We start from the raw sequence: 144,179 nt of genomic DNA, 5'->3' as shown, positions 1-144,179 counted from the left end.
TGTCCTGGGCTGCTGCGGGAGCGGGAGGGTCACCTAGCGGCGCATCAAGGACATAAGCCTTTTTAGCTGCTCCTAGGATGAGCTTCAAGTTGTGAATCCAGTCCGCATAGTTGCTACCATCATCTTTCAGCTTGTTTTTCTCTAGGAATGCGTTGAAATTGAGGTTGACGTTGGCGATCTACAATATTTATAAAGACAACTTTTAGACTAAGTTCATGACAATTAAGTTCATTTAATCAAAGTAAGTATGAACTCCCACTTAAATCGACATCCCTCTAGTCATCTAAGTGATACATGATCCATCACGTGAGACGGACTAGTCACCATGGTGAGCAACTTCATGTTGATCGTATTCAACCATACGACTCATGTTTGACCTTTCGTTCTCTTGTATTCGAGGTCATGTCTGTACATGCTAAGCTCGTCGAGTCAACCTAGGTGTTTCGCGTGTGTAAATCTGGCTTACACCCGTTGTATGCGAACGTTAGAATCTATCACACCCGATCATCATGTGGTGCTTCGAGACAACGACCCTTCGCAATGGTGCACACTTAGGGGAATACGTTCTCGAAATTTTAAGAGGGATCATCTTATTATGCTACCGTCGTTCTAAGCAATAAGATGAAAAACATGATAAACATCACAATGCAATCATATAGTGACATGATATGGCCATTATCATCTTTGCTCTTTCGATCTTCATCTTCAGGCATCGCATGATCATCATCGTCACCGGCGTGACACCATGATCTCCATCATCGTGTCTCCGTGAAGTCTTCACGCCAAATACTACTATCACTACTACTATAGCTAATAGTTAGCAATGAAGTGAAAGTAGTAAGCACATGGAGTTGCATCTCATACAATAAATTAAGACAACTCCTATGGCTCCTGCCGGTTGTCATACTCATCGACATGCAAGTCGTGAAACCTATTACAATAACATGATCATCTCATACATGATACATGCAACATCACAACTTTGGCCATATCACATCACATGTCAAACCCTGGAAAAACAAGTTAGACGTCCTCTAATTGTTGTTACAAGTTTTACGTGGCTGATTTGGGTTTCTAGCAAGAACGCTTTCTTATCTACGTGACAGCCACAACGATGATATGCCAAAGCTATTTACCCTTCGTAAGGACCCTTTTCATCAAATCCAATCCGACTAGAGTGGGAGAGACAGACACCCGCTAGCCACCTTTATGCACGGTGTGCATGTCTGTCGGTGGAACCAGTCTCATGTAAGCGTACGTGTAAGGTCGGTCCGGACCGTTTCATCCCACAATACCGCCGGAAAAGAGTAAGACTAGTAGCGCCAAGCAATTGACAAATCATCGCCCACAACCTTTTGTCTTCTACTCGTGCATAGAATATACGCATAGAAAACCTGGCTCGGATGCCACTGTTGGGTAACGTAGCATAAATTCAAAATTTTTCCTACGCATATTCAGATCTTCCTATGGAGAGACCAGCAATGAGAGAGGGGTAAGAGCATCTTCATACCTTTGAAGATCGCTGAGCGGAAGCGTTACTAGAACGCGGTTGATGGAGTCGTACTCGCGGCGATTCAGATTGCGGTGTGATTCCGATCTAGTGCCGAACTACGACACCTCCGCGTTCAACACACGTGTAGCCCGGTGACGTCTCCCGCACCTTGATCTAGCAAGGAGGAGGGAGAGGTTGGGGAAGAACTCCAACAACACGATGGCGTGGTGTCGATGGAGAGACGAGGTCTCCCGGCAGGGCTTCGCCAATCACCGGCACAGAGGAGGAGAAAGAAGGGCAGGGCTGCGCCGAGGGAGAGGCAAAAGTCTGTGCTCCAATGGCCAAAAGTGCCCACTATATATAGGGGGAGGGAGGGGCTGCGCCCCCTTGAGGGTTTCCCTCTCCTGGGGGGGGGGGGTGGCAGCCCTAGATGAGGGCTGGTGGAGTGGCCAACGGGGGGAGGAGGGGTGGCGCACCCCTGTGGTGGGCCTTAGGCCCACCTACGCTAGGGTTTCCCCCCTCTCCCCTCTTCCTGCGCCATGGGCTGAGTGGGGGGGGGGGCGCACCAGACCACCTAGGGGATGGTTCCCTCCCCCACTTGGCCCATCTAGCCTCCTGGGTCGTTGCCCCCCTTCGGTGGACCCCCGGGGCCACCTCCGGTGGTCCCGGTACGTTACGAGTGATGCCCGAAACACTTCTGGTGTCCGAAACCATCCGTCCTATATATCAATCTTTACCTCTGGACCATTCTGGAGCTCCTCGTGATGTCCGGGGTCTCATCCGGGACTCGGAACAACTTTCGGTAACCTCGTATAACAATTCCCTATAACCCTAGCGTCATCGAACCTTAAGTGTGTAGACCCTACGGGTTTGGGAGACAGGCAGACATGACCGAGACACCTCTCCGACCAATAACCATCAGCGGGGTCTGGATACCCATGGTGGCTCCCACTTGCTCCACGATGATCTCATAGGATGAACCACGATGTCAAGGATTCAATCAATCCCGTATTCAATTCACTTTGTCGGTCGGTATAGAACTTTCCCGAGATTCGATCGTCGGTATACCTATACCTTGTTCAATCTCGTTACCGGTAAGTCTCTTTACTCGTTCCGTAGCACGTCATCGTGTGACTAACTCCTTAGTCACATTGAGCTCATGATGATGTTCTACCGAGTGGGCCCAGAGATACCTCTCCGTCATACGGAGTGACAAATCTCGATCTCGATTCGTGCCAACCCAACAGATACTTTCGGAGGTACCCGTAGTGCACCTTTATAGTCACCCAGTTACGTTGTGACGTTTGATACACTCAAAGCACTCCTACGGTATCCGGGAGTTGCACAATCTCACGGTCGAAGGAAAAGACACTTGACATTAGAAAAGCTTTAGCATACGAACAATACGATCTAGTGCTATGCTTAGGATTGGGTCTTTTCCATCACATCATTCTCCCAATGATGTGATCCCGTTATCAATGACATCTAATGCCCATGATCAGGAAACCATGATCATCTATTGACTAATGAGCTAGCCAACTAGAGGCTTGCTAGGGACACATTGTGATCTATTTATTCACACATGTATTACTGTTTCCTGTTAATACAATTATAGCATGAACAATAGACGATTATCATGAACAAGGAAATATGATAATAACCATTTTATTATTGTCTCTAGGGCATATTTCGAACACATAGCCCGGCTCGCTAGAAACGCTCGGATCGTTAGTCTCTCGTGAGCCGGGCTGAGTGCGGCATGAGGTTACTTGGGCGGGTGCGACGCGAGGGCGAGGGGATGGAGGGAGATGGGAAATCTGGCGCGCCTTCCCGGCGCCAAATTAGCCTCACCCCCTTTCTACTTGCTCAGACATAGCCACTTTCTTCCCTACTGCCTCACCATAGACGGTGGTTGCGAGTTCAGATCTGCGCTAGAGGCGGCGGCGGCGGAAAAGACGACAACATTTGTGGCGGATCTGGTGCTCCCCTTGCTGTTGGCCATGGCTCCCCCTACGCCGTCCTCGTCTCCGATGCCGGTAAGAAGCACCCCCTCCCCCCTTTGTTAGGTTGGTGGTGGCTTGATATGCTTGTATTGTTCAAGTTGAGCACTAACACAGGCTTGTGATGCCATTTTCAGGATTGCGTTGGGGCAATAGATGGTTCTCATGTCATTGCCAGAGTTCCTAGATCACAGTCTGTAGCATACATGGGGAGGAAGCACTACACAAGGAAGAATGTGCTTGCTGTTGTTGACTTTCATCTGAAGTTCACATGTGTGTTGGCTAGCTGGGAGGGGTCAACGCACGATGCTAACATTCTCAGTGACAACATGACTCGACCTGATGGCATCAACATCCCCGACGGCAAGTTATACCTTGGAGATGCTGGCTATGCATGTCGGCCGGGTGTACTTCCACCCTTCGGGAAAACCAGGTACCATCTCAACGAGTTCAGTGGTAGGAGTTATCCTAGGACTGCACATGAGCTGTTTAATCTCAGACACTGCAACCTTAGAGTAACTGTTGAGAGGGCATTTGGAGCTCTGAAGAATAGGTTTAAGATCCTGGAACAGAAGCCATTCCACCCATACCCCACTCAAGTTAAGCTTGTTCTTGCTTGTTGCATTCTGGATAACTAGATCCCCCAGTGGGGCTTTGATGAACACGTGCCTGAGGAGGAAGAGGTCGAGCCTGACCATGTTGTTAGCTCCGGCCATGGTGTGGAGGCATTTGACAATGAAGCTTGGAAGAACAAAAGGTTGGAGTGGGCAGAGGCAATGTGTATTAATAGAGGTCAGTGCATGATTTGAAGAAGAGGAGGAAGAAGAAGAAGCAGTAGAAGCAGAAGCAAAAGAAGTGGAAGATGAAGAGGAAGATCTGGTAGCAGCAACACTGATGAACTATCTCCTATTTAGCCAATGGCTTTTAATAATTTGTTCTATCATTTGATAGTAGTTAGGATGAACTGTCATTTGTTTAACTAGCTGGCACTACATGTTTAGATTGTGTGCGGTAAGCTCACCACTAGTTAGAAGTGGTGACAACAACTTATGCAGGTTGCAACCAAACACCATGTCATATGTGCGCCTAATGCAATGGAGGCAACCAAACGCTGGGTCAAAAATGGTTGTCTCATGCAACTAAGGTACATGCAGGAAACAAAACTATGTGCATTTGGGGTCTTTTTGCGTGCATCCCCTCAAACCGGCTCACTAGAGCCAAGCTAGTCGGGTCAGGCTTGATTGCCAATGTAACCAAACACGCCCTTAGCCAATGTATGTTTGAACTTTTTTGAAATATACTTTGATAAGATCATTAGTTCAATGATACATATGTTGTTATTAATTACCAAAACCACCTTAGGGAGCAATGATTAGCATATAGATCAGAGCTTCGGCAAAAGATATAATCAATGATTAGCATCATTGCTTTGAGAAGTATGTGTAAAGTAAGAACTCCCTCTAAATTTGTGTATTATTGTAATTTGCGTTTGAATGCAAATGCACAATCGATTAGGATCATGGGTCACTCTTCCATGTCACATCCATCTTAGTGGTGCGCATAAATGATATAAATGAATAGTAATGCACATAACACCAAACAAATAAGTGAATGCTCATCATGTAGATAGCTCAAAGGTATAATGTAGTAGCATCAACAATCAAAGCGTATGATCAAACACAAGGAAGTTTAAAGTTATCCAAAAGACCAAAAGTTTTGTAAAACCAAATGAGAGAAAATAAAATGCAAATCTCTCTCTCTCAACCCTAATTGATCTATACAATTCTCCCCCTTTGGCAACAAGTTACCAAAAGTTCAAAGGTCTAGAACTAAGCATCACTCTGGGCTCGATCTCCTCCTGTAGCAGTAGATGGAGTGGACAAAAGAGTGTCGATGAAGGCTTCTGCAGATGTCCCTGGAGACGGAGGTGTAGAGAGTGGAGGTGCAGGAGATGGAGCTGAAGTTGAAGGAGCTGATGCTTGAACTGATGAAGTTGGTCTTGCTTCCGTCACTGGCACAACTGCAGACCTAGACTGGGTCCTGAACTGAGTAGTAGTAGGAATAGGCGACTCTCCATCATCACTCCTCGAGCAGGGAATCTGCACTGATTCAACTTCATGCTGGAGCTGCTCAACAGTGATAGTCAACCCCGTCACTTTGACATCCAGGTCATGGAATTTTGTCTCGTGATAGCAGTTCTTCTCCTGATAGCATATGGATCAACAACCCTCCATTGCCTCAATCCTTTGTTCTTCTCCGTTGCAGGTATGTCCTTATTGGTCCTCTTGGGAGCTACTGGCTTCTTAGGTGCTGATGGTTTGGGTGCAGTCTTTTTGGGCATATCATGATACATGAGCTTCTTCTTCTTAGCAGGAGGATTCTCAGCTGGAGTTTCTTCTTCCTCTACAACAACAACTTCTTCTGGATCTTCATACATAGAGGTTGGTCTTCCGACAACACGCACTACTCTCTTCCTTGTTCTTTTCTGACCTGGCATCTTAGCTTGACTGGAAGAAGGGGCTCCAAGGGTGAGCTTCAATCCTCTCTGAGTAGCCTGTGAAACTTTCACTAAATCTGGTCTGGCATACTCTTTTTTCATAGTCTCTGTGACAGTGACTCTCTCCTTCTTCTTTTGGGGAATGCTTTCATCTGGGATAAAATCAGCACTCTCCTCATCAGAATTGAGCTTCTTCCTTGACCTGATAGCTTCCTTTCGCATATCATGAGAACTAGGTGTACTTGGGTCAGAAGCTGTCCTCTCAGGACTAGCGCCTGCATCCATTTTAGCACTCAGCTCTCTGAAATCATTCTTACCATCTCCCGAGCCTGGCATACTGACAAATACCAAGCTTCAAGCTGACCATATGAGAAGAATTAGAAGAGCTGGAGTGGATGAGCATCACAAAAATTCAGAAGTTTTTGCAAGTTTGAAATCTAAATTTGTTAAGTCTAGCTCTCAACAAAAAGGTATTTCGGTTCCATCGAGATGAAAATTCGGAGCCACCGAGACTGACATTCTCTTTAACATAAACTCGACAACCTTTTCGGTTTCACCAAAATGGAAACTCGGTTTCACCGAGACTGTTCTTAGTAGCCCAAAACCAAAATCGACAGGACCGATTTTTATGTCTCAGTGACACTGATATTTGGTTTTGCGGAGAGTTAGCCCTAGATCTTCCTTCGTTCTCTAATCTACTTGAAGTATCTTAGGGATAGAAAAATCTCAATCGTGGACTGAAGATAGGCAGACCTATTTGTGTGAGATTCAGAATGGAGCGCAAAGAGGGGTCGGATCCATACCCTAGTGCGGTGAAGGATCCGCTATGATGATGACGACAACGTTGTTTCCCATCGAAAGTGAGGACTCGAGTGGCGAGGGTGCACGGAGAAACAAGGCGATGTCTTGAGGACTAGGGCACGACAACGAGGAGGTGGGGGAGGCGAGGTTTGAAGAATTAATTTCGAACATCGAGTCCGTGAATTATATACACCCTGGCTGTCGGTGACACCAAGTTGGATTTTTCGGTGCCACCGAGTTCCATAACTGTTAGTTGACAGTGAAACTCGGTGAGGCCAAAACGATCCTATCGATGGTACCGAGAATGAAAAACCTGATAAACCCCAGGCTTTAGTGGGATCGAGTTTTTGAGGTTGGTCAAACCGAGATGCTTTTGGGAGGTTTTGGAAGTCAGCCCTTGTCGAGACAGATCTCCCAGTGCTCCTCACACATAGTGTCCCTAAAGTGCTTGCTCAAAATTTTGTGATGTAGCATGAATATAATTTGAGACGAGAAAGCATAGATAGCTAAAGATAGGTACTTAGGCATTCTTGTATATCCAATTGGACAAATAAAAATAGAAAGCCAAATAACAATAATTGGATATCCTCGAATGAGCAAAATATGCATACCAACATGCTCACACAAAAAGCTGTCAAATAAAACATGGTGAACATGCACAAATAGTCTAGTATCTACCAAGCACTTTGGCAATGACGAAGTCATCTAAATATGGGTATATTGACTTAGGAGCCAAGCAAGAATACTTGATCATAGGTCATACTCATCGTTTAAGAACAAGTGGGGTTTCCACTTATACATAAAGCTTTCAATGTGTTCACATCTTTAAGAGATGCTTATACTCAAGTCTTAGAGTAAAGCACCCCCTTGATGTGACATCCCCCCTAAGATGGATAAACTAACCTTGGGTTTTGTCGTAGAAGACTTCATGTAGGTGTAGTAGTGGTGGATACTCATTGCTGATGAAGATCATCTTGAGTTGGCAGCAATGTTGTTTCTTACTCTTCTTACCTACATGGGTTAGTTCCAAAGCACAAGGAACATATGAAAGGATATTTATGTACATGGGATGAAATGCATGCGAGATGATGTCCAAAGATACATTAATTACCTCATCCCTTGCTTACATTTGAGGGAATGTGTGACTCCTTGAACTAATGCATAAGGTTGGAGTTGATTGCATTTAGTTCTTGCCATAATGAATAAGAGTGAATTTCATTGCGGAGACACCCCTTAAGAACTTCTCTAGTTCTTCTTCTTGGGGACCCACATCAAGTTGATGGGGATCCTTGGAGTTGTGGTAGCACTAGATGAAGTAGAGCTAGTAGTGTCCTTGGGAATCCACTTGACCTTCGCTTGGGGTTCTTCCTCAAATGAGTCCATCTCCCCTTGAAGCTTGCACTAGCCCTTGTGGTCTTGTGGTAGGAGGTCATCTTGAGATCTTGTTCCCTTGGGAGAGTAGTATCATACTTATCCTTTTGGGGAACAAACTCCGGGATGGGATATTGACCTTCTTACCATTCAACTCCGTTGGCATTAAAGTAGCCAACACCTTGCTTCTTCTGGTGTCCTCCTTGCTCGCGCACAATTTCCTCCAATTGCTTACTTCCGGCAAGACTCTTGAAGATACCACTCTCTATAGTTCCTTTCAATAAATAGTTTTCTTGCTCAAGTGTAACTTGGCTAAGAGAATCATTAGTGGATTCACGAGATCTACAAACAACAACATCATTTGATTTAACTTTAGCATTGTTGTTACTAGATGAAGAAACTTTCATGCCTTTGTTACTAGTGTTCTTAGGTTTAACTTGTGGAACAAAAGTAGACAAGAGTGATCGTTTGGGTAGATAAGAAGAACTCTTCTTTCGAAATAATCATTGATTGCCTTGCAAGCTCTCTATGATCTTCTAGAGTAGTTTCATGAGCTAACTTGAGTGTGTAATTCTTTAGTTAGACATTCTATCTCTTTTTATCATCATCATTCGACTTCTCTTGACTAGCATGATTATTATCAAGTTCATTTTCAATGTTGTCACTAGTCTTATCAAAGAACAAGTCATCTTCTCCTAACAAGTCATCCTCATCACTATCAAAATCAAAGTACTCGGGGTGCGATACCTTGGGCCTTTTGCCATGAAGCAGTTTCCAATCCCTTCATTTGGTGAATCAAATAAGTCGTAGGAGTTGGAGGAAACGAGTGCAAGACCGGCAACACCATCATCTTGACTATAGTCGGAGTTGGAGTGGTAGGTTCTCTCGGATTGGTGGTCGGACTCGGAGCCGGATACCCATTCACCAACATGAGCTTTATGCCTTCTTATTGAGCTACTCTTGGTGTACTTGTCCTTCTTCTTCAATTCCTTGCTTCTCCGGGAGTGTCTTCGTTCATAACGATCTTCTCTAGTCCTTCTCTCTCTATGAGATGACTCATCTCTTGAGCTTCATCTTCTAGGTGACTCTTCTCTTCATTTGTGGGGAGATGAGCACTCATTGGATAGTGTCTGGGCTTTCCAAAATTGTAGCAGTTTCGGTCACACTTGATGAACACTTTTCTTCAATCTTGAGGTTGATCTTCTCTCTTTGCCTCTACTCTTGTAGAAGTTGTTGAATTTTCTGACCATGAGGCTTATCTCTTCATTGGTAAAAAGGTTGTCATTTGGAGTAGCGGGAGCATCACTTGAAGCTTTATAAGAACCTCTTGACTTGTTGTGCAACTCATTTTTGTCCTCGAGTGACATTTCATGAGCAACAATCCTTGCAATGACCTTCGTTGGCTTGAGATCCTTGTAGTTTGGCATCATCTGGATCAATGTGCACACGGTATTGTATCTTCCATCCAAGGCTATAAGTATCTTATTAATGATGAATTTCTCGGTCATTTCTTCTCTTCCTAAGCCGACAATCTCATTTGTGATGAGAGCTAGCCTAGAGTACATCTGAGCGACTCCTTCACCATCCTTCATCCTGAACTTATCAAGATGACTTTGTAGCACATCCAACTTAGATTCTCTGAGAGATTCAGTACCTTCGTGCATATCAACCAAAGTACCCCAAATTTTGTTTGCATTCTCAAGGCAGTTGATTTTGCTGAATTATTTAGGGCACAAGGAGTTGAACAGAATGTCGTAGGCTTGAGCATTTTATTGCATCAAATTCTCCAGCTGTCGCATCGCGATCCGGTCCTCTTCGTTCTCTGAAGAAATCACCTTGCACACCAACATGAATAACAGCCCAAACGACATGATTGTGACCAAGAATATGATTTTTCATCTTATGCTTCCAACTAGCAAAGTTTGTACCATCAAAATATGGACCTCTATGGTGATAATTTCCCTAACTAGACGCCATACTCTCCTAGGTTGTGAAACCAATGCAATGGAGACCAAAGCTCTGATAACACTTGCAGGAACCGATGTATGTCTAGACGGGGCGAGGGGGGGGGGGGGTGATTAGACTACTTGACCAAATTAAAACTTAGCCTTTTCCCAATTTTAGTTGTGGGGCAGTTTTAGCAATTATGACTAGTCAAGTTCACCGTACACATGCATATCTAAGAGTATAGCAGCGAAAAGTAAAGACATGCAAATGTAATGTAGATGGTAGGTAAGGAAGATCACACGCAAAGGTTGACACGATAATTTTTGGCGTGGTTCCGATAGGTGGCGCTATCGTACATCCACGTTAGTGGAGACTTCAACCCACGAAGGGTAATGGATGCGGGGGTCCACGAAGGGATCCACCCACAAGGGGTTCACGAAGAAGCGACCTTGTCTATTACACCATGGCTTCCATCCACACAGGACTAGACTCACTCACAGTAGATTTTCACGAAATAGACTATCTCCTTGCCCGTACAAACTTCTTGGTTCAACTCCACAACCAGAAGTAGGAGGCTCCCAAGCAACACCAAACCAATCTAGGAGGCACCACCCTCCAAAAGGTAATAAATGTGGTAGAACAATGAACTCCTTGCTCTTGTGCTTCAAAAGATAGTCTCCTCAACACTCGATCACTCTCTCGTAGATTTGGCATGGGTAGGGGAGATTGATTTTGTGGAAATCAACTTGGGGAGGCCAGAGATATAGTTTCAAATGGTTTGATTGAATCTCTTGATCTCAACACATGAGTAGGTGGCTCTCTCTTAGGAAAATGGATTTGACAAGTGTATGTGTTCTGAGTGCTTGCTCTGCGAGTGAGAGAAGGTGGAGGGGGTATATATATGCATCCCCCAAAATCCAACCGTTACAACATTATTGCCCAACTCGGTGACACCGAAAAGAATCTCGAAGGTACCGAGTTGCACTAAATGTGGTAACTTTTGATTTCTCGGTGAGACCGATATATGAATCTCGGTGGTACCGATATGATGACCTAGGTCAGTTTCCAAATCTCGGTGGTACCGATTTCAATCTCGGAAATTCCGATTCTTGAAATCGTGACAACAAAAAGTTGGTCACTGTCTTTTGATGGCACCAACGTGAAACTTGGTGGTACCGAGATATTAGGGTTTGGCAAAGGATCCTTCACTGGGAAAATCGGTAGGGCCGAGTGGAAAAACTTAATGACACCAATTTTGTTGGTTTGGCTTGGGACAAAGATATTTGTGGGAGAATGACTGAATATTTTTGGTGGCTATCTCTAAGCACTTGAGCAACCAATTCATCATAAGACCTCACCCCCTTTTAATAGTATTTGCTTTCCTATGGACTCAAAAGTGATTTCTCACAAATGTAGAATGTAGAGTCCTCTTGCTTGAAGCTTGAGCCAATCCTATTCCTTTCCTTGCATCAAGGGGCTTATCCTCACAATCCTTTAGCCAATGCATCTTTGAACCCTTCTGAAATATACTTGGATAAGATCATTAGTTCAATGATACATATTTCGTTATTAATTACCAAAACTAACTTAGGGAGCAATTGTGCTTTCAGAACCCTCTGGGGAAAAGGACAACGATGAAGAAGGAGAGGATGCCTGCGAGTATCCAAATGTCGAAAAGGTCCTCATGATCTTCACCGACGTTGGGAGAAAGAGCCGATTGAAGGTCATTAATCGGGAGGTCAACATGGTAGTTCAGACTGTTACCAAATACCTTGATTGGGCAAAGAAGACCGTTACATTCGACCAGTTAGATCATCCGTCCCACATAGCCAACCCTGGGTGGCAGTCGCTGGTTGTCGATCCGGCTGTCAAAGGAGTCCGACTGTGCAAGGCCCTCTTGGATGGAGGCAACTGCCTCAACATCATCTTTGTCGACACGCTCAAGGCAATGGACACTCCTTTGTCCCAATTGAGCAAGAGCAACATGCACTTGCATGGGGTCATCCCGGGAATAAGGCTGAATCACTTGTCCAGATTGCCCTAAACGTCATGTTTGGTGGAGAGAAAAATTACCGGAAGGAGCGACTAACCTTCGAGGTGGTGGACTTTCGCAACACCTATCACGCTATCCTGGGTAGGACCGCCTACACGCGTTTCATGGCCACACTATGTTATGTTTAGCTTAAGGTTAAGATGCCAGGGCCGAGAGGCATAATCACGGTGACTCGTAATGGAAGGTCGCCGAGGAATGCCTCCAGAAGGCGCCAAATTCGCCAACGAGAAAGTACTTGCAGTTGAGCTCGATGGATACAAGAGGACGGTGGACGCAACTGACCTGCTCAAGTCGAAGCATCCGGCTACTGAATCCTCTTTTCAATCGGCCAGCGATACCAAGCAGGTCCACGTTCATCCCAATTATCTGAGTACTTCTGCCACAAACATCTCCCCGTCACTCGGTGAAAAATTGAAGCCGAGCTCATCCAGTTCCTCCGTGAGAACTGCGACATCTTTGCATGGAAGCCGTCTAACATACCGGGTGTTCCCAGGGAGCTGGCTGAACACCGCCTCCGAATGGACCTCAAGGTCAAGCTCTTCAAAGAACACTAGCGCGGTTCCTCCATGGAAAAGAGCAAGGCAATTGGCAAGGAGATCGCTCGGCTCCTAGCTACTGAGTTCATTCGCGAGGTTTACCACTCTGAGTGGCTCGCGAATGTGGTCATGGTGCCCAAGAAGAACAATTCACTTTGTATGTGTATCGACTTCAAGCACCTCAATCGGGCGTGCCCTAAAGATCATTTCCCTCTACCCTCCATAGCTCAGATTGTAGATTCTATTGCTGGATGTGAATGCCCGTCGTTCCTGGATGCGTACTCCAGGTACCACCAGATCCGAATGTATGAGCGAGATGAAATAAAAATGGCCTTCATCACCCCATTCAGGTGTTTCTGCTACATCACTATGCCATTCGGCCTAAAAAATGTCGGAGCCACTTTCCAACGCATGGTACAAAAGTGCGTGCAAAAGAAGACCAGTCAGAACATGGAGGCGTATATGGACTACATAGTGGTCAAGTCTAGGAAGGATTCTGACCTCCTGACTGACCTTGCCGAAACCTTCGTGAACCTGCGGCATTTCGGAATCAAGCTCAATCCAGCCAATTGTACTTTCTGGGTGCCAACAAGTTGCTCGGTTTCCTCGTGTCAGAACATGGGATCGATGCTAACCCCGACAAAATCGGCACTATAGTTCAAATGAGATGAGCAGAGCGCATACATGACGAGCATAGGCTCACAGGTTGCGTTGCGTCCTTGAGCCACTTGATCTCAAGACTCGGTGAAAAGGCACTGCCTCTTTGCCTATTAATGAAAAAAATCTGATATGTATCCAACGTATCAATAATTTTTGATTATTCCATGCTGTTATATTATCATCTTAAGATACTTTTGTTGGAAATATGCCCTAGAGGCTATAAGAAAATGGTTATTATCATATTTCCTTGTTCATGATAATCGTCTATTGTTCATGCTATAATTCTATTAACAGGAAACAATAATACATGTGTGAATAAATAGATCACAATGTGTCCCTAGCAAGCCTCTAGTTGGCTAGCTCATTAGTCAATAGATGATCATGGTTTCCTGGTCATGGGCATTAGATGTCATTGATAACGGGATCACATCATTGGGAGAATGATGTGATGGACAAGACCCAATCCTAAGCGTAGCACTAGATCGTATTGTTCGTATGCTAAAGCTTTTCTAATGTCAAGTATCTTTTCCTTCGACCGTGAGATTGTGCAACTCCCGGATACCGTAGGAGTGCTTTGGGTGTATCAAACGTGACAACGTAACTGGGTGACTATAAAGGTGCACTACGGGTACCTCCGAAAGTGTCTGTTGGGTTGGTACGAATCGAGATCGGGATTTGTCACTCCGTGTGACGGAGAGGTATCTCTGGGCCCACTCGGTAGAACATCATCATGAGCTCAATGTGACTAAAGGAGTTAGTCACACGATGACGTGCTACGAAACGAGTAAAGAGACTTACCGGTAACGAGATTGAACAAGGTATAGGTATACCGACGATCGAATCTCGGGCAAGTTCTATACCGACAAACAAAAGGAATTGTATACGGGATTGATTGAATCCTTGACATCATGGTTCATCCGATCAGATCATCATGGAGCAAGTGGGAGCCACCATGGGTATCTGGACCCCGCTGATGGTTATTGGCCAGAGAGGTGTCTCGGTCATGTCTACATGTCTCCCGAACCCGTAGGGTCTACACACTTAAGGTTCGATGACGATAGGGTTATAGGGAATTGTTATACGAGGTTATCGAAAGTTGTTCGGAGCCCCGGATGAGATCCCGGACATCACGAGGAGCTTCAGAATGGTCCGAAGGTAAAGATTGATATATAGGACGGATGGTTTCAGACAACGGAAGTGTTTCGGGCATCACCGGTAACGTACCGGGACCACCGGGACCACCGGAGGTGGCCCCGGGGGTCCACCGGAAGGGGGCAACGACCCCGGGAGGCTATATGGGCCAAGTGCGGGAGGGAACCAGCCCCTAGGTGGGCTGGTGCGCCCCCCACACTCAGCCCAAGGCGCAGGAGGTGGAGAGGGGGGGGGGAAACCCTAGGCGCTGGTGGGCCTAAGGCCCACCTGGTCGTGCGCCACCCCTCCCCCTTGCCCTGGCCACCGCACCTCCCATCTGGGGGGGGGGGCTGCCGCACCACCTAGGGTGGGAACCCTAGGGTGGCACCCCCCTCCCCTCCTCCTATATATAGTGAGCACTTTTGGGCTTTTGGAGACACAATTTTCCCTCTCCCTCGACGTAGCCCTGCTCTTCTTTCTCCTCCTCTCTGCCGGTGCTTGGCGAAGACGTGCCGGGAGACCTCGTCTCTCCATTGAGACCACACCGTCGTGCTGCTGGAGATCTTGCCCAACCTCTCCCTCCTCCTTGCCGGATCAAGGTGCGGGAGACGTCACCGGGCTGCACGTGTGTTGAATGCGGAGGTGCCGTGGTTCGACACTAGATCGGAATCATAACGCGATCTGAATCGCCGCGAGTACGACTCCATCAACCGCGTTCTAGCAACGCTTCCGCTTAGCGATCTTCAAAGGTATGAAGATGCACTCACCCCTCTCTCGTTGCTGGTCTCTCCATAGGAAGATCTGAATATGCGTAGGAAATTTTTTGAATTTATGCTACGTTACCCAACTGTGGCATCCGAGCCAGGTTTTCTATGCGTAGATTCTATGCACGAGTAGAACAGAAAAGGTTGTGGGCGATGATTTGTCAATTGCTTTCCGCTACTAGTATTATTCTTTTCCGGAGGTATGGTGGGATGAAGCGGCCCGGACCGACCTTACACGTACGCTTATGTGAGACTGGTTCCACCGACAGACATGCACACCGTGCATAAAGGTGGCTAGCGGGTGTCTGTCTCTCCTACTCTAGTCGGATTGGATTTGATGAAAAGGGTCCTTATGAAGGGTAAATAGCTTTGGCATATTATCGTTGTGGCTGTCACGTAGGTAAGAAAGCGTTCTTGCTAGAAACCCAAATCATCCACGTAAAACTTGCAACAACAATTAGAGGACGTCTAACTTGTTTTTGCAGGGTTTGACATGTGATGTGGTATGGCCAAAGTTGTGACGTTGCATGTATGATGTATGAGATGATCATGTTATTGTAATAGGTTTCACGACTTGCATGTCGATGAGTATGACAACCGGCAGGAGCCATAGGAGTTGTCTTAATTTATTGTATGAGATGCAACGCCATGTGCTTACTACTTTTACTTCATTGCTAACGGTTAGCTATAGTAGTAGCGATAGTAGTAGTTGGCGCGACGACTTCACGGAGACACGTTGTTGGAGATCATGATGATAGAGATCATGGTGTCACGCCGGTGACGATGATGATCATGCGATGCCTCAAGATGGAGATCAAAAGAGCAAATATGATAATGGCCATATCATGTCACTATAAGATTGCATTGTGATGTTTATCATGTTTTTCATCTTATTGCTTAGAACGACGGTAGCATAATAAGATGATCCCTCTTAAAATTTCGAGAACGTATTCCCCTAAGTGTGCACCGTTGCGAAGGATCGTTGTCTCGAAGCACCACGTGATGATCGGGTGTGATAGATTCTAACGTTCGCATACAACGGGTGTAAGCCAGATTTACACACGCGAAACACCTAGGTTGACTCGACAAGCTTAGCATGTACAGACATAACCTCGAATACAATAGACCGAAAGGTCGAACATGAGTCGTATGGTTGAATACGATCAACATGAAGTTGCTCACCATGGTGACTAGTCCGTCTCACGTGATGATCGGACACGGGATAGTCAACATGGATCATGTATCACTTAGATGACTAGAGGGATGTCGATTTAAGTGGGAGTTCATACTTAATTTGATTAAATGAACTTAACTGTCATGAACTTAGTCTAAAAGTTGTCTTTATAAATATTGTAGATGGCCAACGTCAACCTCAATTTCAACGCATTCCTAGAGAAAAACAAGCTGAAAGATGATGGTAGCAACTATGCAGACTGGGTTCGCAACTTGAAGCTCATCCTTGAAGCAGCTAAAAAGGCTTATGTCCTTGATGCGCCGCTAGGTGACCCTCCCGCTCCCGCAACAGCCCAGGACATTCTGAATGTCTGGCAAACGCGGAGTGATGACTACTCTCTGGTTAGGTGTGGCATGTTATACAGTTTAGAAACAGGGCTCCAAAGGCGTTTTGAGCAACACGGTGCATATGAGATGTTACAAGAGCTGAAGCTAGCTTTTCAAGATCATGCCTGTGTCGAGAGATATGAACTCTCCGACAAGTTCTTTAGCTGTAAGATGGAGGAGAACAGTTCCGTCAGTGAGCACATACTCAAAATCTCTAGGTTACACGGTCGTCTGACTTCACTTGGAGTCGAACTTCCGGATGATGCTATAATTGACACAATCCTCGAGTCTCTCCCACCAAGCTACAAAGGTTTTGTGCTGAACTACAACATGCAAGGCATGGAGATGACCATTCCCGAGTTGTACTTGATGCTCAAGTCTGCAGAAGTAGAAATCAAGAAAGAGCATCAAGTGTTGATGGTCAACAAGACCACTAGTTTCAAGAAGGGCAAGGGTAAGAAGAACTTCAAGAAAGACGGCAAAGCCGTTGCCGCGCCCGGTAAGCCAGATGCCGGGAAGAAGAAAAAGAATGGACCCAAGCCTGAGACTGAGTGCTTCTATTGCAAGGGAAAGGGTCACTAGAAGCGGAACTGCCCCAAATACTTAGCGGACAAGAAGGCTGATAACGTTAAAGGTATATGTGATATAGATGTTATTGATGTGTACCTTACTAGCGCTCGTAGTAGCTCCTGGGTATTTGATACCGGTGCTATTTCTCACATTTGCAACTCAAAGCAGGAACTGCGGAATAACCGGAGACTGGCCAAGGACGAGGTGACGATGCGCGTCAGGAATGGCTCCAAGGTCGATGTGATCGCCGTCGGCACGCTACCCCTACATCTACCGTCGGGATTAGTTTTAAACATTAATAATTGTTATTTAGTACCAGCTTTGAGCATGAATATTGTATCAGGGTCTTGCTTAATGCGAGACGGCTACTCATTTAAGTCAGAGAATAATGGTTGTTCTATTTATATGAGTGATATGTTTTATGGTCATGCTCCGCTGGTGAATGGTTTATTCTTCATGAATCTCGATCGTGATGTTACACATATCCATAGTGTGAGTACCAAAATATGTAAAATTGATAATGATAGTCCCACATACTTGTGGCACTGCCGCCTTGGTCATATCGGCGTTAAGCGCATGAAGAAGCTCCATACTGATGGACTATTGGAGTCTCTTGACTTTGAATCATTTGACACATGCGAACCTTGCCTCATGGGCAAGATGAGTAAGACTCCATTCTCAGGAATAATGGAGAGAGCAATCGACTTATTGGAAATAATACATACTGATGTGTGTGGTCCAATGAACTTTGAAGTTTGCGGTGGCTATCGTTATGTTCTCACGCTCACTGATGATTTGAGTTGGTATGGGTATATCTACTTGATGAAGCACAAATCTGAGACGTTTGAAAAGTTCAAGGAATTTTAGAGTGAGGTTGAGAATCAACGTGACAGAAAAATTAAATGTTTACGATCTGATCGTGGAGGAGAATATTTGAGTCATGAGTTTGGCACACACCTAAGGAAGTGTGGAATCGTTTCACAACTGACGCCGCCTGGCACACCCTAACGCAACGAAGTGTCTGAACGTCGTAATCGCACTTTATTAGATACGGTACGATCTATGATGTCTCTTACCGACTTACCACTATCATTTTGGGGATACACATTAGAAACTGCAGCATTCACTTTAAATAGGGCACCGTCTAAATCCGTTGAGACGACACCGTATGAACTATGGTTTGGCAAGAAACCTAAGTTGTCGTTTCTTAAAGTTTGGGGCTGCGACGCTTATGTGAAGAAACTTCAACCACAAAAGCTCGAACCCAAAGCGGAGAAATGCGTATTCATAGGATACCCTAAGGAAGCTATTGGGTATACCTTCTATCTTAGATCCGAAGGTAAAACCTTTGTTGCCAAGAACGGATCCTTTCTAGACAAAGAGTTTCTCTCGAAAGAAGTAAGTGGGCGGAAGGTAGAACTTGATGAGGTAATTACACCCCCTCTCGAATAGGATAGTAGCGCAGCGCGGGAAGTTGTTCCTGTGGCGCCTACACCAACTGAAGAGGAAGTTAATGATAATGATCATGAAGCTTCGGATCAAGTTACTACTGAACCTCGAAGGTCCACAAGGGTATGCTCCGCACCAGAGTGGTATGACAACCCTGTAATGCAAATCATGTTGTTAGACAACGGTGAACCTTCGAACTATGAAGAAGCGATGGCGGGCCCGGATTCCAACAATTGGCTTGAAGCTATGAAATCCGAGATAGCATCCATGTATGAGAACAAAGTATGCACTTTGGTGGACCTGCCCGATGACCGGCGAGCCATAGAAAATAAATGGATCTTCAAGAAGAAGACTGATGCAAACGGTAATGTAACCATTTACAAAGCTCGACTTGTCGCAAAGGGTTTTCGACAAATTCAAGGGATTGACTACGAAGAGACTTTCTCTCCCATAGCGAAGATGAAATCAGTCCGAATCATGTTAGCAATTGCCGCCTTTTATGATTATGAAATTTGGCAAATGGACGTCAAAACAGCGTTCCTTAACGGGAACCTTAAGGAAGAGTTATATATGATGCAACCAGAAGGTTTTGTCGACCCTAAGGGTGCTAACAAAGTGTGCAAGCTCTAGCGCTCCATCTATGGGCTGGTGCAAGCATCTCGGAGTTGGAACATTGGCTTTAATGAGGTGATTAAAGTGTTTGGGTTCATACAGGTTTACGGAGAAGCCTGTCTGTACAAGAAAGTGAGTGGGAGCTCTGTAGCTTTCCTCATACTGTATGTGGATGACATATTATTGATGGGGAATAATATAGAGATGTTGGAGAGCATAAAGGCCTATTTGAACAAGAGTTTTTCAATGAAGGACCTTGAAGAAGCTGCATACATATTAGGCATCAAGATCTATAGAGATGGATCGAGACGCCTCGTAGGTCTTTTGCAAAGTACATACATTGACAAGATACTGAAGAAGTTCAATATTGAAAACTCAAAGAAAGGGCTCTTGCCAGTTTTGCAAGGTATGAGATTGAGTAAGACTAAGTCGCCGACCACGGCAGCAGATAGCGAGAAGATGAGTTCTGTCCCCTACGCTTCAGCCGTAGACTCTCTTATGTATGCCATGCTGTGTACCAGACCTGATATAAACCTTGCCATAAGTTTGGTAGGGAGGTACCAAAGTGATCCCGGTATGGAACACTGGACAGCGGTCAAGAATATCCTTAAGTACCTGAAAAGGACTAAGGAAATGTTTCTCGTTTATGGAGGTGGCGAAGAGCTCGTCGTAAAGGGTTACGTCGATGCTAGCTTCGACACAGATCTGGATGACTCTAAGTCACAGACCGGATACGTATATGTTTTGAATGGTGGGGCAGTGAGCTGGTGCAGCAGCAAGCAAGAATTCGTGGCAGCATCTACATGTGAAGCGGAGTACACAGGTGCTTCAGAAGCAGCTCATGAAGGAATTTGGATGAAGGAGCTCATCACTGACCTTGGAGTGGTTCCAAGCTCGTTGGGTCCAATGACACTCTTTTGTGATAACACTGGGGCCATTGCCATAGCCAAGGAGCCCAGGTTTCATCGGAAGACGAAGCACATCAGACTCCGCTACAACTCCATCCAGGACCATGTCCAGAGTGGAGTGATAGAGTTTGTAAAGTACACACGGATCTGAATGTTGCAGACCCGTTGACTAAACCTCTTCCACGAGCAAAACATGATCAACACCATAATGCTATGGGTGTTCGATACATCACAATGTAACTAGATTATTGACTCTAGTGCAAGTGGGAGACTGTTGGAAATATGCCCTAGAGGCAATAATAAAATGGTTATTATCATATTTCCTTGTTCATGATAATCGTCTATTGTTCATGCTATAATTGTATTAACAGGAAACAGTAATACATGTGTGAATAAATAGATCACAATGTGTCCCTAGCAAGCCTCTAGTTGGCTAGCTCGTTAGTCAATAGATGATCATGGTTTCCTGGTCATGGGCATTAGATGTCATTGATAACGGGATCACATCATTGGGAGAATGATGTGATGGACAAGACCCAATCCTAAGCGTAGCACTAGATCGTATTGTTCGTATGCTAAAGCTTTTCTAATGTCAAGTATCTTTTCCTTCGACCGTGAGATTGTGCAACTCCCGGATACCGTAGGAGTGCTTTGGGTGTATCAAACGTCACAACGTAACTGGGTGACTATAAAGGTGCACTACGGGTACCCCCGAAAGTGTCTGTTGGGTTGGTATGAATCGAGATCGGGATTTTTCACTCCATGTGACGGAGAGGTATCTCTGGGCCCACTCGGTAGAACATCATCATGAGCTCTATGTGACTAAAGGAGTTAGTCACACGACGATGTGCTACAGAACAAGTAAAGAGACTTACCGGTAACGAGATTGAACAAGGTATAGGTATACCAACGATCGAATCTGGGGCAAGTTCTATACCGACAGACAAAAGGAATTGTATACGGGATTGATTGAATCCTTGACATCGTGGTTCATCCGATGAGATCATCGTGGAGCAAGTGGGAGTCACCATGGGTATCCAGACCCTACTGATGGTTATTGTCCAGAGAGGTGTCTTGGTCATGTCTACCTGTCTCCCGAACCCGTAGGGTCTACACACTTAAGGTTCGATGATGCAAGGGTTATAGGGAATTGTTATACAAGGTTATCCAAAGTTATTCGGAGTCCCGGATGAGATGCCGGACGTCACGAGGAGCTCCGGAATGGTCCGGAGGTAAAGATTGATATATAGGACGGATGTTTTCGAACACCGAAAGTGTTTCGGGCATCACCGGTAACGTAACGGGACCACCGGAGGTGGCCCCGGGGGTCCACCGGAAGGGGGCAACGACCCCGGTAGGCTAGATGGGCCAAGTGCGGGAGGGAACCAGCCCCTATGTGGGCTGGTGCGCCCCCCACACTCAGCCCAAGGCGCAGGAGGTGGAGAGGGCGGGAAACCCTAGGCGGTGGTGGGCCTAAGGCCCACCTAGGGGTGCGCCACCCCTCCCCCTTGCCCTGGCCGCCGCACCTCCCATCTGGGGGGCTGCCGCACCACCTAGGGTGGGAACCCTAGGGGTGGCACCCCCTCCCCTCCTCCTATATATAGTGAGCACTTTTGGGCTTTTGGAGACACCGTTTTTCCTCTTCCTCGGCATATCCCTGCTCTTCTTTCTCCTCCTCTCTGCCGGTGCTTGGCGAAGCCCTGCCGGGAGACCTCGTCTCTCCATCGACACCATGCCGTCATGCTGCTGGAGATCTTCCCCAACCTCTTCGTCCTCCTTGCTGGATCAAGGTGCGGGAGACGTCACCGGGTTGCACGTGTGTTGAACGCGGAGGTGCCGTGGTTCGGCACTAGATCGGAATCACACCGCGATCTGAATCGCCGCGAGTACGACTCCATCAACCGCGTTCTAGTAACGCTTCCGCTTAGCGATCTTCAAAGGTATGAAGATGCACTCACCCCTCTCTCGTTGCTGGTCTCTCCATAGGAAGATCTGAATATGCGTAGGATTTTTTTTGAATTTATGCTACGTTACCCAACAACTTTTTGGGTCATAATGCACAAATTTATATTAGTTTTGATTACTAAACTATTAACCCACTGTCAGTTGTTGTTTTTTGCGTGTTTTTTGTTTTTGAAGTTTAAAGTACCAAACGAAGACCAATTGCCACAATTTTTTTTATGTTTTTCTAGACCAAAAGAAGACCTGAAAGCTTCGGGAGGAGACCTGAAGCCACACGAGGATCCCACAAGGCAATAGGGCGTGACTAGGGGGGAGGCCGCGCCCTGATGCCTTGTCGCCTACCTATGCCCCTCTTATCTCATTCTCTGGACTTTCCCAAATATTCCATAAACCCTAAATATATCCATGAACACTTTTTACGCCAGCGCAAGTCTCTGTTCCACGACGACCCCATCTGGAGCGGATAGTTAACTACTACTCTCTCCTAGGTAAAATAGCATAAAAAAGGTAAACCCCTGCATCTCCTCATTGAAGAATACATATGAACTTATCTCCAACTTGTGGCATGTGCAAGGTATCAATATCGCCTCCAAGTGGTTGTGTGTATGCTTTCATTGCCTTGCTCCATCCTTTGATTTTCAAGGTATCTTCACTTCGAGATATTCTGTATTTACGAGGGAAACCATTCCAAAGTGGGTGTAAGCTAACCATTATCAAATAACCATGGATAAACATCCATTTAGGCACGGTCTCTGGCGGGAGTACCTGTTGAAGGACATAAGTAATAATAACATAGTTAGCAAACTAGTTTTGCTTAAGAACAATGTATGAAAAAGATGGACTAGTGACGCAATGATAAAATAAATTCTTACAAAGTTGTGTGAAGTGATGTTATAACGGTAAAACTTGTGCATTAGTGGAACATATCCATGACAAATGTTGCGAGTCTTGTTATATTTAGCATGATACCGAAGATCGAGAATAAATGAGATCAATTGATTTTTTTCCAACCAAGTAAGATCGGAGCCATAACTGTAGTAGGTCCGATCTATTATCTACCGTGTAGTTCTTGTAGCAGAGAACTAAGCTGATAATTTAAAATAAAGAAGTTTAGCCGGGATGAGTACCCAGTACTTTTCAATAATTAGTATACATTACCGAAAAAACCTGTTGACAAACTCACGTGTAGGTAGAACTGTAATCAAGTCATCTGCATGCACCCAAATTTCTATATTATTATCACGAATATCGTCATTACCAAGATCGAAGGTAATGTGCATGTCATCATCCAATCCATATGCCTTGCAAAATGCTCCCCAATTTGAACAACCAGAATATGGGTGATCTTCTTCGCTTTTAACCTTAACAAGAAAAGTGTAATGCTCCATTCTTAGGTGAGCTATCTTAGGCTTTGTACTATCCTTCTCTTTGAAATGGAACTTGTCCAACACATCGAACCTTGCATGGCAAGGAAAACACTAGTCGAATTGTACAAAAGAAAATTAAAGGTTAATTAAGGCAAAAAGCACACGTCATACTTCATTAATAAAAAGTACATGCCGTCTTTACATACGGTAATAATCTCAAAGTCATCCTGTAGCTTGACGATGAAGGATGTACTGTTGTCTAAGTGAGGATAACGGTCGCATATACCCCTGTCATCCCAGTACAAATGGCACTCAGGGATCCTCTCATCGTCAGACGACGACATTTCTTGTGTTCATGATTCTAAGATTAAAATTCGACAACAATTATACAAGGAACTATTCAGCATGGCATAAACATAGGAGCAATAGGTTCACGGGAGTCATGAAGGCAAAATACAACCATGAGATAAGCTGTTTTTCAGACTTATTGAAATCATATGCATATGAGCAATAGATTAGTGGCAAACATCATGCAAAGTTGACATGTTTTACAACAGGTTGTTTCAGACTTAGCAGTTTTTTAGCAACTGTAAAATAGCAACAGTATCATAGCATGTTTGCAAGCTTGTTATAGTGCCTAAGCCGACTCCTGTAGGGCAGCGGGGAGGACACGCTCCGGTGGACGGAGGGAATCCTCCGGCGATCATAGGGGACTCCTCACCGGCTATCATCGGGGACTCGTCCAACGATCGTCTGGGCCTCCTTTGGTGATCCTTAGGGACGATGACTCCTCCAGCGATCATTAGGGACGACTCCTCCGACGATCGTCGGGGATTCCCTGTTATTAAATTGGCTATGTTGCACGGTATATTCAGGCAAGAAAGATAATTACGTAGCAATTAGCGCCTAATGATGATTCCATGTTAGCATCGCCGAAGCTCAACGCCGGCGACCTGGAAATGTGATGGTGTCCGCTCGGAGGGCCACATAAGCGGCGAGCGAGTCAAATGGGGCGTAGCCCGTGCTCACCCACGTAATCTTTAGCCCCGGTCGGAGTCCTTACTATTTACATATATATTAAAAAAACTATTCATAACAAGATCATCATGATACTTCAAATGTTATCATCACGATAAAGTAACCATTAAAGCATCAAAAGCAAAATTCATGCATTGTTCTATTTTCATCTCATCCATATATGTATCTATCTATCTAATAACAAAAGAAAGTGCAAAAAATGTATAGAAATTCATCAATGATGCATTCATCCATTTAACAACCATACATCAATTTACACACAAACACGCGCGCGCGCGCGCGCGCACACACACACACACACACACACACACACATATATATATGCTCGCTCGCTTCGAGGAAGGCAGGCAGTTGGGTGTGGGGTGGCCGGAGCTGACAACAGCCAGACCGGAGGCGGCGGCCGGAGGTCGTCTTTGACGGAGGAGAGGCTACGGGGCAAGGGAGATCAACAGAAGGCACGCTACAACATCCTTAGGACCCCACGAGGATGTCGGTGCCAAGGATGCAAGAAGGGGAGCTCGGGAGTGCAAGACACATCGGCCATGGCGGTCGTAGAGCTAGGGACTCGCAACATCATCATTAAAACAAGAAATCGATGATGGGGAGAGGGGGAAGAGAAAAAGGGGCTCACGGCGACTTGGACTAGCACGCCAGAGGGGTCGGGGGAGCTCTGTTTGCGACGATGACGGGTAGCCTGGCGCCGTGATGGTCGTTTGGCACCATCGATTGAGGAAAAAAATGAAGAGGAAGATTGGGGGTGGAAGAAGGCGAGGTTAAATACCCGGGCGTTTAGTCCCGGTTGGTGGCTGCAACTGGGACTAAAGGTGAGCCTTTTGTCCCGGTCGGAGCCACCAACCGGCACTAAAGCTAAATTTCACCAGCCCAAAGGGCACAATGATTAGGCCTATAGTCTCGGTTGGTGGCTACAACCAGGACGAAAGGCTCACCTTTAGTCCCGGTTGTAGCCACCAATCGGGACTAAATGTATTTTTCATTTAGCTCTTTTAGTATCAGAATTTTTCAGGATATTTTAGGATATATTTAATATGTGTTCTATTTAAAACAGATTCGGTTTATGTCGTGGTATTTCCGCATCAGATGCGAGAGTGTGGCTTAGATCGTGGTTTGGGGCCGACGGGCGCCCGCGGCATCTGGGAACGGGTGTAGGCGCAACACACATGAGCTAATCTACCCAGGTTTAGGACCTCCGATGAGGTAAAACCCCTGCCTGTGTGACTATATGAGACCACAACACAAATGGTGCTCCTTGAGCTGTTCGTGAGGAGGGGGGTAGAGCTCTTGCTGCCGGCCTCGCTGCCTCGGTAGTGTGTGTGTTTCTCTACGTGTGTGGTATGTGAACCTATTCAGCGTGTCCCCTCTTTGGGGGCTGAGATGAGGCTTTATAGTGCAGCCTGAGGTGTATAGTGGTGGGGGTAAAACAGGAGGTGGGACCCGGCTGCCAGCCTCTTCGGCTGGCCGCGGCGCCCTCCGGCTCTTGGGTCCTGTTCGACGTGGGGCTCGCCGGTAGTGCATCTTAGTGTCTAATGTGCCGATCGTCAGGGAGTAGGTAGGGGTGAGCATGGATACAGGGCCGTCTCGCCCGATCAACCTCGGCGGTGACCGAGGCCGTGTAGCCTCGCCGACCCTTACATCATTGCACCCGTGTCCATGCCGAGCTTGTCAGGGCGTACTGCTGCCATGAGCGCCTCTGCATCATGCGTCAGGTCTCGTCACCGTACGTGGGACAGTCAGTTGGGACGAGAGCTGACTGTATGGGTGGAGACGGGCCATGATGAGGCCGTTAAGTTTCTTGATTGGCCTGGCCTCGATCCATTTCGTGAACTTGTCGACAGCCACCAGGAGATGGATCACACCGCCTCGGGCGGTTTTGAATGGGCCCACCATGTCCAGGCCCCACACGACGAAAGGCCATGTGAGCGGGATGGTTTGCAGGGCTGTGGTCGGCTGGTGGCTGTGCGCTTTGAATCGCTGGCAGTCATTGCACTTGTCTGCTAGCTCCTTGGTGTCTTTTAGGGCAGATGACCAGTAGAACCTGTGACGGAACGCCTTGTCCACCACGGAGCACGAGGCGGCATGGTGTCCACACTCGTGGCCCTTGTCCGCCTCGACGCAGCACTGGAATACCCCATACACGCTGCGCTTGACGAGCTCGTTGTTGATGATGGTGTAGGCGGCACAACGCCTTTGGATTTTTCGTGCCTCGACTTTGTTGGCAGACAGGGTGCCATTCTCGATGTATTCGAGGAAAGGTTGTGCCCAGGACGGGGCCGTGACCACCATCAGCATGACCGCCGCTACTGGGCTTGTTGGAGCGGGGCGACATGCAGATGGCCGACTACCGCAGTCCCCGAGTTGGATGGGAGGGACACCATGGGAGGGTCGGCAGCCCCGGGGTTGGTTGGGGCAGTCGGCGGGCCGGCTAGAGACGCAGCCGGCAGGGTGGCGGTAGTCCCTGAGTCGTCGTCAACAACCCCCGGGACTGGCGGAGCAGCCCCTGGCTCTGCCGGGATGAAGATGGACTCGGATTCTGGAGATGGCGTGATGGAGGGCTTGCGCAGATGTTCATAGGATACGATGGCTGGGATGGGCTGCCTGGTGGAGCCGATTTTCACCACTGTATAGGTGGGCTCGTTGCCCGCTTGAAGGATGTGGTGGAACTCGGAGCCTTCAAAACCATCGGTCAACTGCTGGACAGAAAAAGATAGCTGGCCATGTTTGCATCTCTGGCGTCCCATTCGCGAGTGATTTGCTGCACCACCATGTCAGAGTCGCCGTAGGAGAGGATGCGTCGGACGCCAATTTCCCTGGCCAGCCGGAGGCCGTGGGTGAGCACTTCGTACTCCGCCTTTTGTTTGACGCGGTGAAGTGGATGTGCAGGACGTACTGCAACCAGTCCCCCTTGGGGAAGGAGAGGACGATGCCGGCACCGAGGCGGGTGTGCATCATCGAGCCGTCGAAGTGCATGCGCCAATGGGTGGAGTCGGTAGGCGACGACACGTACTCCGTTTGTGCCCAGTCGACAAGGAAGTCCGCCAAGGATTCAAACTTGACGACGGTGCAGGACTCATAGGCGATGTGGTGGTTGGTGATACGTCTCCAACGTATCGATAATTTTTGATGGTTTCATGCTATTATCTTGTCAAACTTTGGATGTTCTGCATGCCTTTTATATATTTTTTGGGACTAACTTATTGACTTAGTGCCAAGTGCCAGTTCCTGTTTTTTCCATGTTTTTGACCCCTTTCAGAGGAGATTTTGAAACAGAGTCCAAACAGAAGAAAATCCTCAAAAAGATTTTTTCCATAACGGAAGAAGATCTGGAAGCTTGAGAGCCAAGGCAGGGGAGCCTCAGGGGCCCCACAAGCCCCCGCCCCGTGGCTAGGGGGTAGGCCGCGACCCACAGGCTTGTGGGACCCCTGGGCGCCCTCTGCCCTAGGGGTTGCGCCTATATATTCCCTAAAAATCCCAAAAAAATCAGAAGATCATCAAAATCACTTTTCCACCGCCGCAAGCTTCTGTCTCCGCAAGATCCCATATGGGGCACGTTCTGGTGCCCTGCCGGAAGGGGGATTCGGACACGGAGGGCTTCTTCATCAACACCATGACCTCTCCGATGATGCGTGAGTAGTTCACCATAGACCTACGGGTCCATAGCTAGTAACTAGATGGCTTCTTCTCTCTCTTGGATCTTGAATACAAAGTTCTCCATGATCTTCATGGACATCTATCAGATGTAATCTTCTTTTGCAGTGTGTTTGTCGACATCCGATGAATTGTGGATTTATGATCATATTATCTATGAATCTTATTTGAGTTTCTTCTGATCTCTCTTATGCATGATTTCATACCCTTGTAATTCTCTTTGAGTTGTGGGTTTTGTTTGGCCAACTAGATCTATGATTCTTGCAATGGGAGAAGTGCTTGGTTTTGGGTTCATACCGTGCGGTGACCTCACCCAGTGACAGAAGGGGTAGGGAGGCACGCATCGTGTTGTTGCCATCAAGGGTAAAAAGATGGGGTTTTCATCATTGGTTTGAGATTATCCCTCTACATCATGTCATCCTGCTTCAGGCGTTACTCTCTTAATCATGAACTCAATACACTAGATGCATGCAGGATAGCGGTCAATGTGTGGAGTAATAGTAGTAGATGCAGAAAGTATCGGTCTACTTGTCTCGGACGTGATGCCTATATGTATGATCATTGCCTTAGATATCGTCATGACTTTGCACGGTTCTATCAATTTCTCGACAATAATTTGTTCACCCACCGTGATATTTGCTATTTTGAGAGAAGCCTCTAGTGAACACTATGGCCCCGGGGTCTACTCCACACCATATTTTCAGCCTTACACTTTTTACTTCGTTGCACTTTCCGCCTTCAGATCTCACTTTTTAAACAATCTTGAAGGGATTGACAACCCCTTTGAAGCGTTGGGTGCAAGCTCGTTTGTGTTTGCGCAGGTACTCTGGACTTGACGAGACCCTCCTTTTGGATCGATACCTTGGTTCTCGAAACTGAGGCAAATACTTACTGCTCCTGTGCTGCATCACCCTTTCCTCTTCAAGGGAAAAACTAAAGCAAACAAGAGAAGTAGCAAGAAGAATTCCTCGCGTTGCTTGGGAAGGACTCTTGTTGCTGTAGCAGAAGAATTTCTGGCGCCGTTGCTGGGGAGGAATATCAAGTCAAGAACTCATCCAAGTAGGTGTCGCAAACTCATCTCTTGCATTTACTTTGTTTGCTAGTTGCCTCTCATTTTCCTCTCCCCCACTTCACCAATTTGCCTTTTTCGTTTGCCTTTTTCGTTCGCCTTTTCGTTCGCCCTTTTTCTCGCCTGCTCTTTGTTTGCTTGTGTGCCTGCTTGCTTGTGTGCCTGCTTGCTTGCTGAAGTCACCATGAACGAAAACACCAAACTTTGTGACTTCTCGAATACTAATAATAATGATTTTATTAGTACTCCGATTGCTCCCGCCACTAGTGCGGAGTCATACGAAGTCAATGCCACATGGCTGAATCTTGTTATGAAAGATCAATTGTCCGGCCTTCCTAGTGAAGATGCCACATCCCATCTCAATACCTTTATTGAGCTTTGCGATATGCAAAAGAAGAAAGATGTGGATAATGACGTGATTAAATTGAAGCATTTTTCTTTCTCGTTGCGAGATCGCGCAAAAACTTGGTTTTCTTCTTTGCCCAAAAATAGTATCGTTTCTTGGGATAAGTGCAAAGATGCTTATATATCCAAGTATTTTCTGCCGGCTAAGATCATCTTTCTCCGTAATGATATCATGAATTTCAAGGAACTTGATCTTGAACATGTTGCACAATCTTGGGAGAGAATGAAATTGATGATTAGAAATTGTCCCGCTCATGGCTTGAGCCTTTGGATGATTATTCAAATCTTTTATGCTGGCTTGAATTTCGCTTCTAGAAATATCTTGGACTCTGCCTCAGGTGGAACGTTCATGGAAATCACGTTAGGAGAAGCCACAAAGCTCTTAGACAACATCATGACGAACTACTCTCAGTGGCACACCGAAAGGTCACCTACTAGTAAGAAGGTACACGCTATAGAGGAAATTAACTCGTTGAGTGCTAAGATGGACAAGTTAATGAATTTGGTTGCTAGTAGAAGTGCTCCTTTGGATCCTAATGATATGCCTTTGTCTTCTTTGATTGAGAGTAGCAACGCTAGCTTGGACGTTAATTTTGTTGGTAGGAATAACTTTGGCAACAACAATGCTTTTAGGGGAAGCTATGTTCCTAGGCCTTTTCCTAGTAACTCCTCTAATAATTTTGGCAACTCCTACAACAATACTCATGGAAATTACAATAGATTACCCTCTGATCTAGAGAGTAATATCAAAGAGTTCATCAACGCTCGAAAGATTTTCAATGCGTCCATAGAGGAAAAGCTACTCAAAATTGACGATTTGGCTAAGAGTGTTGATAGAATGTCTAGTGATGTTGATGCTTTTAAAGTTAGATGTGCTCCTCCCAAAATCAACATGGATGAGACTTGAAAGCTATGCGTGTTTCCATGATTGAGAGCCAAGAAAGAACCGCCAAAATTCATGCTAGACATGAATGGCTTAAAAAGGCGTGTTCTCGTGATGAGAATCACGAAGATCTTAAAGTGCTTGGTGTGACTCCCATTGAATCTTTGTTTTATTGTGTCAAACCTAATGATTATGGGGATGGATATGAATCCACTTTGGTTGAAAAGTGCCCCAATGATTCAGAGTCCATCTATCATGATGCTAAATGCATTGAAAGTGGAGTAGAAGATGTTAAAACTTTGGGTAGTAATGAAATTACTACCGTGGATTTCACGGAATTCAATTATGATAGTTGCTCCTTGATTGAATGCATTTCTTTGATGCAATCCATGTTAAACTCTCCACACGCTTATAGCCAAAACAAGGCCTTTACCGATCATATCGTCGAAGCTATGATAAAATCTCTTGAAGAGAAACTTGAATTGGAAGTCTCTATCCCTAGAAAGCTTCATGATGAGTGGGAACCTACCATAAAAATCAAAATCAAAAACTATGAATGCAGTGCTTTGTGTGATTTGGGTGCTAGTGTTTCTGCGATTCCAAAGTTTTTATGTGATGTTCTGGGTTTTAATGAGATTGAAGAGTGTTCTCTTAATTTGCATCTTGCTGATTCTACTCTCAAGAAACCCATGGGAAGGATCAATAATGTTCTTATTATTGCAAATAGGAACTATGTACCCGTGGATTTCATTGTGCTTGACATTGATTGCAATCCTACATGCCCTATTATTCTTGGTAGACCTTTCCTAAGGACTATCGGTGCTATCATCGATATGAAGGAAGGGAATATTACATTTCAATTTCCTTTAAGAAAGGGCATGGAACACTTTACTAGAAAGAGAATAAGATTTCCTTATGAATCCATGATGAGGGCCACTTATGGTTTGAGCACCAAAGACGACGACACATGATTCTATCGCTTTTATGCCTAACTAAGGGCGTTAAACAATAGCGCTTGTTGGGAGGCAACCCAATGAATTTATCTTTTTTTCTTTCTGTTTTGTTGCGTCCACAACATCACAATTCTGTTATGATTGTGTTTTTTGTGTTTCCTTTTGTGTTTGAGCCAAGCAAAACCTTTATGACTAGTCTTGGTAATGGTTGTTTGATCGTGCTGGAAAAAGACAGAAACTTTTTGCTCACGAGATGATTTTTAATTTTTATTCAGAAAGATATTTTTAGTTTATTCTTTTTGCTTATGGTTGATATGCTTTTTTCCCAGGCCTTCGTAATTTTTCAGATTTTTTGAGGTACCAGAAGTATACGAAGTATACAGATTGCTACAGACTAGTCTGTTTTTGACAGATTCTGTTTTTGTTGAGTTGGTTGCTTATTTTGATGAAACTATGGTTAGTATCAGGGGGTACTAGCCATGGAAAAGTGAGAATACAGTAGGCCAATACCAATATAGATGGAATTCAAGTTTTCTATAGTACCAAAAGAAGTGGTAGTTTGTTTTCTTGTACTAACGTTATGACGAGTTTCTGTTTAAGTTTTGTGTTGTGAAGTTTTCAAGTTTTGGCTGATGTTCTCATGGACGATGAGATAAGGAGTGGAAAGAGCTCAAGCTTGGGGATGCCCAAGGCATCCCAAGCCAAATTCAAGGACACCAAAAATCCTAAGCTTGGGGATGCCCCGGGAAAGCATCCCCTCTTTCGTCTCCAATCCATCGGTAACATCACTTGGAGCTATATTTTTATTCACCACATGATATGTGTTTTTCTTGGAGCGTCTTGTATCGTAGGAGTCTTTTCTTTTTGTTGTGTCACAATCATCCTTGATGCACACCTTTTTGAGAGAGAGAGAGACATGCACTCATCGTGATTTTGCTAGAATGCTCATAATGCTTCACTTATATCTTTTGAGCTAGATACTTTTGCTCTATTGCTTCACTTATATCTTTTAGAGCACGGTGGTGCAAGATTTGGTAGTTGGCTTATGCTATGAAAGTAGCCCCAAATGTGATAGGTACCCAAAGAGGATGCAAAAACCTCCATCTTCATGTGCATTGAGTAGAAAGAGAAGTTTTGATTCCTCTCAATTAGTTTTGAGACGTGGATTTGGTAATATTAAGAGCTATGTTAGTAGGGTGTTGTGAATCTAGAAATACTTGTGTTGAAGTTAGTGATTCCCGTAGCATGCATGTATGGTTAACCGCTATGTTAGGAAGTCGGAGCATAATTGATCTATTGATTGTCATCCTTTGTGTTGAGGTCGGGATCGCGCGATGGTTAACACCTACCAACCCTTCCCCTAGGAGTATGCGTTTAGCACTTTGTTTTGATTACTAATAAAAACTTTCGCAACAAGTATGTGAGTTCTTCGTGACTAATGTGAGTCCAGGGTATAGATGCACTTTCACCTTCCACCATTGCTAGCCTCTTTAGTGCCGCGCAATTTTCGCCGGTGCACAAACCCACCATATGTCTTCCTCAAAACAGCCACCATACCTACCTACTATGGCATTTTCATAGCCATTCCGAGATATATTGCCATGCAACTCCCACCGTTCCGTCTCATGACTTGTTCTATCACTCTAATATTGCTATTGCATGATCGTAAGATAGTTAGCGAGATGTTTTCAACGTCATACGCCATTCTAGATCGTTGCACATCTCGGTATACTGTCGGAGGCATTTCCTATGGAGTCATCATCATTGCGAGCTTTGAGCTGTGAGTAAATAAAAGTGTGATGTTCATCATTATTAGAGCATTGTCCCATGTGAGGAATAAAAAAAGAGGCCAAAGAGCCCAAAAACAAAAAAAGGGAGAAAAGAAAAGAAAATAAAAAAGAGGCCTAAGAGCCCAAATGAAAAAAAAGAGAAGGGACAATGCTGCTATCTTTTTCCATACTTGTGCTTCATAATAGCACCATGTTCTTCATGATTGAGAGCTTCTTGCTTTGTCACTACCATATGCTAGTGGGAATCTTCGTTATATAACTTGGCTTGTATATTCCAATGATGGGCTTCCTCAAATTGCCCTAGGTCTTTGTGAGCAAGCGAGTTGGATGCACACCCACTAGTTTTCCTTTTGAGTTTTCACATACTTTTAGCTCTAGTGCATCTCTTGTATGTGTCGTGGTTTTGTCACGGCAGATGTCCTCGTGAAAGGACTTAGTAATAGAGCCATCACACCTTGGTGGCGACTCAAAGGGGTTAAACGGGAGGAACACGGGGATTTACCCACGTTCGGCCCCTCGAGAGGAGGTAATAGCCTACGTCCTGCTTTGTGTGTATTGATGTGGATTCGATTACAAGGGAGGCGTAACTCGCCTAACCTAGCACTCGATGATTTTCTAACCTACCTCTCCTCCTTAAGACTCGCCTTTATATATAGGTCGAGGCCTTAGGGTTTACAAGAGTCCCTTCCTCCTTACAAATCGTGACCATTGTAGTCTCTAAGTCGTCGTCCTTCAAAACCCGGAGACCTTCCAGAAATCAGAACCGTCCCGCGGCCTTGAACCCCCAGGCTGAAGCCCAAGTAACCTAAAGGATGAATCGCCTTACTGGTAACCCGGCCCATCTTGGGCGGGTCACTTAATAAGTAATATCCCCAACATTAGGCCCCAGATTGACTTGAACTTTCACGCCAATGCTTCCGCTCAGTTGAAGGTGATTCACTCCTTCGTCTTTCTCCATACGTCAGAAATTGTAACTCGCCATCTGGCACCGAAAAAATCTTTGAGTCGCCAAACCATTTCCTGTTGGTATCTTCTTATCCCTTGATTCTCGGGAAAATTAACATAATCCCAACGGATCTTTAGTGCATCGTTATCCCAAAATCTTCGGACGTCATCATGGCGAATCTTTTTATTCCCCAACGGTTCCCGCTCACGGCGCCTTGATTCCAGCGCCCGTCCTGATAAATAGACGGAAGGGACAGGGCTGGCACTTCCCACCTACCAGTCCCGTCAGTCCCCCCCATTATCACAGCAAAAGGCCTCATCGCTTCCCGAGGGCTCCGCCGCCGGCCACAACTTCCGCCCTCGTCCGAGAAGTCTCAGCGCCGCCCGCAAGCCGTTGCCGTCGTCAAGCTTCGCACCTCGGACGATCCGTCCGCCTCCATTGTCCATCGCATCATCACCGACCACCTCGTTGCTCGCCTCGAACTCCGCCGCCGCCGAAGATCTCTTCGTTCGTCGGGACCCCCGCGCTTCTCCAACGATCTCCGTCACCGCCGGCCTTCTTCGATCGAGAGCATCAGGTTAGGCCTTCATTCACCTTCTTAGGAGTAGGTTCATTCCTTGCTTGTGCTTTCGCCATTGCCGTAGCTTCGAAGCTTTTCGCTCACAGTTATTCATCTCCCTCGAATCGATTAGTCCGAGCACCGATAGGGTAGCCAGCGCCCTGAATAATTTTAATTATCCGCTATACTAGCGAATTTTTGAACACAATGTCTTCACCAAACGAGGGGCGTCACTTGATAATAAATTGTTCGTGCCCAGTTATATTCGTAGGTTTTCACATCTGTTTGGTAGATCCATTCCTCATTTACTGTTTGCGGAAAGCCGTTTGTAGCCTTCATCCCCCCTTAGTGCTTCGGAACGAATAGATTTTACCATCCGCAGAAACGTAGCCTTTGGGAATAACCCTACTTCCATAAGTCGCCATAGCAACCCAACCCGGCCTCTTGGTCTAGCGGGTTAAATGAACCAATTCCATCCCATATAGTAGATGTTCAAGACATGTAATATCATACTTTTACCTACTTGTAGCATGGGCGCCGTCTTCAAGAGTGACTGGCTTCCTACCAAGGTCGATGACGCTGTCTTAGCTAATTATGTGAAAGCGGTGTTGGGGAACGTCGCATGGGAAACAAAAATTTTCCTACGCGCACGAAGACCTATCATGGTGATGTCCATCTACGAGAGGGGATGAGTGATCTACGTACCCTTGTAGATCGTACAACAGAAGCGTTAGGGAACGCGGTTGACGTAGTGGAACGTCCTCACATCCCTCGATCCGCCCCGCGAACAATCCCGCGATCAGTCCCACGATCTAGTACGGAACGGACGGCACCTCCGCGTTCAGCACACGTACAGCTCGACGATGATCTCGGCCTTCTTGATCCAGCAAGAGAGACGGAGAGGTAGAAGAGTTCTCCGGCAGCGTGACGGCGCTCCGGAGGTTGGTGATGACCTTGTCTCAGCAGGGCTCCGCCCGAGCTCCGCAGAAACGCGATCTAGAGGAAAAACCATGGAGGTATGTGGTCGGGCTGCCGTGGAAAAAGTCGTCTCAAATCAGCCCTAAAACCTCCGTATATATAGGTGGGAGGGAGGGGACCTTGCCTTGGAAAAGTCGTTTCAAATCAGCCCTAAAACCTCCGTATATATAGGTGGGAGGGAGGGGACCTTGCCTTGGGGCTCAAGGAGCCCCAAGGGGGTCGGCCGAGCCAAGGGGGGAAGACTTCCCCCCCAAACCGAGTTGGACTTGGTTTGGTGGGAGGGAGTCCTTCCCTTCCATCCCACCTCCTCCTTTTTTTTTCTTTTCTCTTGATTTTCTCTTCTTGGCGCATAGGGCCCTTTTGGGCTGTCCCACCAGCCCACTAAGGGCTGGTGTGCCACCCTCAAGGCCTATGGGCTTCCCCGGGGTGGGTTGCCCCCCCGGTGAACTCCCGGAACCTAGTCGTCATTCCTCGTACATTCCCGGTAACTCCGAAAACCTTCCGGTAATCAAATGAGCTCATCCTATATATCAATCTTCGTTTCCGGACCGTTCCGGAAACCCTCGTGATGTCCGTGATCTCATCCGGGACTCCAAACAACATTCGGTAACCAACCATATAACTCTAATACGCATAAAACAACGTCAAACCTTAAGTGTGCAGACCCTGCGGGTTCGAGAACTATGTAGACATGACCCGAGAGACTCCTCGGTCAATATCCAATAGCGGGACCTGGATGCCCATATTGGATCCTACATATTCTACGAAGATCTTATCATTTGAACCTCAGTGCCAAGGATTCATATAACCCCGTATGTCATTCCCTTTGTCCTTCGGTATGTTACTTGCCCGAGATTTGATCGTCAGTATCCACATACCTATTTCAATCTCGTTTACCGGCAAGTCTCTTTACTCATTCTGTAATACAAGATCCCGCAACTTACACTAAGTCACATTGCTTGCAAGGCTTGTGTGTGATGTTGTATTACCGAGTGGGCCCCGAGATACCTCTCCGTCACACGGAGTGACAAATCCCAGTCTTGATCCATACTAACTCAACTAACACCTTCGGAGATACCTGTAGAGCATCTTTATAGTCACCCAGTTACGTTGCGATGTTTGATACACACAAAGTATTCCTCCGGTGCCAGTGAGTTATATGAGCTCATGGTCATAGGAATAAATACTTGACACGCAGAAAACAGTAGCAACAAAATGACACGATCAACATGCTACGTCTATTAGTTTGGGTCTAGTCCATCACGTGATTCTCCTAATGACGTGATCCAGTTATCAAGCAACAACATCTTGTTCATAATCAGAAGACACTGACTATCTTTGATCAACTGGCTAGCCAACTAGAGGCTTGCTAGGGACGGTGTTTTGTCTATGATTCCACACATGTAAATGAGTCTTCATTCAATACAATTATAGCATGGATAATAAACGATTATCTTGATACAAGAATTATAATAATAACTATATTTATTATTGCCTCTAGGGCATAATTCCAACAGTCTCCCACTTGCACTAGAGTCAATAATCTAGCCCTGACATCATCATGTGAATTACATTGTAATAAATCTAACACCCATACAGTTCTGGTGTTGATCATGCTTTGGCCGTGGAAGAGGTTTAGTTAGCGGGTCTGCTACATTCAGATCCGTGTGCACTTTGCATATATTTACGTCCTCTCCCTCGACGTAGTCGCGGATGAGGTTGAAGCGTCGTTTGATGTGTCTGGTCTTCTTGTGAAACCGCGGTTCCTTTGCTAAGGCAATGGCACCCGTGTTGTCACAGAACAAGGTTATTGGATTCAGTGCACTTGGCGCCACTCCAAGATCCGTCATGAACTGCTTCATCCAGACACCCTCCTTAGCCACCTCCGAGGCAGCCATGTACTCCGCTTCACATGTAGAATCTGCTACGACGCTTTGCTTGGAACTGCACCAGCTTACCGCACCCCCATTAAGAATAAATACGTATCCGGTTTGCAAATTAGAGTCGTCCGGATCTGTGTCAAAGCTTGCATCGACGTAACCTTTTACGGTGAGCTCTTCGTCACCTCCATACACGAGAAACATCTCCTTAGTCCTTTTCAGGTACTTCAGGATATTCTTGACCGCTGTCCAGTGATCCACTCCTGGATTACTCTGGAACCTACCTGCCATACTTATGGCCAGGCTAACATCCGATCTAGTGCACAACATTGCATACATGATAGAACCTATGCTGAAGCATAGGGGATGGAGCGCATATGCTCTCTATCTTCATCAGTTGCTGGGCACTGAGTCTTACTCAATCTCGTACCTTGTAAAACTGGCAAGAACCCTTTCTTGGACTGTTCCATTTTGAACCTCTTCAAAACTTTATCAAGGTATGTGCTTTGTGAAAGTCCTATCAGGCGTTTTGATCTATCCCTATAGATCTTAATGCCTAGAATGTAAGCAGCTTCTCCTAGGTCCTTCATAGAGAAACTTTTATTCAAGTAACCTTTTATGCTCTCCAAAAACTAACGTTGTTTCCAATCAGTAATATGTCATCCACATATAATATCAGAAACGCCACAGAGCTCCCACTCACTTTCTTGTAAATACAAGATTCTCCAACCACTTGTATAAACCCAAATGCTTTGATTACCTCATCAAAGTGTTTGTTCCAACTCCGAGATGCTTGCACCAGTCCATAAATGGATCGCTGGAGCTTGCACACCTTGTTAGCATTCTTAGGATCGACAAAACCTTCGGGTTGTATCATATACAACTCTTCCTTAAGGAAACCGTTAAGGAACGCCGTTTTGACATCCATCTGCCAGATTTCATAATCGAAAAATGCAGCTATTGCTAACATGATTCTGACGGACTTAAGCATCGCTACGGGTGAGAATGTCTCATCGTAGTCAATTCCTTGAACTTGTGAAAAACCCTTTGCCACAAGTCGAGCTTTATAAACGGTCACATTGCCGTCAGCGTCCGTCTTTGTCTTAAAGATCCATTTGTTCTGAATAGCCTTGCGACCCTCAGGTAGTACCTCCAAAGTCCACAGTTTGTTCTCATACATGGATCCTATCTCGGATTTCATGGCTTCTAGCCATTTGCTGGAATCTGGGCCCACCATTGCTTCTTCATAATTTGCAGGTTCGTTGTTGTCTAACAACATGATTGATAAGACGGGATTACCGTACCACTCTGGAGCAGCACGTGGTCTCGTCGACCTGCGCGGTTCGACAGAAACTTGAACTGGAGTTTTATGATCATCATCATTAACTTCCTCCTCAACCGGCGTCGCAATGACAGAGGTTTCCCCTTGCCCTGCGCCACCATCCAGAGGGATGAGAGGTTCGACAACCTCGTCAAGTTCTATCTTCCTCCCACTCAATTCTCTCGAGAGAAACTCCTTCTCGAGAAAAGCTCCGTTCTTAGCAACAAACACTTTGCCCTCGGATTTGAGATAGAAGGTGTACCCAACTGTCTCTTTTGGGTAACCTATGAAGACGCACTTTTCCGCTTTGGGTTCCAGCTTTTCAGGCTGAAGCTTTTTGACATAAGCATCACATCCCCAAACTTTAAGAAACGACAACTTTGGCCTTTTGCCATACCACAGTTCGTATGGTGTCGTCTCAACGGATTTTGATGGTGCCCTATTTAAAGTGAATGCAACTGTTTCTAATGCATAACCCCAAAATGATAACGGCAAATCAGTAAGAGACATCATAGATCGCACCATCTCTAATAGAGTACGATTACGACGTTCGGACACGCCATTACGCTGTGGTGTTCCAGGCGGTGTTAACTGTGAAACAATTCCACATTGTCTTAAGTGAGTACCAAACTCGAAACTCAGATATTCACCCCCACGATCAGACCGTAGGAACTTGATCTTCTTGTTACGATGATTTTCCACTTCACTCTGAAATTGCTTGAACTTTTCAAATGTTTCAGACTTGTGCTTCATCAAGTAGACATAACCATATCTACTCCAATCGTCAGTGAAGGTGAGAAAATAACGATATCCGCCGCGTGCCTCCACGCTCATCGGACCACACACATCGGTATGTATGATTTCCAACAAGTCACTTGCACGCTCCATTGTTCCGGAGAACGGAGTCTTAGTCATCTTGCCCATGAGGCATGGTTCGCACGTGTCAAGTGAATCAAAGTCAAGTGACTCCAAAAGTCCATCAGCATGGAGTTTCTTCATGCGCTTTACACCAATATGACCTAAGCGGCAGTGCCATAAAAATATGGCACTATCATTGTTAACTCTATCTCTTTTGGTCAATGTTATGTATATGCGTATCGCTATCAAGATTCAACATGAACAATCCTCTCACATTCGGTGCATGACCATAAAAGATGTTACTCATAGAAATAGAACAACCATTATTCTCTGACTTAAAAGAGTAACCGTCTCGCAATAAACAAGATCCAGATATAATGTTCATGCTCAACGCAGGCACTAAATAACAATGATTTAAGTTCATCACTAATCCCGACGGTAACTGAAGTGACACTGTGCCGACGGCGATTGCATCAACCTTGGAACCATTTCCTACGCGCATCGTCACTTCATCTTTCGCCAGCCTTCGTCTATTCCGCAGTTCCTGTTTCGAGTTGCAAATATGAGCAACAGAACCGGTATCGAATACCCAGGCACTACTACGAGAGCCGGTTAAGTACACATCAATAACATGTATATCAAATGTACCTGATTTTTCTTTGGCCGCCTTCTTATCTGCCAAATACTTGGGGCAATTGCGCTTCCAGTGACCCATACCCTTGCAATAGTAACACTCCGTTTCAGGCTTAGGTCCAGCTTTGGGTTTCTTCGGCGGATTGGAAACAGGCTTGCCGCTCTTCTTCGAATTACCCTTCTTGCCTTTGCCGTTTCTCTTGAAACTAGTGGTCTTATTCACCATCAACACTTGATGCTCTTTACGGAGTTCAGACTCTGCGACTTTCAACATTGCAAACAACTCACCGGGTGACTTGTTCATCCCTTGCATGTTGTAGTTCAACACAAAGCCTTTATAGCTTGGCGGCAGTGATTGAAGGATTCTGTCAGTGATAGCCTCTTGCGGGAGTTCAATCCCCAGCTCAGCTAGACGGTTTGAGTACCCAGACATTTTGAGCACATGTTCACTGACAGACGAGTTTTCCTCCATCTTGCAAGCATAGAATTTATCGGAGGTCTCATACCTCTCGATCCGGGCGTTCTTCTGAAAGATAAACTTCAACTCCTGGAACATCTCAAATGCTCCATGACGCTCAAAGCGACGTTGAAGTCCCGGTTCTAAGCCATACAAGACTGGACATTGAACTATTGAGTAGTCCTCCTTACGTGCTAACCAAGCGTTCTTAACATCCTGATCAGCCGTAGCGGGTGGTTCATCTCCTAGCGCAACATTAAGGACATAGTCCTTCTTCCCAGCTTGTAAGATTAGGTTAAGATTACGAGCCCAGTCTACAAAGTTGCTACCATCATCTTTCAACTTAGCTTTCTCTAGGAACGTATTAAAATTCAGGATGACTGTCGCGTGAGCCATGATCTACAACACAAATATATTCAAGTTGGACTTAGACTATGTTCAAGATAATTAGAGTTAAACTTAATCAAATTATTTGCTAAACTCCCACTCAAAAAGTACATCTCTCTAGTCATTTGAGTGGTTCATGATCCACCTACACTATCTCAAGTCCGATCATCACGTGAGTTGAGTATAGTTTCAGTGGTAAGCATCCCTATGCTAATCACATCATCTATATGATTCATGATCGACCTTTCGGTCTCATGTGTTCCGAGGCCATGTCTGCACATGCTAGGCTCGTCAAGCTTAAGCAACTGTTTTGCACCCGTTGTATGTGAACGTTGAGTCTATCACACCCGATCATCACGTGGTGTCTCGAAACGACGAACTGTAGCAACGGTGCACAGTCGGGGAGAACACAATTTCGTCTAAAATTTTAGTGAGAGATCACCTCATAATGCTACCGTCGTTCTAAGCAAAATAAGGTGCATAAAAGGATTAACATCACATGCAATTCATAAGTGACATGATATGGCCATCATCACGTGCTTCTTGATCTCCATCACCAAAGCACCGGCACGATCTTCTTGTCACCGGCGCCACACCATGATCATCCATCAACGTGTTGCCATCGGGGTTGTCGTGCTACTCATGCTATTACTACTAAAGCTACATCCTAGCAAAATAGTAAACGCATCTGCAAGCACAAACGTTAGTATAAAGACAACCCTATGGCTCCTGCCGGTTGCTGTACCATCGACGTGCAAGTCGATATTTTCTATTACAACATGATCATCTCATACATCCAATATTTCACATCACATAGTTGGCCATATCACATCACAAGCATACCCTGCAAAAACAAGCTAGACGTCCTCTAATTTTGTTGTTGCATGTTTTACGTGGTGACCAAGGGTATCTAGTAGGATCGCATCTTACTTACGCAAACACCACAACGGAGATATATGAGTTGCTATTTAACCTCATCCAAGGGCCTCCTCGGTCAAATCCGATTCAACTAAAGTTGGAGAAACCGACACTTGCGAGTCATCTTTGAGCAACGGGGTTACTCGTAACGATGAAACCAGTCTCTCGTAAGCGTACGAGTAATGTCGGTCCAAGCCGCTTCAATCCAACAATACCGCGGAATCAAGAAAAGACTAAGGAGGGCAGGAAAACTCACATCACCGCCCACAAAAATTTTTGTGTTCTACTCGAGAAGACATCTACGCATGAACCTAGCTCATGATGCCACTGTTGGGGAATGTCACATGGGAAACAAAAATTTTCCTACGCGCACGAAGACCTATCATGGTGATGTCCATCTACGAGAGGGGATGAGTGATCTACGTACCCTTGTAGATCGTACAGCAGAAGCGTTAGTGAACGCGGTTGATGTAGTGGAACATCCTCACGTCCCTCGATCCGCCCCGCGAACAATCCCGCGATCAGTCCCACGATCTAGTACCGAACGGACGGCACCTCCGCGTTCAGCACACGTACAACTCGACGATGATCTCGGCCTTCTTGATCCAGCAAGAGAGACGGAGAGGTAGAAGAGTTCTCCGGCAGCGTGACGGTGCTCCGGAGGTTGGTGATGACCTTGTCTCAGCAGGGCTCCGACCGAGCTCCGCAGAAACGCGATCTAGAGGAAAAACCGTGGAGGTATGTGGTCGGGCTGCCGTGGAAAAAGTCGTCTCAAATCAGCCCTAAAACCTCCGTATATATAGGTGGGAGGGAGGGGACCTTGCCTTGGAAAAGTCGTCTCAAATCAGCCCTAAAACCTTCATATATATAGGTGGGAGGGAGGGGACCTTGCCTTGGGGCTCAAGGAGCCCCAAGGGGGTCGGCCGAGCCAAGGGGGGAAGACTCCCCCCCAAACCGAGTTGGACTTGGTTTGGTGGGAGGGAGTCCTTCCCTTCCTTCCCACCTCCTCCTTTTTTTTCTTTTCTCTTGATTTTCTCTTCTTGGCGCATAGGGCCCTTTTGGGCTGTCCCACCAGCCCACTAAGGGCTGGTGTGCCACCCTCAAGGCCTATGGGCTTCCCCGGGGTGGGTTGCCCCCCGGTGAACTCCCGGAACCCATTCGTCATTCCCGGTACATTCCCGGTAACTCCGAAAACCTTCCGGTAATCAAATGAGGTCATCCTATATATCAATCTTCGTGTCCGGACCGTTCCGGAAACCCTCGTGACGTCCGTGATCTCATCCGAGACTCAGAACAACATTCGGTAACCAACCATATAACTCTAATACGCATAAAACAACATCGAACCTTAAGTGTGCAGACCCTGCGGGTTCGAGAACTATGTAGACATGACCCGAGAGACTCCTCGGTCAATATCCAATAGCGGGACCTGGATGCCCATATTGGATCCTACATATTCTACGAAGATCTTATCGTTTGAACCTAAGTGCCAAGGATTCATATAACCCCGTATGTCATTCCCTTTGTCCTTCGGTATGTTACTTGCCCGAGATTTGATTGTCAGTATCCGCATACCTATTTCAATCTCATTTACCGGCAAGTCTCTTTACTCGTTCCGTAATACCAGATCCCGCAACTTAGACTAAGTCACATTGCTTGCAAGGCTTGTGTGTGATGTTGTATTACCGAGTGGGCCCCGAGATACCTCTCCGTCACACGGAGTGACAAATCCCAGTCTTGATCCATACTAACTCAACTAGCACCTTCGGAGATACCTGTAGAGCATCTTTATAGTCACCCAGTTACGTTGCGACGTTTGATACACACAAAGTATTCCTCCGGTGTCAGTGAGTTATATGATCTCATGGTCATAGGAATAAATACTTGACACGCAGAAAACAGTAGCAACAAAATGACACGATCAACATGCTACGTCTATTAGTTTGGGTCTAGTCCATCACGTGATTCTCCTAATGACGTGATCCAGTTATCAAGCAACAACATCTTGTTCATAATCAGAAGACACTGACTATCTTTGATCAACTGGCTAGCCAACTAGAGGCTTGCTAGGGACGGTGTTTTGTCTATGTATCCACACATGTAAATGAGTCTTCATTCAATACAATTATAGCATGGATAATAAACGATTATCTTGTTACAGGAATTATGATAATAACTATATTTATTATTGCCTCTAGGGCATAATTCCAACAAGCGGGCTGTTTGGATCCTCAAGATGTCATTGGATGGCGCACCGGGTTGGGAGAAGATCTCCCTAACCCCAAAGAAGGGGAAATAGTAGTTTTTGTTGAACATTTGGAACGGGGTTTTAAGCCGTCCGGATCGAAATTTCTTAGGGACGCTTTGACCTTCATGAACGTCCGACTCCTGGATCTGGGACCCAATTCCATAAGCAATTTGAGCCAGTTCCAAGTTCTTTGCGAAGCTTATCTGCGGATCGAGACTTCTGTCCCTCTATTCTGGCATTTTTTTCATCTGAATCGCCAGACTGAATTCCACAATGGCCCCAGTTTGGAACTCGGCGGCGTCAACGTCCAGCGCCGTAGGGATAGTCCGTTCCCTTCACTCATCATGCCTAGCCATCCCAAGGGCTGGGGCGAATCTTGGTTTTATTGTCAAGAGACGTCCCCTGCTGGTGAGAATAAGCTTCTGGGTTACAGGCCAACCCGCCTTCCGGTCAACTTCAAGCTCCCAGACAAGCTCACCGCGGAAGAAGAGTCGGAGTTCATCCCAATATTATCTGAACTGAGATCCCTGACGAACAATGGTCTTACCGGGGTTGACCTGATCAGCTGCTGGGTCGAATGGCGGATTCTTCCTCTGAGCCACCGAGATGGTCTGATGTGTGAGTTTGATGGCACTCTGGATCATCCTCAATGCTACTTTCACACAGCATTAACAGAAAAAGACATTGTTGCCATCATCAAAAAGTTGACCGGCGAGCCTGCACGAAAGTGCGACCAAATCGGCCTTAAGCCCTTTTGCAAGATTAACCCGGCGCCCAAGGTAACCAAAACTGACCCGCCCTTGGTATTTATCCCTTCTGTTTTATTGCCATCATGATTTCATAATATATACCTTTCCAGAAAGGCGATAAGTTCTGGTCCAGGAGACCTAAAAAGCAAGCCATGAAAACTGCTAAGCCGCCCTCTAAGAAAGCCAAGGGCAAAGGTAAATCTGCTGCGGCTGAGCCATCTGAAGTCGACGAATCTCAAGTCGGCGATGCACTTCCAGAGGTACAAATCCGTCCTTTTTTCACTCGCCACCTATCACTTTTGACCTTTTATTTATATCTTTTTCTCTTCTTGTAATAGAATGAAGATAACGAAAGCCAAGAAGACTCTGTTGAGGTAATTTCTGTTTCCTCCGATTCATCTCCTTCTCCACCTAAGCCGGCCCGGCGAATATGTGGGAAAGTCCCCTTCTCACATACAAATGCTCATTTGGACCCAAATTTCTTACTGAAGAAAACACAGCACGCCTCAAACCGTAAGACACGAAGTCACTCTGGCGATCTGATATCTGGTTTACCAGCAACGAACAAAAGAAAGCCAAGCGAGGTACTTTTATGAGTAACCATTATTCGTGCTTCTTTGGATCACATTTGTAACCCGCCTGTATTATTGATATATAATTCTTGCAGAATTCTCCTCCCACTTCCGGCGACTCAGTGATGTCAACACTTCCACCGATGATTCGAGTTCCGGGGTAAGTCTCTTGCCTTGACCTTTGAGAATAACGATCTTTTCAATTCCTTAATGTGCTTATTCCCTTTTGTTAGGGCACAAGCCAAGAAAAGGAAAACCAGTGGATCAATTCCTGATGCAACTTCAGAATCTCCAAAGAAATCAACTCCGACTCAAGACGATCCAGCTCATGTTGAGCCTGCGATTCAAGTGGATCTTCCTGAGTCGCCGAAGGAAACAATGGATGCCTCTAAATCGCCGAACCCATTGATGACAACAGAAGACCCAGATGTTGTAGTCATTACTGGCTCTGGCTTTACCAAGCCGGCAACGACAGTTTTGTCCAAACATGTAGCATCCTCCTCTCAGGCCATTCCCGAGTCTGGGCTCTCCAAGGCGAAACTTTCCGACTATGCAAATCTGGAGTTTAAGGAACTCTGTTCTGGCTTTGCAAGTCGCCTGGAGGCGAGCTATGAGATGGAGAAAAATCTGCTAAAGATGTTAAACAACAAACATGAGGTAAGGTTTGTTATACTTATACTATTCCCAGTAACCCCCAAGGGCCGGGTCATCAGTAAAAAGATGAGCCGGGTCTTGAAAATTTAGAAAAAGCTTCGCGACCAGTAACCCCCAAGGGTCGGGTCATCAATAAAAAAGATGAGCCGGGTCTTGAAAATTTAGAAAAAGCTTCGCGACCAGTAACCCCCAAGGGCCGGGTCATCAATAAAAAAGATGAGCCGGGTCTTGAAAATTTAGAAAAAGCTTCGCGACCAGTAACCCCCAAGGGCCGGGTCATCAATAAAAAAGATGAGCTGGGTCTTGATTTCTGTATAATTTCTCTTGAAAAAATTATACATTAGCCCCCAAGTGTCAGGGATATTGCTTTGCAGTAATTCTGAGACTTGTCTTTATTTTAAACTTTCAATAGGAAAACATTGCTCACACCGAATTAGCGGTGGGCGATTTAAGGAAAAACTTAGCTGAACAACAAGACGCCCGAACTCAGTCGGAAGAGAAGTATAAATTGGCTCTGGCCGAACTGGAAAAACTCAAAGCCGAGTTAGAAAAAACTCAAGCTGACCAAAACGCCGCTTTGAAGAGAGCAGAGAAAGCTGAAGCGAAGCTGGTGACTGTTCAACAGGAGTTATCCGGCTTAAAACGTCATATCTCTAACATGACGCAAGCCATCTTTGGTAAGCCTTACCTAAATCTTCAACCTTATCCCCCCCTTTTTTGTACTCAAATTTCTGATGTTAAGTCACTAATTATCAAATTCCAGGTCCAAGAGTCGCCAACCTGCAAGAAGACGGTGTGTTGATGCTGAAGGCGATTTATACGCTGACAGAGCAACTGTACACAGGCAGTGTGTTGACCGTCAAAGCTGTGATGGGTGCCAAAGAGCCTATTACTTCCATCAAGAAGGTACTTGGATGCTTGTCCACACTTCCTCCCCAGATTGGCGAGTTAACTCGGTCAGCCGCCCGGAAAGGTGTCCTGACTGCCCTGAGTCGCTGCTTAGCGTATGCCCAGAGATCAATTTAGAAGAAGTAGCCGCTGGCTTCCCTCAGCTTAAAGACGATGGATCGGAATTTGTTGAAGAGGATTACCAGAAAGTTGTCAAGGATTCTCGGCTGGCTGCAACTCGACTCGCCGCAAGCCTTGATTTAACGAAGTACCAGGCGGCTTATGACAGTAAGAATAAGAAAGTCAGCCCGCCAACCTTCGTGGTGACCAACCTAATTCCTCGGCGACCCAAGAATCCTTTCGACTGGGAAGCATACTTGGCATCAATTTTGACCGACGAAGACGACTTTGCTGCTTTGGCCAGGTGCAATTGGGTATTGGGCGATTTACAAATCGAAGTTGGTCAGAGCTCACGCCAGGATTTAGCGAAGTAGACGTTCCTGAATTTGGCCTGCGAGCCATGTAATAGTCAGTACTATTTTTTGATGACATCTCCTGCGAGAAAAAAACCCTTATATCGCTTTTTAAGGCGACTTGAAATATTTGGCCCGCCTTTATAAGAATCTTCTATAATGCTTAATCTGCCAAGGATGAAACAAATCTTAGCACCCTCCTGTCGTAAACTTTGAAAACATCATCTGTGAAAACAAATGAACTACGGGTAGATTCAACAAGTATGTAGAAAGGGGAAAATCATAATAAAAGTAACTTCGTCGGCTCATACGGTCGCGACAGAGGGAGGCGAGTCAGAAAACTCGTGCACCCACCCCAAATGCAAGTTTCGTCGGCTCATACGGTCGCGACAGGGGGAGGCGAGTCAGAAAGCTCGTGCACCCACCCTAAATGCAAGTTTCGTCGGCTCATACGGTCGCGACAGGGGGAGGCGAGTCAGAAAGCTCGTGCACCCACCCTAAATGCAAGTTTCGTCGGCTCATACAGTCGCGACATGGGGAGGCGAGTCAGAAAGCTCGTGCACCCACCCTAAATGCAAGTTTCGTCGGCTCATACGGTCGCGACAGGGGGAGGCGAGTCAGAAAGCTCGTGCACCCACCCTAAATGCAAGTTTCGTCGGCTCATACGGTCGCGACAGGGGGAGGCGAGTCAGAAAGCTCGTGCACCCACCCTAAATGCAAGTTTCGTCGGCTCATACGGTCGCGACAGGGGGAGGCGAGTCAGAAAGCTCGTGCACCCACCCTAAATGCAAGTTTCGTCGGCTCATACGGTCGCGACAGGGGGAGGCGAGTCAGAAAGCTCGTGCACCCACCCTAAATGCAGGTTTCCTCGGCTCATACGGTCGCGACAGGGGGAGGCGAGTCAAAAAGCTCTTGCACCCACCCTAAATGCAAGTTTCATCGGCTCGTACGGTCGCGACAGGGGGAGGCGAGTCAGAAAGCTCGTGCACCCACCCTAAATGCAGGTTTCGTCGGCTCATACGGTCGCGACAGGGGGAGGCGAGTCAAAAAGCTCGTGCACCCACCCTAAATGCATGTTCTGTCGGATCATAAGGTCGCAACAGGATGACACAATTTGCACTTTTTTAACAAAGAAGCCCCCAAGTCGGGGAGTGTTTTATTACTTCATCATGAAACTGAAAAACTTACAAAATGTGGAGCTTTTAAGAGATCAAGTGTAGTAAGGCCGTAAATGAGCAATATTCCAGGGGCGAGTTGACTCAGCCTCTGTAGTCGGTCGATTAGGCCGAAGATCCATCAAATAATAAGAGCCATTGCGGAGGTTTTTACTGACGACGAACGGCCCTTCCCAAGGGGGTGATAGCTTGTGCATACCTACCCGATCTTGTATCAGACGAAGTACTAAGTCGCCCTCCTGAAAAGTCCGACTCTTAACCCGGCGACTATGATAAGGCCGCAGATCTTGCTGGTAGATAGCCGAACGAGCCGCAGCCACGTCACGCTCTTCTTCCAAGGCATCCAAGGAATCCTGACGCGCCAGCTCATTATCTTGCTCCATATATGCAGCGACTCTAAGAGAATCATGTCTTATGTCGGTAGGGAGGACAGCCTCTGCTCCATAGACCAAAAAGAAAGGAGTGAACCCCGTGGATCGATTTGGGGTGGTCCGAATACTCCACAGTACCGAAGGTAATTCTTCAACCCAACACCCTGGAGTCCTTTCCAGGGGGACCATGAGCCGAGGTTTAATCCCTCGCAAGACTTCCTGATTCGCCCGCTCTGCTTGCCCATTGGACTGCGGGTGAGCAACTGCAGAAACATCAATGCGGATATGTTCTCGACGACAAAAATCCAGCATCGCTCCTTGGGACAAGTTAGTACCATTGTCCGTGATAATTCTGTGCGGATACCCAAAACGGAAAATCAGCTTTTTCAGAAATTTGACCGTTGTCTCTGCATCGCAAGTTCCAACAGGTTCCGCCCCAACCCATTTAGTGAACTTATCAACTGCCACCAATAAATGTGTTTTCTTGTTAGAGGACATTTTAAAAGGACCGACCATGTCCAGCCCCCAGACCGCGAAGGGCCAAGTAATGGGAATCATCCTCAATTCTTGAGCCGGCACATGAGCCTGTCTCCCGTATCGTTGGCACCCCTCGCACCGCCGTACTATGTCTTCCGCATCTGCATGAGCCGTCAGCCAAAAGAAACCATGTCGAAAAGCCTTTCATACCAAAGAACGTGACCCGGCGTGATGCCCGCAGTCTCCAGAATGAATGTCATTTAGGATCACGCATCTTTCCTCGGAGGAAACACACCGTTGAAAGACCCCAGAAGCACTCCGTTTATATAACTCACCATTAATGATGACCATGGATTTGCTACGTCGAACGATCTGGCGAGCCAAAACCTCATCGGTGGGTAATTCGCCGCGAGTGAGATAAGCCAGATAAGGAAGAACCCAGTCCGGAGTGACATGGAGAGCCGCCACGAGCTGAGACTCGGGATCTGGTATCACCAACTCCTCCTCCGTGGGTACAACCACAGATGGTTTATGCAAGATATCCAAAAAAACATTAGGGGGGACCGGTTTTCTTTGTGAGCCGAGTCGCGAGAGGGCATCAGCTGCTTCGTTGAGTCGCCGATCAACATGATCCACCTGATATCCATGAAAATAGCCCGCCACATCAGATACAGCTCGTTTGTAAGCCGCCATCATAGGATCCCGAGAGTCCCAGGTACCCGAAACCTGTTGCGCCACCAAATCTGAATCCCCAAAACATCTGACTCGGGTTAGGTTCATCTCTTTTGCCAGTCGCAAACCGTGAAGCAGAGCTTCATATTCCGCCGCATTATTCGTGCAGGGAAACATGAGTCGGAGAACATAACAGAACTTATCTCCTTGAGGGGATATCAACACCACACCAGCCCCCGAGCCCTCCAACTGCCTGGATCCATCAAAGTAAATAGTCCAATAGGTAAGGTCAGGCCGATCTTCCGGAACCTGAAGTTCCGTCCAATCGTTAACGAAATCGACTAGTGCCTGGGATTTGATGGCTGTGCGGGGGGTATATTGTATGTGATGAGACCCAAGCTCTATTGCCCATTTGGCGATTCGCCCTGTTCCCTCCCGATTTTGGATGACGTCACCGAGGGGGGCGGAACTGACCACAGTGATCGGGTGCTCCTGGAAATAATGTTTAAGTTTTCGACTCGCCATGAACACCCCATAGACCAGTTTTTGCCAATGCGGGTATCGCTGTTTGGAAAGAGTTAACACCTCACTGATAAAGTATACCGGACGTTGCACCGGGTATTCCTTTCCTTCCTCCTTTCTTTCGACGACCACAGCCACGCTGACCGCCTTGGAATTTGCCGCGATATACAGGAGCATAGGCTCCTTTTCAGTTGGGGCTGCCAGGACCGGCGGGTTAACCAATTGATGTTTCAAGGCCTGAAGCGCCTTGTCTGCCTCCTCTGTCCATACGAATCGGTCGGATTTCCTCAACAATTGGTAAAGAGGAATCGCCTTTCCCCAAGGCGGCTCACGAAATGACTTAGAGCCGCAATGCGGCCCGCCAGTCGCTGAACTTGATTAACATTCGTCGGCTTCCCGAGAGAGGTAACCGCTTCAATTTTGTCCGGGTTAGCCTCGATGCCACGCTCTGATACCAAGAAAACCAGTAGTTTTCCTGCAGGTACACCAAAAACGCACTTGGTAGGATTTAGCTTCATCTGATATACTCGTAAATTATCAAAGGTTTCCTTAAGGTCTTCCAAAAGTGTCTCCCCCCGGCGGGTCTTGATCACAATGTCGTCAACATAAGCATGGACGTTGCGGCCAATTTGGTTATGAAGACAATTCTGGATGCAGCGTTGATAAGTCGCCCCTGCGCTCTTGAGTCCGAACGGCATGGACACATAGCAAAAGGCCCCGAAGGGGGTTATGAAGGCCGTCTTCTCCTGATCTTCCACGGCCATCTTGATCTGATGATAACCTGAATAGGCGTCCAAAAAGCACAATCGTTCGCATCCCGCCACCGAGTCAATGATTTGGTCGATGCGGGGAAGAGCGAAAGGATCTTTGGGACAAGCTCTGTTGAGATCCGTATAGTCAATACACATACGGAAAGTGCCATTCTTCTTGAGTACTAACACCGGGTTAGCCAGCCATTTGGGGTGAAAAACATCCACGATGAACCCGGCAGCTAAAAGACGGGCGACTTCTTCTCCAATCGCCTTGCGTCGCTCCTCGTTAAATCTGCGGAGGTACTGTTGGACAGGTTTGCATTTTGGGTCAATATTAAGATGGTGCTCAGCGAATTCTCTCGGTACACCCGACATGTCAGAGGGCTTCCATGCGAAGATGTCCCGATTCTCACGGATGAATTCGATGAGCGCGCTTTCCTATTTGGGGTCCAGACCCGTCCCAATGGTGAACTGCTTGGATGAATCGCCAGGAACGAAATCGATTGTCTTAGTATCATCCGTCGGTTTGAACTTGAGGGGCGACTCAGAATCTGTAGTCGGCTTCTTGAGTGGTGACATGTCTGCCGGGTCAACATTGGCCCGATGATGTTTGAGCTCTTCCGCCGCACAGGCGACTTCCGCATAAGCCGCGTCCCCTTCCTCACACTCCTTTGCGATTCTTCTATCTCCATCAATCGTGATGGGTCCTTTAGGACCAGGCATTTTGAGCTTGAGGTAGACGTAGCACGGGCGGGCCATGAAGCGGGCGTAAGCCGGTCGCCCGAACAGCGCATGGTACGGGCTTTTCAGCTTGACCACCTCGAAGATTAGAGACTCCGACCTGTAATTCTGCGCTGTTCCAAACACTACTGAGAGCCTGACCCGGCCTATGGGATAAGCCGACTTGCCCGGGACAATGCCCTGGAAAACCGTGGTTGAAGGCATCAAGTCTTTCTCCAATAGATTCATCCTCCGGAAGGTGTCGAAGTATAGGATATTAATGCTGCTGCCACCATCCATTAATACCTTTGACAGGGTGTAACCCCCCACTTGGGGAGCCACGACTAATGCCAGGTCGCCCGGATTATCTATTCTTGGCGGGTGATCCTCTCTACTCCATGTTATGGTCTGCTCGGACCAGTGGAGATATCTGGGAATCGCTGGCTCAGTTACGCTGTACGCCCGGTGATTTACCTTTTTATCACGCCTGCAAGCATTAGTGGTGAAAACGTGGTACTGCCCATTACTCAGTTGTTTGGGATTGTTGCGGAAGCCCCCGTTGTCATCCTGGTCCTGTGGAGCCCCGTGTGGGGGCGGCTGCTAGAAAACTCCCGGCGGGTTGTACCGCCGCTGGTGGTGCACCGGGTACTGGCCGCCGCCTGGTTGCAGGCCTCCCTGAGCCCCCTGTTTGGGAAAGCCGCCGAAGGGGTTCTGCCTTTGGTAGGGCGCGGCGAGTTGGTCCTGGCGCCGGTTCGGATCTTCGTTTTGGCTTTTCTTGATTGCCTCCGCCCGAAATTCTCGCATGACGAAACAGTTCTCCGAAGAATGGCCCGCCGGGCCGTCGGCCGTGGCGTGGTGCGGGCAAGGGCCTTTGAGTAGCTCTTCATAATTACGCGGCCTTTTCCCACTGAAACCTCGATTCTTCTTTTTGCCGTCATTGGCATTGGTGTTGGCAACCAAATCCGAGGGCTCCTCCTGTGGCCTACGCTTGCCGTTGGTCCCCTGATTGTGAAGGTTGCGGCCCTGGAAACGGGTGTGATTTTTTGTCGAATCACCCTTTTTGGGCGAGTTACCCTTACCATCCTCGCCGGGATCCTTGGTATCATCGGCCTCGGCATACCTAGTGAGGGTGTCCATCAGTTCGCCCATGTCCTGAACTTTCCGTTTGAGTCGCCCCAATTTCTGGACCAACGGTTCATAGTGGCAGTTGTGCTCGAGGATAAGCACAGCTTGTGCTGCCGTGATACCATCTGATGAATTAATAATTTCTGCGACCCGCCGTGACCAATGGTGTGCCGACTCATCCGGGTGTTGTACGCAGTGTTGTAAGTCGACGATCGTCATCGGTCGTTTACAGGTTCCCCGGAAGTTTTTGATGAAACGCTCTTTCAGCTCGGCCCAGGACTGGATAGAATTGGGAGGTAAGTTTTATAGCCAAGTGCGCGCCGATCCCTCGAGCATCATGGTGAAATATCTGGCGCAAACCGCCTCATTTACGTCGAGCATGTCCATGGCAATCTCATAGCCCTCGATCCATGATGTTGGTTCGAGATCTGGTGTGTAATTAGGCACCTTTCTTGGTCCTTTGAAATCCTTGGGCATTCTTTCATTCCGAAGGGCTAGGGACAAGCATGGTACCCCAACTCGCCCTCCGGTCCCTGCGAGGGGGCCTGGGCGTCTTGAACGTTGGGGAGATCTCTGCCCGGCAGGTTCCGCTCGGGCGGGTTGTCCTGCGGGAAGTGTCGCGGGCCACTGTTTACGGCTGGCTGATCCTCCGGCCTACTCCTGGTATAGCTCGCCTGATGGGTGGAGTGCAATCTCTTTAGGCTGTGTGAGAACTGTGCGTTTTGAACCACCGCTGTTTTCAACATCTCGATGGCGTTCCTCGCTTCAATCTCAGCTGGGGTGTTGCCGTGAATCGGAAGAGACTCCAAATGGCGAGTTGCGGCAAGCACGTTATCCACCGGGTTGGAGAAGTGGCCTTGAGGGGTCCGGAAACGAGGAATTTGACCCTCAGTCGGCTGAACCGGCGGGTTAGGTGGGCGGCCCGGCCCTCCTGTTGGGGCGGCTCCCATCCCGGGGGTTCGAGGAGTGTCGAACAGGCGGGTCGGGTTGAGGTCATTGGGTAGGCAACCCTGGTGTCTCCGCTGATGGACGGCGTCGGACGCGCGCTGCTGTCTTTCGAGCCGCCAGTTGTCAGTGTTCAATCGCATCCTTTCGGCCGTGATTTGGGCTTGTCGAGTCTCGATCCTGGCGGACTCCATCTCAGCATCCTGATGGGCCTTTGCCACCGCCTCTCTCAGCTTTGCTTACTCTGCATTTATCTCCTCTTGGTTCTCTGGCGTGAGGGGAGTTGACATTAGTCTCGTGATTTCTGCCGCTAAATCCACCAGGACTGCGGACGCACTTCTGGATGTCCCGCCGGTCCCATCGCCTCCAGTGGGGTTTTGTGCGGGTTGAGTTGCCCCAGCCATGTAGATGGCGATCTGGTGGCGGGTTCGATCAAGGATTTCCGGATCCATGGCGAGTGACAGGCCTCCGAGACCGTCTCCATGGAGAGACCGGATGGAATCTGAATCGCCCATGGATGACTCATCGTCAGAGTTGACCGGGGTACCCTCCTGAGTCGCCACGTGTTCTGGCTCCTCCGATCCCTGCGTGAACCCCACAAAGACCGGGCGAGTTAGATTCTGTGTTATGACTGGGCGGACGTACCTGGCCGGCTCGACGATGTCGGTGGAGATGTCCGGCTCAGGAACGGATGATTCGATCATGCCGATGAAGATGTTGATCTTGCCGAAGGGGACCCTGTAGCCCGATTCGAGAGAATTCGCTTCAGGTCCCCATCGTTGGTTGTCGATGTAGGTTATCCCGCGGCGGCTCCGAGTCATGAGCGCCGTCGCATAACTCCCAAACCCTGGTAGGGCTCCCTTTGAGAACTCAACTCCACCGTGCGTAGGCCCCATGGTGGGCGCCAACTGTCGTGGTTTTGTCACGGCACATGTCCTCGTGAAAGGACTTAGTACTCGAGCCATCGCACCTTGGTGGCGACTCAAAGGGGTTAAACGGGAGGAACACGGGGATTTACCCAGGTTCGGCCCCTCGAGAGGAGGTAATAGCCTACGTCCTGCTTTGTGTGTATTGATGTGGATTCGATTACAAGGGAGGCGTAACTCGCCTAACCTAGCACTCGATGATTTTCTAACCTACCTCTCCTCCTTAAGACTCGCCTTTATATATAGGTCGAGGCCTTAGGGTTTACAAGAGTCCCTTCCTCACTACAAATCGTGACCATTGTAGTCTCTAAGTCGCCGCCCTTCAAAACCCGGAGACCTTCCAGAAATCAGAACCGTCCCGCGGCCTTGAACCGCCCAGGCTGAAGCCCAAGTAACCTAAAGGATGAATCGCCTTACTGGTAACCCGGCCCATCTTGGGCGGGTCACTTAATAAGTAATATCCCCAACAGTATGGCAATCCCTACTCATTCACATTTATATCTATTAATGGGCATCTCCATAGCCCTTTGATTTGCCGAGTCAATGTGACCAGGTCCTCCTTTTTGTCTCACAACCACCGCCACACTCTATTCCACTTATAGTGCTATATCCATGGCTCGCGCTCATGTATTGCGTGATAGTTATAATTTTTTTGAGAAAGTAAGAGTGCGAAAATGATTACTTGGACAATACCGGGGTTGTGCATGATTTACATTAGTTGTGTGAGGATGATGGAGCATAGCCAGACTATATGATTTTGTAGGGATAACTTTCCTTGGCCTTGTTATTTTGAAAGTTCATGATTACCTTGCTAGTTTGCTTGAAGTATTATTGTTTTCATGTCAATAGGAAACTATTGTTTTGGATCTTACGGATCTGAACATTCTATCACGTGAAAGAAGTTGCAAAGGACAACTATGCTAGGTAGCATTCCACATCAAAAATTCATTCTTTATCACTTCCCTACTCGAGGACAAGCAGGAGTTAAGCTGGGGGATGCTTGATACGTCTCCAACGTATCTATAATTTTTGATGGTTTCATGCTGATGGGGTTATAGTCCTAGGGTAGGGTCATAGGCCTGCCGTGCGGGTCCTACCCAAGGACTACCCCTCATAAGGGACAAGGCCCTTAGTCAGTTCCGACTGAACTAAGGAGTTCCCATCATCTAGTCGGTAACAGGTCCTCGACCATCTAGTCGGAAACTAGCATTCGGAGCGTATCAAACTAACCGACTGGATTCCACTCTGAGCATCGTAACCCCCGTGGAGGGAAACGGTCATACGTTTCTACGTGCCTTTATTAGCATTTAAGACGTACGTTACCTGTAACGTAAGCATTTATTCGCCACTACTCCACCCCTGTGCACTGAACCGTTGTGGAGGGCAGCACACTCTATATAAGCCACCCTCCCCCACTGGTGCAGGGGTTAGCAATTCACTGTATTCTATATTCCACTCGACAACAAGCTCCTAGAGCACTGAGACGTAGGGCTATTACCTCCACCGCAGAGGGGCCTGAACTCATACAATCTCGTCGTAGCTAAGGCTCTGCCCATCCTTTCGTACCCTACACATCTACTGTCAGGCTTATACCCACGACAGTTGGTGCCCACCGTGGGGTAGGCGTCTAAGCGACTTCTGGCGAGTTTGCGACTACATCATTTCGTCATGTCGTCCGGTGGAGATTCGAGCATGGGTCACGAGATCCTCTTCGGCGCTCTCTCCTTCATCGTCGACGATTCAGCATGGCTTCGGGATGCTCCTCTCGACATCGAGGCGCTTCCCCGCCGTGGAGCTACGCACTTCCGTGCCGGCGCCCGCGACATTCTTCTTCTCCAGCAGTCGACTCCGGTGTCGACCTACACCGATGTCATGCGTCGCAACAAGCAGTCCCGCCGTCCGCGGCTCCAGCGTTGGGTGCGACACGCCCAGGCACGCCAGTACGCGTCTTCACAAGTGGCGGTCCTAGAGTCGGTTGTGGTTGCCCCGCTGTCCCAGCGCTCGGACTCGGTTCCGACTGAGTTTCCTTCCGAGTACGCGGGTCGCGGGCCTGCAGCAGAAGTACACATGGCCAAATCCCATGAAGATCCCCGTCAAGCTGGCCGGAACGAGCACGAGATCGGTGAAACATCCGACGCGCATCCTCCGCCTCGCCGTTCTGCCAGTCGGCACACTCGGCGGAGCAACGTGGAGTTATTCCGCACAGCCATCCTCAACTTGGTTGCGGCTGCCAAGATAGCCGATTCCCTTCAGCTGACTGATTCATAGGCTGGCAGGGGGATCGAGAAATCCGCGCCCTGTTGCACACGGCACATCAGCAAAACTCGGCGGTCTCCCAGTCGCACAACAGGGTCCACAATAGTTCTGTTCATGCAAACACGCATCGGTCAGTTCACAACCCTGGTTCTCATCAGCGACACAGGGGAGGCAGCCGTTCCATAAACACCGAAGATCATCGCCGTTCACGCACTCCTCAGCAGGGTGGGCCCTATGGGCCCCAACATCATGATGATCGGCGTTCAGTCGGTGACACTTACGACCCAAGACCCGATGCAAGAGGGCATATCGCCCAGCGGAGGGTCGACAGGGGCCGAGCCCACCGCGATGGTTACAATATTGACCGTCCGAGTGGAAGCAGGACCATCGTTTCTGGTCCCGAGTGTTTCAGTCGAGCGATCTGTTCGGCTGACATCCCTCCCAACTTCCGATTGGCAACGGGAATCAGCAAGTTTACAGGAGAGTCCAAGCCAGAAACGTGGCTGGATGATTACCGAGTGGCAGCCCAGATTGGAGGAGGGGACGACCATGTCGCCATGAAGCACCTCCCTGTGATGCTCGACGGTTCGGCACGAGCGTGGCTGAACCAGTTGGCCCCCTCAAGCATCTACAGCTGGGCAGATCTGGCTCGAGTGTTCACCAGGACCTTCGAAGGGACGTGCAAGCGCCCTGCTGGCCTCGTGGAACTCCAACATTGCGTCCAGAAGCAGAATGAGCCCCTGCGTGATTTCATTCAGCGTTGGACAACTCTCTACCACACGGTGGAGAACGTCAGAGAGCATCAAGCAGTCTGCGCCTTCAAGGCAGGCGTACAGTACAGGGATCTGTACCTGAAGTTCGGCCGAACGGGTGACATCTCCATGAGCAAGATGATGGAGATAGCAGCACGCTATGCAAATGGCGAAGAAGAGGACCGCATCCGAAGCGGCAAGCACAAAACAGTCGCCGATGGAGATGGGAGTAACACTCGGAAGCAGAAGCAGAAAGCTTCGTCCACTCCGCAGGTAGCGGCTGCAGCTGTAACCAACGCCAAGTTCAAGGGCAAAGGGAAGGCTGAGTTCACCCCCAAGAAGAAGCAGTTCAATAATCCCATCCTGGACCAGCCGTGTCCGATTCATACGAAGATGGACGAAGAGGGCAACCCCATTTATCCGAAGCATACCACTCGACAGTGTCGCCTCCTGATCCAGGGGTTCGGCGAAGGGCAACCGAGTGAAAAGGACAATGAACAGGATGAGGAGGATAAGGAGGATCCGTTCCCCAAAGTCCATGCAAAACTGATGATTTTTGCTGACGTTGAGAGCAAGAGTCGACTGAAGCTGGTGAAGAGGGAGGTCACATGGCCACCCCTACCAACCCCAAGTTCCTCAAATGGTCTCAGACTGCGATCACCTTTGACCAGTCGGATCATCCGGCACACGTACTCACCCAGGGAGACAGGCTCTGGTTGTCGACCCGGTGGTGGAAGGAGTCCGAGTGCGCAAAGTCCTCATGGACGATGGCAGTGGCTTGAACATCATGTACGCCGACACTCTCAAGGGGATGGGCATTCCGATGTCCAAACTCAGCGAGAGTAGCATGCAGTTCCATGGAGTCGTCCCTGGACGGAAGGCCAAGTCACTCGGCCAGATTGCGTTGGACGTCTTTTTCGGCTCCGACAAGAACTTCCGCAAGGAAAAGCTGACGTTCGAGGTGGTGGACTTCCAGAGCGCTTACCATGCAATTCTGGGCTGCCCGGCGTATGCGCGTTTCATGGCCCGTCCATGTTACGTATACCTGAAGCTGAAGATGCCAGGCCCGAAAGGTGTGATCACCATCACAGGCAATCGACAGCGGGCCGAAGAGTATCTGCAGCAGGGATCAAGAATCGCCGACCAGCAGATGGCCGTCCTCGAGCTTGACGAGTACAAGAAAATAGTCGACCCCGCTGACTTAATGCGTTCGAAGAAGCCAGCTTCGGAGTCTGCATTCTAGTCGGCGGGAGAGACGAAGAAGGTCAGCATCCACCCGACGGACGACACTGCTACCCTGACGAACATCTCCACCACCCTCGATCCTAAATAGGAAGCCGAGCTCACCCAATTCCTCCGTGAGAACTGGGACATCTTCGCATTGAAACCCTCTAACATGCCAGGTGTACCCAGGGAGTTGGCTGAGCACCGACTGCATGTGGATCCCACCGCTCGGCCTGTCCGAGAACGCCTGCGTCGGTCCGCCGCGCACAAGAGGAAGGCAATCGGAGAAGAGGTGGCCAAGCTTTTGGCAGCCAAGTTCATTCGCGAGGTTCACCACTCCAAGTGGCTCGCCAATGTTGTCATGGTGCCCAAGAAGGACAAGTCGCTCAGAATGTGCATCGACTTCAAACATCTCAATAAGGTCTGCCCGAAAGACCATTTTCCGCTCCCCCGCATCGATCAAATTGTCGATTCGACTGCGGGTTGCGAGCGGTTGTCATTTCTTAATGCGTACTCGGGCTATCATCAGATCCGTCTGTATGGACCCGATGAATTAAAAACAGCCTTCATCACCCCATTCGGGTGCTTCTGCTACATCACTATGCCATTTGGTTTGAAGAATGCAGGAGCTACCTTTATGCGCAGGATCCAAAAATGCCTCCTCGACCAGATCGGTCGGAATGTGGAGGCGTATATGGATGATATCGTAGTCAAGTCACGCAAAGGTTCCGACCTGCTGACTGACTTGGCAGAAACATTCGCCAACCTTCGTAGATACGATATCAAGCTCAACCCCTCCAAGTGTTCATTCGGCGTTCCCAGCGGAAAGTTACTCGGTTTCTTCGTTTCCGAACGAGGTATCGATGTCAACCCCGAAAAGAATACACGATGTTCAACGGCTCACAGGTTGCCTAGCGGCTTTGAGCAGGTTTATCAGTCGACTCGGCGAGAAAGCACTTCCTCTATACCGACTCATGAAGAAATCAGATACGTTCGAGTGGACAGATGAAGCCCAAGTCGCATTCGACGACCTCAAAGTCCTACTTTCCACCCAGCTGGTTCTTACTGCTCCGCTCAGTAAAGAGCCCCTTCTTCTGTATATCGCGGCTACAAATCAAGTCGTCAGCACTGTTCTTACAGTCGAACGAGAAGAAGAAGGCAAAGCATACAAAGTTCAGCGGCCAGTGTATTACGTCTCCGAAGTCCTGACTCCTTCGAAGCAGAGGTATCCCCACTATCAAAAACTTACCTACGGGATTTACATGACTGCGAAGAAGGTAGCCCATTATTTCCAAGACCACTCGGTGTCTGTCGTTTCTGATGCTCCGCTGGCGGAAATCCTCCACAATCGGGACGCATCAGGCCGAGTGGCGAAGTGGGCAATGGAGATGTTGTACTGCGATATCAAGTTCGAGGCCAAGAAAGCTATAAAGTCTCAAGCCCTGGCTGACTTCATAGCAGAAGGGGTAGAACAACAGCAACCGACCGACATCTACTCGGCTCATTGGACAATGTTCTTCGATGGGTCTAAGATGTTGAATGGCCCCGGCGCTGGCGTTGTGATCGTATCGCCAAAGGGCGACAAACTCAAATATGCGCTGCAGATACACTTTGATTCCTCCAACAATGAGGCAGAGTATGAAGCTCTCCTTTATGGACTGCATATGGCCATCGCACTCGGCGTCCGTCGCCTGATGGTCTATGGCGATTCGGATTTGGTGGTTAATCAAGTGATGAAAGAGTGAGACGTCAGGAACCCCACCATGACCACATACTGGAATGTAGTGAGGAAGCTCGAGAAGAAGTTTGAAGGTCTAGAACTCCACCATGTTCCGCGACTGAAGAACCAAGCAGCTGATGAGTTGGAAAAACTCGGATCCACTCGGAGACCAGTCCCGAGTGACGTCTGCCTCGAGCACCTCCACCTTCCCTCAGTCAAAGAAGATCCTTTCACAGAGGAACCAGTACAACCAAAGAGTTCGACAGATCCGACTGAAGTCGACGTACCTGCTGTGGTTGATCTGATCATGGAGATTCTTGGTGTCATCCCCGATTGGACTGTGCCGATCATTGCATATATCCTGAGGCAGGAATTACCAGAAGACGAAGTCCAGGCCAGGCAGATAGTCCGCAGGTCGAAGTCGTTCACTGTCATTGATGGCCAGTTGTACAAGGAAAGCGTTTCATGCGTTCTTCAACGATGCATCTCCCCAGAGGAGGGACAGTTAATCCTGGAAGAAATTCAGTCGGGAACCTGCGGTCATCACGCCTCTTCGAGAGCAATCGTCGCCAAAGCATTCAGAGCTAGTTTCTTCTGGCTGCAGGCAAATGAAATGGCTAAAGATATGGTCGACCGATGTGAAGGCTGTCAGTTCTACTCCAACAAGTCCCACAAGCCAACATCTGCGTTGAAGACAATCCCTCTTGTGTGGCCGTTTGCAGTATGGGGATTAGATACAGCCGGTCCATTCAGGACATGCCAAGGAGGATACACACATCTGTTGGTGGCAGTCGACAAGTTCACAAAATGGATTGAAGCAAAGCCCATCAAGAAGCTCGACGCCCTAACAGCCATCAAGTTTGTCAGGGACATCATCTCCAGATTTGGTGTACCTCACAACATAATCACGGACAATGGGACAAACTTTGACTCGGTCAGATTCAAAGGTTTCTGTGCAAGCCAAGGTATCCGAGTGGATTTTGCATCCGTGGCGCATCCTCAATCCAACGGACAAGCAGAGCGGGCGAATGGACTTATTCTACAAGGTTTGAAGCCCCGACTCCTGCGAGAGGTGGGAGATGCCGCTGGCGTATGGGTCACCGAGCTACCTTTAGTGCTTTGGGGTCTTCGCACAACCCCGAACAGATCTACAGGGCGATCACCGTTCTTCCTCGTTTACGGAGCAGAAGCAGTCCTTCCGAGTGACTTGCTTCACAATGCTCCACGAGTCGAACTCTTCTCCGAAGCTAAAGCAGAACAAGCAAGGCAAGACGGGGTGGACCTTCTAGAGGAGGAGCACGAGATGGCACTGACTCGCTCAACCATTTATCAACAAGATCTACGGTGTTTTCACGCACGACACGTCAGGAGTCGCACGTTCCAAGCAGGCTACCTGGTGCTCCGAGTGGATCAGCAAAGACCTCACAAGTTGGCTCCTGCCTGGGAAGGACCCTTCATCTTCTCCAAGGTGCTGAACAACGGAGCATACATACTCTACAACATCGACAGGGAGACAGACGAGCCGCGAGCATGGAACGGATATCTCCTGAAGCGCTTCTACACGTGACCATCGACTGAAGCAATGTAAAGAACAAGTATTGGTGAAATAATATAAAGCAGATTGAGATTTTGCAGATTCAAAATTCTTCCCCGGTCGCAGACTCCGGTCTAAAAAAAACTTAGCTGCGATCAAGAATCGCCTAAGTACTGACCTTCTCCGAGTGTGTACTACACATCGCACTCGGGGACTTAGCTACGATCAAGAATCGCCTAAGTACTGACTTTCTCCGAGTGTGTACTACACGTCGCACTCGGGGACTTAGCTGCAATCAAGAATCGCCTAAGTACCGACTTTCTCCGAGTGTGTACTACATGTCGCACTCGGGGACTTAACTGCAATCAAGAATCGCCTAAGTACTGACTTTCTCCGAGTGTGTACTACACGTCGCACTCGGGGACTTAGCTGCGATCAAGAATCACCTAAGTACTGACTTTCTCCGAGTGTGCACTAAACGTCGCACTCGGGGACTGAGCTGCGATCAAGAATCGCCTCAGTACAAATTTTCTCCGAGTGTGCACTACTCGTCACACTCGAAGACTTAGCTGCGATCAAGAATCGCCTAAGTACTAACTTCCTCCGAGTGAGCACTTACGTTGAGGTGATGGGAACGGCGACCCTCATCCGCGGCAAAGCCTTCCGAGGTTTAGATCCGCTTGGTTTGGCCACCTTGGAAGGCTAACCCGCAGGCTCAGCAGCAGCGTCCCTGGTCCTCTTGGTGCTCCGAGCACTCGGAACCCCGGGGACAGTTGACGGGGCACTCGGAACCGTAGGAGCAGTCGGCGGAGCACTCGAGGATGCTGGAGGGGCCGAGGGAGCTGCAGGTTCGTGTCGGCGCTTGGTTCGATGCTCTGGCGGCGGGGGTGGCGAGTCCTGCTCTTCGTCTTCCTCCTCCTCTTCACTAGACTCCTCCTCCGTCTCCCCACTGTCGGAGACGTACTCGACGCTCTCCACGCTGCCCTCCTGGCTGCCCTCTTCCTCCACCTCGGCCGGGTTCCCGTTCGAGACAGGGGAGAACCAGTTGGTCCACTTCTGCATAAAATACAGTCGATGACATCAGACGCCAGACAGAGATTCAAGAAAGCGATAAAACTAAGATAGTTATGTGCACTCGACAAGTTGTACTCACCTGGTTCGGAGGAGGATTGTCCGCGCAGAAAGCCCTCACTCGCCGGGACCCTCTGGGGTTCTCACAGGCGCCTGTGATATGGAGCACCCACGACGCCACCATCTCTCCGGTCACGCACACAACGTTGGTCCGAGTGGAGTCTTCGGGCCCCTTGTAGTGCCACATGGCATGGTGTCGGGCCTGCAGTGGTTGGATGCGCCGACAGAGGAAAACCTCGAGCAAGTCTATGCCAGTGACTCCCTTCCTGACGACATCTACGAGTGCGTTGACTAGAGCCTGGATTTCGATCTTCTCCGCCTTCGTGAGCGCGAGCTGCTTAGGCGGAGCTGGTCAATCTAAGCTAAAAGGAGGCAACCCTGTGGTGGCATTCGGGCTAGCAACGTCCTGGCAGTAGAACCATGTCGACTGCCAGTTCCTAACCGATTCACTCAACTGAAGAGCAGGATAACTACTTTTGCTATTCTTTTGGAAGCCTAAGCCTCCACAGAGCTGGAGAAGGTGAGTCTTATCATCCGACTGATTCAGTCGTTTGATAGTTTCGGATCGAGCAGAGAAGATATGTTTGAAAAGCCCCCAATGGGGAGGACAGCTGATGAAGCACTCACACAAGACTACGAAAGCAGAGAGATGGGCTATGGCGTTCGGGGGAAAGTGGTGGAGCTGCGCCCCGAAGTGATTCATTATGCCTTTGAAGAAAGGGTGTGGGGGCAGGGAGAAACCTCGATGCACGTGGCTGAGTAGCAGGACGCGCTCCCCCTCCCGGGGCGCCGGCTCGGTCTCACCCTCCGCCGGCAGCCTCCACGACTTTTGCACGATCACCCCGTGCTCCACCAGCTCCAGCAGGTCCTCCTCCGTCACAGTGGAGGGGAGGAAGTCCCCCTGGATCCACCCCGCCGGTAGCATTCGCTGCTTCCACGCAGAAGCCGCCGCCTTCCCCCTCTTCTTCCGCGCCTCTAGCTTGCTAGTCTGCCCCTTTGTCATGGCGGAAGCTGTGGATTCGCGGGGGAGAAGGAGAAGGAAGAAGCTTAGGATGCGCAGAGGATGGCGAAGGAAGCGGAGCAAAAGCAAGGTGTCCGGCGAGCGTAACGAAAAAACCCTCACCGCTGGGATTTAAGTAAGGTTCCGAGTGGGTCACTGGCAAGTGGCCCCGAAATCTTATCCATCGACCGACCGCGGCGATATCAGTGGAGAAGATGAAGGCGCAGGAATCGAGGCGTCAGGCGCTACTCGAGCGCGATGTCGTCATCCCCGCTGAGCGCACGGTAACCGAAATTTGAGGATCTCGGAAAATCCGCCGTTGTTAGTTGACTGGTCACGTCAGAAGATGCCACGGAAGCACTCGGTTTTCGACAGTTTGTTTCACAACTACTTCCACTCGGATTGTTGGTCAGAAAAGATAAAATGGATCGAGGCAAGCAACGCCAAAGTCACATCCGTATCAGTCTGATCCAAACTTCAAGCATCGCTTCGTCGTTCATACCCAATCCATTCAGGGACTAATGATGGGGTTATAGTCCTAGGGTAGGGCCATAGGCCTGCCCTGTGGGTCCTACCCAAGGACTACCCCTCATAAGGGACAAGGCCCTTAGTCAGTTCCGACTAAACTAAGGAGTTCCCATCATATAGTCGGTAACAGGTCCTCGACCATCCAGTCGGAAACTAGCATTCGGAGCGTATCAAACTAACCGACTGGATTCCACTCTGAGCATCGTAACCCCCCTGGAGGGAAACGGTCATACGTTTCTACGTGCCTTTATTAGCATTTAAGACGTACGTTACCTGTAACGTAAGCATTTATTCGCCACTACTCCACCCCTGTGCACCGAACCATTGTGGAGGGCAGCGCACTCTATATAAGCCACCCTCCCCCACTGGTGCAGGGGTTAGCAATTCACTGTATTCTATATTCCACTCGACAACAAGCTCCCAGAGCACTGAGACGTAGGGCTATTACCTCCACCGTAGAGGGGCCTTAACTCATACAATCTCACCGTAGCTAAGGCTCTGCCCATCCTTTCGTACCCTACACATGTACTGTCAGGCTTATACCCACGACACATGCTATTATCTTGTCAAACTTTGGATGTTTTGCATGCCTTTTATATATTTTTTGGGACTAACTTATTGACTTAGTGGCAAGTGCGAGTTCCTTTTTTTCCATGTTTTTGACCCCTTTGAGAGGAGATTTTGAAACGGAGTCCAAACGAAAGAAAATCCCCGAAAAGATTTTTTCCGTAATGGGAGAAGATCGGGAAGCTTGAGAGCCAAGGCAGGGGAGCCTCAGGGGCCCCACAAGCCCCCACCCCGCGACCAGGGGGGTAGGCCGTGGCCCACAGGCTTGTGGGCCCCCTGGGAGCCCTCTGCCCTAGGGGTTGCGCCTATATATTCCCTAAAAATCCCAAAACAATCAGGAGATCATCGAAATCACATTTCTGCCGTTGCAAGCTTCTGTCTCCACAAGATCCCATCTGGGGCACGTTCTGGTGCCCTGCCGGAGGGGGGATTCGGACACGGAGGGCTTCTTCATCAACACCATGACCTCTCCGATGATGCGTGAGTAGTTCACCATAGACCTACCGGTCCATAGCTAGTAACTAGATGGCTTCTTCTCTCTCTTGGATCTTCAATACAAAGTTCTCCATGATATTCATGGAGATCTATCCGATGTAATCTTCTTTTGCAGTGTGTTTGTCGAGATCCAATGAATTGTGGATTTATGATCAGATTATCTATGAATCTTATTTGAGTTTCTTATTTTCTCTCTTATGCATGATTTCATATCCTTGTAATTCTCTTTGAGTTGTGGGTTTTGTTTGGCCAACTAGATCTATGATTCTTGCAATGGGAGAAGTGCATGGTTTTGGGTTCATACCATGCAGTGACTTCACCCAGTGACAGAAGGGGTAGCAAGGCACGCATCCTGTTGTTGCCATCAAGGGTAAAAAGATGGGGGTTTCATCATTGCTTTGAGATAATCCCTCTACATCATGTCATCTTGCTTAAGGTGTTACTCTGTTCGTCATGAACTCAATACACTAGATGCATGCTGGATAGCGGTCGATGTGTGGAGTAATAGTAGTAGATGTAGAAAGTATCGGTCTACTTGTCTCCGACGTGATGCCTATATGTATGATCATTGCCTTAGATATCGTCATGACTTTGCGCGGTTCTATCAATTGCTCGACAATAATTTGTTCACCCACCGTGATATTTTCTATTTTGAGAGAAGCCTCTAGTGAACTCTATGGCCCCCAGGTCTACTCCACACCATATTTTCAGCCTTACACTTTTTACTTCGTTGCACTTCCCGCCTTCAGATCTCACTTCGCAAACAATTTTGAAGGGATTGATAACCCCTTTGAAGCGTTGGGTGCAAGGTCGTTTGTGTTTGCGCACGTACTCTGGACTTGATGAGACCCTCCTTCTGGATCGATACCTTGGTTCTCAAAACTGAGGGAAATACTTATTGCTCCTGTGCTACATCACCCTTTCCTCTTCAAGGGAAAAACCGATGCAAACAAGAGAAGTAGCAAGAAGAATTCCTGGCGTTGCTTGGGAAGGACTTTTGTTGCCGTAGCAGTTGGCCAATTAGAGGGCCCACTTGGCGATTTGGCCAGCCGTGGTCTGGTTGCCCATGATCTCCCCGAGGGGAGCGGTGCTCACCACCATGATTGGGTGTTCCTGGAAGTAGGCCTTGAGCTTCCGGGCCGCCAGGAACACAACATAGCACATCTTCTAGTAGTGCGGGTAATTTTGCTTGAAGGCGGACATCACCTCACTAAGATAGTAGACCGGCCGTTGGATCGGCTCGGCTCGGCCCGACTCCGAGCACTCGACGACCATGACTATGCTGACTACGCGACTGGTCGGTGCGATGTAGAGCATCATCTGCTCTTTGTCTGCCGGTGCGGCCAGCACGGGCGCGGTGGTCAGCGCGCGCTTGATGTCGCGCAGGGCCTCACCCGCCTCATTGCTCCAGATGAAGCCATCGACCTTTTTGAGCAGGCGGTATAGGTTGAGGGCCTTTTCTCCCAGCCGGCTAGTGAAGCGATTGAGCGAAGCGAGGCAATCGGCGATCTTCTGGACTTCGGCCACGTTGGTTGACCGGGCCATCCGCTCAATGGCCCGAATCTTCTCTGGGTTCGCCTCGATCCGTCACTCGGAGATGAGGAAACCGAGGAGCTGGCCCGCTGGGACGCCGAACACGCACTTCTCCGGATTCAACCGGATTTCGAACTCGCACAGGCTCACGAACGTCTCTTTGAGATCATTCAGGAGGGTGCGGCTTTCTTTGGTTTTGACCACAACATCGTCCACGTAGACATGTACGTTGTAGCCAAGCTGCATGTAGAGGCATCACTGCATGTAGCGCTAGAACGTGGGGCCGGTGTTATTCAGCCCGAACACCATTGTGATATAGCAGAACACCCCGAAGGGCGCTATGAAAGCTATGTTCATCAGGTCGGCCGGATTGTGGTTGATGTGATGATAGCATGAATAGGCATCCAAGAAGGACAATAGCTCATAGCCGGCCATCGATTCGCCAAGTCTTATTCTTCTTCAGCACTAGGACCGGGTTCGCCAACCAGTCCGGGTGGAAGACTTCCATGATGAAGCCGGCTGCAAGCAGCCGAGCGGTTTCTTCACCAATGGTCTTTCGCTTCTCTTCAGAGAAGCGGCACAACGGTTCCATGACCGGTTTTGCGTCTGGTCAAACGTGTAGGAAGTGCTCAGCGAACTTCCTCGGGACTCCCGGCATGTCCTTTGGGGTCCATGCAAAGATATCCCGATTCTCATGGAGGAAGTCGACGAGCTCGCTTTCCTATTTTTCACTGAGGCCACCCCCACCACGACATACTTGCCGGTGGGGTCAGCCGGGTCCAGGGGTACCCTCTTTGTGTCCTTGCCATTGGCCGGCTGGAACTGGGCCTCCGCAGCCGGCTGCGTCAGTTTGGGCTCGGCCATGGCCATCGGCTCGCGGGCGAGAGCCACGAGCCGGTCGATCTGCCGTCGCTCTTCGGCAATGACGAGGGACTCGACCAACTTGGAGCCGGCAAGGGCGGACTCGGACGATTTCTTGTAGTTATCGGCGATGGTGATAATTCCGTGCGTGGAGCATTCGGTCCGTGGAGCTTTTCCATGGTGTCGTGGTAGAGGATGTTGATGCTGAGGTCCGAATTGACGAGCACCCACGTAAAGCGGCAAGTTCTTTGCCGGGATATGAAGGTGGGGTCGAGGACGAGCGCGTAGCCGCATGGTGTCGGCATCACAGCCGGGTGATCTTCGCGCCCCTAGGTGATTGGCTTGTCCGACCAGTGCATGTACTGGGGGACCGGTGGGACGATGGTGTTGACCTCCAGTGCATGCTTGCACTGGCTATGCTTGTCGTCGTCCTTGATGGTGAAGATGACGTAGGTCGCATCCTGCTGGGGGTAGTTACCACGAGCACCGCGAGTTCCCGGCGCGGGAGGCGGAGGTGCCGACAGTGGCTGTGGCACGGGCGGCAGAGCGTCGCCCCATGAGATCTTGGTGAACCAACTGCACTGGCCGACTATGTGCGTCGCTGGCTTGGCCCCGCTGTGGAATTTACATGTCCCATCGAGCATGGCCTCGAAGGTGTACTGGGCTTGACACGGCTGTTTGCCGTCATTGGTGCGCTAGCCTACCGGGTGCCCGGGCGGGCGTCCGGCTGGTCGGTCTTGTGTTTGCCCTAATCTGGCCGGGATCGGTCTGCTGCTGGGACGACAACCGTCTTGGCCACGGTTGGCTTGCCGACCGCGTTGACGAGCACTGGGAGCTTCATGGAAGACTCGTCCATGGCGTACTCATTGATGACGGCCATCACTTGCGCTAGGGTTGACGACTCCTGGTGCATGAGCTTGTGCTTGAGGAGGGTGCAGTCTCAGCAACCGTCCTCGAAGTACTGGATCGCTTGCACTTCATGGACACCCTCGCATCAGTTGCGGAGTTCAGTCCACCGCGTGAGGTCGTCGCGGAATAGCTCGGTCGGGCCTTGTATGCACATGACGAGTTGTCGGGGCTGGCAGGGGCGCTTGTATGTGCCAGTGAAGTTGCACACGAACGCCTCCTGGAAGTCCACCTAGCCGTTGATGCTGCTAGCCGGAAGGCTGTTAAGCCAGGTCCAAGCCGAGCCAAGCAACATGAGGGGTGCGTAGTGTACTGCTACGCGCTTGTTGCCGCCGGCGATGCCGACGGTGAAGGTGTAGTTAGTCAACCAATCCTTGGTCATGGTTGAGCCGTTGTACTTGGGGATGTCGCATGCCAAGGTGAAGCCATTGGGGAACGAATCCTTGAGGATGCACGGCTTGAAGCATGGAGGGCCGGCAATGCTCTCTTCCTCGGCGTCTTGGGACTGTGCGAGGCACTCCAGGCGGAAACGGGCATCCTGGTCATCGAGTTGTTGCGAGCTGACGCGCTCGGACACTGGTTAATGAGGCGGCATTGGCACGGCCGTCCGGTCACGCTCCTCGTGCTCGCTGCTTCGCGCCGGGTGGCGGTTACCCTGGCGAGCCGCTCCTTTACGCGGCTGTTGACAACCGATGGGCTGCGGTCTCGTCGGCCGTGGCTGCCCGCGTGTCGGCTGTCGCGACGATGGTGGGCATTGGCAGGTGAAGATGCCTTGTCCGTTTCCTGCTAGCCAGTCACAGGACGGCGAGGGTCGTCATAGGTCCTCGAGCGGGAGCCAGCCAGGTCATGGTACGACTGAGTTGACTCGTCCTGCTGCACGTTGGCAAACTCCACGAGGACACGAATGCACTCTTGCTGCGCGTCGAGGGCCGACCCCTCGAGCCCTTCCAGCTCACTGAGGGCGGCCTGTGCAGCTCGCATGTTCTTAAGTGGGGTGTCGTAGATGGGACGACCGCCGGCCAGCTCCTGGCGGACGGCGCCGCCACGACGCTGCACGTCCGCCAACCGACTAGTTAGCGTGAGGCCGTGAGGGTATCCGAATGCACCGCCTAGCGAGATGGCGGTCAACACCTCCACGTGGTTGCACAGGTTGTCGATGCTGCTAGAGAGGTCGTTGTCGCCGAATGGCAGCAGCTTGTCGTAGTTGAGTACCTCGGCGGGGTACTTGTCGGCGACGACCGCGACATAGACGCGGTGCAAGTCGAAGGAGACGATGGAGCCGTCGACGGGGAAGTCCGCGTCCGCAAGACGGCGGGCTTTGTCATTGACGCAGTCGAGCGCGCCGTAGCGCACTACTAAGCTGTGCACCATGCGCTCGCCAGAAGGGATGAAGGGTCCCTCCCGGAACGTTACTCCGGCCGGCGTTGCTATCGGCTACATGGTGGGCGCCAACTGTCGTGGTATTTGCGTGGCAGATGCCAGGGGGTGGCTTAGATCATGGTTTGGGGCCGACGGGCGCTTGCAGTGTCTGGTAATGGATGTAGGATCAACACACATGACGCCGATCTACCCAGGTTCAGGGCCCTCCGATGAGGTAAAGCCCCTAGTCGTGCGTGTTTGACTATACGAGGTCACAATACAATTGATACTCCTTGAGCTGTTCGTGAGGAGGGGGACAAATCTCTTGCTGCCGGCCTCACTTCCTCGATGGTGTGTGTGTCTCTCTACGTGTGTGGTGTGTGGACCTATTCAGCATGTCCCTTCTCTAGGGGCTGAGATGAGGGTTTATAGTGCAGCCTGAGGTGTACAATGGTGGGGCTAAAATAGGAGGTGCGACCCGGTTGCCAGCCTCTCTGGCTGGCTACGAGGCCCGCCGGCTGTCAGGTCTTGTCCGACGCAGGGCCTGCCGGTCGTACATCTCAATGGCTAACGTGCCGATCGTCACGGAGTAGGTAGGAGTGAGCATGGCTACATGGCCGTCCCGCCCGGTCAGCCTCGACGATGACCGGGGCCCTGTAGCCTCGCCGACCCTTACATCATTGCGCCCGTAGCCATGCCGAGCTTGTCTGCGTGAACTGCTGCCACGAGCGCCTCTGCATCATGTGCTAGGTCTCGTCACCGTACGTGGGTACAATCAGATGGGACGGGAGCTGACCGTCCGGCTGGTGACGGGCCAGCCGGCCAGACCGAAAGTCGCGAGTTGGCCTGCTGCGCGTCGGCCTGACGGGCAGGCTATCGCTTGCCGACCGGGGGGGGGGGGGACAGTTGGCCCCAGATGTTTTGGAGATGGGTTCTCTCCGCTTGAGTATACCCAGGGGTAGTATCCTCGTTAGTTTAGCTCTTTCAGTTTTATAGATTTTTTCTTTGTTTTAATTATTTTAATTTATGTTTTCTTGTTATTCTTTTGAAAATTATATTACGTTTATATTACTCAACATGAGGAGTTTTAATTTTTAATTTTGAAATATTTACAAAGTAAATATTCACCATAAATTCCAAGAAAATTCTAGCATGTCACAAATGTCATATTTGATAATCTTGCCAAGCCTCATGTGTTGGAGAACAAGATAGCATAATCAAATTCCCTCAAAACCATCTGTGTCCATTTTCTATTTTGACCAACATTACATTGCTAAACATGTCAAAATGAGCTCAAACTTGGTACACCTTCTAAAATGGTCTAAATATTCATCTTGGCCAAGTGGTGCATCAAGGAGAATAAATTAGCTTGGTCATAGTATGCCAAAACCAATTTTGCCCATCTCTAGGGTTTGACAAAGTTACATTAGAAACTTTCTCCCATTGATCTCTAATTTGTACCACATTTCCACATGGTCATGAACATCGCCCCCATCAAGTTTCAAAAGTTGGAGAACAAGTTACATTGGCAACTTTCTCCCATTGATCTCAAAATTCTAAAAGGATAGGAATAATTGAAAATTGAAAAATTAATAAAGATTCATAATAACCAAAATTCATACATACCCTAACTCTTACAAAGATCCCCTTCGGTTTTTGTGAAGTGGGACTTTCCAGTTATAAGTCCAGAAACTCGCTAGGGAGAACATGATGACGGTGAAGCCGCCGGTCACATCCCAGAGTGGGATCTTGGGGTATAAAACTTTTTCTTCGCGTGTGTCCCTTGCTTATTGCGCCGGAACCATGGATAATCTTCATCATTTAATAGGATGCTTGGGTCAGCTTTCACTATGAATGGAGAAATTTCATCAAACTTTTCATAATCTTCCAACATGTGTGTCTTGTCAACCACTCCCACGATGTTTCTTTTCCCTGAAAGAACTATGTGGCGCTTTGGCTCATCGTATGATGTATTCACTTCCTTATATTTTATTTTTCTCGGTTTGGTTGAATTGTCCTTCACATAGAAAACCTGCACCACATCATTGGCTAGGACGAATGGTTCGTGTGCGTATCCAAGATTGTTGAGATCCAGTGTTGTCATTCCATACTACGGGTCTACCTTTACCCTGCCCCGTGTCAGATTAACACATTCGCACCGAAACAAAGGGACCTTAAAATCACGTCCATATTCAAGTTCTCACATCTCCTCTATGTAACCATAATATGTCTCCTTTTCCCTATTGGTGTTTGCTGGAAGAAAGCGTACAACACTGTTTTGGTTGGTGCTTTTTTATCTTGGGCGGTCGTGTAAATGTATTGCTATTTATCTCGTATCCTTGGAAAGTCATTACAGTTGAAGATGGTGTCCTAGCCAACAAGTACAACTGATCTTCAAAAGATTTTTTTATTGTTGGTATGTGTTTGCAACCAACCATTGAAATTCGCCATCTGTGTAAGTTTAATCCAGGGGTCAGACTGCTCCGAGTTCTTGGAGCATACAATATCCATGTGTTCCTCGATATACGGAGCCACCAACGTGGAATTTTCTAGAACTGTGTAGTGTGCTTGAGTGAAAGAATGCCCTTCCATACTTATTACTGCTTTCTTTCCCAGCGTGCCTTTTGCACTAAGTATCCCCTCATGTCGCGACTGAGGAACACCAATCGTCTTAAAGTCAGGAAAAAAGTCAACACAAAACTCAACCTCCTCTATTCCATAGCCCTTAGAGATGCTTCCTTCTAGCCTAGCATGGTTATGAACATATTTCTTTAAGACTCCCATGAACCTATCAAAGGGGAACATATTGTGTAGAAATACACGACCTAGAATGGCAATCTCTTCCACTAGATGTACTAGGACGTGTGTCATAATATTGAAGAAGGATGGTGGGAACACCATCTCGACACTGACAAGACATTGGACCAAATCATTCTATAACCTTGGTAGGATTTCTGAATCGATTACCTTGTGATAAATTGCATTGAGGATTGCACATAGCTTCATAATGGCTAATCGATCATTTTCTGGTAGAAGCTCCCTCAATGCAACCGGAAGCAATTACTTCATAATCACGTGGAAATCATGAGACTTAGGTTTTGGAATTTTTTTCTCTACCATATTTAATATTCCCTTTATATTTGACAAGAAGCCAGATGGGACCTTGATACCGAGGAGGCATTCAAAAAAGATTTCCTTCTTTTCTTTGGGAAGAGCATAGCTAGCAGGACCTTGATACTATTTTGGATGCATGCCATCTTTTTTGTTCATACATTGCTAGTCCTCTCATGCCTCCGGTGTATCTTTTGTCTTCTCATACATGCCCAAGAAGCCTAGCAGGTTCACGCTAGGATTCTTTGTCACATGCATGATGGTGATTGCAGAGGGGATCTCTAGGACTTTCCAATAGGTAGCTCCCAAAATATGGATTTCTTATTGCACATGGGTGCGTGCCCGTTAGTGTTATTCAGAAGAGATTGTCCGCTAGGAACCTTTCCAAAGATTTCTTTTAAATCCATTACCATACCATATATATCATCACCAGTATAGGGGACATGCTTCTTCCCTTGATCTACCTCACCTTTCAAATGCTTGCCTTTCTTTTTTAAGGGATGCCTGCTCGGAAGGAATCAATGATATCCCAGGTATACATTTTTCTTACATTAGTCCAAATATATACTTTTAGTCTCATCTAAACAATGTGTGCAATCATTGTATCCCTTGTTTGTTTGTCCTGAAAGGTTACTAAGAGCAGGTCAATCGTTGATGGTTACAAACAACAACGCTCGTAGGTCAAATTCCTGTTTCTTGTGTGCATCCCATACACGTACACCTTTTATATCCCACAACTATAAAAGTTCTTCAACTAATGGCCTTAGGTACACATCAATGTTGTTGTCGGGTTACTTTGGGCCTTGGTTGAGCACGGGAATCATAATGAACTTCCGCTTCATGCACAACCAAGGAGGAAGGTTATAGATACATAGAGTCACATGCCAGGTGCTATGATTATTGTTCTCCTCCCCAAAAGGATTAATGACATTTGCACTTATATCAAACCATAAGTTTCTTGCGTCATCTGCAAACTCCGGCCACTTTCTCTTGTTTTTTCTCCACTGCGACCCATCATCGAGTAGTCTCAACATCCTCTCTTTCTTACGGTCTTCTTTGTGCCATTGCAACGACTTGGCATGTTCTTTGTTTCTAAACAAACATTTCAACCGTGGTATTATAGGAGCATACAACATCACCTTGTTAGGAACCCTCTTCCCACGGCTCTCGCCCTCAACATCGTCACTAGGGTCATCGCGTTTGATCTTATACCGCAATGCACCGCATATCGGGCATACATTTAAATTCTCATACTCCTCACCGCGGTAGAAGATGCAGTCATTAGGGTATGCATGTATCTTCTTCACATCTAATCCTAGAGGGCCAAGAACCTTCTTTGCTTCTTACGTACTGTCAGGCAATTCGTTATCCTTTCGAAGCTTCTTCTTCATTATTTTTAGTAACTTCTCAAATCCCTTGTCAGATAAACCATTCTTTGATTTCCATTGCAGCAATTCTAGTGTGGTACCAAGATTTGTGTTGCTATCTTCTCAATTTGGATACAACAATTTTTTGTGATCCTCTAACATGCGATTGAACTTCAACTTCTCCTCTTAACTTTCACATTCTCTCTGTGCATCAAAATGACCCAACGAAGAACATCAGCGGGCACATTTGGTGCCTCTTGATCTTCAGCTTCCCCCGTTGCAGTATCACCATATTCAGGGAACATAGGATAGTTTTCATCATCCTCTTCTTCTTCATTGTCTTCCATTATAACCCCTCTTTCTCCATGATTGGTCCAAAATTATAGCTGGGCATGAAACCAGACCGGAGGATGTGGGTGTGAAGGATTTTCGAGGAAGATCAATCCTTCTTATTCTCACACTTAACACATGGACACCACATAAAACCATCCAGACTATTTTCCTAAGCCGCACCGATAAAATTATTCAGGCCCGTAATGTACTCGGAGGTGCGTCGGTCACCATACATCCATTGTCGTCTCATCTGCATTACATAATTCCGTATATCAAAAACCATGACAAAACATCATGAATAGAAAAATGACTAAATTATTACAACTTCATCACATTAAAACAAAAGTACAGTAGTGATCAAGTGTTATTACTGCAAAAATAAACACATAAAGTTCATACATTGTTCTCATAAAACAACATATAACTGTCTAGAGCATCTAAAACATACATTGAAACTAACATACAACTATGTAAAACATTTAAATGCAACAATAAATGCGAGAAAAATCGCAACTAAGGTAAAAGTTGATCCAACAATATAATGATACGAAGCCTCTTTATCAATGGCATATTTTCTAATCTTTCCAATCTTCAGGCGCATTTCATCCATCTGGATCTTGTGTAGATCGACGACATCGACAACATGCAACTCCAATTTCATCTTCTCTTCTTCAATTCTTGTCAATTTATATTTCAAATAATTTCTTTCTTTTTCAACTAAATTTAACCCCTCGACAAGACGGTCATTTGGAATTTTGGTTCACATACCTCCTACATAAAAATATTTATGTCAAGTTGGTCAGTATAATTTTCATAAACACCAAATGAAACAAATAGTTATCAAAGATAATATACCACATCCGAATCATAGACCGAACGAGAGCCGGGGGAGGATATCAAAACCATGGCACTATATAATAACAAACAATAATACAAGTAAGAAAATTATACAAATAACTATATCTAAATCATAGAAGTAAGATTTTTGTTTTAAAAAAAATATAAGAACAAGAGGCTCACGATGGTGGTGTCGGCGACGAGATCAGCGGGGGCGATCGACGACGGTGATGACGGGGACGAGAGCCTGGATGAAGAACATAGGAGAAGAAAGAGGAGAAAGCTTAAGTGTGGCTCGGGCACTTCATATCAGTGACATCATGCTCTCAGTCATTTCATCGAACACCTCTTGTGCATAGGAAAGGAAAACAAACTAGCACACACCTCCCACCTTCTCTAAGGAAAAAACAGAGGAGAGGGGGGGGGGCGAGGGGATATATAGGCAACTTTTTAGTCCCGGTTGGTGTCCAAAACCGGTAGTGAAGACAAGTCTTTAGTCCTAGTTGGAGACACCAACCGGGACTAAAGGGTATCGCTCCTGCCGTAACACCTTTAGTCAGGGTTGGTGTCTCCAACTAACACTAAATGTTCAATTCGAACTGGGACTGATGCCTGTCGAGCCCCGTCCGGCGTCCTCGGGATTATTACGCCGATCTGGCTAGAACCAAAGACCTCTTTTCTACTAGTGTGGCTTGCTCCGCTATGGAAGGCACCCCTACCCCTTAAGATCATAATCTTTGTATGGCAATTTCTTCGCAATCGTATCCCTTCGGGGACAGACATGCGTAGACGACACGACCCTTGCGACGGGATGTGCCCCTTATGCTTCGTCCCGAAGACAGTGGCCTGATACTTCGAAAGAGATTGCCCGATTTGTACACGAAGTGCATCCATTTTTTGTCGCAACCATTTCAACTTTTTAGCACATGCTATGTGGGAGAAATGATGATACCATGCCAACTTTCAACCTATTCAGAGTTCATTTATAGTGCTTTTCAATTTTTGGGCCGTTTAGCTCAGAAAAATCGCTAAATGCATGAAAAATCCCTTTTGTACCAAATCTGTTTTTGATTAAACAAACATTTAGGATAACCTAAAACCTACCAAATTGAATAGTAATGATAAAACACAATAATATTAAATAGGAGGAAAAAGAATCACTCAAAAATCTATTTTTAGTAAAGTTATTCACAAAGCATAGTAATAATAAAACACAGTAATATTTTTTGTGACCTAAAAGCAAAAAGAATCACTGGAAAACAGTAAGTAGGAACAAAATAAAATAAATAAAGTAACAAACAAAACAAACAAATATAAAGAATCACTGAAAAAATAAGTAGGAACAAAATTAAATAAATAAAGTAACAAACGAAACAAAAAACTATATTCTTTATAAAAAAATGGCAACTAATCGGCCACCGCGGCCTGAATATGACTAGAAACCCAACGAGATAGTCGGGCCAGGATTCAGGCCCGCAGAAGGCCCAATAGGCCCACATGTAGTGACAGATTAGGCCCGGAAGCCTGCACATGAGAGGAGCTCGAGACTGTGTGCACACCAGCGCTTGTAAACCACTTCGGTGCTCCCTCTGCTAGTGTGGTGGGACTAACATCTAACCGCACCGCAGTTGTGGCAGGCACATGCCTTTCGTGTCGGTTTGTGGTACAAACCGGGACCAATGATTCACTTTCGTCTTGGTTGGTGGCACAAACCGGGACCAATGCCCCCCTTTCGTCCTGGTTGGTTCCGCAAACCAGGAGTAAAGGTATCTTCTTCCCGCCCTTTGGGCTGCTGAAAATTGACCAGTAGTCCCGGTTTGCGGAGTCAACGGGGACGAAAGGGTGGAATTGGTCCCGGTTTGGGCCACCAAATGGGACAAAAGGTTTTCGCATATAGGCGGGAGTTGTCGAAATTTCCCCCAAAACTCTCCCATTGCTCGCCGCCGCCCCCGAGCCAGTCCTCGTCGTTGCCGCCCCCGATCCAGTCCTCCTCGTCGTTGCCGTCGTCCCCGAGCCCGTCGCCATCGCCATCGCCCCCGATCTAGTCCTCACCGCCGTCGACGCCCTGAGCACGTCGCCGTAGCCGCCCCCGAGCCCGTTGCCATATCACCGAGCCCGTCGTTGTCGCCGCCCCGAGCCCGTCGTCGTCGCCGCCTCGAGCCCGTCGGCCCCGGTGAGCTCCTCCTCTACGTGCTCTGCTTGTCGCCGTCGCCGCGCCTTCATATTGCTGTTCATACAATTTTTATTCATAGAAATTTTTGTTCATATAACGTACGTGTAGATATAACGCCTTAGCAGTAGACATAAAATCATGTAGATAAAAGGTAGATTAGTGAGATAGATAAGGGCATGCGGTATAAAAATTGTCATTCATATGTGATGAATCATGCTTTTGAATCTCTTTAATTTTATTTTGAAAAATGAATGCATATTTGTTTCTCTATTCCTGCCCATTGCTAACTAATTAAATTGTAATTTGCAAAAAAATCATCAACGACATATAATAATTCCAGATTTATTCTTAACTCTAGATTTATTCTTTAAATGGTAGGGCTTTTAATAGTTGTAGAAATTGCTCTCGACGTCGAAGATGCCCATCCTGCACCCTCATCGTCGACTCGGTGGCGACCACCTGTTTGATAGGCACGAGTATGTGCGGGACTGGGCTCTGCCAGGCTGACACTAGGAGGTGCTACCTTCTGGGCGTGCATCTTGGCGAGGAATCAGGCTCCCGTCGTCAACCCGGAGCTTCTTTGGTGGCGGTCGCTGACTAGCACTCTCTGGCAATAGCTAGACGCATGTTGATTCTGTGACCAACCTTCCCTTGCAACGGCACGAGAAGAATGCTGCTAGCACTCACCGGCAAAGAAACTAGAAGAATGTTGTTGATGGCCCACCAGCGCGTGGGTTCACTACAATTTTCGAGGGTAGAGTATTCGACCCAAATTTGTTGATTCGCCAGGCAGGAGGTGACAGAATACTCTCGAGTATTAACAGCTGAATTTGTCTGATTCAACAGCACCTGAAATATTAGTATCTGCAAGCAAAGTAGTAACAACAAAGTAGCGAGTAACGGTAGTGGCAAGGAACACCAGTAGTAACAGCAGTAGCAAGTAGCAACAGTAGCAAGCGACAGTACTAGCAATAGTAGCAGCAGAGCAAGACAAGTAACAACAGTAGAGCAAGACAAGTAACAGCAGTAGAGCAAGACAAGTAACAGCAGCAGTAGGACAAACTCGTAGGCAATGGATTGGTGATTTGTTTAGATGATATTCATCATGCAACAGTTATAACACGGAGAGATATGTGGCTAGCTCCCGTTCGTCAATGTGATGTAAGCATGCATTCCGTGTGTCGTCATACGTGCTTAGGGAAAAGAACTTGCATGACATCTATTGTCCATCCCTCCCGTGGCAGCGGGGTCCAAAAGGAAACTACGGGATATTAAGGTTCTCCTTTTAATAAACAACCGGACCAACGCATTAGCACTTGGTGAACACATGAACTCCTCAAACTATGGTCATCACCAGGAGTGGTTCCGGTTATTGGCACTCCGGGGTTGCCGGATCTTAACACATAGTAGGGAACTACAACTTGCAAGATCGGATCTAGAACACACAAATATTGGTGACAACATAATAATTTCAGATCTGAAATCATGGCACTCGGGCCCTAGTGACAAGCATTAAGCATGGCAAAGTAGTAGCAACATCAATCTCAAAACATAGTGGTACTAGGGATCAATCCCCATCAAAACTAACCCGATTACATGATAGAGCTCATCCTACTCATCACCGCCCAGGGAGCCTACGAATAGCTTACTCATGAACGATGAAGAGCTTCATGGAATTGGAGAGGGAAGAATGTTGATGCTGACGATGAAGACGATTTCCCCTCTCTGGAGCCCAAAACGGACTCCAGATCTGCCCTCCAGATGAAGAACAGGTTGTGGCGGCGCCTCCGTATCGCAAACGCAACGAAATCTTCTCTTTTTATTTTTTCTGGGACAATAGTGAACTTATAGAGCTGAGATTGGGGGCGGCAGAGCCATGTGGGCCCCACAAGCTTGCCCACCGCCACCAGGGGGTGGCGGAGGCAGGGCTTGTGGCCCACTGGCCCACCCCCCAGGTGGATCTTCACGCAGGTATTTTTCATATTTTCCAAAAATGTTCCCCATAAATTTTCAGGACGTTCTGAGAACTTTGATTTCTGCACAAAAATAACACCAAGGCAATTCTCCTGAAAACAGCGCCAGTCGAGGTTAATTCCATTCAAATCATGCAAATTAGAGTCCAAAACAAGGGCAAAAGAGTTTGGAAAAGTAGATACGATGGTGACGTATCAACTCCCCCAAGCTTAAAACCTTGCTTGTCCTCAAGCAACTCAGTTGACAAATTGACAAGAGAAAGAAAAACTTTGACAAACTCTGTTTGATCTTGTTGTTGCAACTATGTCTAACTCATAACTAGAATTTCAGCAGGATCACAAGTTAACCACATAAGCAAGTGACACAAAGGTCTCACGGTAAACTAATATCAATGGCATAATCAGCTAACGAGCAAATAATAATGAGTTTCAAATACTAACACTTCAATCAAGACAAGCATGAAGCAATATGAATAGGTGGTATCTCGCTAGCTCTTTCTGAGACCGCAAAACATAAATGCAGAGCACTTTCAAAGATCAAGGGTTGACTAAACATTGTAATTCATAGCAACGAAGATCCAGTCATAGTCATACTCAATATCATTCAAAAGAAAAGCATAAAAATGACAGAGGTGCTCTCTAATTGGTGCTTATAAAAGAGGAGGATGATTCGAGAGGAAAATAAATAGACAGGCCCTTCACACAGGGAAGCATTGATCTGCAGAGGAGCCAGAGCTCATGCTTTGAAAACAGAGATAATAATTTTGGGTGGGATGCTTTCATTGTCAACGCAATGACCAAGAGTTCTCAATATCTTCCATGCTACTCATGCTATAGGCAGTTCCCAAACAGAAAAGTAAAGTTTTAACTCCCCCAACGCCAATCAATCACACTCCATGGCTAGCCGAATCCTCGGGTACCGTCCATACTAACATCAATCCGGGGGGAGTCTTGTTTTACAATTATGGTTTCGATTTAAGCGTGGAACTAGGCATTCCAATTACCAGCCCCTTTCTCGTGAATGACAGTGAATAAACACATGTCGAGGATAACACTCCTAGCATGGAAGATACCAATAGCCCTCTGTCACCACATGAGCGGTTCGGGCATGCAAAACAGATTATTTCTTGAAGGTTTAGAGAATGGGACATGCAAATTTACTTGGAACGGCAGGTAGATACCGCAAATAGGTAGGTATGGTGGACTCTCATGGAAAAACTTTTGGGTTTATGGAAGTGGATGCACAAGCAGTATTCCGCTTAGTACAAGTGAAGGCTAGCAAAAGACTGGGAAGTGACCAACTAGAGAGCGACAATAGTCATCAAGATGCAATGAGTTTGACTAACATTGAATGCAAGCATGAAGAGGATACAAATCACCATGAACACAGACATCATAGAGGCTATGTTGATTTTGTTTCAACTACATGCATGAACATGCGCCAAGTCAAGCCACTTGAATCATTCACAGGAGAATACCATCCTATCATACTACATTATAGTCATCTCAAAATCTATGTTGGCAATCAAGACAAACCATTATAAGCTCTCACTAAATAAGCATGGCATTAGAAACTATGATCTCTAAGTTGTCATTGCAAACATGGTTCTCTCACAACAAAGTTGAATCTGGATCGACAAGCTAGTCATATTTACAAAAACAAAATAGATAGAGTTCATACCAGATTTTCAGTCTCAGTCACTTCATCATATACCATCATTATTGCCTTTCGCTTGCACGATCGAACGATGTGAACAATAATAAGAGTGCTCGTGCATTGGACTAAGCTGAATCTGCAGGCAAACACAAAGGAGAAGACAAAGTAATATGGCTCTTTGAAAGCTAAAAAGGTATGCATGCAAGAGCCACTAAACATTGTAACCAATGTCTTCTACCTTGACCCAAAGAAAAAGAAAACTATTTACACGGGAAAACTCCCAACAATAAAAAGAAGAAAGGAAAATCTTTTTGGGTTTTCTCAACAGGACACAAAATAAGAAAACAAGAAAACAAAAATAAACTAGCATGGATGATACAATGGAAAAGTGTGAACACCGACTAACAAAGTGAAAGCATAAGCATGAATGTAAAGTCGGTGAGAACACGTACTGCCCCAAGCTTAGGCCTTTGGCCTAGTTTGGTCTACTCCCATGGTGGGAAATCACCAGCTCCGGGATACTCTGCAACAGACTGTGGATGCCACTGCTGTGTGAGCTCCTCTGGCTCCCACTGATAAACTGGCGTCTTGTACTCGACTGGCGGCTCGGGCACGGGCGCCTGTGGTTGGGCCAAGCCCCAATATGCGTAGATGTGCGAGGGCATAATAGTGTACCTGCCTGCATGAAGATCGAACAAAGAAGGAGGAGGCAAAGTAATAGTCTCTCAAGTACCCTGACTAAATACCAGGTTATAAATCATCCGTCTACTAGCATCTCTATCCAGAAAATCATGGCAAACCATGCTGTCATAATCCAGATATTTCTCAGGGAGAAGCATCTCTCCTTCCTCTCCCAGTCTAATGGGTATCTCAAAGTGTCTGGCAAGACGGGTAGCATAGATACTTCCATAGACGACACCCTTGGAACGGTTGGTGTTCAACCGCTGGGCTACCATAGCACCTAGGCTATAAGTCTTATCGTTATAAAGGCCTTCGCGCAAAACCGCAAGGTCTGGAGAACTAAGTGATCAAGCCTCCCCACGACCAATCAAACATTTTCCCACAAATAGTGAGAAGTACCGAAGCACAGGAAAATGTATGCTAGCAATTCTAGCGCGAGACACTCCTCTCTCCTCTCCAACAGGAATAGTACCAATGAAATCCTCCAAGTCCCGTGGACGAGGGTCACGGATATCCCCAACATAAGGTAATTTGCATACATTGCAAAAATCCTATAGTGTCATGCACTGGGGAACATCGTTAATCATGAACTCAACCATGGGAGGATTCTTCCTCGGATAAATGTTGAAGCTTTGAACGAAAATATTGGTGAGGAGGAGGTATTGTGAGCACTTATCTGCAAGGAACGCAGTAACACCTGCGTTCTCCACCAAGTAATAAAAGTCTTCATAAATCCCAGCGGTGCACAAAAATTCATCACTTGGCCACTCGCACGCTCGAACTTTTGTGACTCGAGGGACTACGTACTTGGGGTGGTTCTTCTCATCCTCTTTGGGGTTACGGCTTGAAGAGCCTCTCAAGAACCTCCTCATCTTTTCCTTTTTCTAGCTCTGAAAAATTCTGTAATTTTTAGAGACTTCGAAAGAAAAGTGAATAAAGATTAACCCAACTTGTAGCAACTACTCCTACTAGTGCCTAGAGACCGTATCACGCGCTAAAACTACTTGGGATCAGCTAAAATCAACCTTTCTAGCTCAAGAACAGGGTCACCAAGGTAGCAAGAATATGCGAAGGATAAAGCACTAGAGCAAAAACTAATTGGACCAATGGAGGAGTCACTTACCAAGGAGTAATTTCCCCAAAACGGTTCGGAGAATGGTGCTTTGAGCAAGGAGATCGAAAATCACAGCCAAATGAGCAAGAACACGGGTTTGAGCTGCGAAACAATTTTTTCTCGAGGTGGAAGAAGAGGCTGGGAGCTGGAATGAGTGGAGGGGGTGTCTGTGGCCCCCACAAGATTGCTCTCCGCCACGAGGGGGGTGGCGGTGGCAGGGCTTGTGGCCCACTGGTTTGGCGCCCAGGCCAGCTCTCAGGCCCAGTAATTTTCAAAAATTCCAGAAAAAATCATACTAAATTTTCAGGACCATCGGAGAACTTTTATTTTCGAGGTATTTTTCTCCGGGACGCTAAAACAGAAAACAGGAAAACTAAACTAAATCCATCATTTTTCTTCTAAGAAACAGGAAAACTAAAGCTTAAAACAGAGGTATGTGACTCTTTGATTCATCCATTTCATGGTCATCGAAAGAAATCCTTCAATGGGGTTGATCAAGTCCTCATGACAAAACCTTCTCGAATCGCAAGAGAGAACGGAGAATTTTCGAATAGCCACTAAGTCACCTCAATGGGGATATGTATCTCCCCAACAAGCAAATCATACTTCATCTTGACACGAGGAATAGGGCATTCAAAGCTCCCAATAAGAATCGATGAAGTCTTTTCGATAGCATTGATGCAATGTACTTGATATCGTTTCTTCAGAAAGTGCACTGTGTGCTCATTACCGTTGACATGGAAAGTGACATTGCCTTTGTTGCAATCTATAACAGCCCCTGCAGTGTTTAAAAAGGGTCTTCCGAGGATGACAACCATGGCATCGTCCTCAGGAATATACAAGATAACAAAGTCTGTTAAGATAGTGGTGTTAGCAACCACAACAGGCACATACTCGCAAATGCCGATAGGGAAAGCAGTTGATTTGTCGGCCATTTGCAGAGAAATTTTAGTGGGTGTCAACTTATCCAACTCAAGTCTACGATAAAGAGAGAGCAGCATAACACTAACACCGGCTCCAAGGTCACATAAGGCAGTTCTTACGTAGTTTCCTTTAATGGAACAAGGTATAGTGGGCACTCCAGGATCACCAAGTTTCTTAGGAGTTCCACCTTTGAAAGTGTAATTGGCAAGCATGGTGGAGATCTCAAGATCTGGTACCTTCCGTTTATTAGTCACGATATCTTTCATGTACTTGGCATACAGAGACATTTTGAGCATATCAGTTAACCGCATCTGCAGAAAGACGGGTCTTATCATCTCAACGAAGCGCTCAAAATCCTCATCATCCTTTTTCTTGGATGGCTCAGGAGGAAAGGGCATAGGTTTCTGAACCCATGGCTCCCTTGCTTTACCATGCTTCCTAGCAGTGAAGTCATTCTTATCGTATCTCTTAAGTTGTGGGTTATCAGGATTAACCATAGGTTCAGTCTCCACATCCTCATCATTGCTAGGTTGAGCATCATTATGAACATCACTGTCCATTTTGTCACCAGGTTCATGTTCATCACCAGATTGTGTTTCTGCATCAGACGCAGAAATATCATTAGGTTCTTCAGGTGTGATAGTATTTGGTGAACTGGCATGTAGGTTTCTATCATCCTTCTTCTTCTCCTTAGGATGATTGGGTGTATCAGCATTGATTCCTTGAGAATCTTGATCAATTCTCTTAGGATGACCTTTAGAATACAAAGGTACCTGAGTCATTTTGCCTCCTCTAGCAATGACTCTCACAAAGTTGTCATTTAGTACATTGAGCAGGTCATTCTGAGCTTTAAGTACTTGTTCTACTTGAGTAGTAATCATAGAGGCATGTTTACTCAGAAGCTTCAGATCATTGACATTTCTGTCTACACAAGCACTTAAATGGCTAAGCATACGAGTACTTTGTTCCAAATGTCTGCTAACATAATCGTTGAAACTCTGTTGTTTGGCAACAAAGTTGTCAAATTCATCAAAGCATAGGCTAGCAGGTTTATCAAAAGGAATATCACTCTCATCAAACCTACCAAGAGAATTTACTTCCACTACTTGTATCGGGTTATCGAGACCATGGATCTCTTCGATAGGTGGTAGAGTTTTGACATCTTCAGATCTAATGCCTTACTCTTGCATAGATTTCTTGGCTTCTTGCATATCTTCGGGACTGAGGAATAGAATACCTCTTTTCTTAAGAGTTGGCTTAGGAGGTGGTTCGGGAATAGTCCAAGCATTATCGTTGATCAAGATGTTATTCAGTAGGGTCTCAACTTGTTCTACAGTTCGTTCCCTAAAAACACAACCGACACAACTATCTAGGTGGTCTCTAGAGGCATCGGTAAGTCCGTTATAGAGGATATCAAGTATCTTGTTCTTCTTAAGAGGGTGATCAGGCAAAGCATTCTGTAGCTGGACGAGCCTCCCCCAAGCTTGTGGAAGACTCTCTTCTTGGAGTTGAGTAAATTTGTATATTTCCTGCAAGGCAGCTTGCTTCTTATGGGCAGGGAAATATTTCTCACAGAAGTAATAGATCATATCCTGGGGACTACTCACTCATCCAGGAGCAAGAGAGGTGAACCAGGAATTAGCGTCATCCTTTAGAGAGAAAGGAAACAACTTAAGGATATAGTAGTGGCGGATCTTCTCCTCATTAGTGAAAAGGGTGGCTATATCGTGTAGTTTGGCAAGATGGGCTATGACCGTCTCAGACTCATAACCATGAAAAGGATCAGATTCGACTAGAGAGATTATCTCAGGATCGGCAGAGAATTCATAATCCTTATCGGTGATAAAGATAGGTGAAGTAGCAAACTTCGGGTCGTATTTCATCCTAGCTTTCAGAGATTTTTCTTTCCACCTGAGAAGTAATTTCTCAGCGTCATAGGCATCCTTACACGCAAGAAAATCCTCAGCTATCTCTCCCTCTATAACGTAACCCTCAGGTATATCAGGCAATTCGTATCTAGGAGAGCTAGATCTAACAGGAGCAAAAGCAGGTTCTATCTCAATAGTATCGGTAGTTTTAGGAGCATCACGAGCATTGGCAGTAACTCTAGCAATATGAGCATCAAGGAACACTCCTAGTGGCGCATCATGCAAAGTAGAATCTCTAGCAGTATCAAGCATAGCATCATCAGGAAAAATAGCATCTCTAGCATCATTAGGCAAAGCAGTATCAAGCATGGTATCATCAGGCATAGCATCTGTAGCAGTATCAGGCACGGGCGGCATATCAAGATTTCTAGCAGGAGGTGATGTCGTAAACTTACTCATAACTGAAGGTGAATCAAGTGCAGAGCTAGATGGAAAATCCTTACCTCCCCTCGTAGTTGAGAGCAAGACTTTGGTTTTTGGATCCTTCAGATTCTTCATAGTGATCAGCAGATATAAATCCCAAGTGACTGGGAGAATATAGCAATACCTCCCCGGCAACGGCGCCAGAAAAATTGAAAGTGCGTTATATCGACTAGAGGGGGGGTGAATAGGATATTTTTAGAATTTCATCCCTGAGGAAATTCCTTTTGATGAAATTCCTCACAGATGACTAACTTACAGCGAAAACAGTAAAGGATCAGGAGTGCAAGGTTTCACTACAACAGTTTTTCAGGATGAAGAATGTAAAAACTGATTGCATGGTAAGCAGGGACGCAAAAAACAGATGAGGATTAACTTGCATGAAGAATTTGGGGTTGAGGAATTTCAGAGAAAGTCTTCAGCAAATTCTTCAAACAGTGACAGTTAAAATCATCAACACATAATCTGAGGAATATAAAGAGTTGAGGAATTAGAACCCGTTTCACAGCGAAGACAATAGTTGATGACCCAATTCCAACTGATGTGACAATTGTACATCTGGTTTGGAGCGGCTTGGTATTGAAACCAAAAGACACATAGTCCCAGGACACACAGTCCCTATCGTATTCTCCTTGGGCTAAGAACACACAGTCCTCGCCCAACACTCGTGGCAAGTCTTCAGGGTAGACTTCCAAACCCTCACAAATTTGGTCACCCGGTGATCCACAATTGACTGATGGATTGCTGTAGACCATGACGCCTAACCGTCTGGAGGATGCACAGTCTTCAAAGGTAAAAGGTTTCAGTCCCACATAGGAACAACTTCTTCAGTGATGCTTAATCACTTGGTTCTCGGTTTGTGGTTTGGTGTTTGGGGTATTTCCTCACTGATGAATTACTCTTGAAGACTCTGAGGAATTTGGGCTGCTCTTATGACAAGTGTCAGTTTCTAACGGAGCACCAACCAGCTAATGGTTGTGGGGGCGGCTATTTATAGCCTGGGAGCATCCCGACATGATTTGACATTAATGCCCTTAAATAATATGACCGTTCGTGTGGATAAGACCAATGATGTGGTGTGGCTATCAAAATGGTCGGGACCCTCAACTGTGAGAGTCCTCATGTCACTCATATTCCTCACTTGCGGCTTTGGGTAGGATTAGGCTTGGGTTGAGCATCATGAGGAAATTCATTCCAATGTGTTACCTCGACCCCCTTTAACAGTACGGTGTTCCTATTACTCAAGTGTGAAGAAAAAAAATGGAAAGAGTAAATCTTCATGCTTCAAAGTCTTCATAATGATTTTCTTCAGGAGACACCGAATTCCTCAATTTCAATATCTTCACGAGGAATATCAATTTCATCGCAAATTCTTCGCGATTCAAATCTTCAGCTTCAGACCAATTTCTTCAACCGAAGATATACATTTTTAGGGGTCGATATTCATTTAATGTTTCAAACTCCTCAGCGACTTATAGATCCTGTGTACACTCAAGAACACATTAGATACTTAACCATAAGTCTTCAAACCACCAAAATCACTAAGGGGCACTAGATGCACTTACAATCTCCCCCTTTTTGGTGGTTGATGACAATTAGGTTAAGTCTTCAACAGGGATAAAAATATGAAGTGTAAATACTCATTTGAGGAATTTGAAATCAAGATTCAGAGAGACTCCCCCTGAAGATGTGCAGATCTTGAGGATTTTGCTTTTCACAGCACATGCACATTGATGATTTATATCATGGAGATCTCCCCCTGAGTCTTGTAGATCATGCATAATAGGACATATAGTATGAAGAAATTGAGGATGCATGATGACAAATGGTATCTGACGAATTCCAGCATGCGTGCATTAAATTTTTGAGGAATAAGCATGCGAGGAAAAACGTTCAAAAGCGTCAGAGTACCATCGGGCTTAAGTTACAACTCATTACATAAACACTTCAGAAGAGCCAAGAGTTTGTAACTTAAATATAGTTCATAAGCCCCAAAATATACCTCGTGAAGACTAACTCTCAAGTTTCTCCCCCTTTTTCATCAAGTGACAAAAAGGGACAAACTGATGACTAACGCCCGTGAAGACTTTCACTCCTTGGCGGTTGATGAAGACACGTGAGGATTCTTGGGAGTAGTCTTCTTCCTTGGGCCGGTGGCAGTGTCTTGTTGTTCTTCATCAGATTCAGTAGTGCGGAATGAAGAAAAAGAACCGTCCTCAAGGTTTGGAACTGGAATTGGCCTGAATTTCTTCTTGGGTGGCCACGACCAGTCAAAGTCTCGCACAAACTCCAATTCTTCAAGTTCTGCCGGAGTCTTCAGATGAGCAAGTGTGGCCCACGTGCGATCAAAAACCACATGAAGATAATGATGGTTAAGCTTCACAGCATTCTGCGTTTCATTGAAGGTTTTCACAATGCCGCCAAACTGGCGTTTGACCCACTTGTGATTCCGATCCACCTTCCGGTGAAGACTGAGAAGAAGCTCTCTGGTATTTAGCACATGAGGAGCAACATGACTTGGAGGATGAGTCTCAGTGTCATCCCATGAAGAATAAGCTTTGGGCTCTCTGAACTGGCCATCAAGGGGCCTACGGCCTTCATCAATGACAGCCTTGCCTTCTCCTTCAGCAGGCTCGAAAGTCTTCTTGTTGACCCTGATAGGAGGCATATAACCAACATGGTTGTTGAAATCAGCGTGATAACTGATGCCTGACCTTGTTCTGATGAATCTCATGATCCACGGAGCATATATCTTGTGGTCAAAAGGACACATTGCATTGTCGGCCAAAGTCCTCAAGAAGAAATCATGAATGTTGATGGGAATACCATGGATGATGTTGAAGTGGATATTCTTCATGATGCCGACGACATCTTCTTCATCATCATGGTCGTTTATCGGTGCAAGAACGCTGCAGAGGATTCTGTAAACAGTCCTTGGTTCATATTTGAGCTCATGGATGAGGAAAGTCGTTCTTGGTGGTTTCTCCTTAGCCAAAGGCTTCATGAGGACTTCCATCATCTTGTTGGGAAGCTCACGTTCATCATAAAGCTTCACGGCCTGCTCTGAGGGAATTGACACGGGTAGTTCACGCAATAGTTCAATGGCAGGAGCCTTGTAGTGTGTTGTTTGCATCATCCAGTCAAACACCCATGTGTTGATGTCTGTGGGATCTCCTGATATGTGAAGAGTTGCATAAAATTGAAGAATGAGCTCACTGTTCCAATCATAGATATCTGAGCACATTGGGAGGAGTCCAGCTTCATGAAGGACGTTGAGGACTGGAGCCATGCATGGTATTTCTTCAAGCTCAACATGAGGAATATGCCTGTGCTAGAAAATCTTGTTTCTTCCACACAGCACAGAGGCATAGTAATTGAGTTGTGTCCTCGTCCAAAACTTCAGATGCCTGATGCGACGCTTGTCATAGGGATATTCTCCTATGAAGAACATGCGTTCTTCAAAGAAGGACTCCTTTTGAAACTTTGGCTGCTTGGAGAACGGCTGACGCTGCATGGGCTGAAGGTTTTGCTGTTGGACCTGAGGGGAGACAACTATTGCAGACTCTGGGTTGAGGACGGCGAAGGCATTGTCGGGGTCTGGTGCATTTTCCTCAGCATGGTCCTTAGTGTGAGAAATTTCATCAGCTTGAGCTTCAGGCTGAGGAGCATGCTCTTGTTGTGCTTCAGGCTGAGGAATATGGTCTGGTTGCGCTTCAGGCTGAGGTATGGAGTCTGGTTGAGCTTCCGGCTGAGGAATATCGTCAACTGGAGCATCGTGTTGAAGGTTTTGCTCTGGAGGAGGAATAGGTTTATCATGAGCCTCAGCTTGAGGATCTTGCTCACGAGGAGGAGGAGTTGGGTCAGCCAGGTCCTCAGGTTGAGGATTTTGCTCAGGACCGTGAATTTCATCCGGCTGAGGATTTTCACTTTGTTCTTCCTCAGCTTGCTTGGTGACATAGCAAGATTCATCAGCTGGTGCAGCTGATCCTTGTGCAGTCTCTTCATGAGGAATGGAGGGCTAAGGACTGTCATCAATGCGAATTTCCTCATCAGTGTGTTCCTTAGTTTTAGCATCCTTCATTTCCTCATCTGGCCCTTGCTCCTGGTCTTCGCTTGCGAAGGTAACCATTTGGTAAGAAGGAGCGATGTTAAGAGGCACAAGATCCAGTGGAGCATTTTCTTCAAGTGCTTTGAGGCGCTTGGCCTCAGTGTTTTCTTCTGCCGAAGAGGCTTTTCTCTTCTTGGCTTCCTTTTCAGCGGCCCTTGTCTTTTTCACGTCTGATGCAAACAGAGTCATCTTCTTCACCTTTGAAGCTTTTGGTGAAGGTGTTTTCTCAGCAGAGATATTTTCATCAGCTGGCTTTGAGGAACCAGCTGGAGCATAGTCATCAGCTGGCTTTGAAGCAGGAGCTGGAACAGATTCATCAGCTCGCTTTGAAGTAGCAGCTGGAGCAGAGTCAGTCTCACCAGCTGTAGAAGATTCATCCGCTGGATTTTCCGTGGTGATTTCCTCAATTGCCGGTTCATCCAGATGACTTCCTTGAGGGATTTCCTCAGCTTGAGTAGTTTCATCAGCTGGTGCTTCAATCAGAGGCTGAGGAGTTGGTACTGGAGGGGCAGTTTTCTTGTTGTAGTTGTTAAAAGCGTCAGTAGAAAGTTTGATGAAATTGCTTTTGAGACTTTGACGGTCAGAAAGCTTGGAGTACTGATCTGTCAAAGTCTTCAACTCCGCCTGTTTTTACACCTGGTCATCAGGCGTCAGGTTGAGGAGATTCTGCCTGAGTAATTTCTCCTTCTTGAGCTTAGCAACCTTGGCCTGTTTGGCTTGCTGCTCCTTCCACTTGGCCTCGTTGATGAATGTGGCCACCATGTGGCTGATGCCTGGGGGAAGTTTCAAATCATCAAGTGGAGTGTTGGGATCCTCATACCAGATATTGATGTAGTTGAGGAGGACTTTCGGGTCCATGGCCAGAGGAATGGAGCTGCCAGAAGCTTGAGCTACCCTCTCTTGTTTGTTTCTGATCATTGCTTGCAGATTTTCATCATGAAATTCATCACTACCTTCTGATGCAGAAGGGACCGTGATGATTTTTCTTGGGCTGTGTCTTGTTCCTCTCCCAGCAATCACCTTAGTCTTTAGAGGAGTTGGTGAAGAATTTGTCTCCGAGCTTGTTGCACCTGGGAGTGAGGAGCTGGAGGTAGCGGGCAGTGGCTTCACTACAGGCTTCTATTCAGGTTTTGAAGCCTGTTGTGGTTCTGAGGATTTTGGTGCTGAGGGTTTTGGCGCTGATGGTTTTGGTGCTGATGCTTGAGCTGTTTTCTCTTGAGGCTTTGAAGGCTTTGGTTTTGGTGGCACAGACTTTTGTTGAAGAATTTCCGTACCAGAAGTCTCAGCAGCAAAGGAAGTAGCGGCAGTTGAAGCAGCAGCAGATGATTCGTTGAATTTCCTCACAGCAGCCTCTGCCTGCTTCTTGAGCTTTGCCAAGTATTTTTCTTTTTCATTAGGATAATCATCAAGTGTTTTGAGGCTGGAAGGATCTGTTGCTCGAAAGCCCTCAAGAGGAGCCCGTTTGCCAGGAGGCTTCAAAGCAAATTTCTTCGCATATTTGGGAGTGATGAATCTGTACTCCTTCCACTCCTTAGCCCAGCGGCGTTCTATCTTCTGAAGCCGAATCTTTCTCTTGGGCATAGTTTCATTTTCATCTGGAGTACAGTAATCCAGGTATATATCCTCAGGGATATCTGCGATAGTATTCTGCTCAAGTTTCTTGCCTCCCTTTTGCTTCCTGTCATCCTTCATTTTCTTCAGGTGAGGATTTTGCTGATGAGATTGAACTCTTGAGGATTCTGATGAGACTTGAAGATTTTCTTCAAGAAACGTTGCAAATTAGTTAATTTGATGAGAACCGAGAGATTCATCAGCTGACATGTGTGTACCTGTGAACAGAGTATAGTTGCGAGGAATTTGGAGAGGTCATATGCGTTCTCAGATTTGAAGAAAATGAAAAAATTTGACAGTTGAGGAATTTGACCAGTGGTTGAGGAATTTGCCTAAGCATACTGTTCTTGGGTTCCAGAGTTGTATAGATCCGAAAATTCGCACAACTGAGGAATCTCGTGAAAATCTTAGATGCTTAGTGAAGTTCATCAATAGTTTGGCGATAGGCAGTGTTTGAGGAAAAGTAACGGATGGATTCTTGAGGAAAAACAGATTTCACATCTCAGAGGTAAAATAGTAGATCAAACTTGCTGTAAAAATAAGGTTTTTATTTACCCTAGATTGCGCGCACGAAGAACATAGAAGAGTAGCAGGAGAAGCTCTTTCGGTGCGTGTCCAATGCACCCTAACCCGGCAGCAAAGGACGTCTACGGCGGCGGCGGACAAGGATGGTCCGACTCCGGCGTGGTTTCGGCGACGGAAAAGTCAAGGCAGTGAAACTCTTCTTTGCCGGTGTCGAGACTTCCAGCGGTGGCGCTAAGGTTCGGAGCTTTGCTGTAGCAGGAGAGCGATGGAATGAAGAAGGTTTTACCGAGGGAGATTGAAAGTGCGTTATATTGACTAGAGGGGGGTGAATAGGAGATTTTTAGAATTTCATCACTGAGGAAATTCCTTTTGAGGAAATTCCTCACTGATGACTAACTTACAACGGAAACAGTTAAGGATCAGACGTGCAACCGTTCACAACAGCAGTATTACAGAGTGAAGATTGTGAAAACAGATTGCACAGTAAGCAGACACGCTGAATACAGATGATGATTAACTTAAGTGAAGAATTTGGGATTGAGGAAATTCAGAGAAAGTCTTCAGCAAATTCTTCAAACAGTCACAGTGAAAGTCATCAACACATAATACAGAGAAAGTAAAGAGTTGAGGAATTGGAACCCGATTCTTGGTGAAGACTGTTGTTGATGACCCAGTTCCAACTGCTGTGACAGTTGTACATCTGGTTTGGAGCGGCTTGGTATTGAAACCAAAGTACACCCAGTCCCGGGACACACAGTCCCTACCGTATTCTCCTTGAGCTAAGGACACACAGTCCTCGCCCAACACTCATGGTAAGCCTTCAGGGCAGACTTCCAAACCCTCACAAACTCGGTCACGCGGCGATCCACAATTGACTATTGGATTGCTTTAGACCATGACGCCTAACCGTCTGGAGGATGCACAATCCTCAAAGGTAAAAGGCTTCAGTCCCACACAGGAATAACTTCTTCAGTGATGCTCAATCACTAGGTTTGGTTTGTGGTTTCGGTGGGTGGTGTATTTCCTCACTGATGATTTATTCTCGAAGGCTCTGAGGAATTGGGTTGCTCTTATGACAAGTGTCAGTTTCTAACGGAGCAGCCAACCAGCTAGTGGTTGTGGGGCGGCTATTTATAGCCTGGGAGCATCCCGACATGATTTGACACTAATGCCCTTAAATAATATGACCGTTGGAGTGGATAAGACCAGTGACTTGGCGTGGTTATCGAAACGGTCGGGACCCTCAACTTTGAGAGTCCTCATGTCACTCATATTCCTCACTTGAGGCTTTTGGTAGGATTTGGCTTGGGTTGAGCATCATGAGGAAATCCATTCCATAGTGTTACTTTGACCCCGTTTAACAGTACGGTGTTCCTATTCATCAAATGCAAAGAAAGTAAACAGAAACCGTAAATCTTCACGCTTCAAGTTCTTCAGAACGATTTTCTTCAGGAACCACCGATCTTCTCAATATCAATATCTTCATGAGGAATATCAATTTCATCGCAGATTCTTCGCGATTCATTTCTTCAGCTTCAGACCAATTTCTTCAACTGAAGACATATATTTTTAGGGGTCGATATTCTTCAAATATCTCAAACTCCTCAATGACTTATAGATCCTGTGTACACTTATAAACACATTAGATACTTAACCTATAAGTCTTCAAACCACCAAAATCACTAAGGGGCACTAGATGCACTTACAATCTCACCCTTTTTGGTGGTTGATGACAATTAGGTTAAGTCTTCAACGGGGATCAAAAATATGAAGTGTAAATACTCATTTGAGGAATTTGAAAACAAGATTCACAGAGACTCCCCGTGAAGATGTGCATACCTTGAGGATTCTGCTTTTATAGCAGATGCACATTGATGATTTATATCATGGAGATCTCCCCCTGAATCTTGTAAATTATGCATACATATAACATATCATATGAAGAAAATGAAGATGCATGATGGCAAATGGTATCTGACAAATTCCAGCATGCGTGCATTAAAACTTGAGGAATAAGCATGCGAAGAAAAACGTTCAAAAGCGTCAGAGTACCATCGGGCTTAAGTTACAACTCATTACATAAAAACTTCAGAAGAGCCAAGAGTTTGTAACTTAAATATAGTTCATATGCCCCAAAAATAAATCATGTTTGAAGACTAACTCTCAAGTTTCTCCCCCTTTGTCATCAAGTGACAAAAAGGGACAAACTGAGGACTAACGCCCGTGAAGACTTCATTTCTTTGCGGTTGATGAAGATCCTTGGCGCTTCTTGGGTGTAGTCTTCTTCCTTGGGCCTGTTGCGGTGTCGAGTTGTTCCTCATCAGACTCGGCGGTGCGAAATGACGAGAAGGAGCTGTCTTCAAGATCTGGCATAGGAATGGGCCTGAACTTCTTCTTGGGAGGCCACGACCAGTCAAAGTCCTGCTCAAAGTTCATTTCTTCAAGCTCAGTCTGGGTCTTCAGGTGTGCAAGTGTAGCCCAGGTGCGATCGAAAACCTCATGCAGATAGTGATGATTAAGTTTCACAGAGTTCTGTGTCTCAGTGAGGGTTTTCACAATGGCACCAAACTGGCGTTTGACCCATTTGTGGTTGCGATCCACCTTCTGATGAAGACTGAGAAGAAGCTCTCTGGTGTTTAGCACGCGAGGAGGAACAGGGCTTGGTGGACGAGTCTCAGTATCGTCCCATGAAGAATATGCGTCGGGCTCTTTAAACTGACCATCAAGAGGCCTGCTTCCTTCATCAATCACAGACTTTCCTTTTCCCTCAATGGGCTCGAAAGTCTTCTTGTTGACCCGGATAGGAGGCATATAACCAACATGGTTCTGGAAATCTGCATGAAAGTTGATGCCTGTCCTTGTCCTGAGGAATCTCATGATCCATGGTGCATAAATTTTGTGATCATATGGGCACATTGCATTGTCAGCCAAAGTCCTCAAGAAGAAATCATGGATGTTCATGGGGATACCGTGAATGATGTTGAAGAGGATATTCTTCTTGAGGCCGACAACATCTTCTTCATCGTCATGGCCTTTGATTGGCGCGAGCACACTGGAGAGAATGCGGTAGACAGACCGGGGTGTGTATTTGAGCTCATGGACGAGGAATGTGGTTCTTGAGGGTTTTCCTGCAGCCAAAGGCTTCATGAGGACTTCCATCATTCCATTTGGCAGCTCACACTCACCATAAAGCTTCACTTCCCCGTCTGAAGGAATTGGTACGGGCAGTTCTCTGAGGAGTTCAGACGCTGGAGCCTTGTAATGAGTGTTTTGGGTCATCCAGTCGAACACCCAAGTGTTGATGTCATCATCATTGCCCGAGATGTGCAGAGTTGCATAGAACTGAAGAATAAGCTCACTACTCCAATTTGATATGTCTGAGCACATAGGAAGCAAACCTGCATCATGGAGTACACTGAGGACTGGTTCCATGCAGGGAATTTCTTCAAGTTCATCATGGGGAATGTGCCTGTGCTGGAATATCTTGTTGCGTCCACAGAGCACAGAAGCATAGTAGTTCATCTGAGTCATTGTCCAAAACTTCAGATGCCTCATTTGAGGCTTGTCATAGGGATTCTCGCCGATGAAATACATGCGTTCCTCAAAGAAATTTTCTTTCTGAAACTTTGGCCGTGTCGAGAATGGCTGGCGCTGAACTGGCTTGATATTCTGCTGAGGAATGGGAGGGGAAACAACCATGGCAGTCTCTGGGTTGAGCACAATGAAGTCATTGTCAGGGGCGGGAACATTTTCTTCAGCAGTTTCCTCAGGTTGAGGAGTTTCATCAGCTGGTATTTCTTGCTTTGGCTGAGCTTCAGGCTGAGGAATTTCTTCTTCCTTCTCAGCTTGAGGAGTTTGGTCAGCCTGTTCAGTGGGAGGAGCCTGCTCAGACTGGACATTTTCTTCAGCTTGGTTTTCATCAGCTGACTTTGTGGCAGAAGCAGATTCATCAGCAGCTGCAGCTGAAGCTTGAGTGGTCTCTGTCTGAGGAACTTGAGGTTGAGGACTATCATCAATCTGGATTTCCTCATCAGTATCCTCCTCAGAGGCAGCATCCTTCATTTCCTCATCTGCCCTTGTAGTTTGGTCACCAATGATGGCCATTTCATATGAAGGTGCAACATTTAGAGGCACCGGGTCCAGAGGGGCAGATTCTTCAGTTTCCTTGAGGCGTTTTGCCTCAATCTTTTCTTCTACTGAGGAAGCTTTTCTCTTCTTTGCTTCCTTCTCAGCAGCTCTTGTCTTTTTCGTGTCTGATGCAGACGGGATTACCTTCTTCACCTTGGAAGGTTTTGGTGAAGGTGTTTTCTCGACAGATTCTTCAGCTGGTAGTGATGAACCAGCTGGAACAGAGTCATCAGCCTGCTTTGGTGAAGTAGCTGGATCAGGAGCAGTTGCATCAAGGGTTGCAGTTTCATCAGGAGCGGTCTCGGTGATGATTTCTTCAATGGCCGGCTCATCAGCACGACGCTCTTGGTGTTGTTCCTCACCTTGAGGAATTTCTTCCTCATCAGGAGATGCATCTTCTGGCTGTTCAACCAGGGGCTGAGGTGCTGGTTGTGGGTGTCGCTTGTTGTAGTCATCAACAACACTAGTGGCTAGCTTGATGAAATTGCGTTTGATGCTTGTGCGGTCTGACAGTTTCTCACACTTGTCAGTCAAGACTTGCAACTCTGCCTGGGTTGACACCAGTGCTTCATGCGTCATCTTGAGGACATTTTTCCTGAGGAATTTTTCTTTCTTGGCCTTTGCAATCTTTGCCTGCTTGGCCTTCTGTTCCTTCCACTTGGCTTCGTTTATGAAGGTGGCCACCATGTGACTGACACCAGGAGGAAGTTTCAAATCATCAATGGGTGTGTTTGGGTCTTCATACCATACATTGATGAAGTCGAGGAGGACCTTGGGGTCCATGGCCAGAGGAATAGCACTGCCTGATGCTTGTGCTACCCTTTCTTGCTTGTTCCTGATGATGGCTTCCAGGGTTTCATCATCATACTCATCACTTCCCTCTGATGCAGACGGGACTGTGATGATTTTGCTGGGGCTGGGCAGAGGTGCAGGTTCAGTAGTTGCCAAAGTCTTCACAAGGGGTGTTGAAGACTTTGTCTCCGAGCTAGTTGCAGCTGGGAGTGAGCAGCTAGAGCTGGCAGTCGTAGTCTTCACGACTTTCTTCTGTACTGCCTTTGGAGGTGGAGCTGAGGACTTTGGTGTAGATGAGATGGGTGCTGAGGGTTTTGGCGCTGATGGTTTTGGTGTTGACGGTTTTCGAACCGAGGGTTTTTGGAGCTGAGGGTTTTGGAGCTGAGGGTTTTGTGACAGAAGCCTGTGCAACCTTCTCTTGAGGCTTTGAAGCTTTTGGCTTTGTTGGCACAGACTATGGTTGAGGAATCTCGGAGCCTGAGGTTTCTGCTGGTGAGGAATGAGCAGCACCGGAGGCAGCAGCTGAGGATTCATTAAATTTCTTCACTGCTGCTTCTGCTTGCTTCTTGAGCTTGGCCAGATGCCTTTCTTTTTCATCTGGGTAGTCATCAAGTGTCATAAGACTTGAGGGATGAGCTACTTGATGATCCTCAAGTGGGGCCCTTCTGCCAGGAGGCTTCAAAGCGAATTTCTTCGCATATTTTGGAGTCACAAACCTGTACTGCTTCCACTCCTTTGCCCATATGCGCTCAATTTTCTGCAGCCTGATCTTTCTTTTAGCCATTGTCTCAGGTTCTTCATCAGGCGTGCAATAGTCCATGTATATGTCATCAGGAATATCAACAGCTGTGTTCTGCTCCAGTTTCTTTCCTCCCTTCTGTTTCCTTTCTTCCTCCATTTTCTTCAGACGAGGAATTTGCGGATGATTTTGAACTCTTGAAGATTCTGATGAGCCTTGAAGAGTTTCTTCCAGAAATGCTGCAAATCAGTTAATGTGATGAGAACCGAGAGATTCATCAGGTGACATGTGTGTACCTGTGAACAGAGTATAGTTGCGAGGAATTTGGAGAGGTCATATGCGTTCTCAGATTTGAAGAAAATGAAAAAGTTTGACAGTTTGAGGAATATAACCAGTGGTTGAGGAATTTGCATAAGCATACTATTCTTGGGTTCCAGAGTTGTACAGATCCAAAAATTTGCACAACTGAGGAATCTCGTGAAAATCTTAGATGCTTAGCTAGTTCATCAATGATTGTGGTGATGGATAGTGTTTGAGGAATCATGTGCGCATCGTATCTTGAGGAAAAACAGATTTCACATGGGAGAGGTAAAATTTCAGATCTGAGCTGCTGTAAAAATGGAGTATATTTACCCTAGAATGTGCGAGCGAAGAACACAAAAGGTGGTGTTGGAGAGGCTCTTCGGTCAAGTGTCCAATGCACCCTAACTTGGCAGCAGAGGACGTCTACGGCGGCGGCGGACGTAGATGTTCCGACTCCAGCGTGATCCTGGCGGCGGAAAGGTTGAGGCAGTGAAGCTCTTCCTTGCCGACGACAAGACAACCAGCGGTGGCGCTAGGGTTCGATGGAAAGAGTGATGGCAGGAGAGCGATGAGGCGAAGAAGAAGATACTGAAGGGGGTAAGAACATATTTATAGCCCGAAAGTTACTGTTTGGCGCGAAAGTTTCGGACCGAATAGCCCTTGCCTCTACGTCTCCGCAGGACACGTGTAGCTCCCGTACGATGCGGTGGAGATAGTGGAGATCGTGGTTATCCGATCGTGGGAAGTGGGGTTTAGTTACTGTACTTTTTAAAGAAAACAATTTTTGAAGATTTGAGGATTTTCGTTACAAAATCATCAGCTGACAAGGATGCAGTGAGGATTTTGAGCAGAGTTTCAAGTAGAACGCATATGAAGAATTGAATAGACTGGATAAGTATAGCATAGAGGGAAACTAGGGTCCGATCACATTCACTTAGCAGAAACATCAACTTGAAGAATTAGCAATAAGTGAATGCTGTTGAGGACTAGAAATCACAGTCTACCTAGGCAAATGAAAGTCATCAAGTGTTTTTGAAGATTTTGTATTAGATCATCACAATGATTTACAGCTATTTTGAAGAAAAATGCATTGTGAGGAAATTGATCATTTGAAGAAAATCAACTTGAGGAATTTCACATTGGGCAGTGGCGTTACCCACCATATAAGAATGTTGATTACATACGCCGCGTACAATTGTCGTAGGGCCCTGAGAATCAATTTCTTCGTTAATTTCTTCACACTCAGAGTGATTTTCTTCATTAGTTGAAGAAAATCGTTTCATCATGTGTTGCACATCTAAGTCATCAACTTTGCATAAGTGTTAGGATGTGTGCATGTTTTTACGAAACATTTGAAGACTCTAAGATATTTAGCTCACACCGCAACTTGCAAAACTTTTTCTCATCTAAGGGCTTAGTGAAGATATCACCCAGTTGATCATCAGTCTTCACATGGTCGATGAGGATATTGCCCTTGAGGACATGGTCCCGAAGAAAATGATGACGAATCTGGATGTGCTTGGTCTTCGAGTGCTGCACTGGGTTGTAGACAATCTTGATAGCACTCTCATTGTCATAGTAGACAGGCACATTCTTCATGTTGATGTCGTAGTCCTTGAGGGTTTTCTTCATCCATAGCAATTGAGCACAGCAAGAACCAGCAGCAATGTACTCAGCTTCGGCAGTGGAGAGTGATACGCAGTTCTGCTTCTTTGAGGACCAGCAAACTAGTGATCTTCCGACGAAATGGCATGTGCCAGAAGTTGACTTGCGATCCACACGGTCACCAGCATAGTCTGAATCAAAATACACTACCAGATGAAGATTGGAGCCCTTGGGATACCATAATCCTAGTGTTGGTGTGTGAGCTAAGTATCGAAGAATATATTTCACAGCCTTATGGTGTGATTCCTTCGGTTTTTCTTGAAAACGTGCACACATGCAAACACTAAGCATTATGTCTGGCCAAGATGCACATAGATACAATAAAGAGCCAATCATAGAACGGTATACCTATTGATCGAAATCTTTACCATTTTCATCAGTGCCGAGGTGACCGTTGGTAGGCATTGGATCTTGGCACCTTTGCATTCGTGCATGTCGAATTTCCTCAGAACATCCGTGAGGTATTTCTCCTGTGATATGAAGATTCCATTTCTTTGTTGACGAATTTGAAGACCTAAGAAGAATTTCAGCTCCCCCATCATGGACATCTGATATTCTTCACTCATCATGTAGGCAAATTCATCACTGTATTTTTTGTCAGTACAGCAAATATGATGTCATCAACATATATTTGACATACAAACAACTCATCATCATAGGATTTGTGAAAAGAGTTGGATCGAGTGAACCAGGTTTGAAGCCTTTCTTCATGAGGAATTCCTTCAATGTGTCATACCATGCCCGAGGGGCTTGCTTGAGGCCATACAGAGCCTTTTTGAGTCTGAAGACTTTGTCTGGATTCTTTGGATCCTCAAAACCTGGGGGCTGAGCAACATATACTTCTTCCTCAAGCTTACCATTGAGGAATGCACTTTTCACATCCATTTGATATAAGATGATGTTATGATGATTAGCATAAGCAAGTAGAATTCGAATAGCTTCAAGTCTAGCAACAGGTGCAAAAGTTTCATCGAAATCTACAAGTCGTGCCTTGTTCCTCACCACTTGACCGTCCTCATCTTGCTTGTTTCGGAAGATCCACTTGGTGCCGATGATATTCTGCTTGCGAGGATCTGGTCGTTTGACGAGCTCCCATACGTCATTCAGCTTGAATTGAAGAAGTTCGTCTTGCATGGCTTGGATCCACTCCGGTTCCAGAAAAGCCTCAGCTACTTTTGAAGGTTCTGTGATGGATACAAAGGAAAAATGCCCACAAAAGTTAACTAAGTGTGAAGCTTTTGAGCGAGTGAGAGGACCTGGTGCATTGATGTCGTTGAGGATTTTGTCAAGTTCTACTTCATTTGCAATCCTCGGATGAGCTGGTTGAGGATTTTGTCTGGGCTGAGGAAGTGGTGCTGTTGCAATTTCCTCGGAAGCATCTTCTTGGTTTCTGTCAGTGATGGGGATTATTTCTTCTCCAATTTCCTGAGTGGGAACAATGTCTTCAGTAGGCTTAAGCTTTATCGCTTCCTCAGGAGACAGTTTATCTGGATCAGAAGGCAATTGCTCTCATTGCGAGCCATTAGTTTCATCGAACCGCACATCTACAGTCTCAGCAACTTTGTTGTGATAGTTGTTGAAGACTCTGTAGGTGTGCGAGTCCTTTCCATAACTGAGCATAAAACCTTCATGTGCCTTAGGTGCAAATTTTGAGCTATGGTGAGGATCTCTAATCCAGCATTTTGCACCGAAGACTTTGAAATAACTTACATTGGGTTTCTTGTCAGTGAGGAGTTCATATGAGGTTTTCTTGAGGAATTTGTGAAGATATACCCTGTTGATGATATGACATGTAGTGTTAATTGCTTCAGGCCAGAAGCGACGAGGAGTCTGATATTATTCAAGCATAGTTCTTGCCATTTCAACCAGAGTCCTTTTCTTTCTTTCGATGACACCATTCTGCTGAGGAGTATAAGGAGCAGACAATTCGTGAGTGATACCAAGTTCATCAAGATAATCATCAAGACCAGTGTTTTTGAACTCGGTTCCATTATCACTCCTGATATGTTTGATCTTGATGCCGAAGTTCGTCGAGGCCCTTGAAGAAAATCGTTTGAAGATTTCCTGCACTTCAGTTTTATACACTATAATATGCACCCAAGTGTATCTGGAATAATCATCAACTATGACAAAGCTATATAGAGATGTTGCATTGGTTAGTGTTGCATAGTGAGTAGGTCCAAATAAATCCATATGAAGCAATTTGAATGGACGTGTAGTGGTCATGATGGTTTTGGAGGGATGCTTGGATCTGGTCATTTTCCCAGATTCACATGCACCGCAAAGATGATCCTTGAGGAATTTGACTGATTCGATGCCAATGACATGCTTCTTCTTTGCAAGTGTGTGCAAATTCCTCATGCCTGCATGGCCTAGTCTTCGGTGCCACAGCCATCCTTCTGAGGTTTTTGCTAGTAAGCAAGTGGCTGGTTGAGGACCTGTAGAGAAGTCAACAATGTACAAATCCCCTCTTCTTACACCTTCGAAGACTTTGGATCTGTCAGATTCCATGATGACTACACATCTATATCTACCAAAGATAACAATCATATCAAGATCACAAAGCATCGAGACTGACATGAGGTTAAAACCAAGGGATTCAACAAGCATCACTTTGTCCATATGCCTATCCTTGGAAATAGCTACTTTGCCAAGTCCCAATACCTTGATTTTACCTTTATCAGCATATGTGATTTGCTTCAGAGGTGATAGAGTTAGTGGCATATTCATCAGTAGGCTTTTATCACCAGTCATGTGATGTGTGCATCCACTATCGAGAACCCACTCAGTATTTTTGGGTTTGTCATCCTGCAGATGAATTAGTACAGCTTACCATCTCATATGCTTCAAATTCTTCAGAGGTGGTGTCATGAGGACATTCACTTGAAGATTTTCAAGACAACTTTTGGGAACCCAGATTTTCCTCAGAGGAGGGCCATTCCTGCAGTTAGTTCCAACATATCTAGCAAATACTTCACCAGATTGATTTTTGAACAGTTTATAGTTGGAATCAAATGACTCATCCGAGGAATAGGATAATTCACATGAGAAGCCAGTTAGATTAGATGGATCAAAAGGACGCCCAGTAGAAGCAACCCATGAGGTTTTGGGATACTGCTCAGGTTTCCAATAAGTTCCGTCAGCATTTAATTTCCTCTCAAAGGCAATTCCTTCTTTCCTCGGGTTCCTGTTCAAGATCTGCTTTTTGAGCACATCACAAAGGATTTGGTGTCCTTGGTGGCTTTTGTACATGCCTGTCACGTACAATTCCTTCAACCCTGCATTTTCATCAGTAACATTTGTGTTTTCCTCAAGTGAGGAAATAGACACAACAGGTGCAGTTGAAGAATTTGTAGCATTCGATGATTCTGGTGAGGAATTAGCAGTTTCTCGTTCAATGCATTTAAGACATGGAGGAATAAATTCAACTTGACTAGCGGTGATCTGTTGAGCTAGTAATGAATCATTTTCCATGCGAAGATCATCATGAGACATCCTCAGTTTCTCAAGATCAAGCTTCCTTTGAAGAAATTCGTAGGAAAGCTTCTCATGATCAGTGAGGAGAGTATCATCACAGTCCTGAAGAATATCAAATCTAGACTGAAGATTTTTCATGTCATCAGCGAGGATTTGATTAAGATTCATTTCATCATTCAACAGATCATCACTTTTGTCTAGCAGTTTTTGAAGCTTTTCCATATCAGTTTGTTGTTTAGTGGCAATGATAGCAAGTTTACTGTAACTGGGTTTCTTATAATCATTATGTTCACAGTCACTTGAATCAGAGGAGGAGGCATCATTTGATACCTTTGAAACTTTTGCCATGAAGCAATAGGTTGGAGCAATGTCATCAGCATAGTCATCAGTATGGATGGTGCAATCATTTTCTTCAAGATTGAAGATTGACTTGCTGACGAAAGTGGTTGCTAGTGCAAGACTGGCCTGTCCGGATTCTGAGTCTTCTCTAGAGCCTTCTTCTTCATCACATTCCTCTGATTCTGCCTCAGAATCCATTTCCTTGCCAATAAGTGCCCGAGCCTTTCTGAAGCTAGTCTTCTTGTGTGAAGAGGACTTTGAAGATGAGGATTTTGAAGATTTGTTCTTCTTCTTCGAGTCATCAGAACTGTCATCCTTGTATTTCTTCTTCTTTGATTCCTTTCCCCAGCGGGGACAATCAGCAATGTAATGACCTGATTTCTTGCACTTGTGACACGTCCGTTTCTTGTAGTCCTCAGATGCAGATTCTGATTTCTTCATGTCTCTTCTTGATGATCTACCGAACTGACCTCGGCGAGTAAATCTCTGGAATTTCCTCACAAGCATTGCGAGCTCCTGTCCAAATTCTTCAGGGTCACAACTGCTGTCATCTGTTTCTTCTTCAGATGAGGAAATTGCTCTAGCCTTCAATGCTCGTGGTCTAGAATAGCTTGGTCCATATAGATCCCTCTTTTCTTCTTGCTGGAATTCATGAGTATTTAGCCTTTCAAGAATATCAGCTGGATCTAGCATCTTGTAGTCTGGTCTTTCTTGAATCATCAGAACTAGAGTGTCAAATGAAGGATCCAAGGATCTCAGTAGTTTCTTCACAACTTCGTGATCAGTGATGTCTCGAGCTCCCAGTGCCTGCAGTTCATTTGATATATCACTGAGACGATCAAAGGTGTCTTGGCAGCATTCATTGTCATGTCTCTTGAAGCGATTGAAGAGATTGCGAAGAATATCAACGCGAGAGTCACGCTGGGTTGATACTCCTTCATTTACCTTGCACAGTCTCTCCCAGATCAGTGTTGCAGAGCCCAAAGCACTTACTCTTCCAAACTGGCCCGGGCTCAGATAGCCACAGATGATGTTCTTCGCTTGAGAATCGAGTTGCTTGAATCTCTTCACATCAGCTGCAGTGACACTGGCAGAAACGAGGGGGACGCCATTTATCACAATATACCAGAGATCATTGTCAATCGCTTGCAGATGCAGTTGCATTTTGTTCTTCCAGAAAGGAAAGTTCTTCCCTTCGTAGGTGGGACATGGTGCAGTCACCTTGAACATGCCTGCAGTCGACATAACTAAAACTCCACGTGGTTAAACCAAAATCACACAGAACAAGGGAGTACCTTGCTCTGATACCAATTGAAAGTGCGTTATATCGACTAGAGGGGGGTCAATAGGAGATTTTTAGAATTTCATCACTGAGGAAATTCCTTTTGAGGAAATTCCTCACTGATGACTAACTTACAGCGGAAACAGTTAAGGATCAGACGTGCAAACGTTCACAACAGCAGTATTACAGAGTGAAGATTGTGAAAACAGATTGCATAGTAAGCAGACATGCTGAATACAGATGATGATTAACTTAAGTGAAGAATTTGGGATTGAGGAAATTCAGAGAAAGTCTTCAGCAAATTCTTCAACAGTCATAGTGAAAGTCATCAACACATAATACAGAGAAAGTAAAGAGTTGAGGAATTGGAACCCGATTCTTGGTGAAGACTGTTGTTGAAGACCCAGTTCCAACTGCTGTGACAGTTGTACATCTGGTTTGGAGCGGCTTGGTATTGAAACCAAAGGACACCCAGTCCCGGGACACACAGTCCCTACCGTATTCTCCTTGAGCTAAGGACACACAGTCCTCGCCCAACACTCGTGGTAAGTCTTCAGGGCAGACTTCCAAACCCTCACAAACTCGGTCACCCGGTGATCCACAATTGACTGCTGGATTGCTCTAGCCCATGACGCCTAACCGTCTGGAGGATGCACAATCCTCAAAGGTAAAAGGCTTCAGTCCCACACAGGAACAACTTCTTCAGTGATGCTCAATCACTAGGTTTGGTTTGTGGTTTCGGTTGGTGGTGTATTTCCTCACTGATGATTTATTCTTGAAGGCTCTGAGGAATTGGGTTGCTCTTATGACAAGTGTCAGTTTCTAACGGAGCAGCCAACCAGCTAGTGGTTGTGGGGGGCGGCTATTTATAGCCTGGGAGCATCCCGACATGATTTGACACTAATGCCCTTAAATAATATGACCGTTGGAGTGGATAAGACCAGTGACTTGGCGTGGTTATCGAAACGGTCGGGACCCTCAACTGTGAGAGTCCTCATGTCACTCATATTCCTCACTTGAGGCTTTTGGTAGGATTTGGCTTGGGTTGAGCATCATGAGGAAATCCATTCCATAGTGTTACTTTGACCCCCTTTAACAGTACGGTGTTCCTATTCATCAAATGCGAAGAAAGTAAACAGAAAACGTAAATCTTCATGCTTCAATTTCTTCAGAATGATTTTCTTCAGGAACCACCGATCTTCTCAATATCAATATCTTCACGAGGAATATCAATTTCATCGCAGATTCTTCGCGATTCATTTCTTCAGCTTCAGACCAATTTCTTCAACTGAAGACATATATTTTTAGGGGTCGATATTCTTCAAATATCTCAAACTCCTCAATGACTTATAGATCCTGTGTACACTTATAAACACATTAGATACTTAACCTATAAGTCTTCAAACCACCAAAATCACTAAGGGGCACTAGATGCACTTACAGAGATGGGGACATATTTATAGCCATGTGGTAACTGTTGGCGCGAAAATATCAGACCAAATAACCCCTGCCTCTACGACTCTGCAGGACACGTGTAGCGCACGAGAGAAGCGGTGGAGATCGTGGTTATCCGAACGAGGAAAGTGGGGTTCAGTTACTGTTCATTAAACAAAAAACATTTTTGAAGATTTGAGGATTTTGTTACAAAATCATCAGCTGACAAGGACGCAGTTAGGATTTCGAACAAAGTTTCAAGTAGAACGCATATGAAGAATTGAATAGACTGGATGAGAATAGCATAGAGGGAAAGTAGGGTCCGATCACATTCACTTAGATGAAATATCAAATTGAAGAAATAGCTATAAGTGAGTTGAGGTCTTGAAATCGCAGTCTATCTAGGTAAACGAAAATCATCAAGTGTTTTTGAAGATTTGAATAACTTGAGGATTTTGTGATAAAGTGTCATGATGATGAATTTCAGTTTTGAAGAAAAACGATGTTGAAGAAAATAAATTTTTGAAGAAATGAAACTTTGAAGAAATTCAACTTGAGGAATTTCACGTTGGGCGGTGGCGTGACCCACCATATAAGAATGTTGATTACAAATTCCGCATACAATTGTCGTAGGGCTGTGAGAATCAATTTCTTCGTTGATTTCTTCACACTCAGAGTGATATTCTTCATGAGTTGAAGAAAATCGATTCATCGTGTGTTGCACATCTAAGTCATCAATTTTGCATAAGTGTTAGAATGTGTGCATGTTATTACAAAACATTTGAAGATTCTAAGATATTTAGCTCACACCGCAACTTGGAAAACCTTCTCTCATCCAAGGGCTTAGTGAAGATATCTGCGAGTTGATCATCAGTCTTCAATGGTCGATGAGGATATTGCCCTTGAGGACATGGTCCCGAAGAAAATGATGATGAATCTGGATGTGCTTGGTCTTCGAGTGCTGTACTGGGTTGTATGCAATCTTGATTGCACTCTCATTGTTGCAGTAGATAGGCACATTCTTCATGTTGATGTCGTAGTCCTTGAGGGTTTGCTTCATCCATAGCAATTGAGCACAGCATGAACTAGCAGCAATGTACTCAGCTTCGGCAGTGGAGAGTGATACACAATTCTGCTTCTTTGAGGACCAGCAAACTAGTGATCTTCCGAGCAAATGGCTGAGAGGTTGACTTGCGATCCACACGGTCACCAGCATAGTCAGAATCAAAATACCCTACCAGATGAAGATTTGAGCCCTTGGGGTACCATAATCCTAGTGTTGGTGTGTGAGCTAAGTATCGAAGAATATGCTTCACAGCCTTATGGTGTGATTCCTTCGGTTTTGCTTGAAAACGTGCACACATGCAAACACTATGCATTATATCTCGCCTAGATGCACATAAATACAATAAAGAGCCAATCATAGAGCGATATACCTGCTGATCGAATTCTTTACCATTTTCGTCAGTGCAGAGGTGGCCGTTGGTAGGCATTAGAGTCTTGGCACCTTTGCATTCATGCATGTCGAATTTCCTCAGAACATCCTTGAGGTATTTCTCCTGTGATATGAAGATTCCATTGCGTTGTTGATGAATTTGAAGACCTAAGAAGAATTTCAGCTCCCCCATAATAGACATCTGATATTCTTCACTCATCATGTAAGCAAATTCATCACTGTATCGTTTGTCAGTACAGCCAAATATAATATCATCGACATATATCTGGCACACAAATAGCTCATTATCATAGGATTTAGTGAAAAGAGTTGGATCGAGTGAACCAGGTTTGAAGCCTTTCTTCATGAGGAATTCCTTCAATGTATCATACCATGCCCGAGGGGCTTGCTTGAGACCACAGAGCACCTTTTTGAGTCTGAAGACTTTGTCTGGATTCTTTGGATCCTCAAAACCTGGGGGCTGAGCAACATATACTGCTTCCTCAAGATTACCATTGAGGAATGCGCTTTTCACATTCATTTGATATAATATGATGTTATGATGATTAGCATAAGCAAGTAGTATTTAAATAGCTTCAAGTCTACCAACATGTGCAAAAGTTTCATCGAAATCTATTCCTTCAACCTGGGTGTAGCCTTGGGCTACAAGTCGTGCCTTATTCCTCACCACTTGACCATCCTCATCTTGCTTGTTTCGGAAAATCCACTTGGTTCCAATGATATTGTGCTTGCGAGGATCTGGTCGTTTGACGAGCTCCCATACGTCATTCAGCTTGAATTGAAGAAGTTCGTCTTGCATAGCTTGGATCCACTCCGGTTCCAGGAAAGCCTCAGCAACTTTTGAGGGTTCTGTGATAGATACAAAGGAGAAATGCCCACAAAAGTTAACTAAGTGTGAAGCTTTTGAGCGAGTGAGAGGACCTGGCGCGTTGATATCATTGAGGATTTTTTCAAGTTCCACTTCTTTTGCAATCCTCGGATGAGCTGGTTGAGGATTTCATCTGGGCTGAGGAATTGGTTCTGGAGCAATTTCCTCAGGAGCACCTTCTTGATTTTCATCAGTGATGGGGATGATTTATTCATCAGTTTCCTCAGTGGGAACAATGTCTTCAGTAGGTTTGAGCTTTATTGCTTCCTCAGGAGACAACTTATCTGGATCAGAAGGCAATTGCTCTCTTTGCGAGCCATTAGTTTCATCGAACCGCACATCTACAGTCTCAACAACTTTGTTGTGATAGTTGTTGAAGACTCTGTAGGTGTGCGAGTCCTTTCCATAACCGAGCATAAAACCCTCATGTGCTTTAGGTGCAAATTTTGAGCTATGGTGAGGATCTCTGATCCAACATTTTGCACCGAAGACTTTGAAATAACTTACATTGGGTTTCTTATCCGTGAAGAGTTCATATGAGGTTTTCTTGAGGAATTTGTGAAGATATACCCTGTTGATGATATGGAATGCAGTGTTGATTGCTTCAGACCCAAAGCGACGAGGAGTCTGATATTCTTCAAGCATGGTTCTTGCCATCTCATCAAGAGTCATGTTCTTCCTTTCGACGGCACCATTCTGTTGAGGAGTATAAGGAGCAGATAATTCGTGAGTAATACCAAGTTCATCAAGATAATCATCAAGACCAGTGTTTTTGAACTCTGTTCCATTATCACTCCTAATATGTTTGATCTTTATGCCGAAGTTCGTCGAGGCCCTTGAAGAAAATTGTTTGAAGATTTCCTGCACTTCAGTTTTATATAAGATGGTATGCACCCATCTATATCTGGAATAATCATCAACTATGCCGAAGCCATATAAAGATGTTGCATTTGTTAGTGTGGCATAGTGAGTAGGTCCAAATAGATCCATATGAAGCAATTCGAATGGACGAGTAGTGGTCATGACAGTCTTCGAGGGATGCTTGGATCTGGTCATTTTCCCAGATTCACATGCACCGCAGAGATGATCCTTGAGGAATTTGACTGATTCGATGTCGATGGCATGCTTCTTTTTCGCAAGTGTGTTCAAATTCCTCATGCCTGCATGGCCGAGTCTTCGATGCCACAGCCACCCTTCTGAGGTTTTTGCTAGTAAGCAAGTGGCTGGTTGAGGACCTGTAGAGAAATCAACAATGTACAAATCCCCTCTTCTGACACCTTCAAAGACTTTGGATTTGTTAGAGTCCATGATCACAACACATCTATATCTACCAAATATAACAATCATATCAAGATCACAAAGCATCGAGACTGACATGAGGTTAAATCCCAGGGATTCAACAAGCATCACTTTGTCCATATGCCTATCATTGGAAATAGCCACTTTGCCAAGTCCCAATACCTTGCTTTTACCTTTGTCAGCATATGTGATTTGCTTCAGAGGTGATGGGATTAGTGGCATATTCATCAGCAAGCTTTTATCACCAGTCATGTGATGTGTGCAGCCACTATCAAGAACCCGCTCAGTACTCTTGGGTTTGTCATCCTGCAGATGAATTAGTACAGGTTACCATCTCATATGCTTCAGACTTGAAGAATATGATATCAATTTCATCAGATAGGAATTTCATCATAACAAAATTATAAGGACGTGTGAAATATTTCTATTTCATCAATATTATCTTGCGTCCTATCAAGCATTTCCTCAGGTCTCCAACAACTTCTTCAGATGATGATTTTCATCTGGAGACCTGACCTGCAGAAGTGATTAGTTCAATTTCTTCACCACCCACATCTGAAGGGGTGGTAAAGCATTCATCATCCTGCGAGCACCATATGAGAAAGGGGGCATTGAAGCTAATGCACTTCTCTTAGCAGTAGGGGGGTTAAAGTACTCATATGAATATGCAGAGAACTGGTTTGAGGATTTATGAACATAATGATTTGAAGAGTAACACTCATATTCATATTCCTTGTAGTTTCCCTGCATGTTAGAAGCATTAGCACGTGTACGAGTATAGTTTTGACCAGTTGAGGATTTTGATCCTCTTGAAGACTTTGGTCCTCCTAAGGAATTTGATCTGGGGTTCAGATTCTTCATTGGTGGTGTCATGAGGACATTCACCTGAAGATTTTCAAGACAACTTTTGGGAACCCAGATTTTCCTCAAGGGAGGGCCATTCCTGCAGTTAGTTCCAACATATCGAGCAAATACTTCACCAGATTGATTTTTGAACAGTTTATAGTTGGAGTCAAATGACTCATCTGAGGAATAGGATAATTCACATGAAAAGCCAGTTAGATTGGATGGATCAAAAGGAGGCCGAGTAGCAACAACCCATGAGGTTTTGGGATACTGCTCAAGTTTCCAATAAGATCCTTCAGCATTCAATTTCCTCTCAAAGGCAATTCCTTCTTTCCTCAGGTTCCTGTTCAAGATCTGCTTTTTGAGCACATCACAAAGGATTTGATGTCCTTTGAGGCTTTTGTATATGCCTGTCACATACAATTCCTTCAGCCCTGCATTTTCATCAGTGACATTCGTGTTTTCCTCAAGTGAGGAATTTGACACTACAGGAGCAGTTGAATAATTTGTAGCAATTGAAGCATTTGATGATTCTCGTGAAGAATTAGCAGTTTCACGTTCAATGTATTTAAGACATGGAGGAATGAATTCAGCTTGAGCAGCGCTGATCTATTGAGCTAGTAATGAATCATTTTCCATTCGAAGATCATCATGAGAAATCCTCAACTTCTCAAGATCAAGCTTCCTTTGAAGAAATTCATACGGAAGTTTCTCATGATCAGCGAGGAGTGTAACATGACGATCTCGAAGATTATCAAATTTAGACTGAAGACTTTTCATGTCATCAGTGAGGATTTGGGTAAGATTCATTTCATCATTCAACATATCATCGCTTCTATCTAGCAGTTTCTGAAGCTTTTCCAGGGCAATTTGTTGTTTAGTGGCAATGATAGAAAGTTTACTGTAATTGGGTTTTTTATAATCATCAGGTTCACAGTCACTTGAATCAGAGGAGGAAGCATCATTCGGTACATTCGAACCTTTTGCCATGAAGCAATAGGTTGGAGCGAAGTCATCAGCATAGTCATGAGTGTGGATGGTGTTATCATCTTCTTCAAGGTTGAAGATTGACTTGCTGACAAAAGTGGTTGCAAGTGCAAGACTAGCCTGTCCGGATTCTGAGTCTTCATCACAACCCTCCTCTTCATCACATTCCTCTGATTCTGCCTCGGAATCCATTTCCTTGCCAATAAGTACCCGAGCCTTTCTGAAACTAGTCTTCTTGTGCGATGAGGGCTTTGAAGATGAGGATTTTGAAGATTTCGTCTTCTTCTTTGAGTCATAAGAACTGTCATCCTTGTATTTGTTCTTCTTTGATTCCTTTCCCCAACGAGGACAATCAGCAATGTAGTGACCTAATTTCTTGCATTTGTGGCAGGTTCTTTTCTTGTAGTCCTCAGATGAAGATTCTGATTTCCTCATATCTCTTCTTGAAGATTTACCGAACTGGCCACGTCATGTAAACATATGGAATTTCCTCACAAGCATCGCAAGCTCCTGTCCAAATTCTTCAGGATCACCAATGCTATCATCCGAGTCTTCTTCTTCAGATGAGGAAATTGCTTTAGCCTTCAGTGCACGTGGTCTAGAATAGCTTGGTCCATATAGATCTTTCTTTTCTTCTTGCTGGAATTCATGAGTATTGAGTCTTTCGAGTATATCAGCTGGATCAAGCATCTTGTAGTCTGGTCTTTCTTGAATCATCAGAACTAAAGTATCAAATGAAGAATCCAAAGATCTTAGCAGTTTTTCACAACTTCGTGATCAGTAATGTCTCGAGCTCCCAGTGCTTGCAGTTCATTTGATATGTCAGTGAGGCGATCAAAGGTATCTTGGCAGCTTTCATTGTCAAACCTCTTGAAGCGATTGAAGAGATTGCGAAGAACATCAACACGAGAATCACGCTGGGTTGATACTCCTTCATTTACTTTGCACACTCTCTCCGAGATAAGTGTCGCTAAGCCGAAAGCACTCACTCTGCCATAACTGGCCTGGGCTCAGATGGCCACAGATGATATTCTTCGCTTGAGAATCAAGTTGCTTGAATTTCTTCACATCAACAGCAGAGATACTAGCAGAGATGATGTGGACGCCATGTTCCACAATATACCAGAGATCATTGTCAATAGCTTGTAGATGCATCTACATCTTGGTCTTCCAGAAGGGAAAGTTCTTTCCTTTGAAAGTAGGACATGCTGTAGTAACCTTAATCATGCCTGCAGTCGACATAACTAAAAATCCAGATGGTTAAACCAAAATCACACAGAACAAGGGAGTACCTTGCTCTGATACCAATTGAAAGTGCGTTATATCGACTAGAGGGGGGGGTGAATAGGAGATTTTTAGAATTTCATCACTGAGGAAATTCCTTTTGAGGAAATTCCTCACTGATGACTAACTTACAACGGAAACAGTAAAGGATCAGGAGTGTAAGGTTTCACTACAACACTTTTTCAGGATGAAGAATGTAAAAACTGATTGCACAGTAAGCAGGCATGCAGATAACAGATGAGGATTAACTTGCGTGAAGAATTTGGGGTTGAGGAATTTTAGAGAAAGTCTTCAGCAAATTCCTCAAACACTGACAGTGAAAATCATCAACACATAATCTGAGGAATATAAAGAGTTGAGAAATTAGAACCCGTTTCACAGCGAAGACAGTAGTTGATGACCCAGTTCCAACTGCTGTGACAGTTGTACATCTGGTTTGGAGCGGCTTGGTATTGAAACCAAAAGACACACAGTCCCGGGACACACAGTCCCTACCGTATTCTCCTTGGGCTAAGAACACACAGTCCTCGCCCAACACTCGTGGTAAGTCTTCAGGGCAGACTTCCAAACCCTCACGAACTTGGTCACCCGGCGATCCACAATTGACTGCTGGATTGCTCTGGATCATGCCGCCTAACCGTCTGGAGGATGCACAGTCCTCAAAGGTAAAAGGCTTCAGTCCCACACAAGAACAACTTCTTCAGTGATGCTCAATCACTTGGTTCTCGGTTTGTGGTTTGGTGTTTGGGGTATTTCCTCACTGATGAACTACTCTCGAAGACTTTGAGGAATTTGGGTTGCTCTTATGACAAGTGTTAGTTTCTAACGGAGCAGCCAACCAGCTAATGGTTGTGGGGGGCGGCTATTTATAGCCTGGGAGCATCCCGACATGATTTGACATTAATGCCCTTAAATAATATGACCGTTGGTGTGGATAAGACCAATGATGTGGCGTGGCTATCGAAACGGTCGGGACCCTCAACTGTGAGAGTCCTCATGTCACTCATATTCCTCACTTGAGGCTTTTGATAGGATTAGGCTTGGGTTGAGCATCATGAGGAAATTCATTCCAATGTGTTACCTCGACCCCCTTTAACAGTACAGTGTTCCTATTACTCAAGTGTGAAGAAAACAAAACAGAAAGAGTAAATCTTCATGCTTCAAAGTCTTTAGAATGATTTTCTTGAGGACACACCGAATTCCTCAATTTCAATATCTTCATGAGGAATATCAATTTCATCGCAAATTCTTCGCGATTCAAATCTTCAGCTTCAGACCAATTTCTTCAACGGAAGATATACATTTTTAGGTACGATATTCATCGAATATTTCAAACTCCTCAGCGACTTATAGATCCTGTGTACACTCAAGAATACATTAGATACTTAACCTATAAGTCTTCAAACCACCAAAATCACTAAGGGGCACTAGATGCACTTACAAAAGAATGCTGATTTCGAGACAAACCTTCTCTTGCAACGACACCAGAAGAATGCTGCTAGCACTGCCCGGCAAAGAAACTAGAAGAATGTTGTTGATGGCCCACCAACGCGTGGGTTCGCAAGAGTTTTCGAGGGTAGAGTATTCGACCCAAATTTGTTGATTCGCCAGGCAGGAGGTGAGAGAATACTCTCGAGTATTAGCAGCTGAATTTGTCTGATTCAACCGCACCTGAAAGATTAGTATCTGCAAGCAAAGTAGTAACAGCAAAGTAGCGAGTAACGACAGTGGCAAGGAACAACAGTAGTGACAGCAGTAGCAAGTAGCAACAGTAGCAAGCGACAGTAGTAGCAACAGTAGCTGTTGAGCAAGACAAGTAACAGCAGCAGAGCAAGACAAGTAACAGCAGCAGAGCAAGACAAGTAACAGCAGCAGAGCAAGACAAGTAACAACAGCAGTAGGACAAACTCGTAGGCAATGGGTCGGTGATTTGTTTAAATGATATTCATCATGCAACACTTATAACACGGAGAGATATGTGGCTAGCTCCCGTTCATCAATGTGATGTAGGCATGCATTCCGTGTGTCGTCATACGTGCTTAGGGAAAAGAACTTGCATGACATCTATTGTCCATCCCTCCCGTGGCAGCGGGGTCCAAAAGGAAACTATGGGATATTAAGGTTCTCCTTTTAATAAAGAACCAACGCGTTAGCACTTGGTGAACACATGAACTCCCCAAACTATGGTCATCACCGGGAGTGGTTCCGGTTATTGTCACTCCGGGGTTGCCGGATGATAACACATAGTAGGTAACTACAAATTGCAAGATCGGATCTAAAACACACATATATTGGTGACAACATAATTATTTCATATCTGAAATCATGGCAATTGGGACCTAGTGACAAGCATTAAGCATGGCAAAGTAGTAGCAACATCAATCTCAAAACATAGTGGATACTAGGGATCAACCCCATCAAAACTAACTCGATTACATGATAGATCTCATCCTACTCATCACCGCCCAGCGAGCCTATGAATAGATTACTCACGGACGACGAAGAGCTTCATGGAATTGGAGAGGGAAGAAGGTTGATGATGACGATGGCAACGATTTCCCCTCTCCGGAGCCCAAAACGGACTCCAGATCTGCCCTCCAGATGAAGAACAGGTTGTGGCGGCGCCTCCGTATCGCAAACGCGACAAAATCTTCTCTTTTTATTTTTTCTGGGATCAAAGTGAACTTATAGAGCTGAGATTGGGGGCGGCAGAGCCGTGTGGGCCCCACAAGCTTGCCCACCGCCACCAGGGGGGTGGCGGAGGCAGGGCTTGTGGCCCACTGGCCCACCCCCTCAGGTGGATCTTCGCGCAGGTATGTTTCATATTTTCCAAAAGTGTTCCCCGTAAATTTTCAGGATGTTCTGAGAACTTTGATTTCTGCACAAAAATAACACCAAGGCAATTCTGCTGAAAACAGCGTCAGTGCAGGTTAGTTCCATTCAAATCATGCAAATTAGTGTCCAAAACAAGGGCAAAAGAGTTTGGAAAAGTAGATACGATGGAGATGTATCAGTCGCGTGGGCCACTTTCGGTGCGGAGGCAGCCGACCCTCGAGGAGGAGGTACTTCTCCGTGTGAGGGAGGAGGACAAGCACATCCGTCGTTACTTGGTTGCGTTGGAGGCGAGGTTCTCCAATACCTGGCAGGTTCTTTAGGATCTCACCCGAGCTATGGTCCTGTTATGGTTCCTTCTTTGTGGGTTTCCACCGCCCGTGCCTCTGTACAACGACAACTCTTTGGGTGATCAGTTTGATTATGAACCACGAGTGGAAGAGATTATACTAGAGATGTATTCTAGATTAAATTCGAGATATATTAAGTTGATTATTAGTTCTAACTGAAAGAAAACCTTTTTGCCTCTTGAGATCTATTGCATTATATATCATAACATACATCTATGAACTATTCAACATTTGGAAATGAAATATAAAAAAGTTTGTGCATGTTTAAAACATAGAAGTTCGTGTAATTCGGTTATTCATACAAGGAGCTGAAATATTTGCAGAAACTATATGGATCAAAGAGAAAAATTGTTGGGGGAGATAATGCTCGGTGATTATTTGTCGTATCTCAACGACACCGATGGTATGGAAGGAGAGGATGATAGCTTGGACGATCGAACAATGGAGGAGGAAGGACATGATCATGATGGCTCCGGTGACCGAAGGCCGGAGGAAGAAGGAGACCATGATGACGGCTCCGGTGACCGAACGGAGGAGGGAGATGTTGCAAAGTCCGGCGAGATATATATATTAATTAAGCCCGAAGGTATGTACATATATTAACTCTTCTTTCTTCTTTTATAGCCCTCCGGATCGAGCCAAACTTCGGTAAAGAGACGAGGCCCTAAGAGAAGGTTGCGCATGGATGAAAAGTTCACGATCACAACACTCGCGGACGATGGCCTACCGATTCTACGCATTCGGACCAAGGATGCATTTTCTCCTCAGTGCGGAGCTATTGTTAGGGATAACATCCCGATCAACATTAAGCAATGGAATAAGCCTAAGGGCGACGATGTCCGTGAAGGTGATTATGTCACTTATAGGCAGAAAGATGATCTTTGGACCGTGCTGAAGGCAAATTTCACCCTACCGCGAGAGGAGGATCCGAATAGGCCAGTTATAGAGCCACTGGTCAAGGTGTGTGCTCTTAAGAAAATGGCACATCTATTCAGGAGGTGGAAGAATGATTTGAAATCAATGTTTGTCGACAAAGGGAAGACTCCAGAATTCACCGGCCGATTTGAGAAGATAAGAGATCACTGGCCCGCATTTGTGGCCTACAAGTCATCAGACAAGAGTAAGAAAATGTCACAGACAAACAAGAACAATGCCGTAAAGAAGCAGGATCACCATCACACGGGGTCAGGTGTCTACCTCAAAGCCCGACTGTTGTGGGACAAAGCTGAGAATGACCAGATTGCTAAAGGGGTCCAACCGCAGACATTGAACTGGCCAGACCATTCAAGGACTTGGTTCTTCGGGGTTGGGGGAACTTTTGACCCTGAAACAGGGAAGTGCCATTGGACGGACGAGCAACTTGCAATACCCATGATCAAGCTTCAGAAGTGTATTGCCGCAACGCAGGAAGGGACGTTCATTCTAGACAGATAGAAGGACGAGCTGCCTGAGGCCCTAGGGAATGCTGAGCACCCTGGATGAACACGAGGCACACCAGGCTCCGTTCTGTGGAAGTTTGGGTTTCCTAACACAAGCGGATACACAAGCCAGGAGAGAAAGAGGAAAGCGGAGCTGAGCGACATGCAGGAGATCAAGGCAAGACTACAAAAGATTGAGGAACTTGAGAGCCAGCGAGTTGCCGGCCAACCATCTTAGTGGTACGAAGCTACCCCAGAAGGTTCCCCGCCATCTCAGCGGAGAAGCAGCGTGGCTTCCACAGAGCCCATTCAGCATGACTTCATGACTCCTAGCTACCCCGTGGATACTATCACGGAGGCTCAATGTTGCGAGCTTATGATGAAATGTTGGAACCTCACTTTCAAGGCGACTGTTGGCTCTGTTGTACCTCCTCAACCCAACAAAACTTTTCACTGCCTTCCGATTCCACATGGATATGCTTTTGTGATGGTGGATCAAGTAATGGAGGAATTTGAGCAGATCGAGCTTGACCACCCTAAAGGTGAAGGGGAGATTCAGCTAGTTTGTGCTCTAGGGAGTACATGTCTATGGCAGAAGGAGTTCATCAAGCTTCCAAACTGGACGCCTTCGCCTCCTCCTCCTCCTCCGATGAGTCAAGGCACTCCGCCTCCTCCCCCTCTTCCTCCTCCTCATCCGGCGAGTGATCAGGGCACTCCGCCTCCTTCTCCAGCTCCTCTGACGCATGAGGGCACTTCGCCTCCTCCTTCGCCTACTCCGACGCATTAGAGCAGTCCGCCTCCTCCTTCACCTCGTCAACAACGTCGGAAGACAAACGCCACCGCTCTGGCTCATCCGGTGCGTCAGAGCAGTCTGCCTCCTTCTCTCAAGTGGAAGAGAGACGCCTCCTTCTCTCCGGCGGCTAGCAGTATAAGTAGAGGCAGGAGGCAATTCAGATAAGGTCCATCTCTCAAGCCTCTGGAAAAGTTACCATATGAGAGGACCAAGGAGGAAAACGAGGACATATGTCGTGCGGAATTGAGGGCCCATTTTGCAAAGAAAACTCCACCTTCGAAGGAGAAGCTAGATCCGGTGAAAGTGGAGCGCACTATCAATTATCTGCAGCAACCACCAGCGCCTCCTTCGGATTCCAACTATGACCGCATTATTAAAAAGACATATGCAAAAGCGGTGCGGTTGGGAACTACTTCTAGTGATGCATGGTTAGTAGAACGAAGAAGTGGGAAAACAATTCCTGAGCTTGATATCGTCGTCGGTAATCATCCGGAGATGGTGCCCGGTACCAATCCTGATGATTACTTGGGGGATGATGTAACAAAAGAACAATATAAATACGTGCATGAGAAGCCTCTCGTCAAACCTGGTCATCCTGCTCTAACAACGATGATGCACAAATTGCATGAGTGGTACATGAAAACCTGCAGGGAGTGTGGGAAAAACACTATGTATGTGGCAATGGAACCAGAGTACGAATTCATTTGACTTCCCGTGATTACTATTCAATTTGAGGAGTTATTTCAGTTATACAATCAATTGGCCCTCGACAAACAACTCATGACTTCCTACTGTCTGTAAGGATTACTTCTATAGTTAAGTCTCTAGCTCAGCTCGTTCATTGCATGTATATATAATTATCTCACTATATATATTATGCAGATTGAAGATCATCGAATTAAAAAAAGCAGGAATAGTCGACGTTGGGTTCATTATCCCAGATGCCGTAAATGAATTGACGATGCGAAAATCAATCAAAGAGACCGAGGAGAACTTGCTAAACTCGTTCCTTATACATAAAAAGGGAAATAACCTTTCCTTACAACTTCAAGTGAGTATTGCTGTCTTCTGTGTAAACTCGATTTTTCTTTATCAAGGTTAATTAAGTCATGTAATTGATGAGTTATATATGCGTGCGCAGAGACCACTTTATTTTGCTATCCATTAACGTTGGCAAGGCATTAGTAAATGTCTTAGACTCGAGACGTAAAGCCGAAGAGGACTATGAGGACATTACTGCAATGCTCAAGAAGTAAGTTCAGTCAATATACCGAGACCATATCGGCATGCAACTTTTGGTAATTTTTTGATATCAAGTAATCATTTTCTTTGCCTGACAGAGTTTGGACGAAGTTCGCCAATAAGTTTCCTGGTCTAAACAAAGAGTTGCGATTTACGCACCCCAAAGTAAGTAGTACTAGCTAGTACCGCGCATCTCTAATTGATTCAAATTTTCATCAATATATCATTACCATGCCTGCTTATCAGTTTGATTGAACTCTATTCTCGTAATGTGTATGTACCGGAAAGAAGGCACTATTTTATGTGCATACTACGTATGCGAGTTCATTCGCCACTCGACCTCTGAGCGGGTCTTCTCTGAGAAACAATTTCAAGTACATAAATAATATTCACAATTGTGTTGAGTTTTATTCATATATATACATGTATTGACCCCCTTCTTTAAATTAGATCTCGCAGATGCGGGATGAGCTGCTACCATATGATCACATACGGGCAATTCAACAGGAATTGGAGGGATTCTTTCTTGACCACGTCACACCTAAAGACGGAAAATGCCATGTGGATTTGTCATTGGATCTTAATTATATGATGTTTTGGATTAATTGTAGAAGATGTTATATTGTATATATGTAATAGCGTCGGATAGATATACGAAAACTTGTTATTCGACCAAGCACGGAGAAAGAGAGGACACTTCTCTCTGTTAGCTAGCTAACACAATATGAAACCACTAAATTAATCCTCCACCCCCCCCCCCCCAATTCAAAAAACAATCCCAGCTCCGGCCCTATGCTGACGCGTGGATGCCATTTGGTCCCGGTTGGCGTGACCAAGCGGGACTAAAGTTCCTCCTGTCTGGACTCCCCGCAGCGGCCACGTGAAGCTCCTTTAGGCCCGGTTCATAAGCCAACCGGGATTAAAGGTTTGAGCCTTTAGTCCCGATCCTTTAGTCCCGGTTCCAGAACCGAGGCTAATGGGCCTCTGAAACCGAAACAAATGGACCCTTTTCTACTAGTGCCAGGTCCACATGTCATCGCCGTCGTCTACGCACTTGTGAGATGGGATCGGTGATATGTGACAGTTAGAGACAATGTTTCCAAGAAAAACACACCAACTGTAATACCCTTATTGATTAAATAAAATATTTTAATTAACATGCTAAAATCAACGGCAGGAAATAATCAAAAAGGAGTTACGCGAAATTACATTTCGTAACTCTTCAGTCACCGTAAAAGAGCTCATGTAATATTGTGGTTGGGTTTAATATAATTGGGTTGCTGTCGATAGTATGTGTGCCCCCAATCCCGAACTCTAAATAGGCTGAGACAAGAGTGATATGATGTACGGTCTTCACCATATATAGAAGAGGAAATTAGCACTAATTTATCCGTGGGGACCATTGGTTTAACATATACACATGTCATTCGTTTACAACCACAAGCTCTCAACTCTATTGTGGTGGAATCTCAATGTTAGCAGGGCCACATAAAATTCTAAGCAAATTAATGAAGTACTACATGTATGGACTCTATTCTTCTCATATGATTGTTGCACATGCGTATATGCCTGAACTACTAATGTATTACTTTGTAAAATATTTATAAACAATTAATAAAATGAATGCATGCATCGCCCATATATATGTCTAAATTTTATGATCCTTCTCTTATAAATGTACGATGTTTTAGAAATTATGGAATAATCTCTTCGGGTTATACTTTAGGTTCATGCACAAATTTCTCATGATAGTATAATTGAATCAAACGAAAACTTTGTTCAAGAATACTTGTTTTATGCCATTATAGTGAATAGAAGATTATAATTACTCTCTATGTAAACAAATATAAGATTGTTTAGGTCACTAATATAATGATCTAAACGATATTACATTTCTTTACAGAGGGAGTACTATCAAACGAGAATATGTCTTAAATACTCCAACCAAATTCACTTCCATAATGGATTATTTTATGTGAAGCAATATATATTCAAGTGTCAGGTAGGGAGACCGTATCAATGCTCCGAAGGACTTCAATATAGATATTGTGGCTCAAAAGGAGATCAATGTCCTGAAGGTTTTATGCATATATACCGTGTCCCAAAAGTAGTAGCCAGTGTGCGTGCATGTGTTAGTTCTAGATGAAACTAATGCTTGGTTTGTATGGATGCTGTGAGTAGATTGCTTGGCAAGGCTCAAGGGGTGGTGCAACTGTACTATAGTTAGTCGATGACAGGAATCAATGCGTTCCACCTCAACATGCAGGGGAACATATATAAGTGGATCCCGTTTCTTTCAACAATGTTTGACGTATCAAACCCTTCAGATCGAGAGGGAGCATGAGATGTGGCGACCAGAGGATTCTAGCTTGCTGGTGACCGAACTTGCAAGGCCGGAGTGGCCTCAGGAGGCCATGAAAGGTTGAAATTGCAGGGTTAAAAGTGGGTTCGCTTAGCTAGCCCAACGAGCATATGTATTTATATATATTTGTAAGAAAGAATTCCACTTTGGTCTCTCTAGCCATGGCGACCTTTATATGGTGCATATATAGCTGTTTCTCTAAAGTGACTGCTAGAGAGAGAGAGACAGTCAAGTCAGAGAGAGAGAGAGAGACAGTCAAGTCAGAGAGAGAGAGAGAGAGAGAGAGAGAGAGATGGGATCTGGTAGTTTGCCGTGCAGTCGGCCACGTACGGCCTGCCGTCCCTAGTTGCACCCGGAGCAGTGGCCGAGCCAGGAAGAATATCTGAGGTAGCTTTGGCCCTTGGATTGCACGGAAGGGGCACCTGATGACCCTACCTAATTTCCTCCCTTCTAAATCAGCCTGGTGGCCAGCATACCTAGAACAAAGTTGGTTAAAGGCATGCCTTCTCTCTTCTCTTTCTAGTGCGCCTTGAACACGCACGCATGCACCATATTTCGTGGTTGCATTGACTGCGTATGCATGCATGCCCACAATGTGCATATTGCTCTTGCTCATGCGGTCATGCCATGCTCCAATATTGTACTTTGGTCTTCTTCTTTAATTTGAACCGGCCTAGCTCGAATGGCTAGTTGATCATCAAAGTGTCCCTGACCACTTGTTTTGTACAGCGTCCAAAAGTTCATTTTGTTTTTTAGGACCTTTAATCTTGTTTTCTAGTGGCACCACACACAAAAAATTGTTTTCTAGTGAAAATGAATAATCCTTATTATAGTTAGGCTAGGCTAAATGGAAGAGCTCCTACCAAACACAAGAATGATGCCCAAGGTAGGACACATTCCATTCCGCTTGATGACTCACACCAAACACACTCTTAGGGGATGGACGGATCACGTATGGGACGACGGTAGGTGGTGGAATGAGGTGTACAATGTAAGACCTATGGTTGGGGAAATTAGCATACGAGATTGATCTAATATGTAAATGAGTTTTCTAGGCAATTATTATTTGCTGTATTGGGGTTTCTGTACGATTCTACATGGCTTACGTGTGAAGGGGGGGGGTCAAAATTAAGCAAAGTCAACAAAACCTTCAACATTTTCTTCCTCGCTAAAGAAGCACAATTAGTCGGTTATGTTTCCTCCTCTGGTGTGGTATCATAAACTAGGTGGGATGATGATAACAGGGACACATAGTTTACCCAGATTTAGACTATTTGGGAAGATAAAACCCTACGTCCTACTTTGTGCTTTATCATATTGGAGTGTGTACAGAGTACAAAAATACTGAGAGATTGTTGTTCTTGTCTCTACGAGCCTGGCCCCTAGGTTTAGAAATCATACGGGACGGGGGGGGGGTCTCTAATGGGTACATGGATTCTAGTTGGCCATGTACGAGGAGGTAGATCCCTCCATGAATCCAACTTCATGTCTTGTAAGGCAAGTCTTTTGGAGTCTTCCCATTATCTACCATGAGCCTCTCGAGATGGCCCAAATCAAAAGTGACAAGGGGTCCTCAACCTGACCTACTAGGATGGGAGTTGACATGGTGAAAGACCCCTTAACAGGGCACCGTCAGTAGGCCAAAAGCATTCTACAAGCTGACATCACCTCAATTCATCCGAGCCATTCATCGTCTTTAGTCATCGGTCTTGAAACTGGTTCAACGAAAGCATCCCCCGGTCAGTGTCTTCATGTATCCGAGCCGTGACACCGTACTACACCAGGGTGGCGCATACCACCTAGATCTTGAAAATGTTGAAGGAATATAGCCGAGCTGCACAACAGTAGTGTTTCATGCGTATCTAACTACTTTGGCAGGAAGAGTTCCCGCTGAAAGTGCATGTGGCACTTAATTTTATTTTGGTTTGATGACAATATGTTTAGAGTAACTAATATTGGTTGCTAAAGTTATCTCAGGATATTGGTTCCATGTAGTTCTTGATGGAGGTGTGTGACCCCCAATACAAAAAGATCAAAGGACTGGTGCTTCCGGCGGCACGAAAGTTTTCGTTTTGGTTCAATTCCAGTTGTAGGAAATACTGCACTATTAAGAGGGGTCTTCGTAGATTTGTGTTGTGTGAGAATACCTTCAAATCATATACACCAACCTTCCTATCACTTCCACCATCCATATGCCGTTTTATTGTCGTGCCCGGGTACTCAGCTAGTCTCAACAGAGACTTTCTGGACACCCCGTGTGGATGGGTCATTTGACCCCGTGCACACGGGGCATCTCGTAACTCTGTGACTAGCTCGTGCGCACGGGGTCTTTTGACCCCCGTGCGCATGGGTACCCCGAAACTCCATGATTACCCCGTGCGCATGGGGTCTTTTGACCCCCGTGCGCATAGGGTGGTGGTTTAGCCTCTGAGTACACCATGTGCTCGGGGTCCAACAGGTAGAAAACCCACATCGGCCAAGAACACTATAACAGGCCCCCTTCTTCCTCCTTCATCCAAAAACCCCAATGTCTTGTTGAGCTTTTCCATTGCCACACCTCATTTTTCTCAATGCTCTCAATCCCTCCACCCAAACTTATTGGTACTTTGGGGATTGGGACAGCAAGACACGATGTACATTTTGACCAAACCAAATTCGTATCCCCCACAACATTTGTTCACCATTGACTTGTTACTCTTGGAGTTTGGGCTCCTAGGCGATTAGAGGTTCCTCCAAAAGCTTCCTTGCTTGTGGTGTGCTCCGGAGAAGTTTATAAAGGTGTGGTGGCCGCCTTCAAGACCAACCCCGAGTGACTCGAGAGTCATCCGTTGGGGGTGACTACAAAGAGATACAATGAGCCTTCCATTGCATTCCGCAAGCTTTGGCTCCAAAACCGCTCTAAACAGATATTAGCTCTTACCGAGGGAAGAGTGAACTTTTGGATAAAAATCCGCATCCTTGTCTCACTTGTGGTTAATCTCTTCCCGCACTTTACCATGCCTTGTATGCTAGTCAGCTTGCTAATTATCTTTGTGCCTAGCATATTTAGTACTAGTTGTGTTTGTCATATAGGTTGTGTTCACCTAATTGCATATCTAATGAACCCTATTTACGCGCTTATCCCTGAAATTGTCAGACAAATTAAAATTTCTAGTCTCCTATATTCACCCCCTCTACTCGACCGTATTGATCCTTTCAATTCGTATAAGAGCCTTGGGCTATAATATAAGGTTTTAAAACCTTGATGGATATGGAAGATCATGAGGAAGTGGGAGGTAACCTACCGCTTGCGGGAATAGATCAAAACCTTCCATCCTCCGCGACTGAGGTCGTGATACTTCAAGCCGATGCTCCCGTAGCCCCTAACCCAGCTCCCCCCTTAACCGCGACAAATGTTCTTTCAATGTTTGTAGATCTCAAAACTGTAATGTTGAAAGAAGTTTTCTCCATGATTAAGGAGGAAATTGTTGCACACTTAAAGTCAACAACCTTTGCATCAAACTCATTTAATCCAAATGAGGTCTTTGATGTGGATGACTCAAGGGAACCCCTTGCATCACCGGATCTCACTCAAGTTCCTAATTACAATGTCGCGGAAGCCTTTTACTCACCTCAACCCTTGCAACATCCTTGCATTGATCCCGTTGGGTCTCCGTCCCCTTTGAAAGCTAATGTATTTGCTAAGTGGAAGCTAAATATGGAGTCTCATATTCGAAGTGCAGCTATGCAATTATCGTGGATTGTGGTCAATAGTTTCAACCCCAAGGACCCAACAAATCTCACTCCAAGGGAAATGGTTCATGATCAACTCAATGCAACCGCTTACAACATTTTTCATAATGCCGTGAACAAGGACTATAGTGACTGCATTGCTCTTCTCAAGACCGCAAAGGAAATTTGGGATGCCTAGAAGAAGCTCTTGAAGGTGACGAAGCAATTTCAAGATCTTTGTTGGCCTTGCTCAAGGAAGTGGTAAATTTATTCGGAAGGACTGATGGTGATACCAAAGAAAAAGTGTATCGAAGATTAAAGTCCCTTGTGCTAAACTTGAGAACCTTTGGATTCTCATGGGAAAATGATGATTTCACTGAGGACAAGTTCATTGATGCAATGGTGCTAACGGTACACACTATGGTGATGATGATCAATCAACTCCTAGACTGCCACAAGTTGATCACACCTCAAGTTGTGTCTAACTTCTCCACCCATGTGCTTTTGGAGACCAAGTGAAAGAAGACCTTTGCAATTGCTCAAGCCACCAAGAACTCAACTCTTGTTTTGAAGTCCAAGAAGTTGGTTGCACAAGCTAGAGAAGAAGTGATTGAACAGAGTGGAGAGGATGATGGTGACACCACTTACCCGACCAATGATTTTGCGGATGACTTGGTGTAACATCCCAAATTTTGTAATGTTAAATTAAATAAATAGTTTTGAATGATTGATTGTTTGAGTGATTGATTGAATTGACTGAAATTTGAACTTTTAAAACTTTTAAATGACACGGAATAAAATGACTTTCCCCTTTATTTTTGAATTTAGATTCATCCAATTCAAATCATTGAGAGAATATGATATGACTTCTTAAAAAAAAGGATTTCATAATTGGTTATATTTCAATTTTGCTATTTTTTCAATAAATTCAAATTCTCTTGCCCAAATTCAAATAAAAGAGAGGAGGAACATGACCCTCCATATCACGAGTATTTTTGATAGGTATTTGAATTTATAAAACCAAAGGAGTATTTTAAAAATAATTGAAATAGGATTTCAAAATCATTTTGGGAAATTTCGAAAAAATCATTTTTAAAAAGTATTTATTTTGCCTGTATAAAAATGTTAATCAGATGGCACTTATTTTCCTCATTATTTTGATATATATTACTCCTATATTTGGAATTATATTTATTTCCTTTTTATGTTTTACTTTCCATTATTTAAATAAAAGGAAAAAAGTTTTAATAGAAAATTACGCGTGTTAGGAAGAAAATAGTGCGACCCACTAGGGAATCGGGCCGAGATCCCCTCCGATCTTTCTCCCTCTTTCCTTCTTCGTCGGAGCGGTCGAGATCCACGTCGATCCCCTCTTCCCCTGCTTTTCTCGCGATTCCGAGCCCCTTATAAGAACGCCCACTCGCCCCGCACCCCGTTCTGCCCCAAAGCCTCAAGCCGACCTCACTAGAACGTCGTAGCCACCACCACGTCGGAGTAGCCGCACCATCAAAGCTTCCCGAGCTCTTGCGCTCGTCTCCGACCTCCTCGATTGACGCTGTCGCCACCAAACGTCGCCGGAGGGTCGTCTCCATCGCGTGGGAGTCTCACCGATACCGGAGGACCACTAGAGGCGCCGCTGGCATCACGCCCGAAGCACCACAACCGTTGAGACCTCAACGGACCTCTCCTCCTCCCTCTATAGGTCGTCGACATAGCCGTCCTCCATTAGATCTAAGCTCAACGGGTAGGATTAGATCCCATCGTGTCGATTCGGTTTAGTTAAAAGAATTAGGCAGTTTTTCTCTCCTTTAGTTATGCCGAAACATTTTTCTTAATCTCCGGCCACTCGCTAGTTTAGCCACTGCGCGCACACCTCTCAGCCACTAAGGAACTGACATGTAGCCCCCCTGTGCGTTAGATTAGGTTTTTCTTTTGTTTTTGTTTTCTGAAAAAGGATAGCTTCAGTTTTTAAATCTTGAATATCTCCTAGAATATTTGGAGTTTTTAATTGATTATTTCTTCATGTGGTCACGAATATTATGAACTTTGTGCGAGTGCAATTAGTTTTCCATTTTGAACTGTTTAAAATTGAATTCATTGAATTTTTCTCAAATCACTATATTTTGAATAACTTTAGTTTAAAACATATTTTTGAGTGATTCTTTTTGCTACTCGTTTGTATTAGTTAGTTTTGTCACCCTATTCAAGTTGGGACTTTTTAAAATATTTTAAATTAAGGTTTTAAGCAAAATAGTATTGTTTTAGTTCTTTTAGATTTATAGTTATTTCTTTTGATTTAATTGTTTCTAATTGTTTCCTTTTGTAATTGTGACAAGTTTTGTTTTGTTTTCTGTTGGTTAATAGTAACTTTCTAGGAAAAAATATTTTATTTTAGTTTGTGTTATTTTGAACTTGATTTGGAGGGGATCAATTCTAGTTTAATAAATAACTTGAAGTTGATTTCAATGCTAATAAATTACTTTTGGAAAATACTATCTATAACATGTTTTATAAATTTTATTTTTTGTTAACTTTAGTTTAGATTAGAAGCAATTTGTATTAAAACTGAAGTTGTTTTTGACTTAATTCAAGGTTAACCTTGTTTAGGTCATAAATAGAGTTTATCAAAAACTTTCAATTAGTTCCTTTTTGCTAACAAAATTTTATGAAAAATACGTTTTGTTATCTTAGTTATTTTATATTTTTTGTGTTGTTTTACTATTTTAGTGCTTTTTTTGCTGTTAAGTTTAATTAGGACAAAAACTATCTGTGTTGTTGTAGACAAATCCATAGTTTTCTTTATAGTTTTCTTCGGATTCTTATTAGATTTTTCTTATTGATTTATTGCATCAATTTTAATTATTGTTAGAATGATTGCTAGTATGACCACTTATGTGAATGCTATGTTTGATTATATAGATCTTCTCAGAGTGATAAATAGTTCTATCAAGTTATTATTCTAAGAGCGATATTTATCTTCATCAACTTACCACGCAAGTTCACGTTGACCATTGCTGGGGCAACAAAAGTCCTTCCTTGTCGCTAGGAATTCTTCTTGTTACTTCTCTTGTTTGCGTTGGTTTTTCCCTTGAAGAAGAAAGCCTGATGCAGCACAGGAGCAGTAAGTATTTCCCTTAGTTTGAGAACCAAGGTATCGATCCAGAAGGAGGGCATCGTCAAGTCCAGAGTACCTGCGCAAACACAAACAAGCTTGCACCCAACGCTTCAAAGGGGTTGTCAATCCCTTCAAGATTGTTTGCAAAGTGAGATCTGAAGGCAGAAAGTGCAACAAAGTAAAAACTGTAAGGCTAAAAATATGGTGTGGAGTAGACCCTGGGGGCCATACTGTTCACTAGAGGCTTCTCTCATAATAGCAAATATCACGGTGGATGAACAAATTACTGTCGAGCAATTGATAGAACCGCGCAAAGTCATGACGATATCTAAGGCAATGATCATACATATAGGCATCACGTCCGAGACAAGTAGACCGATACTTTCTTCATCTACTACTATTACTCCACACATCGACCGCTATCCAGCATGCATATAGTGTATTGAGTTCATGACAAACAGAGTAACACTTTAAGCAAGATGACATGATGTAGAGGGATAATCTCAAACCAATGATGAAAACCCCATCCTTTTACCCTTGATGGCAACAACACGATGCATGCCTCGCTACCCCTTCTGTCACTGGGTGAGGTCACCGCACGGTATGAACCCAAAACCAAGCACTTCTCCCATTGCAAGAATCATAGATCTAGTTGGCCAGACAAAACATACAACTCGAAGAGAGTTACAAGGATATGAAATCATGCATAAGAGAGATCAGAAGAAACTCAAATAAGATTCATAGATAATCTGATCATAAATCCACAATTCATCGGATCACGACAAACACACCGCAAAAGAAGATTACATTGGATAGATCTCCATGAAGATCATGGAGAACTTTGTATTGAAGATCCAAGAGAGAGAAGAAGCCATCTAGCTACTAGCTATGGACCCGTAGGTCTATGGTGAACTACTCATGCATCATCGGAGGGGTCATGGTGTTGATGAAGAAGCCCTCCGTATTCGAATCCCCCCTCCGGCTGGGAACCAGGACGTGCCCCAGATGGGATCTTGCGGAGATAGAAGCTTGCAGCGGCGAAAAAGTACTTTCGATGATCTCCTGATTTTTTGGGATTTTTAGGGAATTTATAGGCGCAACCCCTAGGTCAGGGGGCGCTCAGGGGATCCACAAGCCTGGGTGGCGTGGCCTACCCCCTGGCCGGGGGGTGGGGGCTTGTGGGGCCCCTGAGGCTCCCCTGCGTTGGCTCTCAAGTTTCCTTATCTTCTTCCGTTCCAGAAAAAAACTTTTCAGGGATTTTCTTCCATTTGGACTCCGTTTTAAAATCTCCTCCGAAAGGGGTCAAAAACATGGAAAAAACAGGAACTGGCACTTGGCACTGAGTCAATAAGTTAGTCCCAAAAAATATATAAAAGGAATGCAAAACATCCAAAGTTTGACAAGATAATAGCATGAAACCATCAAAAATTATAGATACGTTGGAGACGTATCAACCATCGGTTGATTACCAATGTTTTTACTTTCATGTAGTGTCACCTTTTAAACAAACACTCAAGTAGTGCTATTGAATCTTGTATTTGATTAGCATGCATGAGGTAGGATAACCCACTACCTAGTTATCAAGCCCAGGACATTATTCATTTTGATGGTACTCTATAGTAGATGGGGTTGGTATGAGTGTTCGGAGGTGGTGTGAGAAGGAGGACTCTACGTCAATGACAACAACTTCTTGATGGCATCTTCAAGTCCTACATCTTCAAGACCTCAAGACTTTGAGACTCGAGACAAGATTTCAATACACACTACTTGGTGAAGGATGGTTTTGATGGGCGCCCTGGAGAAGCCAGTGGATGACCCGAGATGCATGGAGAAGTGCCATGACATCTTGCGGAAAGCTTCACCCAGACTCAAAGAGACGGAAGAATACTTCATGCCCGGAAGTTTACCTGTGCAGCCACAAGTCATTATGTGCTCTGGCTTGGATGATATTTGATTTGGCTCTGGCCAGATCAATGCTACGAGATGTAGTCGACGTTATGATTGTATGGGTACTGGCGTGGGTTAGGGAAACTCTTTGAAAGACCAAGTTTTGTTCGTCCTATTCTCAAACACCCGGAAGTGCGAGGAATTACAAGGAGGGAATGAATCTTGTTGGTAAAGTGCACAACACTCCGCAGAGTTAAAACCTAATGGATTAGCCGTGTCCCCGGTTACGGACAATTTCAGACTCTGGACTTGGATCTATCTCTGAACTCTCACCACTAGATTGATAACTAATTGTGGGCAACTTATGATACTTGTGGGCTATGAGACATCGTTTGCCAGAATCATGTCATAATAGAGAACTATATAGATAAAACTCCTGATATTCATTTGTTGTAGGAAAAAGAAAACAAAACTAGCTTTTGTGCAAAACTCAGACCTAGGGCCACAAAGCCTTTCGCATATAGAATAGTCTTTATCATATGTTCATCTTGTTGTCATCTTGCCGGTACATTCAATGTAGTGACCTGTACGGCTGCAACATCTTATGTTGCAGATATTTCTACGACGAGTAAGAGTTACGATTTATGGTTACGTCCTATGCTCAACCTGCCGTTGGTGTTGATGAGATTCCACTCCCGTTTGACTCTTTCCGCTGTGACCCATGAGGTATATATTAGTTTTGATGTTATTTACATGTGATTGCACTTTGATGTACACATTGATGAACTGTGTGCCAGCATACTGATGCGGGGATGGCACAAATACAGAGCGGTTGACTCATTTTGAGTTGAGTCGGTACAGATATGGTATCAGAGCACATGTTGATTGTAGGATGTGATCCTAGGAAATGGCTTAGAAATAAGAAGACCTTGACAGGAACAACTTTTATTCTAAACTACTCTCGTAACCTTTGAATTCTTTTACTGAACGTTCCTTATTTCAAATATAGATGGAGAGCTACACCTTGAACAAAATAGAGCACTACGAGGATGTTCTTGGTGGCCCATTCCTTGTGGAACTTGTCCTAATGCTAAAGCTGTTGATACCTGAGATTAAGGTGACTAAGAGGAAGTATGAGAGAAAGACAAGTCCGAGAAGCTTGTTCTCAAGAAGAAGAGGTTCTCCAAGTTCACCAAGAGAAAATATGATAAGGATCATGTTCACAAAGAATACATGTCTAGAGATGATGATGACGGTGATGATGACTAAGTGGGCACGTCCATAGTTTCCATGCATGACACTATCCCCTCATCAACCACTAGCCTCTCCGACTCTCCAAATGAGCACAAGCTCTTCATTCATCGATGCCGCATGGCTAAATAGGTAAAAACTAAGTCCAAATCTTCAAAGCTCGCTAACAGCATTCCCAGTATCTCTTCTAAGATATTGGAGGATGAGTGTGAGGCTAACTTGGACAATGATGAGGAATCCTTGATGACTTTCATGAAAACTATTCATGGTGAAGCATGTTCTTGTTTTAGCGATCTTCGTAAGTCACTCGCCGAATGCGATGACTTTATTGAGAACGTTGAAAACCTCTTTATAGGGGAAAAAGAGGGACTCAAGCCCCTCGAGCACGAACTATATGAAGAGTGTGTCATGAGAGCCTCTCTCGAGGAAGAGCCATGTTTCTCATGACATTGACTTTGCTAAAATGAATCATGCTTTACAAGTTTCTTTTGGGAACAAAGATGCCATTACTCTTAAATATGAGAAGATTTTAGTTGATCACTCCCAAATTAGTGAGGAGCATGATATCCTTGTAAAAAGTTCCAAGGTTGTCAAAGGTGACCTCATTGACCTCACTGAGTCATATGCTCAACTTAAAGCTACGACCATGAAGGCTCTTACTACTGTCTCTTGCATTGACTTAAATGATGAATCTTTTATGGATAACTTCGTTCATGATTGTGCCTCCCTTCGAGAAGAGAATAAGAAGTTGAAAACCAAATAGAGAAAGGGATTGTGTATTTCATTCAAGGGGATAAAAACCTCATTTACCTCTTAGGCAACCAAAAGGTGTGTGTTCCAAAAGAGGGAATTGAGTTTCATTATTCTCTCAAGGCAAAGAAGGCCAGGAAGAAAACAAGAAGGAGAAGATCGGTTCCACTCCTTATCCTTCATAAAAGTTAGTGTTTGTGCAATAAGGGCACAAGGAGAAGGAGAAGGAAAAAATGGGAAGTTGGAAATGGCAAGATCAATGGGGACAAGGCCATTCCTAAAGAGTTTTCCGTCAAGAGCAACCCATCGTATGTCCTTGGGAGAGGAAAGGATGGTTACGCATGCGCAAAATTTGTTGGCACTAATTATGATGATTATGCTTGGACTATTTGGGTTCCTAAGACCCTTGTTGCTAACTCTCTAGGACCCATTGAAAAATGGGGACCTAAACTCAAAGATTTATCCTTGTAGGACTATATCCGGTGGAACACAATGGGTGATCGATAGTGGATGCACCAATCACATGACCATAGATAGGGAGATGCTTGTGGAATTCGTTGATTATGTCAAGGCTTACTCAAATATTTCTTTTGGTGAGAATAGGAAGGGCAAGGTAATGGGGTTGGGCAAAGTGGTAATCTCAAATGATTCAACACTCCTAAATGTCATGCTTCACCAGTGCTACCACGTCATATACAAATGGTTTTTAACCCCTTTCCGTGACGTAGTTTCAAACCGTCGACTTGCCTATGTGGGTGATAGGGGGGTCCAGCACACACAACACAGAAATACTCTCGATGGTGGTAGATGGTGCACATGCCTTGCTAAATATAATTGTGTGCGATGCATTAGCATATCACATACACTATTCTTTGGGAAGACGTGTGGGATTTGGGGACCAACCGCACACATTTATGACAACTGAAACACATCTAATTGTTCTTGGAAAATAAAATGTGTTTGACCTTTAACCATTTTCTAAATATTAACTAAGCCACATGGGCCATCATAGAAACCGTGTGTGATGTATGCATCATAGCACACGAGTTTTCTGTGTAAAGCGTGTGGCATGTATGATATCATCACACACATTTCTTAAATAATTTATGCGTGGGATTGCACTTTGCATCACGCATGGTTTCCTAATGGCTCACGTGTGATATAAGGTGCTAACGCAAACGGTTGATGGGCTCGTATGCACATGTAGAAGTGCTACGAATCATCTACGATTTGTTTGTATCACCAATGTTTCATTTTATATTTCGTGTGCTTTTCTTGTAGATCACACGCGGTTGCACTATGAGTTACGTGTGATTTCTGTTCTGGATCACCCATACTTAGTTGCTTGAACAGTGTGCGCTTGAATTTCTAGGTCATGGTAAAATATCTCATTTGAATCACCCTACGAAAAGCATATCCGCCACAATATGCATTGGAATAAATAGTTTCCACATGATTCATCAAAATTCGCCACTATATGCAATTGAACAAATGCTAGATAAATTCCATAGATGTATGGACATATACAGTACATTATTATAATGTATGAAATACGAAGACCTGATCAAATGGAAAACATTTCATCAAAGCATATATTTTTTGGTGGTAACACTAACTGAATGCATACTTATTGTTTAAAGAAAAGGAAGGATGAAATCGACATGGTCTTTAGTGGGCTAGTTATAGCATTTGATGAAGAAGTTTGTGATAAATCTCCTAACATCCGACAATTCAGCTGGAGGGAGCAGTTCAGGGGTCATGAGTTTAAAGATTAGCTATAGGAGTTTTTAGATTAGAATCTGTCATACGCGTGGAGTAGAAGATAGTAATGAAGAAACGGACTTACTCGTACTATTTTGGCAGCATCGGCACAACATTCAAAAGATATGCATAGGTACACGATACGTCTCATAGGACACAAGTCAGGTGGGAGGGCTAGATATGAATGTTGGAGGAGGTGACTCTCCTACGCCACGTGGCTCGGTGATGTAGAAGCACTCTTTTTGCCATGCCTTGAGAGTATCTATGAATGTGCCCTTTGGCCATTTGACCCAAACAAGCTTGTTGATCATCGCTCCCCCGCAGTCAGCCTGCTAGCCGTTGATGACTTTGCGCTTGATATTGAGAACCTTAAGCCATATGAAAAAATGGGGGTGGACCCATAAAATTCTTCACATACTATGATGGAGGCTTAGAGGTGTGTAATGGAATTCGGGGGAAGATCATGGAGGTCAAGCCCGTAGTAGAACATAACACCCCAAAAAAAGGGTGAAGGGGAAAAATCAGTCCAAAGAAAATGAGGAATGTAAACTACTCACTCCCCATCCTTTGGCGCGGGGATGACTTGGCCCTTCTCCGGAGCGCAGTGGGCTATGTTCTCCGATAGGTAGCCGGAGTTCTTCAACTCTAGGATGTCCTTCTCGGTGATGTAGGAGACCTCCCACTTACCCTTTGAGCATGAGGTGTCCATCGCCATATTGAGGGAAGAATCAGAGGTAACAAGGGGAGAAGGGGGTCTTGAGGTCTGGAGCTTTGGAGGTAGGGAATGGCAATGGTTGTGAGAGATCTAGAACACATGAGGGGGATATAGTGGTGGTTCTACCTTTTATGACTCGCTGAAATACCAAAAGACCCACCACTGCACTGTGAACTTCGCCATTTCTCGATAAAATCATGTAGTTATGGACGCATGGGATAACCCAAATCATATACCATCCCTGGTAAAGAGAGACACGATATCCATGATGGAACATGTCAATAAAAAGGTGTCGAACCACTCTTTCATAAAGGGCTATAGGCCTTGACCGGCCGCGACCTTTCGAATAGAGGAGGAAAACACTATTCATGGTGGAACGGTCGGCCTGGAAATTGAAATTCATTTATGTATATATATATATATATCTACATGTTTGAAGGAAGGAAGGTCATGGGTAGCCAAAATATGGTCGATTAAAGGAAGAAGGGAACTTGCCTCGCAAGCCGAAGACACTATGTATATGAAGCAGCCGAAGGTTTAAGGTTTCAGCATTGGAGGCCAGATCGGGGTCTATTGAGGAGTCCGGGACTAAGGGATCCTCGACCCACTTATCTATTCTCGTTGGTCGGACTCTTCGGCCGTTCGATCATCATTTTGTTATTAGAATCAATATGGGCTCTACCGAAGACTTGGGGTACAATCGAAGGCTACATAGTAATCGACATATTGCTTTCTTGATGTAACTAACTTTGTGTAACCCTGGCATCCATGGTATCTATATAAACCAGGGGTCCATAGTTCGTAGGACACATTAAGATCCTTACGATTAGGGTTTTATACCACAATAGTCAATCTCGAGGTAGATCAACTCAGTACATTGTACTACTTCATCAATACAAAAAGAGAAATATGTAGGGTTTTACCTCTATCAAGAGGGCCCGAACCTGGGCAAACATCATCTCCTTCCTCCCTTGTTACTCATCGATCCAAGATCCACAGATCGGACCCCCTACTCAAGATGAGTTAGTTTTGACACTGACGGGCTCCACAAGCCATGAGGGCACGACCTAGGGGGGCGTCGTGTTGGCCTGTGCCCACCTGACAACCTTTCTCTGGCAGGTCTTTGCTCCATAATTCATCATAAATCCCAAAAATAATGCACAAAAAGTTTCGCCCAATTCCGAGAACTTTTATCTCTGCGCAAAAATAACTTCAAGGTAGTTCTGCTAAAAACAACGCCAGTCCGGGTTAGTTTCATTCAAATCATGCAAATTAGAGGTCAAAACTAGAGCAAATGTGTTTGGAAAAGTAGATACGTTGGAGATGTATCAATTGTCAGTCTCGGAGGCTCCGATTTTCTGAACTCAATGGAACCGAAACACACTTAGCTGAAACTTAAAACTAAGATTTTAAGTTCAATTTTTTTCAAATGTGTGTGTTTTGTGATGCTCATCCATTCCTGCTCTTATATATCTATCCAAAGGGTCAGCTTGTGAGTATGTTAGAGTCTGAGGACAACCAGTATGCATACAGAGAGTAGAGTGTAGATGTGGATTCAGACACTAGTCCTGGGAGGAGTGATTCACATCTAGGCACTACTAGCTCACATGATCTGCCCAAGGTAGCTACCAGGACAAGGAGGAGGCTCAACTCGGATGAAGAAGATGCTAATTTCATCACTGAGGAAGGCACTTCTCATAAGCAGAAAGAGAGAGTCACTATCAAGAAGACTATGAGAAAAGAGTATGCCAATCCTGATGTTGCGAGAGCTCGTGGGATAGCTAGAGGAGCTAAAACACTAGTGCATGCTAATACCTCCAAGCTAGCCAAGAAGCAAGGAGAGAAGAGAGCCAGGAAAAGGATTGTGCATGTTGTTGGAAGGCCAACTTCCATGTATGAAGATCCAGCAGAAGCTGAGGAAGAAGAGAAAGAGGAACCTGCTAATCCACCTCCTTCCAAGAAGAAAAAGTTAATGGGAGATACTATGACTAGAAAGCCTACAACTAAGGACAAGCCATTTGTTCCCAAGGTTAAGAAGCATGTACCTCCTAAACTTAAGAGGACAACATGAGATATACCTGCAGCTGAAGAGAACAAGGGTTCTACTTCAAGGGATGCCGCTGCAGAGGAGGAAAACTTGCTGTTTCCAGGAAGCTGAGACCTCACCAACCTAAACACAACGATGAACACCCCATTGTAGAGAACATGAAGGAAAGAAAGGACCAAGGATTCAGAAAGTGGAGAGCAGCTGATCTATATGCTACTAGGAGGATGACTGATGTTGTTGCTCACTTCCATACAATGGAGTAGTAGGATTTCTATGAGTTAGTGCTTTTGGACAAGAGTCCAGCTGCCAGCGATATGGGGTATGTAGATTGGGACTACTTCAAGGCAAATGATAATTACTTCCCTCGTGTGCAAGAAAACTTCATAGCCATCGACATTGAAGATTTTATTGGCAGAAAGATGACAACTTCGAATGAAAAAATGAACATGTAATTCTACTCTACAACTCACTTTTATCCCGATGGTACAATTGTATGGATGACTGAAGGTTCAAGGTACCAATCTTCAGTGGAAGAGTGGGCTGCCATCTTTGGAGCCTAGAAGTACGAGAGAGAGACTTGGATGTTTATACTGAGACAAAGATGAACCACAATCAATGGCTAACATGTATAACCCAGTGCCTAAGGAATACCTGAAGATGCACAAACCTTGGCTCTGTCTACTTCCTGCAAGCAGGACTACCTACCACCAATACCATAATGAGGTACACCTTGATGCCTAAATCAGGTGATGATAAGATGATGAGGGGGGTACTCCATAAACATGTTGCACCATGTAGACACCACTAGTGGAGAACGGGCCTTTGGCCGGGACCATTTAGTCACGGCATGCCTCTGGGCCGGGACTAAAGGCCCGGCCATGTCGCCCCAATTCTCAATGCCGCCCTCGAGGCTTTAGTCCCGGCCCGTAAGGAGCCTTCAGTCCCGGTTCGTGTCCCAAACCGGGACTAAAGGGATACGCGGCGGGCAGTGGTGGTGGAAACCGTTCGTATCCCCCTTTAGTCCCGGTTGGTGGCTCAACCCGGGACTAAAGGACTAACACGTGGCCTGCCGTAGTGGTGGCAACCATTGGTATACCTCTTTAGTCCCGGTTGGTGGCTCAACCCGGGACTAAAGGACTAACATGTGGCCTGCCGTAGTGGTGGCGACCGTTGGTATACCTCTTTAGTCCCGGTTGGTGGCTCAACCCGGGACTAAAGACCCAAACAGTTTGCATCCCGCGTCGTTTCGGGCGATGAAAAGCACGAACCGAAGCACAGTCGCCATTTCTCTGTTTCTTCTTCTCTCTTACTCTCCCTCTCTATTCTTGTCCTCTCTTCTTCCACCATGCCAACTAGCTTTCATAAGGTGCTCGGACATGGAACGACCATGCTCGATGTCGTGTACACGAACCTGAGCAGGGAGGTGCCGTTTTTTCTTCAACAGATGAAGGAAAAATGGTTTGACAACGCAGTGGATCATGAGAAGTTCTTGGGGCTTGATCTGGAGTACACAGCCAATCAACGCGGTGTTGCTGTTATCCAACCATGCTTCGCACGCCATGTCTTGATTTTCCAATGGGCGAGGTAAGTTTTGAGGCTTTCTTTGATCCAAGATAATGACATTGTAAGTTTATTTGTTTCAATCATACTTGGTTCCCTTCAAATAGTTGTAGTGAAACAATTTTGATTAGTTGAAGGGGAACACAATCTAATTGGAATAGTGTTCCATAATCTGAAAATTCGTATTAGAATCAACTAGTGTTTAATATGTTCCATTGGAATCATAGTTGGTTCCCTTCAAATAGTTGTAGTGAAACAATTTTGATTAGTTGAAGGGGAACACAATTTGATTGGAATAGTGTTCCATAAGCTGAAAAATCATATTAGAATCAACTAGTGTTTAATATGTTCCATTGGAATCATAGTTGGTTCGCTTCAAATAGTTGTAGTGAAACAATTTTGATTAGTTGAAGGGAACACAATCTGATTGGAATAGTGTTCCACAATCTGAAAAATCTGATTGGTTCAATATGTTCCATTGAAATCATAGTTGTAGTGATACAATTTTATGCGGTGTTCTTTGATCCAAGATTATGAAAATTGAATATAGCTAGTGATCTCTCTAGGTTCGATTGGATAGCAATATGATATGTCATAGTCATGAAAATTGCATATAGCTAGTGATCTCTCTAGGTTCCATTGGATAACTATAGTGATCTCTCTAGGTTCCATTGCATATGTTCTATTTGAATCCTAAAGATAATTTTCTCTTTAGTTGTAGTGAAACATGTTTCCTTATTGCAGCAGTATGTAACATTTGTTCCATTTTAATTTGTTTCTGTTGCAGGAGTGATAAGCATTGTCCAGAACTCATGGACTTCCTTCGCAGCGGCATCACTTTTGCTAGCGTTGACATAAGGAACGACAAGCTGAAGATGAGGCACAACTTCGGTATTGAGATACCAGCTGCTTGCCTCATTGATCTCCAAATGGTATTCAGGCTTCGGCATGACATGACTTCGATGGCTCATATGGCAGTTGCCTTGATCGACGAGGGATATGGTGATATGAAGACCAGTTTCCCAAAGTCTCAGCACAAACTTTGGGAGAAGGGCCCACTTGATCCTATCAACATTGAGTATGCAGCAAAAGATGCATACGTTTCATATGAGTTGTACCGCAAGATTCGAGTCGTCAACTATGGCCAGCGTCACCTCGAGGAAGGTGGATATTCTGATTCAGACGATTCAGACGAGTAGTGTTCTCAACATCGAACACTTGTATATATATCTATGGTAGCTATTATTATGTACTGTTTGGACTAGTATCATGTACTGCTTGGACCAATTTATATATGTCTAGTTTCTGTTTGTGCCATTATAGTTTCCAAATTTGAATGGTTTAGCCCTTTCTAACTTCATTTGCTACTTTTGAATGGCTTAGCCCTTTCTAACTTCATGGTATCATGCATTTCGACCACATATATATATAAAAAAGTCTTCAGTTCAAATAAGTTCAAAAAATGAAATCCCTTTTGTAACAGATCTGTTTTTGATTAAAACAGTCATTTAAAAATGAAAGACCATTAGTCCCACGTGGCGTGCAGCGGAACCACGTGGCGTGCAGCGGAACCACGTGGCGTGCCGCGGAACCACTTTTTTTGTGGGTGTCACTTCTCCTTCTTCTCCTTGTGCTAGATATTGGTTATGCACTAGGGTAAGTAGGAGTAGCGACCATCATCGACGGTTGAAAAATCAGGTGAGCTAGTGTCCACCATATATGAGAGAAGAAGAATGTCGTCTCTTATTATGGGGGTCGCTTCTACTTCGAGAGAGATTGTTCGTTTTGTGATGTGCCTTTGAATGGTGCATTCTGAACACACAAAAAGTATGGAGTTCAAATAAGTTCAAAAAAATGAAATCCCTTTGTAAGAGATGAGTTCTCGTTCGAAACCGTGCTACTTCGAGAGAGATTGTCCGTTTTGTACACGAAGTGCATCCAGTTTTTTTCGTAGCCCTCTCAACTTTTTAACACATGCTATGTGGGTGAAATTATGATAGCATGCCAACTTTCAACATTTTCAGAGTTCATTTGTAGTGCTTTTCAATTTCACGGTCAACTAGCTCAAAAAAAAGTAAATGCACGAAGAACACCAAATGAAGTCAGAAATTGTTGAAATTTTGTGATATGCCTTAGAATGGTGCATTTTGAACACACAAAAAGTATGGAGTTCAAATAAGTTCAAAAATAAATAAATCCCTTTGTAAGAGATGAGTTCTCGTTCGAAACCCTGCTACTTCGAGAGAGATTGTCCGTTTTGTACACGAAGTGCATCCAGTTTTTGTCGTAGCCCTCTCAACTTTTTAACACATGCTATGTGGGTGAAATGATGATAGCATGCCAACTTTCAACATTTTCAGAGTTCATTTGTAGTGCTTTTCAATTTCAGGGTCAACTAGCTCAAAAAAAGTAAATGCACGAAGAATGCCAAATGAAGTCAGAAATTGTTGAAATTTTGTGATGTGCCTTAGAATGGTGCATTTTGAACACACAAAAAGTATGGAGTTCAAATAAGTTCAAAAAAATGAAATCCCTTTGTAAGAGATGAGTTCTCATTCGAAACCCTGCTACTTCGAGAGAGATTGTCCGTTTTGTACACGAAGTGCATCCAGTTTTTTTCGTAGCCCTCTCACTTTTGAACACGTGCTATGTGGGTGAAATGATGATAGCATGCCAACTTCCAACATTTTCAGAGTTCATTTGTAGTGCTTTTCAATTTCAGGGTCAACTAGCTCAAAAAAAATAAGTAAATGCACGAAGAATACCAAATGAAGTCAGAAATTGTTGAAATTTTGTGATGTGCCTTAGAATGGTGCATTTTGAACACACAAAAAGTATGGAGTTCAAATAAGTTCAAAAAAATGAAATCCCTTTGTAAGAGATCAGTTCTCGTTCGAAACCCTGCTACTTCGAGAGAGATTGTCCGTTTTGTACACGAAGTGCATCCAGTTTTTGTCGTAGCCCTCTCAACTTTTTAACACATGCTATGTGGGTGAAATGATGATAGCATGCCAACTTTCAACATTTTCAGATTTCATTTGTAGTGCTTTTGAATTTCAGGGTCAACTAGCTCAAAAAAATAAGTAAATGCACGAAGAATACCAAATGAAGTGAGAAATTGTTGAAAATAACAAATATGCAAAAAGAATTTTTAATAAACATAGTTTTTAA

Source organism: Hordeum vulgare, chromosome 5H (assembly GCF_904849725.1).
Source record: "Hordeum vulgare subsp. vulgare chromosome 5H, MorexV3_pseudomolecules_assembly, whole genome shotgun sequence".
NCBI classification, from domain to species: Eukaryota; Viridiplantae; Streptophyta; class Magnoliopsida; order Poales; family Poaceae; genus Hordeum; species Hordeum vulgare.
This window is presented reverse-complemented; position numbering follows the sequence as displayed.